At 39.8% G+C, this 144,179-nt stretch overlaps 3 protein-coding genes, 1 non-coding gene and 1 pseudogene across 8 annotated transcripts; 3 read left to right on the forward strand and 2 right to left on the reverse strand.

Annotated features, from left to right (window-relative positions):
- Positions 1 to 1,499: 1,499 nt before the first annotated feature.
- On the reverse strand, positions 1,500 to 29,917 carry Rdh10 (retinol dehydrogenase 10). Its single transcript, XM_005335826.3, has 6 exons — positions 28,965 to 29,917; positions 27,152 to 27,387; positions 6,069 to 6,167; positions 4,735 to 4,880; positions 2,965 to 3,096; positions 1,500 to 2,860 (listed from the first exon to the last, which is right to left on the reverse strand). The coding sequence occupies exons 1-6, from the start codon at positions 29,251 to 29,253 to the stop codon at positions 2,737 to 2,739; spliced, it is 1,026 nt and encodes a 341-aa protein (XP_005335883.1). The 5' UTR covers positions 29,254 to 29,917; the 3' UTR covers positions 1,500 to 2,736.
- On the reverse strand, positions 25,191 to 25,262 carry Trnaa-ugc (transfer RNA alanine (anticodon UGC)). The gene has a single exon. It is a non-coding gene; the product is annotated as a tRNA-Ala (tRNA).
- A 918-nt stretch (positions 29,918 to 30,835) lies between the features above and the next one.
- Positions 30,836 to 34,090, forward strand: Rpl7 (ribosomal protein L7). The gene is made up of 7 exons (XM_005335825.5): positions 30,836 to 30,933; positions 31,730 to 31,838; positions 32,094 to 32,260; positions 32,743 to 32,880; positions 33,005 to 33,114; positions 33,541 to 33,750; positions 34,029 to 34,090. The coding sequence occupies exons 1-6, from the start codon at positions 30,920 to 30,922 to the stop codon at positions 33,747 to 33,749; spliced, it is 747 nt and encodes a 248-aa protein (XP_005335882.1). The 5' UTR covers positions 30,836 to 30,919; the 3' UTR covers position 33,750; positions 34,029 to 34,090.
- A 154-nt stretch (positions 34,091 to 34,244) lies between these two features.
- C7H8orf89 (chromosome 7 C8orf89 homolog) lies at positions 34,245 to 70,312 on the forward strand. 5 transcript variants are annotated; one of them, XM_078017027.1, is made up of 6 exons: positions 34,245 to 38,130; positions 49,043 to 49,206; positions 51,689 to 51,842; positions 54,408 to 54,501; positions 55,419 to 55,476; positions 70,019 to 70,312. In XM_078017027.1, exons 2-6 carry the CDS (start codon positions 49,080 to 49,082, stop codon positions 70,165 to 70,167), a joined length of 582 nt encoding a protein of 193 aa, XP_077873153.1. In that variant the 5' UTR covers positions 34,245 to 38,130; positions 49,043 to 49,079; the 3' UTR covers positions 70,168 to 70,312. The 5 variants fall into 5 exon arrangements, with proteins under 5 accessions (XP_077873153.1, XP_021589309.1, XP_040149886.1 ...); XM_021733634.3 differs by lacking the exon at positions 54,408 to 54,501 and having other exon boundaries at positions 55,421 to 55,476; XM_040293952.2 differs by lacking the exon at positions 54,408 to 54,501 and having other exon boundaries at positions 51,689 to 51,774; positions 55,421 to 55,476; positions 70,019 to 70,148.
- Positions 55,487 to 66,587, forward strand: LOC110599173 (U2 small nuclear ribonucleoprotein B''-like; annotated as a pseudogene).
- Positions 70,313 to 144,179: the final 73,867 nt, after the last annotated feature.

Here is a 144,179-nt window from a genome sequence, read left to right on the forward strand (position 1 = left end):
CACACACACACACACACACACACACACACACACACTTGCCTGGCTTTATGTAGTTCAATCTTGTCAAGCTAATCTAATCTTTTGTGACAGAGCAGCAGACCTGGTAGATCAAGGGGGAAAACAATAGTAGGAATTCATCTTTGCCAGCTTCAAAACTTTTGACTCCTGAGTCCCACTCAATATGATTATCATTATACTGGTTGAAAGGTTAGAGAGAGGGACAAGGACAACACCAGCTAGGGACAGAAAGGGTTGGGGGGCAGGGTGTCAGCCTTGAACCCAATGGCCCTGAACACTCACATGAACAGGCCAGATGAGAGAAAAAGAGAACGTATTTCAAGCTGGCATTAATGTCAAGGTGTATGTGTGTGGCATAGGTACAGATAAGCCACCAGCTGGAGAAGTAACCTTATGATTAACTTAGTGATCAATACGAGCGTGCAAGACTAGAACAGATTTAATGTTTAGGACCCCCCAACCCCACCCCCAGCAAAATAGCATAATGCTGAGAATATGATACTGGGATGAAGACGACATGTAGGAATCCTGCAGTTCCAAACTTGCAGGAATTGTATCCCTTTCCAAGTGCCACATTAAAAATGGGAAGAGTTTGGACAACAGTCAAGGGAGAGCCCCAGAAGTAATTAAACTGGACTGGGATATGGGAATGGATGCCTTCTACCCCAAAATGAATTCAGTTTATTGAACTTGGAGATAGATAGTCTTATAAGGGCATTAACAAAAATAGAAATAGGTTTAGATTCTAACATATGAGAATAAAACCAAAGGTAAAGAAGAGTTTCCTTAGTTTTAAGGTTGACAAATGGGTCATAAAATTAACTTGAACAATTTCTCTAGGGTGTTAGTTGGGTGGCAGACCTGAACAACCTGAAAATAATTGCTCCCACCCCACAGTGTTATACGGCTACTTAAAAGTACTTATTTAAATCCCAAACTGAAAATTAAGAGGCAGCCAGGGCTTCTGTTGGTAAATGCCTCAGGGTTTAGTTATCATTTATAAAGAGAAATTCAAACAGGTGATGAAGCTCTTCCTTAAAACCCTACTGGAAAGGTTGGCAGTGATCCAAGACCTTTCCTGAACAAGGATCCAGTGAGGTTTGATCTGTGGTGCAGCCAGACAACACAGGTAATGGGAGTATTTCTGTTTTCCCACTTTAATTTTTGTGTGTGTGTGTGTGTGGTGCTGAGGATCGAACCCAGGGCCTCATACATGTTAGGCAAACACTCTACCACTGAGCCCCAGCCCCAGCCCCGTCTTCCCACTTTAATACAAGCAGCCTTTGATGAAGCTATCTTACATAGGTAGATGGTAACATTGGAAATTTGGGTGCATGATACCCTGGGTTATTATGTCTGTTCCCAAAAGCTATCCCATTCAAACATTTTTATTTAACCATGCAACGTATGGATGGCATGAAAGAAAAAGAACAGAATGATTTTCCTTACAACATTGCTGATAATAATCACAGTCACTGGTATGTAATTTAATTAAATTTAATCAGTCCTTTATAAAACTTCCCAATTAGTAAAAGTTGGCTTATTTTAATAGCCTTAAACATTGGTCACTATTTAAACAAGACATTCTAAAAAAAAAAAAAAGCAATCACATAATAGTTCATAGTAATTTACAAGTGGATGGTACACATTTAGATACAGAGGTAGAAGTTCACTTTTACAATGTTTCACTAATACACATATACCAAATTCAAGGCACAAAATAGTTTGCTTTACAAAAAAATACTGTAAAAATGTCATTTGCTGTTCTACAATGTGAATAAACCTTCCAAAGGAATCTTTACACCCTTCCTTACATACTCCATAGAATAAGATTTTCCCCCTCACTAATCATAGTTGGCACAAAAATGGGGACTTTTTAATGTAGAAATTCCCATTTTTAGAAATGGGTTCTTTGCAAAGCTGCTATGTACTCTAGATAAGAGTCCAACCCAAAACACAAAACACAGCAACTCCTGAGGAAAGGGCACTTTCTATATGCAGCAAAATTCATAGGTAGAAAATGCGTGTCTTTTTGGATAACTAGGTCTCCAGATACTTAATGAAGTATTTCAGAGGTCAAATGTAAAAAAAAAAAAAAAAAAAATCATCTAATACTTTAGTCAATGTGAGTTTAAGAACTGATCATCTTTACTGTAATGCTCAGACATCACTGGCTTCAAATGGATGGAGATTTCAAAATTCGTTTTCAAAAAGAGCTGAACATACAGACATCATGAAAAAGCCACACAGGCTTTACACAACTGGAACTTAGAAAAGATGAGAAAATATAGCACTATAGTCCTTGAAGTTGCAAGGATGTCAGTTGGCTAGAGTTTACTAACAAGAATGCATAAACTCTATGGGAATTCAGAAAAATCACACATGTGAAACACACTGTAGTTATCATTTCTAGACTTTCTGTTCATTAAAAAAATAATGACAGCCCAAAGATGTCACACAGTGCTTGTCTAAAGATCAGACTGGTTTTAGGGTCCTGTCTAAAGGATCCTGTTAGCAACAAGCTTAGCTCACTTTGACTGATCACACTTCCCAAGTACTCTAGTCAGTTAATTTACACTTTATTTTTTTAAAAAGTTGATTTTTTAAAAAAGTCAACGTGGGGTTAGAATCCAGAGAATGTCAGTAACGCTGATGTGCACTGGACTGAAACATCTTGATCGTCTTCTGATAGAAATGATATCTCATACAAAAAGATTCTTAGATTCCATTCTTCGCTTCATTATTGTTTGTGGCTTGTTTTCTTTGAGCAATAAAAGGGTACATACACTTGTCTGCTCCTAGGAACCGATACATGCACACAACTGCTTCGAAAGGAAGGATGCTGAAATGGAAAGTCACAGTTACAAACTCGAAGCCTCAAGTTAATCAGGGTCTGGGGCAGGTAGGGAAAGGCTGGGTCAGTGAGGAAGAGCCCTTCACAGTTACCTCTTCATGAAGGTCACGATGTACATGAGGCGTGGGGTGCAGATCATGGGCTGGTCGGTGAGAATGGCCTTCATGGCCTGCTTCACACAGTAATCAGGCTTCAGGGGGGGCAAAAAGGGCTCAATTTCTTTCCTATATATGTTTTATGTTAAAAAATAAAATTCAGTATTAAACAATAGTGAAGACTGAAAATACATATTTTAAAACATTGTGACATTATCTGAGTGACCAGATATGGGGTACATTTTGCTTTCTTTACGGTGCTTTCCTGGATTTTTTTTCCCCCCAAATTTTCCTACTATGAACATATCTGATTACGTATGAAGGAAAACAAGGTAGGAGGAAAAAAGCAAAAATGGTCTGCTTTTCTGTAAAGTGAGAAGGTGGTGTTTTTAAGATGCTTCAAGACGTATTTCATATTATTTTCCTTTAAGTAGAAATAGTAGGTGTCTGGCATAACAAGCATTAAACCCCAATAAGAGGCAAAGCTTTTAGGATTAGGTGTAGCCAAAATGTGAGCATGTAAACACTGGCATAGCCTTTCTGAGTGAAATAATAGGTCTACACCTTTCCCCTGAACAGGGAAAGCTAAAATATAGTCTCTAGGGAGTTCTGAAATGAAGGGCACACAGATATCCTCCCTACAGTTTAGTTCCTTATGCTACATGTTGAAATAGCATAGTAACACGATTTATTGCTTTTAGCATTTATCCTCCCACCCCAGCTTTGGATGTCTGCACATACAACTGTGCTAAATAGGAAACAGAACTCCTCAAGACCTCCAACAACAGGTTCTAGATACATAAGGGGAAAAAAGCCAGACCAAACCAACATCCACTGACACACGAACACATGCAAGAAAAGGAGCTACTTTCTCTTTTTCTGTTCTTGGTGCTGGGGATGGAACCCAGGGCCTCATGCATGCTGAGCACGTGCTGTACCACTAAACTGCATCCCTACCCCCTAGAGTTCATTTCTCAGTCCAGACTTGGAGTCAGTCCGAGACTGGAATGACTCAAATTGCCCTCCACAGAATTCACTGCTTGTTTGGCTCAGTATGTGTTAAGAATGGCTCTCGACCAACAGGGAGATTCACTTAAGCGAAGATCTCAAAGTAAGCGTGTCTTCACAAGTATCTTCTTAATGATTCGTGGTTGTGTTTACTCTGCTAAACGTGAGTCAGATGGAACTTGACATTTATATTCCCATGTGCTTCTTTCTAAGTGTGTGGGTCTTTCATTTCATCTTTAGTAAATCTAAATGATTCTTCTCGTTCTGTCAGAATCAATCTAGCAACATATACTTGCTGAAAAAGAGAAATTTCCGAATCTGGAATGTAATATGCAATGTCTTTTTTAGAATAAAGGCATGTTACTCCTCTGTGACAGGGACACTGTTTCATATCTAAACCAATATTATATTAAGAATTTTTCTTCTGGTATTCTTATTTACCAACACTAAGAGAAAATAACTCTTGAGGATATAGCTTGTAAGAACGATCCTGGATATTTACACTTTCTCCCTGAAGGGATGGAAAAGCCACTTACTACATACATACAATGCTTCTTGAATTAATTTCTGAAAGTTACTGTTAGTGTGGCACAGGTCTCCTGCTTGCCAAACTTACACAATTTTAAAAACCAATTAACCCTGACCAATTAACTACAGGTTAACTGTCAAATGACAATTAAAGCAAAAGATGGATTGAAAATCCAACTCCACACATTCCCCCAGTGTTATCCTTTTTATCCGTAATATGTTCCCACTCACCTGATTCGGCAGCCTCTGAACATGCCAGTGTCTACCAGGTAAGGGCAAACCAAGGTTGTTTTAATTCCATCCTTTTCAGCAGCCTTTAGTTCATGGCTCAGGGATTCATGAAAACCCACAACTCCAAATTTACTGGCACAGTAATCCTGAGTTAGAGAGGAGAAATAACAGAAATGCTAAGAACATGTCCAAATCCAGACAACCTGAAGCTTCCCTAGTTCTATCTTCCCTGGCTAGATGTTTGCTACAAAAGGTTATAGGTGGCCAAGCGAAGAAAAGGAAACCATTTTAAAAGACAGATATCCGATGTGGTTCAGTGCAGAAATAATATTTTCAAAGCAACAGCAGAAACAGATGAATGCTTTTTGCCACATCTACTAAGTATCAAATTACTTTGGGGAAGTTACTGCCAAAGATTCTATGAAAGCTAACAGGCTGAAGTTAAAAATGCAGAGAGGTTCACTTTGAAGTGTCTGGAAAATTTACAAATGGTCTCTTGTTCAGTGAAGGAGACTGAAAAACCTGTTTGTTTAAATTAATGCAAGAAGAACAAAGGCAAGTCTAGCTCAGGTTATAAGTTGTTATGATCTGACTTTCTCTTTAGGGTGAAATTCAAATGAAAATGATAATCAAAGCTTGTAAACTTAAACTAGAACTTAACCTAAGGGCACACAATACACAGTGCTTGTCCATGACCCAACTTTAAGTTAGGAATGGAAATAAAAATCTCCTGAATGCAGAAGCCATCTATTCTGTGTTCCTTTGCATATATGCATGAAATTATCTTTTTCAATTTTATGGGTATCCATAAGACAAACAGCACAGAACAATAGTTTACGTATGTTTTATAATTTCAACATGGTGAGGAACAGGATTTGATGAAGTTCACTAAACTTAAAATGCAGAGACCCGATATTGAACATAACCAACTCGTCTGATGAGCCAACACAAGGCAGCTCACTTTTGGCAAGATGATGAAAACAGAACGTGAACCTTTGGCCTCATTTATCTGTTCCCCACAGCACTACCATTGCTCTCCATGGTTCCATTCCTGACCCTGTGCCTCCCACCATCATCAAGGCTGCCGATGGAAATGGGGTACACTTAGGACTGGCCCATCTGCTTCTCTTGTTGCTGCGACTTTGTCAAGCCAGTAGAAGTGATTTTATGGCAGAAGAGGTATAATTCCATTTCAACAGCTGGCCCTGGTTTATTGGGAAACATCCTATATTCAGCACGCCAACTGGACACTTCCACAAATGTACAGGCAGCAGGTACTCTGGTGAGGTGTTCATCACGGGGTATCTGAAGGAAATGCTTTATATCTGACAAACCTCAACTCCAGCAGTACTGAACAATCCCAAGGAACTTGCAACTGTCACAATATGACCATGATTAATCTCCAGCATCGTAGGAAGAAAGGCCTTAGTTGTCTGAAAGGAAAGATAAGATTCAAGTTTTAGAAGTGACCTGCTGAATTTCCTCTAAAACCCAATCCAGGGTCACAGAACAAACTCTGACCCATACAATATTATACTTCCCAATTCATTTAAAAACATTTTATATTTTCCAAAAAAGAGAAGATCCTTTATGTGTCTGGTTAACTCAGTACCATATCATTGGCATGACAGGGCTATTAGAGGCCATGACCAACCAGACTGTAACACGAGGACTTTGGGGGACAATGCCTAGAGATGAGAAGAAAGCTATTAGTGGAAGGGTCTTTATCACCTTTAAGTGACAGTTGTCTGTTAATCTAAAGTGACTCCCAGGGCAGGGATCTTTTTGCGCTCATGACACTTCAGCACAGCCATCTGCTCTGAGGACCTGAAGCCTCCCTATGAGCAGGTGCCTTGTATAAATGCTTTTCCTACCGCTACATCTAATTAGTGATAGCCCGGGGAAGGAAGAGCTGCTGCACCACCAAAAGGTTCACTGTTCATGTGCACACTAGCAGAAGGTAAAGTGCTTTAGAATGTAGAAAATGGTAAAAATACACAACCATTTTAATGAAAAAAAAATACCACGATGCTAATGCTATACTGATAAGAACTTGTAGAATTTCAAAGGACCAAACTGCACTGTGGGGGTCTCTGAGGTAAATCCCACAGAGGAAGGAGACTGGCTACTTAAGGTGGCAGACTATGTGGCAGATCTACTGAGGTGGTGAAAATCAGAGATGGCACCGATTTCTTACTAAACTCTCTTTCCCCTTCGGTCTCTTGCCTTCAAAACGCAGAACCGCATTAAAAAAAAAATCCTTCAAATTACTTAAGATGATCTATTAACTATTCTACCAGGCTCCCAACAGTTTTATAACCTGCTTCTTAAAAGAAAGCAGGAAAAGAGCAATCTGTCCACTGTTGAGTTATTGTCTACTGCCAACACAGCTTCCCATGATTTATGAAGTTAAAAAACAAAGCACTACACAGCAGACTTTAAAAAAAAAAAAAAAAAAAAAAGAGTTCCCTTCTCAGAGATTTCTTGGCTAAGGACTCACTGAATTTTTGGATGAATCTTTAGTTTGTTATGATAACTTTCGCATGTATAAAATTAAAACCAGCAATCTCATTAATTCAGAAGTCTTTCCACACTCCAATTCACGGAACATTTGCCAGATGAATCTATAAAGCATCTCAAGGTCTTCCCCGTCTGTCTCCTGGGTCATCACTCAGTACCCCATTCCGGACTTGTTCCTTATTTGTCTGGGTCTCCTTAATGCTTCTGCTCACCTGCACACTTTTACCTATAAATTCTTCTCAAGAATCTATATTCCCAATCCCTTTCTATATAAGCCAAAGTGTGACAGTGATCAAAGAGTTATACAGTCTGTAATGCCTTTCAGGTGCTGTATATTAATTGTATCCTTTATTTTGTAATAATCCTTTGTAATAATCATTACTATTGCTTTGCAGTGCTGGGGATTAGACCCAGGACCTTGTGCAGGATGAGCATGTGCTCTGACATGGAGCTCACTCCCAGCCCATGCACCTGCCTGTGTTATCTAATATTATTCAAGACCAGCTTGACTTTGTCCATCTCTAAGACACATAGTTGGTACCATTCATCCTAACACATAATTACAAGCTTTTATGATGTTTTGATTAATTGTTTTATATTTATCTGGCTGTCTCAGACGAAGCTGAATGACACAGGTCAGTCTTACAAATTTTAAGGCAGAATCGCCACCCTGTGATCGTGTTCACCTCTCACTACTGCACGGGCCCAGCACATGTTTCAGCTGGATTGTTTCTTCAGAGTTGCAAATGGCAATTGTTAGGGCAACTATCACAATAATTATAACTCTAGTCTGCCTTATAACCCCCAAAGCCAGGAACTGGTAATTTAGGTCATTATAGTTCAACTTCAGGCTCTATAACTTATAATATGGCCATTATATCCCAGAACTGAAATCAAGTCATGTCACAAAGCTTCTATATTCCAAGCTAAATTTAAAAACATATCCCTAAGAAATCATGTCTATAAATTGACTAATGATGAATTATTCCCAGACTAACTAAAAAGTACAAAATTTATTCTTGATGTTAGCCAGGCATTGCTTCTAAGGACAGAAGCTTCTAAACTTAATACACCCAAACTATCAACCTTCAGGGCTTAGCCTAGCCTACCTCCAATCTGTTCAGAGCGCTCACATCAGCCAACAATTGGGCATGGAGACAGGATCATGCCACATATCACTAGACTCGTAATAAAGTCACACAGTCATCTATATTAAAATTTGCCTAGTGTTAGAAGAGAGTCCTTTCTATCTTTTTGTTTTAAAAGTTCTTAATACAGGTAAATATAGGAACTTAGTATTAAATCCTAAGAAATTACACACAATTTAAAATACAAGTAAGAATTTGCTACTTGGCTACCTGACAGATCTGATTCACTGAGCTGCTTGCATCTGTGGCCAGTGTCCATCCTAACTCCAGCTGGCGGCGGGCAGACTAGTAACTCACAGACACCAGAGTGGGCTGGTTCTAATGAGTTCCCCATATTCATGTGCTGAGGTTCTGCCTGTAGGTGTTAAATGACTAACCCAGATCCTCAGCATATAAAGGCAGGTGATACAAGATTAACAAGTTCCTAACTGTTTTAAGTTTAATTGGTTGCAAGGTTCTGAAACTGATTAAAGTCCTCATCCCTCCCCTGCAATGAGTCTGGTGGTATTCACTTCTCCATTCAACTAGTCATTCTTGAACATGTGTTATGTGCGGTTACTGTGTCACGATCTGGTCTTGTAATGATGGGTAAAACAGGACTTGGTCTCATTCCTGTCCCTAAGCAGAATTTAAACTCACCAGGATTAAACTGGGTTAAATTGATACATCAAATGTAAACCAGCTCTAGTTTTTCCTCTCTCACATAAGCAGGAGGGCTGTACATTCACATTCCAAAGAATGTGATTTGGTTCTGATTCTGCTCCTGTGCCCCTGCCCCATAATTGTTTGCAGGGGAGTTAAGATACTGGTTTTATATTGAAAGAGAAAAAAAAAAAAAAGAAGAGAGAAAGAAAAAATAGAAGCAAAGTAATTCAAATACGGCTATATAATTAAAATATTTTCTAGTTGTGGGTTATAAACATATTGTTCAGGGAAATATGTTTCAACTTTAAGTAGCTAGTGAAGTGTGACACAAGTTGGTTACTTTGTTTTAATTCAAAGTTTTTTTTTTTTTTGGAGAGGGAGGATTTACAAAAAAAATTTAAAGCAGTAGTGGGCCAAAGTTCAGTTTAAAATATGACTTCTTTGCCTAAACAGGAACAAATTGATCTCTTTATAAATGAAATCCAATGTGTCTGTGCATAGTGTACCTTTGAAGACAAAGACCATATTCTTTATGTAGAAAGACTCAATCTTAGGTAATACTACAATCACCACAACCTCTAGGGCTGTCAACAACACATGAGCTGCTGCTGAAACCCTGCAGGTAATGCCAGCAGCTGTGGGACCCAGACTGCTTGTTTTCCAAAACAGGTGCCAGACACTCACTCTATGCAGATCAGAGGCAAGCTGGGCAAGAGCACCCACATCAGGACCACTCAGGGTTTCTCTTAAGCCCATGCTCGGGGTCCTGCTGGACCCTAGGACATGTGACTAAGGCTGTTAATCATTTCTTGATGCCTGAATGGACATGAGCAATTATTCCTTGTACATTATTTCCACACGCCCACCCCCACCTGGGATCTGGGGTGCATTATTAAATAAACCTCGATCCACACTAATTCTGTTCCTTAATTTGCAAGGAAAAAAGTGCCATAAATGGGTGACTAGAAAGCACTGCATTTTCAGGAATTTTCCAAAGTAACCCAACTAGTTTTCCTTTCTAATTACTCCTGCCCTCAACAGTCTGGTAGATGACATCTGAGATAGCACAGCATATTCGGTCCTTGACACAGCTTGACAGAACAAAGAAATCTGGCACTTTGCAATGAATTATTAATGTGCACAAATATTGTAGCATGTACGAGGTGGGGACCAGCAAAAGGTGAAGTTCTAGTTGCCATGACACCAGTCAGTTCAAGCTAAGGTTCATGATCTTTAACTTTGTCTCAAAGAGTTGTTAGAAGAACATAAAGGGCAAATCTGAAATGCACACCCAAGCGGTGTGAGTAGAATTTCATGGGTATGCTGCCATGGAGGATCTGAGAAGGGAGAGTCAGATAATTCACTGCCCCAGGACTGCTGCGTTAGACCAATTGTAAGGACAGATTATCTAGATCAGGACTTAACAAGCATGATGGGATCCCCACAGGAAGGGCATTTAATCAGTCTCTAGAGAGCCGGCACCCATGCTGGTTGGCAAGGTTTGCTGGAGGCTAAACCAAACACCCAGAATTGTACTTCATTCTGTGTCCTCTTAATTGAATGTTTAGAAAACAGAGGAGATCTAGTCCTTTATCAAGAAAATCTTGAGTAACTCTTGATCTAAAGGGGCGGGGGGGGGGTGTCTCAATATCAGTTACCTATATTTGAACCAGGAAGGTTTAGAGAATTTAGAGTTGGAAGAGATCTAGGGTCTCTTAATTGCTAAAAAAGAAAAAATCGTAATAATTGACCCTGGCTGTAAAGGGTAAATGTAGAACTTTGATTATTTGTGATTAATTTTATCACAAGGTTAAAAATCTGCTGCCAGCAGACAGGGTTGCTTACGTGATTTAAAAAAAAAAAAAGAAGAAGAAAAAGAAAAAGAAAGGAGGACATTTAAATGAACACTGACATTCCTATGAGACACATTTAACAAGTCTAATATCTCCATAGCTCCTCAGGGTTCCTCTTCAAAGCACTGGGCCCTCTGAAAGATACCTGTAAAGGTCACATTTATAATATGGGCAAGATCTTCTCACACAGAAGTGTAAGTGACTGCACATAGACATGGCATGTCATAGCTTGAGAAATCTTTGAAAGTTGGGTTTACGCCAAATTAACTTCCAACAGTTCTGACCTCCAGATCACTCTTGGTGCTCTTAATGACAGACTGTGCAGTGCAGAGCCTGCAGCTGCGGTGTCAGGACAAATTAGCTGAAAGTTAAGCAAAAGAGAATGTGAAGAAACATGGTGTCTGGCAAAGCCGGACTTGAAATTTTGAGATGGTGTCTGTAAAACACCCAGAAGGCATTCCCTGTATCTGTAAACAGCCCTAGGTTTACACCGAAGGAAAAGCACGGTTAATTTTTCACAGTAGGAAAAGGCCTTAGGTTGGATTTTTGTGCATTTGCATGACTGTCTAGTGACAGTCTTTTAAAAGAATTGTTTTGAAGTTTATATCTCTTATTCGAATGTCCAAGAAACAGATTAAACATTAATTTCCAGAGAGCTATAAATTATATTACAATGGGAACTGGCATATATAGAGGATGGTGTGCTGATGTAGGTTTTCAGATCTCCAAAATGACAGCATTTTGTACGATCTGAAAATGAGAATACAATAGAGTCCATCAAACAAAAATATCTACCTGGACGTGCTTATGCTTTATGCTGTCCCTACCATGGTAAATAGCTTTCCTCCTGTTCTCCTCTTGCCTAAGGTGCCAGCAGAGTAACTTATTTTTGTCAGAATCATAATCGAATATTCTCTTGAATATTTACAAGGCTAAAATGACATCTGGTGGCACTCTTCTCTGAGAATTCAGTTACTGTTCCTGGAATACTGATTCAACCACACAAACTTTGAAGGTGTTGGAAATAGACTGGATTGTGTTAAGAAGGTTAATTGCTCATTACTGCATTCAAAGATTAAACATGGTGATGTACCACCAGTTACCCTGTGAGAGGAAAATGAACCTAAATACTCTTAATTTTGCTGGTTTCAAATAATAAATATAATGGTCAAACTTTAGAAAAGTTACTTTGACCACAATATTATTTCAAAAAGGCAATCTTCACTATGGAACTATCTATAACTGGGAGATAAAGTCAGTATATTGCTTGCCAACAAAGGTTAGGCTTTAACTACTTTAGTTGCAGCTGACAGGAGACATTCTGACACTCATGCAGCTGCACAATGGCCTTTGTTCCTTTTCCTATTTGGCTATGTTTGCAGACACAGAAAGATCTCCTAATTGTGCAAAATAGCCTCAAGATAACTGAAGCCTGGAACTACTGTCTCTGACTTAAAGTGTTCATCTTAATTTCTGTCAGATTGAGACAAAACATCTCTTTCTAGATAGAGAGGGAGACCAAGGAATATGTCATCAAATCTGTACCAATGTTACATTTACCATCCTTTAAAAAAATTATTATTGTGAGGCTACAGGGATTCGTTTAACATTTGAACAGCATCAGCAGTTAATACTTAACACACATGCACAAGAATACTCTTACAGTTGCCCTGCAACCAAGAAGCTAATAAAAGAGCGAGGCTTTTCAAATGAACACCTAGATGATGACACCATTAGTTATTCAGCAAAAATAAATGCTTCATTAACTTGTCTTCCCACTGCTAAAGGATGGGGTGAATCTACCCCAAGGCTGCAAGTCAGATCCCAATAATCCCTTATATTTTAGGGCTCGCTATGCAGATATACCAGAAATGAGGTGACTTAAAACTCAATCTATCTGGAAAGTACACTGGTCTTTGGATTCCAGAAATCTGCACGGTTCTGACTGCTGAAGCTTCAACCTTCTTTTCGTTACCTGACTTCTCTGAATCTTCATTTAACTCATTTGTGAGACAAAAAGAAGAGATCTCCAAGGATTTTTAGCTAAAAAAATGTTAGGTTCATATTCAAGACTTCTTCATTTCCTACTGTGCATTCAAAATACAAGTCTTAATACTGAGGTAGGACTTGCCTAAGACTCTCGTAAATGACTCAATAAGGTATCAGCTCCATTAGTGTGGCTGCCAGCCCCTGGTGATTAATAAAATATCTAGCCATTAAACATTTATATGTTGTCATGGCTGTGCCTTTTAACATAATATAACTTGAATTCATGCAGCCTATTTAATATTGCGAATTATCTGTGCAAAATAGTTGTTTTTCTGTTTTACTTGAACCCATGGCAGTTCAACGTGTGAACAAAACTATGAACACCGGACACTGTTTTTAAAATGCTGTTTCCCTTGATCCTCCCCTGACTGGACCAGAGATGATCAAAGGAAAGTTCAATGATCTCGCTCAGACCCAGGCCCCTCCCCCACCTCAATAACTCTTTATGGAATAAAGAAAATAACCCACAAAATTGCAGCCAAATCACCTGCCAAACAAGGGGCTATCATTAATCCCTTTGCTTTGCCCCAAATGCACATCACTTCTCAGAAATGGTAATAAAGACAGATCTTCCAAAGGGCAGAGGCTTCGGTTCTGCTCTAGTGACCAGTAACCACTTGCGTGAGGCACAAGCACATGCACGCCAGCTTAACCACTGCTGGGCCATCTGAAGTGGCAGGGCGCCTTTGCCCCTTCCAAGAGCATAACCCAGCAATGTCTCCATGATCATCAGCCCTTGTAATTCATGAGTGCAAATAGTTCAAATTCTTTCCTGCTTTCTAGTGAGCTTAAAACAACAACAAATCTTTACTTAAAAACAGGATAGACATAATCAAGAGGTTACTCCTAAAAATTTTTTCCTGAACATGCACTATATAAATACTTACAAGTCACTTAATATATATAAGGGTTTATGGTACCTGTATGGAGCTAAGCATTACCCAAAATAAATAAATAAATCTTTTTGAACCTCTTAGAGAACTTTAATGATTGCAGAACCCACCTTTTCTCTAAATAAGTGGATCTCAAACTTTGCTATACATTAGAATTGCCTAGGGAGTTTTACTCCTGGTGCCCAGGCCACATCCCAGACCAGTTATACCAGAAAATCCAAAGGAGAGAAATCAGGCAGTAAGAGGAAACATTCCCCAGGTGACTCCAATAAGTAGAAAGTTTGAGACCCAGTTTTCTAGAACAGTTTCCCAGTGTCAGCACCATTATATTTATTGCTGGGTTATTTTATGCCCTGGGGGGCTTTTGGGGCCTCATGGATGTTTTGGCAGCGTCCTCTTCTCTCCACTAGATGCCAGTAGCAGCTTCACTAGTCTGATAAGAAAAATGTATTGCGAATGTCCCCCTGAAGGCAAAACTGACCCCTCGAGGGCTCCCACTATCTAGTAGGGATGTGGGCATTAGCAAACCAAGTTCCACATACTCCAGTGATGGTTTTCTCCTCAAATCTAATTCTCACATTGTCATGACATTTTTCTAGGTTTGGAATACATTCCAAGCTGGTGTGTGTGTGTGTGGGGGGGGAAGCACAACTTAAACTGGGCTCCATATAGCCTGTGGATGTAGTTCAGTGGCAGAGTGCTTACACAGCATGTATGAGGCCCTGAGATCTCCAACACTGAAGACAAAAAAAAATCCTACCACTTTAGTTTGTATACTTTTTTAAACATTTTTTTAAAATTTTTTAGGTGTAGATGGACACAACACAATGCCTTTATTTTTATGTGGTGCTGAGGACCAAACCTGAGTCCCACCCGTGCTAGGCTAGCGCTCTACTGCTGAGCCACAATCCCAGCCCCAAGTTTGTATACTTTTAAACTACTACCCCCTTAAAGTATAGCAAGACTATGTGGAACCATTCCTCAGTCATCCAACAATTATGAATGTTCCCGATGTGCCAGGCCCTAGGCTGGAAGGGATCCACAGCAACACCTGCAAGGTCCCTGACCTCCCACAAATTAATTCCAGAAGTTTATTTTGGTCCTGGGCAGGAAGAACTCAACCCTTCACGATCCCTACCTTCTGCCATGCTGCTCATGGCTATGGGTACAGCAACTGGGGAAAGTAGTGAGCAAAAGAGCACCTGGACTCACTCTTTTGAGATACTGGACCTTAATCCAAATTTAAAACAAAAATGTAGATAAGGGTGGGGTCCAGAGTGCAGGATCTGACATTTTCCTCATATACCATCTTTTTTTTTTTTTTTTATAGTGGGAATTGAACCCAGGGGCTCTTCACCACTGATCTATGTACCCCACCCCTTTTTATTTTGAGACAGGGTCCCCCTAAGTTGCTGAGGCTGGCCTAGAACTTGCAATCCTCCTGCCATGGCTTCCCAAGCCGCTGGGATTACAGGTACGTGCAACCATGCCTGGCACATATACGGGATTCCTAAAGGGCTGGTTTACTCAGGGAAAAATAGGGGGAGGTATTGAAAAAGTAGAAAGGAAAAGAAGTATGGAAGAGCTGTTTCTCTTCAAACATTGATGTGCACAGGAATTGCTTGGAATGCGACCAAATTCAGATACTGATTCAGAAGGTTTGGAAGGGGGCCAGAGCCTTTCTTTCTAACATGACCCCAGGTGGTATTGCTGCTGTTGCTGCTGCTGCTACTCTGGACCACAAGCCAAGAACAGGGTTCTAGAATGAGCCAGGGGAATCTGTCTACTCCAAATCTCAAGTGGCTTCAGATCAATTTCTCCTCAAAATTTAGCAAAATGGCAGAACAATCTTCACATCTCTCTTCTTGCTGCCCCTTAATCTCCATTATGGTGATTATTAAGTCAAGAGCCCTTAGCACTTTGTATGAACAACTGTGAGAACTTGTGGACTGTCTGTGTATTTGTCTTGGATCCACTTTTAGCACTAGCAAGCTCTCAAAGAGACCTCAGGACTTCAAAATCCTCTCCCTCTCATCCATAGCTTTGAAGACATTCCTATGAAGACAACATAGACCCCGTCTGCCTCAGCACCTCCCTCTTTCACCTTTCCCTGGGCAAGTGAACCACAGAAACTTTCATAGTTTGGCAAGTCTGTGAGAAAATCCTACCTAGAAAAAGATTACTCCTTTATAAATCAGATGTTTGGGTTAAGCTTGGACTTGTTATCAACCATCTCAAACTGCAGAATTTTGAAAATCCATGGTTAACATCTCAAAAGGGAAAGGTTATGAGCTTTCTGAAATTCTGATCCCCTAAGATTATTATATAACAGAATAAAGGTTTAACATTTTCCAGGAGATAAGGCAACAAAACAAGCTTAACTAAAACCACAGTGTTATTGAAATTTTGGTCCCAAGTACTTATGCAACTTTATGCAGCCAGTCCTTGTAGAAGATCCCTTTCCATTGCCTACCTTCTCAGGTCCAATTTACCAAAGCTAACACCCACACTAGGAAAGGGAAGGAGGCTGGGTGACAAAGGATGTACTATATTGGCTACCTCGAATACAGTCATGGAAAATTACAGAAAAGGTTCAGAAAAAAACCTCTGAGTTGAGCTTTGGTAATAAAAGTCTAGTGTGGTATTGACTCTTCAGGCTAGAATTTTACATGCTTGTCTAATTTATAGAGCAAACTTTCTGGGGATATTAAGCTAGAGTTAATCAGTTATTGCTAAGCTAACCATGCTAATAAAAAAAAAATCAACATTTGAAGATTAATTCTTACATTATACCACGGGGCAAAAACCATAAGTGACTCATTGGAAAATTTACTATACCAGGAGCTTTGAACAAGTAGCCCAGGTAGGTATTTGTACACGTTCTGACCTGAAGCCCCAGGCTGAGGGTCTAGGTCCTAGCTTCTTCCTTCCTTGGTGGTGACCTTACAGAAGTTTCAGGACCTCTTACCCATAAAAATGGGATAATACTTAATTCAAAGTTGCTGTGAAGCTCAAATGAGAGAAAAGTGCTTTGTAAATTTAAGTGTTACATAAAAAGTATAGTAAATGTACACAAGGCTCATTAAGCATATATTTGCAGGCTATTTTAATTCTAATTGCTATCTATTTTTGGATAGGTTGTTTCCTTCTTTAAGTTCCTGCAGTTCCTGGTTCTTACTATGTATATCTTCTGTCCTTCCTTCCCTCCACACAGAGCCTGACCATACTTCCGGTTAAAACTTAGTATAGGACCATGAAAAAAAAAGACTTGAGAGCATGTTGCTAAGCAGTTGCTTCAGCTACCTCACTCCTTTCTTCCAGAATCCTTGATGATGCTAGGAAACAACACTTACCAGTCACACCTCCTTCCTAACCCTTTTCTCTACTAGCAAAGAACAACAATTTAAGTTATGAATCAAAATTCATGAAGAAGTATCCAGTAAATGTAGAAATACTACAAATAAAAATTATTTTAAAACAATTACACTTTGTGGTTTGTTTGTTTTTTCCCTAGAGATTGCAAAACTGACCCCCTTTAAAAAAAAATCCTTGAGAAATCAGTAGGGGGCAGTATGTTAATCACAATTTGCAGGTGGGAAAATTCAGGCTTTGAATTTTAAGTTTCACTTGTCCTCAAAATACCTATGTGTTTACACAAGTTACACCACAAATATTTCCCCAGTTACACTGATTTAGGAAGTGTTATTTTGAGCCCCATTGCTTAGAATATCACTAAGAAGCTGAAACTTGTTAATATTCAAAAATCCCAGTATGAAGGTATTTAAAGGAGAGGCAAGAAATTCACATTTTATGCAAGCAGCAAATAAGAGAGAAACACTTGTGACTTCCCCAGACCAAAAAAAAAAAAAAACAAAACCATGTTTAACACCACCACTAGTGCCTTTCCCGAATCTTTGTGTGATCTTTGAAAGTTTCACAGACCAAGTAATGTTGTTTCCAAAAGTGAATTCACTGTGACTTGTCATTGTAAGGGGCTAATTTGACAGCACTCAAGGTTTCCACAGTAATTGCCCTTGGTTGTTAAATATTCTAGCAGCATTTGCTGCAGTGTTGAAAGTTTTATGATCATTATGAGAGGATATTCATTTTTCCCCCCTGTGGCTCACTTAATTTTAGTTTCAGAGCATTTAGGAAAATGGTCTCTGACAGGTGTGAACTTAGGTTTTAAGAGAATTGACAAATAAAGTAAAAAAGGAAAAAGAGTAGGCCACTTTGGGTAAAAGACATTGGCATTCCTACAGATGAAAAGCTGTACCCTCTGGAGCAGAGCTGGGGAACCTGCATAAATCCAGGTGACTGGGACTGGTTGGCCAGGTATATCAGGTAAACTCGGTGAAATCCCGAGGCTATGCTCTGCCAATCTATTTCTCAACAATGGTCTCTTAACAGGGCGTTAAGACACAATGCAGGTTCATTTTCTAGTGCTACCATATTATAGACTAGCAGTATGTTCTATCTACCTACTCTATATTTTAAAGAATTAAAAGCATCTGTCTTTTGAGTTATTTCCCAATTATGCTTACATGGGCCTCAACCTGAAAGGAGTTTCTAGGTCAGTTGACAGAAACTAAAAGAAGGGATAGGTCTTTGAATAGCTAACTTACTATACTAACTTCTGAGATAAGAAATAACTAATTAAACCAAAATAGATTAACACATTTTAATCTGATCCTTGGAATTACAGGATCAAAACATGGGACTTATCTCATTCAACAGAGGCAGAGAATAGTTCCCCATTTCTTAATCTTTGGAAATTTTGTCATACTCCAAAGATTAGTTACAAAGGGCCCCTTTCTCTTAGGAAAATACTGGTTGTAAGAAATGAGATGCAAAACCACCCTGCCAGTACACCCCCTAGTGGAACTTCAGCATAGTACAGTTTGGGGGTCCAAAAACATTCTAGGTACAGGTTGAGTATCCCTTATCCAAAATGCTTGGGACCCAAAGTGTTTTGGATATTGTAATATTTGTATCTACCTAATGAGATGCTTTGGGGGATGGGACTCAAGTTTAATTACAAAAAGCATTTATGTTTCATAATACCTTATATAACAGGAAGGCAATTTTATATATTATATTTAGTATGTCTACATTTTGACTGACCTCATCATGTGACCTCAAGTGTGGAACTTCAGAAATCATGTTGGTACTCAAAAACTTCCAGATTTTGGAGTGTTTAAGATTTCAGCTGGGCATGGTGGTGCATGCCTGTAATCCCAGCAGCTCAAGAGGCTGAGGCAGGAGGATTGCAAAGCCAGCCTCAGCAACTTAGTGATGCCCTAAGCAACTTAGTATGACCTTGTCTCAAAAAAAAAAAAAAAAAAAAAGGAATGGGGATGTGACTCAGTGGTAAAGCACCTTGGATTCAATTTCCAGTACCCCCCCCCCTCCGAAAAAAAAGATTGAAGATGTTTGGATTAGTGATGTTCAACATGTCTATAGGACTTAGACCTACTTAAGTACACTTTCCCAGCTCTAATGGCTATGACTGCACCATAGTCATGTGTCTTCTACTTATTAAATATAGTGAAACACAAAGCAAATAGACAAATCACAGCATCTATACATTTATATAGGCAGATATCTAGATTAGAAAGAGGCAAACTGGTGACTTATCACAAACGAGGGAGGCTTAATTTTAGTTTCTGAAAAAACTAAGAAATTTTAGGTGAATCTGTTATTAATTATTCCTTAACTTGAAAAAAAACATTAAATGAAAAAAGGAGTTTCCTACCAAAAATTCAACTTTCAAGTAAGGTTATTAAATTGCTTGAAAATAATTTTCTCAGACTGCCACTATCTATTCATTAGTTATTAAATCAATTTACTGGAACTTGGCAAAGATCTTGAAAATCTGAAAAGTGATTAGCGTAAAAACAAATTTAAGGGAAGAGAATGAATTGAGAGAAGGTGAGCAGTTATATCTAGCCATATGGTTTGTAACTCTTGTTTAGGTTCCAGTCCTGCAATGAATGGCTACCGCACTCTCCATTCAGTCTTTTTGAAAAAGCTACTCAGTGTTACATTAGCATAGGTTAAAGAATACTTGCATTTTGAAATGTCCTATAGATTAATTTCTACCTGGTCAGATAATGGATAAAGTCCTGAATAGAGAAATAAGGAAGGACTAGGCATGGTAATAAAGGCGTGAATTCTAGCAACTCAAGAGCCTGAGGCAGGAGGATCACAAGTTTGAGGCCAGTTTCAGCAACTTAGCAAGACCTTGTCTCAAATAAAACAAGGGCTGAAGATATAACTCAGAGGTTCTGTGCTCCTGAGTTCAATTACTAATACCAGTAAAAGAAAAGGAGAAAAAAGAAAAAAAAATAACAAGAGAAGAAAGAACAAATACGGCTTTGCTTTCAGGAATGGAGACAAATAGCCCCTGTCATTCCATGATCAAACAAGAAGGGACTAATCCTTGAATCTAGGATTTGATGATTATTTTATAGGGGCTACCACCTTAATGTATAAAGTTACTGTCAAGTCAACATGAAAACACTTGCAATTTGTATTTTTCTTTTGCAGGAGTGATATTTTTTTTTTTTATACTAATCAACTTCTATAGTCTCCAAATAAAATGGACTCAAGTGGCAGAGTAGCCAGCCAAAGGTTCTTCCATGAAGCATGAGCACACAGGGCTCTCTTGGGGCACAGTAAAGAGCAGCCTGGCTGGAGTTTATAGTACAGCAGGGGCTGTATGAGGTGCTGAGTTGGGAAGGCAGGTGTAATTCAGCTTTGAAAGGCCCAAGATGCCATGCTAATGAGCTGGACTGTGAGTCATGTGGTCACACAGGGTTTCAAGCAAACTCAGCTCTACATAGATAACCCTGGATTGAAGAGCAAAAAATGGGAACAGAGAAAGAAGTTAAGAGGCTCTGAGTCTAGGCGAGAGGTGATGGAGGTACACATGAAGGGGTGGGAATGGAAAGAAGGGGATTAGTTAAAGTCCTCGGTGGCGAGAGAGAACAGTCAGGATTTGGTGACCCACATAGAGAACTGAAGATTATGCCGATGTTCTCAAGCCTCGTGACTGACCAACTGTGGAATGCAAGAAGGGGCAAAGAGGAGTTAGTTTCGTATTGTGACATGCTGATTTCACGCAGTTAGGAAAAGGTGTACAGAGACAACTGGTCCGAGCACACAATCCTAAAGAGCCAACATTCCAAAGGTGGGGAGGCCAAGAGGACTGGGAAGGCAGAGAGAGGAACAGAAAGGTGACTCTTCATGGAAACTAAAGCACTCAAGATTCAAGGAGATGGTCACGTTCTGTGGAAGATCAAGCTGCACACTGCATTTGGCAATGAGGGAGCACCACATTCTACTCATATAGCTTAGAAATGATGGCATTGGTTACTTTGCAGTATTTTCCAAACTGAGATAACTAGACAGATTAGAACACAGATCAAATACGTGGGGAAGTTTCTCATAGGGTTTAATGTCTGGTTCCCTACTCACACTAATTTCGTAAAGAGACACTTTTCCATGCTGTGGATTTTGATTTCTAGTACAAAAGATTAGGGCCTAGCAAAAATTATTATTATTACATCAAGTTACTGATGTAACACATCAAACATAGAAACTAAAGTTCAATAAACATGTGATCCTAGTTTGTGTATACAGATAAACGGTCCCAGCTATCCAGGCAGTTACCCTCAAAATGAGATTCTTTTCCTTATCCAGGCAGTTACCCTCAAAATGAGATTCTTTTGACTATAACCAAGAATTAATAAGATAAACTATGCCAATTTACAACCTGGTTCAAGAATTAAAAGTCTTTATTTTGAAAGCTCAAATATTTTTATGCATGTGACATTTACTTATGACAGAAACCAGTTCTAGAGCAGACTTTAAAAATAGGCCATAAATTCTAAGTTTTTAGTATCTACCTTAATAACATCCTATAGGGAAACAATATTATATAAAATGTTTTAGTCTTAAAATTCTTAATATTATGGTATGGAGGAGCAACTATCAAATATTTTATATGAATATTTTAGAAATGATTTTTTTTTAAACATTTTAAACCTAAGGGGGCTTGGGAAAAAAAATAAACAAAAACAAAACTAGCTTTCTCTAACCAGAGAAAAGAGGAATACAGTATGTGAGATTAAAAACCAGTAAATCACATAAGAACTTAAACATTAACGATTAGGGACCATCCATGAGATATTAGGTACAATGGTAGCACTAATGCATTTAAGTGCTACATTACTCAGATCTAGCTGGTGGGCTTTTACTTTTCCTGGATGGATTTTAACTAAATAGACTTTAGACATTTGGATATAGATAAATGCCTAATTCAGTAATTAGTATTTTAAAACTGTGAAACCTTTTAAGTTAAGTGGTCTATTAATTAACTACCAATTATCTTGTCTGACTAACGTATCAATAGAAGTAAATTACCTACTAGCTATTTGACAGATTTAGTCCTTTACCATGCAAAATTTCTTCAGAACATAAAAGGCCTAGAGTTAAATGCTTTTGCTTCCCCCTTTTGGCTAATCAGGGATCAATGTGCTGCTCACGTATAAAGGCCAAATGCAGCTCTTTGATTGAAAGGATCTACAGATAAACTTAGGCTTTTAGAAATAGCAACCAAGATTTTATACCCCTTCTGAAAAAAAACATCAAGTGAAGCAATGTTAATATTTGGAGGGGAACCATAGGATTGCAGTTGCTGAATCTCAGAGATCACCTTTCTATATTTCAAAGTTGAATGCAGAGGTATTTTCAAGGGTTTTTTTTTTTTTTTCCATTTTAGCAAGATAGAGCGCTTATCTGAATGATTTCTATGCTAGTGTTAAAGTGCATTTGTTCTCAATAGCCTTCTCCCAACTATGTGTTTCACAGATTATGCACACCAAAGTCTACCCCATATCTATCACTTCTTGACTGGTGACCAAGAGAAGATTCCTGGGAAATCTGGTAGTAGAACAACACTAAAAGGTGAAGTGCCACAGCAGACTGCAGACTTGTGCAGAACAATGTGGTAAGGGTCCTCTCCTTGAGGCCTAGTTATTGGGGAAAAAAATGATTGGTTGGTATGTATTCAATTGGAGCTTGATTCAAATTGGCATATCAAGAGCAGCTTTCTCAAAGTCCTCAGCCTCACACCTATGGACAGAGTTAACACACTACTGTAAAATTGAGCATACAGGTGGGGCAGGACGACTGGAAAAGTCACAAGTCAGTAGGAAACAAAAGGAGATACAAATAGTGAATGTGGGCTAGAGTTAAATGGTTTAAGTATCAGCTTGAGTTAGTTCAACAGAATACTTACCTTTTGAAAGTTCACTGCAATAGACCCACATGAGCATTCTCTAAATAGGTTATCTTCTAAATATGTCAGCAGAAGCCTATTACGTATTATTGAATATTTATTGAGTGACTTAAGAAAAAAGTCACTTTTTATATTCATCTGTTTGTTTTCTTCTGTTTCAGGCAGAAGAAAACAAACAGATGAATATAAACAACTACCTTCAGACAGCTTGCTGTCTACTTTGGGATAGGGCACAACGTAGACAAAATTATGTCAAAAATCCATACTATGCACCAAAGGATGGCAATGACAACAAATGCTGTCAAACAACAACAACAACAAACAACAAACAACAAACACCCAGGGAAAGAAAAGCCTTATGTGAGTCATTTAAGTGCAGTTTCCTTGGAAAGTAAGGGGTTGGACCAGATGGTCTCTAAGGATCCTTTAGCTCTGATATCCAAGAATGCCAGGAAGGGCTACAGTGGGGAGGGAAGGGTAGGCTGACAACTTGGACTAGACTTTAAAAGGCACAGGGAGTAGAGGAAGAGGCAATTCCAGGCAGCGAGACCAGTATGAGGAATGGTTTGGAAGTGGGAACATCCACAGCTTTTCAGTGATATCGACATGGTCTTCTATTTCACCGTCCATAACTTTAACTCTGAGTCAGGATCAACATACTATTTGTTATTCTACGAAAACAGACATTAACTGCTACTTAAAAGTCTGGCTGAAGATGATCTATTTAAATAATTGAACAAGCTCTTTGCTCAGCTGACGTACTTAAAAATGTATAAGGGAATTTTTTTTTTCCTTCACCCAAACACAGTAAAAAGATATAATCATTATTTTTTCTGGAAGGAAGACAACACAAGTCAGGCCAACACATCTTTGAAAAATCATCACTAACATTTTTGCTTAAGAGTACTACTGGAAGGAAAGTACTCTCAACAGTACTACTTAACCTTCCCACCCAAATCACTGTAAAAACTATAATATACCTTCTTTTAAATTTTAGTTGCAAATTTTCAATTTCTTCTCAAAAGGTTTTAAGTCTCGGCAAGAAGTCAGAAATTCCAACTCTAAAATGAATTTTCTGACTCAATATTGAAAATAATTCTTAAGTTTAGATGCTTAGGGGAAAAACAGCTGGAGAATTTAGGAGCCTCCCATATTTTAATATGAAGTGACATCATTACCACCAAGGCTTCCAAGAACTCCCTAAATTGTGTGGTTAAACAACATCTTGAGGCACAGTGAGGATGCTAGAAAGGTGCTGTGTTCCTCCTTGGTATACAGATTCAGTTCCACTAGAGATGTGATTCAATTTCCTCCTTATGTTAGAAAGTAGACTAGGCACGGTGGCTCACATGCCTGTAATCCCAATGGCTGGGGAGGCGGAAACAGGAGGATTACAAGTTCAAAGCCAGCTTCAGCAACTTAGCAAGACCCTAAAGCAACTTAGTGAGACCCTGTCTCGAAATAGAAAATAAAAAGGGTTGGGGATAGGGATGTGTCTCAGTGGTTAAGCACTCCTGAGTTCAATCCCTCGTATGGGGGGGGGGAAGAGGAACCTAATCTTAGAAGTACAGTATATTATCTGGGCATGGTGGCACATACCTATAATCCCAGCTACTGGGGAGGTCAAGGCCACCAGGATTAGAAGGTTGAGGCAAGCCTAGGCAATTTAGAACTTATCTCAAAATAAAATTTGAAAGTAGATGGGGATGTAGAAAAAAAGAAAAATACAATATTTCAATTTATGTGCATTTCTAAAGCTGAGGCTATGGATTTTCTGAGCCTAACACATTAGTCCTCATTTTATAGTATGTCTAGGGAAGACAAGATGTTCTCCTATTATAAATATTTTTTCACCCAAGACTATATGAGGTTTCTTTAAAAATCTGGTTACATTCAGATGAGGTGGTACTTGCCTGTAATCCTATCGGTTGAGAAACTGAGGCAGGAGAATTGCTAATTCAAGGGCAGCCTCTGCAATTTAAGGAGACCTTAAGTAACTTAGTGAGATCATGGTGGGTGTTGTTTTTTTTTTTTTTTTTTTTTTTGGTGGTGCTGGGGATTGAACCCAGGGCCTTGTGCATGCAAGGCAAGCACTCTACCAACTGAGCTATATCCCTAGCCCAAGATCCTGTCTTAAAATAAAAAAAAGGGTGGGAATGTGGTTCAGTGGTTAAGCGCCCCTGAGTTTAATCCCTGGTACCCAAAGTCTGATTACATTTGAAATTTTACAAGTCAACAAAATAATCAGAGAACAGTCAGGGAGGTGAAACTTCAGAGTACTTGGTGTAGGTAAAAGTTAGGAAATCTTGCATCATCTCAGTCAAAGGTTACTGGGAAAAAAAACAATTCCCAGTTGCCTGTGGTGCACACTATGCTACTGACAGCTGTGTATCTGTTTAAGGCTGATGCACTGACTGAAATCAACACAGTTCACTTTTACCATTCTTCAAATATGGAAACTACATTACACCTGCAATTTATGTCTGTCTTTTGTTCCAAATAGCAGTTTTTTGTTTTAGTCAGAATTATAATCATACAAGATTCTTGATAGAGTATACTGTCAAGTTTATTCAGTTGGACTAGCATTTACTCACCTAAACCAACCCTTTGATACTTGCTACCAGTAAAAAACAAAACCAAAAAAACACCTTTAATTCAGCTCCCCATACCCACTGCACATAATCAACACACACTGACATGCATGTACACACAGAGGCACATTCACATTTCCCTAAACTTTATCTTCTTACTCATTCAAAACATGGACATGAGTTAGCTCAGGTTATTTATATGTTCATTTCTAGAGGTTCTGAAAGGAAATGAAGCTCATGTTTAAAAAATAAAACATCAAAATAAGCTTCTTCCAGGATCAGAGAATAGGCTTGCTATTGGATAAGCAACATATAAATAAGTACTTCTAAAGCCAGATTAAGTTTTTAAGCAGTTGCTAAAAAATTAAGGGGTTTAATGTGACCTATTTAGGAGAAATAGTTCTTTGTTGTGTTCTATTAGAAGACTAATCTGCCCATGGAAAATAATATAAAACCCTATCTCCTTATCCCTCTAATTATTATTATTATTATTATTTTTTTGCAGTGCTAGGGATCAAACCAAGCCCAACATGTGCTAGTGTTCTACCACTGAGCTACACTCCCAGCACTCTCTACTTCTTCTTTATTGGATTCATCCTGTCTACAAAAGGGAAAATACTATGAGGAAAAAAAAGCATAAAGTGGGTCAACAGTGCACAGAATTACAGAGGAGAGCTTCACATCTGCCTTTATTAAAGATAATCCAGCTGAAAAGTTATGGTTACTTTGTCCCTCCAAGCAGACAGCCCCCACCACCACCCAATTCCTAGATGCTACATAGCTCTGCTGGCTAGAAGTTCACATTGTTTAAGTCCCACAGCTCAACAGGTCTCATGATGTCCTGCCCGCTCTGTGGCCCTATCAAGGTGACTTCTGTTCTCATTTGAGAAAATTTTCCAAGCTGAAAAAGTCCCGAGATGTCCTCCAACAGGACAATGCTATGGATCCTGGTGAAGATAAGTGATGGCCAGGGTGGCCTGATCACTCCCAGTGGACCACAAATGCTGATCTCAGAATCTTTGGCACTTTCTAAAATGTGGCTGAGCAGTAATTTGGAAGCCTAAACCCTGACTTTAGGAATTCATAAGAACAACCAATGTTTTATAAACTCTGTGGAAAGTAAAATAAACAAACCCAGGGTTTTATACTCTCTCTTGTTATTTTTATGGCAATTTTTCAAACTAGTTCACAATGTTAAGTCTTTTACCCTCTCAAGAAATACTGAATTTGGGGGAGAGGAGAAAGTAATGATTTAATAGTAACCAACATACAATGAAATTCACCATGGGGGAATAGCTCATTAGGAGGCTCGGTGATGGGAGTACAGGTGGCTTTTAGGCTGGCACTGAGATCTCTATCCTTCTCAAAGAGGGGCCCAGGACTTTAAAAAAAAAAAAAAAAAGGTTATATTTACCCAGAAGTGTGCATGGCAGTTGACCATCATGGTTCTCTCAATGAGCTCATCAGGACATTCCAGAAGGTGATGTCCAGAGACCACGCCAGCATTATTGACCAGGACTGAGACTTCACCAACCTCTTTGCGGACCCTTTCAGCGGTCAAGTAGACATTCTCCCTTTTCCCCACATCACAGGTGTAGGTAAAAACCTGCAAGTTACAGTGGGGCAGAATTTCTTCCTCACCATTCCCAGCTGTCCTCAGAAGTCCAGATGAGGGGGAGAAAATGGAACAGAGAAGGAGGTACAGAAAGTGAGTCACATGGCAATCAGAAGGACAAAGATCACACAAAACAAAAGTACTACAGTGAGCTTCAAATTTCTGACACCACAAGGCTTGCCAATGACTGAACTTACAGCTGCTTTCCTCCCCCCAGTCTTTGGAAATTGCAGCAATTTACTGGATAACTTTGCTTAGGGGAAAGTCATGTAATTGTGACAAGCCCAAAACAAGTAGACCACATGGGATCAGCTTGCTGGAGCTAAAGACACCTGCAAAGAACAGATCTCAGCCCAGAGAATAACACGGCACACACATTACACATTCCTATTTTGGGGGGTGGGAGGGGAAGCTGGGGGAAATTGACCAGAAATAGCTCTTAATATTCAGTATGAGCACCATCAAAATAGAAATTCACTTTAAAGTTCATAAATCAAAGCTGTAAATAATCATCTGAATTCATCCATAGGCAAAAAATGAATTTAAAGTTTCTCATGAAAAAGTAGGGGCCACTGACTTGTTCTTATTGGGGTGAAACAAACTAATGGGCCACATAAAAACTTGAATGGCTTAAAAACAAAATCTCTTCTCTGGAAACCCTTATCTTTTGGGTTTTGGAAGGGAACACACACAATCTGTATTTGCTACCCCTTCACACTAGCATCATTTCCAAATTTAAATCAAGAAAGCAGGTGCCAAGAAGTCTGTAACAAATCATGGACAGAGAGAAAGAGTGGCACTCAAATAAATATTCATATAGTTCAATATTTCTCCTGGAAATGAAAACTTCTGTCAAAAAGCAAGAACAATCATCAAATTTTCCTGGACCAATATTTTATGTTTGGTTACAGTTTCCACTTAGGCTTTTTCTTCTTCATTGTCTTCTTCTTAAGTCTCAGATTCAGGTTATACAAAAAATGCAGACTGGGGTGACCAGAAACATGAAAGAAATTTACATGAATTCATGAAGCTGAAATCCTTCAATAACTTTCTCAAGAGGCAGGTCATCTCTCAGTCATGCTGGGGTCTGTAGTAACTAAAGCACTTACTTATCACAGGCGAAACAATGTAATTATTTTCTTTTGGCTAAAGTTATAGCGAAACCATCAATACTGCCCTCTTCTAAGGGGTTCAGACCGCAGTAACACATATACACGGATACAGTCCAGTCTAGGAACAACTTCTCAAAGACGCTTCTGTTTCCCATCATGCGAATGCAAACAAGAGACATTTCTTAAGGAATTCATCCTGAGGTAACAAGTTCCTTCTGCCTTCCCTAGGCTCAGAGGGCATAGGAAACACCAGAGTCGTCCCCAAAGGGACGGACCTCCTTAAAGGGCTGGGTTTGGCACACTTTCCTCCTTCCAATAGTGCGGTGATCATTCTCTTTTATTAGGGGGTAAATTCCACTCGTTTTCCAAAAGAATGATAGGGTATTCTTTTTCTCTAGAGCGGGGCTGACCATGACAGTGGGATTTGGGGACCTTTCAGGGGAGAGTGCAGGGAGGGGAGAGGTTTTACCCAACAATGCTCGGGCATGAGTCCGAGTTACCTTGCAGCGCGGCGGCATCAGCTGCCTCCAGGTCGCGGTAGATGTGGCGAACCATGCCCGCCGTCTCCTCGTTGCTCTGCGTGTTGATGTCCCAGAGCACCAGCAGCGCCCGGCGCCGGGCGAACTCAAGCGCGAAGAGACGGCCCAGGCCGCTGCCCGCGCCCGTGATAAGGCACACCTGGCCGGCCACGCTCTTCTCCTTGGGCCGCACCAGCCAGCGCGCCGCGGCCAGCACGAACGCCCAGAGCACTTTGAAAGTGACCACGAAGAACTCCACTACGATGTTCATCGCGACGCCCGGGGGCCCGCGCGAGCCCAGAGCCCCTGTCCGCGCCCACCCCGCGCCAGGCACACCAAAGGAGCCCTTGTCAGAGCGGCCGGGACCAGAAGGCTGCACCCCGCGCCTGTCCCCGAGGTGCCCGCCGGACCACAGTGCGCGGCGCTGCTCTCTGCTAGCGCGGTGCTGGGCTCCGCGCAGTGGCCCCGGGCTGTGCCCGCCGCGGCTGCCGCCCGGCTCGGCGCCTCCTGCCGGCGGCCGCCCGCCTGTCCCGGAGAGTCCTGCCGGCCGGTCCCGCTGCAGCGGCGGTGACAGCCGTGAGTTAGGCGACGCGCACTGCCCTCATGGCCAAGCTGCCGCCGCCCGAGCGTCCCCGGAGCCGGCGCAGCGGCTCCTTCTCACCCCGGGGAAGGAATGAGCGGTGGAGACCGCACCGGCTGGCCGGCTGCCGCAGGAGTTGTCAACTTGACCCAAGTTGCTAGAGGGTGGGAGAGTGGGGTGCGGGGCAGCGGAGCGCCGGAAAGGGGGGACTCGGTAGGCTCAGGCGAGCGCTGCCCAACGGCTTGCAGCTGCCCCTGCGGTCTCGTGTCCCCCTGCCCTGCACTCCCCGCGGCTGTCACTCGGGTACCGGGCTCCGCAGCACAGCGCCGCTTGCAAGTTGGAGCGCTCCCGGCCGGCTGTGAGAGGGTTCCACGCTCCGCGCTATATAACCCGCGACGGGGAAGAGCCGGCGGCGGCATCGGCTCGGCCCTCCCTCCGCTCGGCCCTCCCCGCCCCCGGGCGCACCCCGCCCCCGGCCCAGCCCCCAGCCCTCCGCCCGTCGTCCGCCGAGCCGCGCGGGGCAGCCCCTCTCACACGGCCGTGGCCGCAGCCTCCAGCTCTCATTGCACCTCCCTTCGCAGCTCACGCCCCCTGCCGTAGGTCGTCCCTGCCTCCGCCTGTCAGGCCGCGCGGTCGGCGGAGCCCCGGCCATCATCCCCTGGCCGTCGCGTCCTCGCTCTTCCCGGTCTTGCCACTTTCGTTAGCCAGGGGACTTCGGACTGCCCCGCCTGCGATCAGGCGCTGCGGAAGACAGCCCTGCAGGCTAGAGGACAACGAGAAGGACCTCGGCAGCGCGGCAAGGCGGGTGCCAGAGTCTGACTACCGGAGGCAGAGAGTTGAGAAGCGGCCAAAAGTGGCTTCGAATCGCTGCTACCTGTTTGGGACATTATCCCAAAGGCTCTCATTTTCTTGGCTGAAATCACCACCCCGGTAGTTACCCACAGCCCTGGTCAGGCGTCTCCCTCCCATCGAGTGGACTATGGAGTGATGCATGCCGGGGTTTGTAGTTTATTCCCCAGGGGCGTGTTATTTGGTTAATTTACAAGGTGGAAGTCGAGCTAATCCTGTCAACGCAACCTAGGGATTAGGACCCCGAGCAGTCAAGGTGTCACCACTCTTTGCACTTGAATTGATTAAAGTCTAACTACTGCATTTGCTTTTCCCACAAAAGTTTCCCCCAAAAGTTGATTGGAAGAAGCTAAGTCGGGCATTTCTTAATTTTGCAACTTCAAGGTGGGCTCTCAGCTCTGAGTTCTTTTCCGGCTTATTTTAGGACTCCTATAAATCGTGGGGCTTCTCTCGCCGTCTTTAAGTGGGCAGTGCGCATGCGCCAACCTCCTCTTTTCCGGCTGGAACCATGGAGGGTGCCGAGTAAGTTACTCCTCGTCCTCTCGAGAATCCTCCTCCATCCCCGAAAATATAGGCCATTTGTCTCAGTTTTTCCCTGTCTGGTTGTACTTCTTACCTTTTCCCACTTATCTGTGTGTTTGTGACGCTCCATGACACCAGTAGGGACCCCGGGCTGGGATGGGATGCGGGCGGCCATAGGGTGAAGGTTTTGGAAGTACCGGGAACGAGGTACCAGCGCAGAATTTATGTATGCATCCAAGCCGGTTGGGCAGAGGTCCATTCCTCGATGGAACCGAGGTATATCGAGGCCGGTACAAAACCTCTTGAGTTGAATTCATCCTTTGTTAGTACTTGGCCCAGGCGTTTTTGCTTACAGGCCTTTGCTTTCAGTATGCGTGGCTTGGGACTTGAACCAGAGTGGAATTTGGCCTTTTTATTTTGAGAATCCCAGGTTCTTTAGGCAGAAAGTTAGGTGTCTTTGTAGCAGTCTTAAGGTTCTGATACATCTTGTGTAGATATTTTCTAGGTATATTTTCCAGGTTTAATTGTTGGAGGCCAGGACTGGAGCTGGAATGTTCATTCTGTTAATGTCACATTTGCGATTGTGGTTTATCTGAAATGTGTGTTAGAAGGCGAAAATTACTGAAGGAAATTTAAAAATTCTGTTAGACTGGAGCATGTTAGGGTAAAGATACCAGTGATAGTGAAGAGCCACTGATGCCCCATGTGTTAACACTTTGCTCAGTACAGCATGGGAGTGATGCAAGGCAGAAAGATTTCTGAACTATTGATAATATTCTTTGTATGCTAATGACAGAGAGAAGAAAAAGAAGGTTCCTGCTGTGCCAGAAACTCTTAAGAAAAAGCGAAGGAATTATGCAGAGCTGAAAGTAAAGCGCCTGAGGAAGAAGTTTGCCCAAAAGATGGTAAGTTAAGGTTTGGATGCACTCAGCTTTGAGAGGAGTCCATGTGGTTGGGATTGAGAATGAAGTGAACCTTCTTAGCTAGACTTGTTTACTTCACTGTTGTACCAAGGAATTGCTTGAAGCTTCCTAATGTAGCTTTTGGGAATGTTAACTGTACTGTGGCAAGAAAAATTTCAAGGGAAGATTATTTTAAAAATTGCTATTGCAAATTGTTTGGGAGTTAAGAATCATGAATAATTGGTAATTGTTTTTCAGCTTCGAAAGGCAAGGAGGAAGCTAATCTATGAAAAAGCCAAGCATTACCACAAGGAATATAGGCAAATGTACAGAACAGAGATTCGGATGGCTAGAATGGCAAGAAAAGCGGGCAACTTCTATGTACCTGCAGAACCCAAATTGGCATTTGTTATCAGGATCAGAGGGTAAGTTCAGTTTTTACTGTATCTGGTTTAAAGGGAATTTTAGAAGCCTCGGTAAAATTTCCTGTTAATTCAGGAAGGACTTATCTAAAATATGGGAATAACAATGCTCAGGTGTGACTAGAAAAAAGCATGGGTGTCATTTTAAGGGGTTAGTTACAAGCCCTGCCCTAAAGCTCCTGTCTACTTTAATTAAATCAGGAGGAGTTCAGGATCCTGTCAGTTGATTTCAAAAGAAGTTAAAGTGTACAATCAGTATGGTGCTATAACAAAGATAGGTGATAACACAAGTCAGGACCTTTTATTGGTACTTATCAAAAAATAGTTGGAGAGGAAGCAGGTTGATGGGAATTATAGGGTAAAGAGGAAAAACATCAGTGATATTTGGTTTTTGTGGGACATGTGTGATCAGTTTGTTTAGTTTCCTGTCAGTTGATAGTAAAAACTGATTTAAAAAAATTTTTTTTGGTCCCTTTTCACTGCAGTATCAATGGTGTGAGCCCAAAGGTTCGGAAGGTGTTACAACTTCTTCGCCTTCGCCAGATCTTCAATGGCACCTTCGTTAAGCTCAACAAGGCTTCAATTAACATGCTGAGGATCGTGGAACCTTACATTGCATGGGGGTAAGTGCCCTTTTTTCTTGGATTTCTGCTTGGCAAATAGGCTGGTATAGCGAGGTGAATTTTAGATGTTTTGATAGCAGTGACCTTTTTCTTTGATCATGTATGTCTGCTTTTCGTATTTCAGGTACCCAAACCTGAAATCAGTGAATGAACTAATCTACAAGCGTGGATACGGCAAAATCAATAAGAAACGAATTGCCTTGACAGATAACGCTTTGATTGCTCGATCTCTTGGTAGGTTCTTTTTGTTTGGGGGAAGTTTGATATTAGATGGTGAAATTTTATGGCCTCTCATGTCCTTAATTTTCTCACTAATGAACCTTCACATTATTTCCTATAATCCTTCATTAAAGAAAACATGAGATAATTTCATTGCACAGATGCTTTGGCACTGAGCTACATCCCAGCCCTTTAGTTTTTATCTTGAGACGGTGCCCTCAAACTTCTGTCTTCTGTCTCTGCCTGTGCCAGTAATCCCAGTGATTCAGACATAAGCATGCAAATATGGCGCCCTTCTGTTTACTTCTTTTTTTTTTTTCTTTTTTAGGTATACGGTATACATGATTCTGTTTACTTTTGATTTGCATTTAGCTCAGCTTGTAAATGTGCTTTTTTGTATGCCTTAAGATTTAAGCAATCACAAATGAATTTTTTTTCCAGGTAAATATGGCATCATCTGCATGGAAGATCTGATTCATGAGATCTACACTGTTGGAAAACGCTTCAAAGAAGCAAATAACTTCCTGTGGCCTTTCAAATTGTCTTCTCCGAGAGGTGGAATGAAGAAAAAGACCACCCATTTTGTAGAAGGTGGAGATGCTGGCAACAGGGAAGACCAGATCAACAGGCTTATTAGAAGGATGAACTAAGGTGAGAAACTGCATCCTGGGAGAAAGTAGTAGTCTTAATAATTGAATGTGGTGATTTTGAATATAATCAGTACTCTTCAGTGGGGGAGGGGTGATAAATGATTAGTTGGTTTAGTTACTCCTCTACTTCCTTTTGAAGACATTTCTGAAGGGAAGGAACCCCCCCTCCTTTTTATCAATTTAAAAATGGAAATTGGGTGTCCTTTAAAATACCCCTAATTTAATGTTAATCTTTAGCTGCTAAGAGTCTTTAATAGGTTTATTTTCTTTCCCTTTCAGGTATCTACCATGGTATTTTTGTAATCTGGTCAGTTAATAAAACAGTACCTGCTCTCAATGTATTGGTGATTTGTTAGTCTGCCTCTGCCTTCCTTCAGCTATGATGGTGAATCTTTTTTTTTATGATGGTGAATCTTGGTGTGTATACGAATTCAGTCATATCAACAGAAAACCTGGGTCAAGTTTTTATGTTGTGAAAAAACATTTTATCATACACATTTAATTGCTGAAGTCCCATGTCTCAGACACTGGCTTATCTGAAAACTACCGTGTGAATGTGTTATTTTTCCATTTTTTCATTCTTATTTTGCATCTTTGCCCAAATTTAGATGAGATATTAGTAATTCCATTATTACATTGTGGATATTAAATAGAAGTGAAATTAAAACACTTGGCAGTTGAAATGAGTGAGCAAAACTTTGTTATCCTCTACATGTAAAGACTTTTTATTTCAAAGTATACAACGAAAGCAAAGTTTTTGTAGTCACTGGATTTTTTTTAATTTTAGGTGGACACAATATTTATTTTTATGTGGTGCTGAGGATCAAACCCAGTGCCTCACATGCTAGGTGAGCACTCCACCACTAAGTCATAATCCCAGCCCCCATGTAGTCATTGATTTTATTGCTGAGACCTTATTGCAGCAATGTGAAATTTATCCCTTGTTGATTTTTTTGGCACTATTAAACCAGAATCATTCACTGATTTTCAATAATTGAAGTTTCTAGACAAATACATTAGGAATTTCTTTAAATTATTTATAATCCAGAAGCTATTTCTCTGCCTTAGTTTCTTAAGAGTTCATGAATTCTGGAGGAAAAAAACAGTATTTCATAAAATCATCTTACATGTTTGTGAGAATATCTGTTGTGTCAGAGATTTGTTATAGTAGGATCAGTGTAAAAAAAAATACATATAGTATGTTAATCTCTAGGTGGAGCCAAAGAGTTTTAAGTTTTGAAGCTTATCCTCTTTTTGCTGTTAAATGAGTACCAAACCCCTGTCTTCACACATTCACTGTCCTGAAATGGAGGAGTATTTCAGAAGATGTTAGACCTTGGTTGACTTCCAGGTTTTTAGACAATGGTGAGGGCCATCAGTGGCCTTTGCAAAATCAGAGTAAAGTTGTATAGATGGCGTTATTGCTAACTGCTTAGGTGTAGGTGGGTGGCTACACTACAATGTTAGAGGAAATTTTTATTGGGATAAGAATAACAGGTGCTTAGATACAGGGTAGAGGTATTTAGCAGAATTTTTTAAGAGCAGTTTTAGGTTTACAGCAAAAATGAGCAGAAAGTATAAAGGGTTACCACACATCTCTGTCTCCATATATAGCATCTTCTGTCTCAACTCCCTACCACCACCCCAGTGCTATATTTGTTAGTCACTGGATTTATATTGATATATCATCTTGTAAATAGAACCAGAGTGGAGAAACAAGGGAGGGATTGTAGAGATCCAGGATTGTCCACTCTGAAGCTCATGCAGGGTGATTAGGAAATCAAAAGATAGTTGTACAGAGTATGAAGGTAAGTAGGAAAAATTTACAACATTGCTGTCTGCTGGTGACAGCAGTTTTCTAGGGCATAAAGTGAAATGATAATCTGACATAGAAATGAGTGGGTATGAAAATATTTTGTGAACTGTGGAGATGATAGTTGGCACCTTATTGAATCCTACCTCTTTAAATTTGCAAAGGGATGTCCCACTTCCCCATTCATGTGAATCTTGACACCTAGTAGGATCAAAAAGTCACCTAATCTCTTGATTTCCATTTTACTTCGTATTTATTTGTAGGTTCGTTTTTTGGTTGTCTAGATTAAGAATGCAAGTTTGGCACCAGGCTGCTTGTGTTCACATCTAGTCTCAGTCTGGGCCAATAAATCCTGTTTAGTTTCTTAATTAGCAAAATAGGGGAAATGATGGCATCAGTTTTAATAGGATTTCAGTGAAAATTTAATGTAAATGTTTCGTGAAATGTTTGGTATTGGTAGTAAATTTGAGCACTTCAAATGTACAACTGGGAGCAATATAAAATAGCCTCTACTTTGTCACTCTGATGGATGAAATGGACAACAAATGATAAGCTGAGTGCTACAGGGATGTACAGAGCCTCCTGATATCTTTTGGCACCCAGCTCCACAGGAAGATGGACAACTTTCTGTTCCTTTCTTTTGGGGGGTTTAAATATATATTGTCCACTTTTTGGTACTGAGGATTGAATCCAAGGTGCTTAACTACTGAGCCATATCCCCCCGTCCTTTTTATTTTGAGACAGAATCTTGGCAAGTTGCTGAGGGCCTCACTGAAATGGTGAGGCTGGCTTTAAACTTGGGATCTTTCTGCCTCAGCCTCCCAAGTTGCCAGGATTCTAGGCACACACCACCCCCACTCCCCCCACTATTGACAGATTTGATGTCAAAGCAGTCTGTTCTTGTTTTTTGTTACTGGAAATTGAACCAAGATGCTCCTAACCACTGAACTGGTGTTTGAGAGAGGACCTTGCTGAGTTGCTGGGATTACAGGTGTGCATCTCTACTTCCAGCTATAGCATTTCTATCTGGCATTCATTTTCCCCAGCCACTCCCCAGTGTAAGACTTAATATTTAAAATGCCTGGTACATTGTAGGCACTTAGCTCTAACCTCTTAAGCCATTTACAATTTTGAGTCTCCAGTTGGCAGTCATTGGGTATTTGGTGATGGGGAATGGTAGGAGGAGGAGTGGGGAAGACTTCATTAGTAATAGAACATGTTAAGAGAATACTATTCATGCTATCTATGTAGCTAGAAGCTTTCACAAAGGAGGTAGAATTCAGACCCCTAATGACAGAACAGAAATGGCAGAAGTTTCAAGTAGGAATGTAATAACCAAGAGGATATGAGGTTGAGCCTGGTGGCACACATCTGTAATCCAGTGGCTCTGGAGGCTGAGGCAGGAGGATCACGATTTCAAAACCAGTCTCAGCAATTTAGTAAAGCACTAAGCAACTTAGTGACATCCTGTCTCTAAATAAAATACAAAATACAGCTGAAGAATACGACTCAACGGTCGAGTGCCCCTGAGTTCAATGCCCCCCCCCAAAAAAGGGATGAAAAGAAACCATTTAGTAATAAAGGTTTGATTACAATCATTGAGTCCCAATGCTGCTTTCATCCACATAATTCTATGTAAGTGGTTCTAAGTGTTGGGCCACTTAGTTCAAGGTCTAATTGCGTTGGAAAATTGAAGCATGAATGTGTTGAACAGTCTCCCTGGAGTCAAACCATATCTCGTGCAGTTTGTAGCTCTAGTAGAGAGGAGGTGTCAAAAAACAATTTGGCAAAGTGCTGAGGCTGTAGATCCTACTATGCAAAATTAGTGTGCTGTGCCTTAAAAGAGGGGACACCCTAGTTTTCAAAGGAATCAAGAGCACGGGTTAAAATACCCATGAAAGCCTGATTACTTTAAATCTGAAAAGTTAGCTAGCTGATGAGCAAACAACCCAGAAACTACATACACCTGACTGATTGCCCATTACCTAACCTTCCCCTCGTGTTGTGTCACAACTGACCGCTGATAAAACCAGCCTTTTTTCAGCACTTGCTCACCTCAGCACCCCAAGCAGTGACCTCTGGTGCATGCCCTGGAATCCTGGCAGCCTCTTAATCTTACGCAGGCAACCATCCTGGTCCCTTAAGGCTAGGTCCCTTCCTCTGCAGGACTGGCCTGCAACCCAGTAGAGCGGAGCCCGTAGCCCCAGGCGACAGGCGCCTAGCAACCAATGCGCGCATTGGACGGGCGTGGCTGCAGCTGCCCCGGGCCGGGCGGAGCTGAGCCACGCTGCCCAGCATCGCAGGGCTGCCGGCCGCTGAGCATGAGCATGCTTGTCCTGAGAGCAGCTCCCGTGCGAGTGCGCGGCCGACTGCCTCGTCCCACCACTGTGGACAGCACAGCAACGTGGCCGGGCTGGGCCAGGAGCTCGAGTCGGCACAGGGCCGCCGCTGGCTCCCGCGCTGCCCGTTACCCCCACTGCAGTCGTCGCTGGCAGAACTACCCCCCTTTTTACCACGGGCCCGGCACCACAAGAAGCCCTTCCTCTCATACGAGGAGCTGCAGGGACAGTGAGTGCGGATGCCTGGCCGCCTGGCCATCTAGCCCCAAGGCGTTGGAGGTTGGGAGGGCCGGGACATTTCCGGGTCAGGCCTGAGGGGGAGGATGATTCCCCTCCCAAGAAGAGGGAAAACGACCTAGAGAGACACCTGGGCTGGTTCCTCTAAAACGGAGCTGCCAGAAAGAATAGTCACAAGGACCTGATCAAGTATACACTGAAGGGTCGGGTGACAGGAGATGGGGAATGAACCAGGAGAAGAAAGCTTACTTGCTAGATATGTAAATTCCATTCCCTCTCCCCTTCTGATACTGGGCAAACTATCTATTCATTAAGTGGACACACCCTTACAGGTTCACTCTCCACCCCTCCCAGAACTTAAACCTTAAGGGAGTGTGGGATGTGCTTACTTCCTTCTTTGATTGCCATGTATCTGCCTTTCTCCCACACTTGGCACCCAACCAGATGGGCCAGGACTTTGGAGGCTGACCCTATTAGATTGCATAACCCAGTTTTCATTTCCAATTTTGCCTTGTACCAGTTCTGAGTTACCTATCATTTGTGTGCTACTTTTTTCACTAGGGCTTAAAGCTACTAGAAAATAGTTGCATTGCAGGTAGACTTGTATTGTCATCTTTTCATCTAGCCTTTTTGGGGTTATAGATAATCATGGAAACTGTAGAGCCTCTCTCTGGATAAATGCAAACAATTTTGCAAACAATTTTAAAGCATTATACTCCCTAAAGCACAAAAATCTCTGCTCTTTAAATACAACTGTGTGTGCATATGTATACTTAATAGTGTTAAAATCTATTAGAATTTTATTTTAAAAAATACTTCTGACATTTTCATTTTAAAATTCTTCCTTACAGTTTTGAAATTACATTACAGTGCATTGGTACTTTTCATGGGAACACCACAGTATATAGAGTTGGAGATGAATGAATGCCTTCTTTATTTTCTACTACTTTCTCTTTAACCCCAGTTAGAGTTAATTTAGTGTTCATCCTTACATTCTTTATTTTTTGGTCATGAATGAAATTATGTATGGATTCTTTTGAAAAATTGCTTTTCCAATTAAGGTTCAGAGAAACCTTCCATATGAATTTTATACTTAAGGGGGTGTACTGAGTATTTCATACTATAGATGTATCAATTTATGTAACCACTCTTCCACTTGAGATTAGTTCCTTTTTTTCCCTATTATAAACAATGAAACAATGAACATTCTTACACCCAGGAACAGTTCTATAGAATAAATTCCTTAAAGCAGAATTGCAGGCTCAGATATATGTACATTTCCAATTTTGGTTGGATCTTGCTTTCAAAAAATTGTTTTTATGTATAATTATAATGCTTTTTATGTATAATTATATGTATATTATAAAACTAAAAAAATTTTAAGTATAAATCTAAAAGAAAATAATGAATCTTTTCCCAATTGCGTACCCTTTACTTGTTCCAGTATCAAAATACACAATTAAAAAAAATTTAAACATCTTTTTAAAAAATTGTGAATTAACTTTCTTCAGCAGGCCGTGATAAGGAAAAATGTTTATTAATTTAAAAAACAGTTTATGCTCGGTGTTTATTACATGTCAGTCATTGTGCTGAACACTTTGCGAGTGTTTTGAAATTTATTCTTTATACACCTTATGAGGGTCAGAGGCAGGACCCAATGATTATGTAGCTATTGAAGGGCAGAGTCAATATTAGAATCCAGTTTCACTCCAATGCCTATGTTCCTTGTAGGATTTGAATTCCTGCTTAGTCATTGGCTGAAATTTATGTTTCTTTTGGTGTGTTAGCTTTTCATCCCTATAACCAAATACCTGACCTAACAACTTAGAGGAGAAAGTTTATTTTGGCTCAGTTTCCGAGGTTCAGCCCATGCATAGTCTATGGTCAGCCACCACTCTTGGCCAAAGATGAAACAGAAAGATGCTCAGCTTATTGGGGGGCCGGGGCTGGCAGGAGTGACATGGTATAATCTCTGAGGGCACATCCTCTAACTTCTTCCAGCCATCCCACATACCTTTAGCACCTAGCACATTCAAAATTAGGATGGATTGATTAGGTTACAGCTCTCATAACATAATCATTTCTCTTACTACTTAACACAGGAGCTTTTGGGGGATGCTTTGTATTCCAACCATAACAGTTGGGTAGTTTGGGAAATGAGATCCTGTGTTTGATGTTAATTTCTTTACTTCACTAACTTCTGTGTAATTGGTACGGTCTGATGCCTCCAGTGATGCTGGTTTTTCTCCAGTCACTTCTTTGCCCTTTCTTTATCTTTCTGCTTTGCATGTATTTTAAGGAAATCTGTCTTTTTTTCTTTTTTGGATCTTCTAGGCTAATTTTAATGTAGTTTCTGGCCTTAATTGTTACCTGTAAATAGGTAACATTTTTATCTCCAAACCAAGCCTATAATCCCAATTCCTAATACTTGGGTCCAGGTTATATATCTCCACTGGATGGCTTGTACTTCAATTTTATCTAAAACTGGACTCTTATTGCCCTTTAGGCTGAAACTAACATGTTCTCTTTTAAATTAATTCATGGTTCTATAATTTTTTTAGTCATCCCAGTTCATCTTTGATTCTTTTCCAAACTTTCCACATCCAATCTACTATCAGTCTGTCATTCTCACTGCCACACTGCTCTAATTTGCACACTCTGGACTCTTATTAATAGCTGTCTAACTCTTCCTGCCAGATTAATTTTCCTAACGCATAGCAGTGAATATATGCCACACCCCTATTCCAAAACCTCCAGTGGCTTTCCATTACTTAGAGAAGAAAATATAAACCATTTGCCCAGTATTCAGATTCATCCCAATCTATTATTTCATTAACTCTTACAATGGCCTTATCTGAACCCCTTTTTCCAGGCAAACTAGAATACAAACATCCCATTCTCCATGATATCTTGCACTTTTATATCTGGGTAGAATGCCTCTCCCCACATTTTGGCCTGTCTGGATTCTATTGAAATCTCGTTTTCTTCTTTCTTCCACATCTTTCTTGAACCTCCACCAGAAAGTATTCTCTCCCTCCTCTTAACTCATCTAATACTTTATCTTCTAAGGCTTTAATTTTACACACTCTGCCTTCCAGTTGTATAAGTGGATATTTTTTCCCCTTCTGTATTGGAAATTGCATGAAGGCAGAATCTGTATTTAGTTTGTCTTTGTATTTCTCATACATATGGCACATTGATTTGTACATAGTACATAGGTAGTAAATGTATTTGAGTAAAAACTAATATATACTTGGGAATAAAAAAATCACAGGTATTAGTATACTGCTAGCTGGAGTGACAAATATGTCCCAACATGTTAGTGATTTAACATATAGAAGTTTATTATCATTCACACTGTAACAATTTCAACACAGGTGTTCCTAATCAGCTGGTAGCTTTCTTTCATTTGCTAAAAAGACCAGGCTCTGCCATTCACTAGTGTTTCATTCTTGTCTAAATCCAGTCATTGGATAGTAACTATTTTAAATACACACACACACACACACACACACACACACACACACACATACACACACACACAACATACTGTATATCTTAAATAGACGCAATAAAATATATATTTGGAAAATAATCCTGTAAGCAGAGGGGAAAGATAAAGTGTGGATGAAGCAGTTATGTTTCTTAAAACCATGTAAAAATTTGTAACACCTTGTGTTTGCTCACATTTCCACCTCTAGGAACAACTCTATTCTTAGGAGGAGGAGCAAGAATTTGAGAGACTAGTTAGACTTCTTTGCCACCATTATTTTCTACTTGTCAGAACCTCTGGGACTTAGCTCGTACCCCAAAACAAAAACCCAGCCACTGCCCCCATTCAGTTAGTTCAGCAAAGGTGCAGTTTTACCACAGAATACAAATGTAGCTTCATCATTAATATTTATCATAATGAACTGTCATTGTTCACTTTATTTCCCCCAATAGACTGCATGTTTTTATATCCTAATGATGTTGGTATTTTGGCTCCTAGCACAATGCTGGCATTGTGAATAAATAAATATCTTTCTTAATGAATCTATAATTCTCTTTGTTCATGTTCATTTGATAATTATTTTGGTTCAAACAAAACTAAAAATAAAGATGATCTTATCATCTCCTGCTTTTTTGATGTTTGGATTATTTTCAGCTTCCTTTCTATTATAATAGTACAGGATTTGACATCCTTGAAGATAAATATTTATGTATATCAGTGATTATTCCTTTCAAATAAATTGCTGAAAATAAAACTTTCTGAGTCAAATATATTTAAAATTACAAGGACATATATATTGCTAGATTGTCTTCTGGAAATAAACCAAACCATGCTACTACTGAAACTTTGTGAGAGTGCCTTTTTCCTTGAACCCAATCCTATACTGTCTGTTATTGACTTAAAGAAAAAAGTTCCTGTCATTTTCATTGGCCAAAATAGTAGCTCCTTATATTATTTTGCTTTTATTTGAGCACAAGTGAGTGAACTTTTTAATGACTATTTGTATTTTTTCTGTAACGAGTTAGCTGCTCCTTAATAAATGCACTCTATGGATTATTTTAAGATTTTTAACTCTATAAAATCGAACTTCTTTAGTTATTTGTGTTTGAGAAGTTTTACCGGGAACTTCTGGGTATTGTGGCAGAGTGGGCTGACATAGAAGAATCCCATTTTGCTTCACTAGTTTTCAAATACTAAGTAAAATATAAGATGATTTACGGATATGTGGTTGAGCAGGAACCAAGAGAAGGAAATCCCCAGGTGCCTGAAATGAAGGAATATTCACATAGAAAGCCACAATTGAGCCATCTGCTGAAAGCCAGGAGTCACAAAGGAGTACTGTTCCAGTTACTATGACTGCATAACAAATTTCTCCAAAACTTAGTGGTGCAAAACAACCATTTATTGTGCTCATGGACTCCATGGGTAAGGAATTCGGACAGTGCAGAGCAGGGACAGTGTGACTGTATTCCACCATGTCTGAGGCTCATCAGGAAGATTTGAAGGCTGGGGGCTAGATTCACCTGAAGGCTTATTCACTCACACGTCTGGTAGTTGATGCTGACTGTTGATATATGTGGATTGTCAGTTGGAACCTTTATATGTAGACTCTCCACATCTCTTGATATCCACACAATATGGTGCCCTGAGAAAATCTGGTGAAAATCAAGTCATTTTTTAATCACCTAATCTTGGAAATCATACTGTGTGACTTCCTTTGTTTTGGTTTTGGTTTTTTTTTTTTTTTTTTTGGCTGAGGAAGTTAGTTTAAGGGAAAGGGACACAGATCTCATAGGAGTGTTGACATCACATTGGAGGAAGAACATGTGAAAGTGTATTAGTGCATCTATACTTGAAAAATATATAACATGTCACAAGTACCTTAACCCTGAGATGGTAACTTAAAAAATTCTCACCGTTGGCCTGAGAAGCTTGCCATTCACCTGAGCTGCAGTAAGAAAAGAGTCAGCTGCTAGAGATCAGAGCTTCTTACCTTCTACTGGCTCAGTGCTGTAGTCTCAGTTCACGTTACTACATGGTCAGGGACCATAGTCCAAGAAAATGACTTATTTGTTGGTCTGGTATCTCTGAAACTCCAGGCCTGTCAGAGACCAATGAAAAGCCTCTACCAGGATGTCCCTAGCTCAAGCAAGTGTTGACTTCTAAAGATAGCATTTTCTCTAGAGATAAAGCCTTAGTCAAGGATTATAAATTATGTGAAGAAATTAACCACAAGGAAGGAGACTTAACAGATTCGCAAATGGGACACTTGTACCCCCAAACTAAAAGTAATAGAAGGGCATGAAAAAAAGTATAATATTCAAGGAAATAAAAGAGCCATGTGTGGTGTTACACGTCTTAATTCCAACAACTCAAGAGGCTAAGAGAGGAGGATTGTAAGTTCAAGGCCAGTCTCAGCAATTTAGGGAAATTCTGTCTCAAAAAATAAATAAAATAAAAAGGGCTGAGGAGTCTTAGACTCTGTCTCAAATAAATAAGTAAATGAATAAATAAATAAGGCTAGGGATGTAACTTGGTAAAGTACCCCTGGGTTCAATCCCCAGTAACATACACACACACACTAAAGGAGATGAATAAATGGACATGATAAGGCAAGAATGAGTATGAAAAATAACAGGAGGATTAGGAAAATATCCTGAAAAACTTGGAACAGTTTGGCACAACAAAAATTTGTCCCACTTTCAAGACCAGTAGTATTGGGTTGAGATGTCCTGTGTAGAAAATTAAAAGGAATTCAGATGACTTAAATGATTTTGGTTTAAAGAGAGTGATTGAACACATCCATTGACTCCCTCCTAAAATCTTATCGAAATGATTGGGAAAGGATTTAAAAATTAAAATTGTATAAATTCATAAAGAATTAGAGAAAAATAGAAGAGCATCAACAAAGTTTTAGAAGTTGGAATCAGGATGGCATTGAAGTTCTCAGCAATAATATCAGAAACATGTAGACAGTGAAACAGTCCTTTCAAAATTTTTGGAAAAGTAATTTCTAAACTAAAACTATTCCCATCCCAAATTATCATTAAGTGCCAGGGGGAAATGTAGACAATTTTCAGACATTCATGTTCTCAAAAATTTTACCCACTACTTTCCCCTTCTCAGGAAGCTTCGTAAAACAAGGAGTAAACCTTTTACATAATTTTTAGAAACTAAGGAAGTGTGATATTGGCTCAGAGGCAATCAATAAGATCAGTGAAATAGTATAAAGGGTCTAGAATCAGACTCTAATGAATTAGGTGTTCTGGCTTTATCTTTATGTTTTCAGGTAGGAGAAAGGATTTCTTCAATATTATAACATTCATAGAGAAAAAAATTAACCAATATGAATACCAAAATTTAAAGTTTTTGATAGAATAAAGGACACCATAAATAGGTTACAATAAACTAGTAGTAGAAAGAAGGTATTAGAAATAAACTTAACATATAAAGAAGTAAAGCTCAGAATATGTAAAAAACTACTACAAACCAATAAGACTGAGACAAAACCCTGAACAAAAATAGCTAAAGCATAGAAATAGGCAATTCACAAAAGAGGAAATATAAATAGCCAAGAAACACTGTTTTCAGGGAAATAAAAATTAAAATAACAATGAGGTACTATTTACATGCAAAGATTAGCAAAAAATTAAAATAGCTTATTCATTACAAGTATAAGATTTAAAATGGTTACTCATTATAAGAATGTGGGCAAACAAATTTTATGGAATATAAATTGATTAACCACTTACTTATTCAGGGCAAATTGGGACTAGTACATGGAGAATAAACTAGTAATAGTATGTTAAGTTCAAAATCTGCATACATTAAGGCCCAGGGAATCCAATTTAGCTATGTTTCCCTGGAGAAGCATGCATATACAAGACTGTTAACTGTCACATTGTTTGTAATATTGGAAAATAGTGAACAATTCATGTGACCACCTGTAGGAAAATGGACAATTACATATTTATACGATTTATTTGATATAGGCAGCAGTTCAAATGAACACACTAGATCTAAATGTATAAATATGACTCAATTTCAAATGAGTGGGGTAAGAAAAGTTGCAGAACTGTGAAAACTTCTGTCACATATTCCCAGTAGAGATCAATTAAAGTGATACCTTTCTTTCTTGTTTTTGTTCTCATACTGTAAGCAAGTGTCCTTTTCATCATCTGGTGGGTGTCGTGTTTTTCACATTTTTGTGCTTTTCATTGTTGATTTTGTTACATAAAATGAGTCCTAAGTGTAATGCTGAAGTGCTATCTCATGCTTTTAAGTATAAGAAAGACGTCTTGTGCCTTGTATAGAAAATACATGTATGAGATAAGCTTCTTCAGTCCTGGGCAATGATGCTGTTGGCCAAGAGCTCAATATTAATGAATCAATAATACAGTAAATTAGGGATCTTTAAACAGAAACACACAATATAAGGTTATGTATTAATCTGTTGCTAAAAATGAGTAGAGGCTGGTAAGATCCTACCCCAGTGTTTCTCCTAGGAACAATGATTCAGTGTTCACTAATTCTGTTTGCAATAACTCTGAAGAACATAACTATCACTAAAAATGAGAATTAAATTTACTTTCATTGTACTTTATCTGAAATAAACTTTATGTATTTGCTTACTTAGACTTCAAAGCCAGGACCTTATCTGGTTTGGTTCCCTATTACATCCTTAGTGCCTGACATGATTGGCAAATTGTTATTAAATGAATGGAAGGATGGATTAATAATAAGTAAGCAAACGAACATCTGTTGAACTTTTCCTTCTAGTTCTAAACTAGGTTATGAAAAGAAAATCTTGCCAGGCACAGTGGCACACTGCTGCAATCTCAGATACTTGGAAAGCTGAGGCAGGAGGATCTCAAGTTTGAGACCAGCCTCAGCAACTTATTGAGACCCTGTCTCAAAATCAGAAGAAGAAAAAAACAAAAAAAGCAGAGAGGACTGGGAATATAGCTCAGTGGTAAAGGACCCCTGGGTTTAGTCCTGAGTACCATACACACGCACACAGAATAATAATAATAGAATTTGGAATTTAATTATTTCAGCACATGCCTGAAGCTGTACATATTTGAAAATGTAGGTTTAAAAATTTTTTATAATGGAAAATTTCAAACAAACATAAAAACAGAGGTAACAGTAAAATGAATCCTATTTATTTATTTATTTTGGTATAGGGGATTGAACCAAGGGGCACTTAACCACTGAGCCTCATCCCTGGCCCTTTTTATTTTTCATTTGGAGATAGGGTCTCACTAAGTTGCTTAGGGCCTTACTAAATTGTTGTGATCCTCCTGCTTCAGCCTCCCACGTCACTGGGGTTGCAGGCATGCGCCACCTCCCCCAGTCTCATGAGTTTATTTTGAACTTTCTAGAAGAATCCAGTTTTAAAGAAGCTTTCTCCTGACCTACAGGATCAAATGCCTCAATAAGACTATCTTTGGGTAACTCCGGTCTGAGATGTTCAGAAACCCAAGTGTCCACCGGAGGGTAGCAGGTACTTACTGTTAGTCCCAGCCTCTTCTGTCCTGGAAATGGGGCTTCTAAGAGGCTGCCTTGAAGCTTAAAGAACATTATCAGGTCATCTCCACCTCTACAAATAAAAAGAGAAAGAAGTTCCTGGGATGGTGTCTGGAGCATGATTCTAAGAGTCCTTTCAGGGTGTGGATATCATAATTTACTCCATATTGCACTTTAGTTTTGTCACCATTTTCGTGACGTTTGGAGCCCCTATTTGTTTTTTCAAGTCTTTAGCAACAAATCCTATGAAATCAAAAGAGCTTAAGAGCTTGTCTTTAAGAACATCAAAGAAAGCATGAACCACTCTTCTTTCTTTGTTGCTTAGAAGAGGATCTACCCCAAGAATAGAGAGGGTGGTGGCCTCATTAGACAAAAAACCTCTGAGACTTGCTGCAGGGAAGGAAGCCTGGGCTAGCGCCAGAGAACTTGGCAGGTCAGATTGGAGAAGCCCAAGTGGCCCTTGGAACAGAGTTGGATTCTCCTTTCCTCTTGCTGTTCCTGACTGTTACCTAACATGCTTCACTCCTGCCCTGTAGCTCATGATGGTGTGGTCACCATCTTTACCTTTAAGTGCCAACAATACATTTCAAGCAGACCTAAGACCTTGTCTCCAAACCCAAAGACTTTCCTCCTGTATTCTTACTTCATTTTCTCCTGTTTTAATAAGTAGCCTCACCAGGATTTGACACAGCTGACTTCTAAGGAATAGCCCTCCTTGGAGAAGGTCACCCCATTGTTACTTCCCCAGCTCTGAGGCACCCTTTCGGTCTCCCTCTCCTCCTTTCCCCATGCCCTCCTCTTTCCCTTGCTCTCTCCTTTACATTCTTGTCCTTGTTCTTTTTTCTCCCTCCTGCTATGTGCAGTACACATGTGCATGCTCCAGCCATATTAAACTACATTCTTGAGCCTGCTTTCTCTCACCTAGGGGTGATTTTACATGCTTCCCCCGTACTAGGATTCCCTCCAGTGTGCTCCCAAGCACTCTGGTTTTATTTGTTTGTTCCCCCACCTGCCCTCTCATTATAGCATCGACTAAACTGTATTATCTGTTTCTTTGTGTTTCCTTTACTGGATTCTAAGTTTCTTAAGTCCCTCTAAAGGGCAGGGATTATTTGCTTAGTATATTTATCCAAAAGCTTGGGCAATTACTGACATAGAATCAACCTCCAGTAAGTTATTTTGTACAAGTGAAGGAGCAGAGCTGAATCTGGCCATCTCTGATTCTTTGCTTGTGGAGATTGGAAAGAAAATGTTCTGCAAGGAACCTGGAATTATGGACATTCAATAAATTGTGGCTATAGTGGCTGTTGTCATTCTTCAGTGAATCTTGCTCATGACTGTTCTCTTTGGGGGGTTTAGTCATGCCTTGCACATAATAGACACCTAAGATAGAAGACTGAAATGAATATGTATTTAATAAATTAAATAAGCAGGATATATGATTGGTTTGTCTGTGTTTAATGTAAAATTATGACTATATTGAGGATAAGTTTATTTTCTGTGGGACATAGATTTTGACTTCTTTTTTCAGGCACAGATGCATTTTGTAATGGCTGTATTTTTGAGAGAATCCTATGCTTTCTATTGTTTTGAAGATGACAACTTGTTAGACTTTACTTCTTTTTTTTAATATATTGCTAAATGTCTGTCACCTGGAACTGGAAAGAATTTACTAAAATATTTAAAAATTTAAAAAATTCTGACTACATATGTAGTAGAATTAAAGGCATCATTTAAAAAAAACATTTAAAAAAATCCCAGAATATGTATTTATAGGCTAGAATGCCTATGTTAATATTTGATCTGCATGATGAAAAACAAATAAGATATTTACAAACCGTACCTTGTTTTCTTTGTCCTTCATGCCCTGTACCTGGAGCAGCATCTCATTTTCATCAGATTTGAAAGAAGAAGAAAAAATGTCTGTGTTATATCCTGAAATCAAATTTGAGACTTCTAACTTCACCAGAAGTTCCCTGAACACTTATTTTCTTTTTGAGAGTAGTTGGAAGAAAGCAATTTTAGAAACCGAGAAGATGAGGAAAGGTAAATTTATTTTTATTGTTATTTTACCAAAGGAAAAAAATAGAAATAGTGCCTTGAATTTACCTGTTTTTGAAGCAGTCAAAAACACTTCATGATTTCTATGACATTTATATCATGAGTATTAATATGTTGTTCATGAAAAAGAAAATGGAAGCAAATTAAAATGAATTAATGTAATTCTGTGGCAGATCAATTTTTTTTTGCTTTTTAAAAAATGTATATATGACAACAGAATGCATTACAATTCTTATTACATACATACAGCACATTTTTTCATATCTCTGGTTGTATATATAGTATAATCACAAAATTCCTGTCTTTATACCTTTATTTTGGATAATAATGATCATCCCATTCCACCATCATTAATTACCCCACGTCCCTTCCCTTCCCCGACAGATCAATTTTAGAGAATTCTCTTAGCTGGGGTGTGGTGGTACATTCCTGTTATCCCAGCAACTTGGGAGGCTTAGGTAGGAGGATTGCAAGTTCGAGGCCAGTCTGGGCAACTTAGCAAGACCATATAAAACAAATAATAAAATGTCTGGGAGTGACAGACATTTCAATGGTAGAGCACTTGCCTAACATGTATGAGGCCTTTAGTTCAATCCCAGTACCTCCAAAGAGAAAAAACAATAAAGAATTACTTCTCTTTATATTTAATGCATTACTCTCTCTATTGGATCACACTAATTTTCATAAATAGTGTATCCTTTTAAATATCTCAATTTTTTATATTTTAGAACACTCAATTTTTGTTTTATTTTTATTTTATTTTTTATTTTTATTTTTTGCTTTGTACCAGGGAATGAACCCTGGGACACTTAACCACTGAGCCACATCCCCAGTCCTTTTTATTTTTTATTTTGAAACAAGGTTTCACTAAGTTACTTTGGGCCTTACTAAGTTGCCCAGGCTAGTCTTAAACTTGCAAATCCTCCTCAAGGGGATATCACTCCTTGCTGGGATATCACTATGCCCAGCAGGACACCAAACCTTTAACAATGTCTTTATGTGTCAGTAAATTCAACCAAAACTTTATTTTGAGTATATTAAATGGAGACTATATTATATTCTACAGTTGCTCAATAAAGACTAGTTTGAGAATGATTGACATATGTATGAATAGCTTCCCCCCTTACCTTTAAGTTACAACTGTTTTTTATTTATTCTGAACTCTGCCTTCAGCTTTATTGATGGACATAAAATTCTTGAAATAGTGAAATTCAGACTACTCAATCATTTCATCCCTTCTAGCTTTGGGTGTGTTGCTATACATACAAATATTTTTATAAGTTTCTCACCAGGTCCCCATTAAAAGTACTCAGAAAATACTTGATTGACCACTCTCCTACCCCTCAATCTACTGTTGAAAAGTGAATCTATATTACAGATTTTTAGTCAAAGTATTTTTTCCAAAAGAGGAAAAATCAAAGGTTGTAAAATGGCATTTTGAACATTCAATGGAATAACTTGTATCTTAAATACTATGTTGCTGCTGGACTTGCTTAGTAGACACATTTACAAAAGCTTAAAGACCACCCAATTTTAAACTTCTTCATCTACCTTTTCCATTTAATGCCTTTGTTCTGAATTTTTAAAAATAATTTGACAATCTCTTTGTCCATTGATATGTAAGGTCAGTAGAAGCAGCAATCTGGATAGTGCTGCTATTTATAGATTTGTTATGAAATTTTGTGCAGAGAAAATTAAAATCAATGCCTAAGAGAATTAATTCTTTTATCTCTCATTGCTAACTCAAATGATCATGTACTTCTACCTGTTAATTGTTTGCACAAAATCAGGAAAATGAAAAGATTCAAAGCTGTAGGTAATACCAGACTCTTGAAAGTGCTTTATTTAAATGTGATGCTAATATTCTAGCAGTTCTGATTAAATAAAATAATAAAAAATGTGGACAGTGAGTGGTACTAGAAGTTGAACCCCTGGTCTCCTACATGCTAGGCAAGTGCTATACCACAAAGCTATATTCCCCAGACCCTTTTATTTTGAGACAGGGTCTCACTAAATTGCCCAGATTGGCTGCAAACTTTCAATTCTTGCATCTCAGCCTCCCAAATCTCTGGGATTACAGGCATGCTCCACCATGCCCAGCTCTTAATCTAATTTTTACATATATGAATTCTATAGTCTAATTCATAAGTATATATTTAATGTTGATGGACCTTTATTTTATTCATTTATTTATATGCTGTGCTGAGACTTGAACCCAATGTCTCACACATGCTAGGCAAGCACTCTACCACTGAGTCACAACCCCAGCCTTTAATCAGTCCCTTATCCTACTATTCTGTATACTCCATGGACAGGAATTGGAAGACATTTTCTTGGTAGAGATACTAGATAAATTACAGTTGCTTAACTTACTTAATGGCTGATTAGATATATTTTATTATGAATTAGAGTTTGTAGTAAAGTAATATACTTTAACCAAGATGATTATGATAATATTTTATTACAGAATATCCCTCAGCATTTGGTCTGGAAGAGTTCAAAGAATGTGTCAAGATGCCATATTTACCAGTATTGCCAACATGCCAAAAGAGTGTAAGTTCAACTCCACTGGAGAATCATAAACAACTGCTACACACGGACACCCAGATGCCTACAGTCAGGTAGATCTTTGATAGGTAACTTTCTTTTGAGCAATAGTTATTCACAGAAATACTGTTCGATGTAGAGATTTTTTTCTCTTAGTGAATCTCTTTCTTGCCTACTGATTTTTTTTTCATAAAGGATTTATGTTTTAAAATCTAAACCATTTTATTCAGATTGACAACAGGCACTTTACTATGCTTTCAAGTGTAACATTGCCAGAAAGGATTAGGGACTTCCTTTGAAAAATCTTGAGTACCCTACCCTAGATCATGCCCATGAGAACATTGAAATACTCAGAAATAAAAAAAGCTAACTCTGAGTACGGTGGTACACGCCTCTAATCCCAGTAGCTCAGGAGGCTGAGGCAGGAGGATCACAAGTTCAAAGCCAGACTCAGCAATGGCGAAGCAGTAAGCAACTCAGTGAGACCCTATCTCTAAATAAAATACAAAATAAGGCTGGGGATGTGGCTCAGTGGTTGAGTGCCCCTGAGTTTAATCCCCAGTACCAAACAAAAACAAAAACAAAACCAAAAAACAACAACAAAAAAAACCTAACTCAATAGTATTAACAGTTTTCAGTATCTTAAACATAGAACCTGTAATTCAATTCTAGAATGAGGTCTAGTGTGGCACATGACTGTAACCCCAGCCATTTTGGAGGGTGAGTCAGTAGTAGTTCAAGTTCGATGCCAGCCTCAGCAAGTTTGTGAGACCCTGTCTTAAGATAAAAAATAAAAAGGGCTGGGAATGGAACTCGGTGGTAAAGCAAACTGGGGTGAATCCTTAGTAACACACACACACATACACACACACACCAAAAAAAAGTATTTATGGTATTATAAATTGCAACTTTTTAAATGGGAGGATTTATATTTTCATAGTATCTTCCAGAAATAATGAACTTTAAAGTCATCCAGTTATACATAGCACTGGGGTTTTAGAATATATTTCTTGAGTTTTCCAGCTCTAATGTTGTTGTTAGGGACTCTTGAAATAAATTGTGCTAATACAAATAGAAAACTAGAGCATGTTAAAAGTGAAAAGTTGTGATAATATTTATCTAAATTAGGAAAATAAATAAGAGCTTTGGAGAAAAAAGGAAAATAATTATTTGATTATCTATCCATTCTAAAATGTCTGTTTTTTACTGTTAGGCATTTTCTTCTATCTTTTTTAATTTCATGGATTTATTTTAGTTTTGATTTTAGTGTACTTCCAATTCTTTTTTTGCCTTTTTAAAATTTAATGCATTATGTGCTTTTTCATATTACTGAATAGTCTTCAAACAACATTATTGGCTACATTATATTCCATTAATATGTCCATGTTTTATCCATTTTGTTTGGTGCTGGGGATTGAACCCAGGGGTGCTTTACCACTGAGCTACATACCCAGCTCTTTTAACTTTATTATTTTTTTAAATTTTGAAATAGGTCTTCACTATGTTGCTTAGGGTCTCACTAAATTGCTGAAGGTGAACTTGCAATCCTCCTGCCTCAGCCTCCCCAGTCTCTGGGATTACAGCCATTTGCCACCATGCCCGGCTTGGTTTTTAAAATAATACCATAAGTAACAATAATCATATATCCGACATTTCTCATCATTTTAAATATTATCTGAAGATAGATTTTCAAGCAATAAAAATATAAAAAACAAAACTTCTGAAGTAAGGTTATAAGAAAAGAAGACAGCCTTAGCAATGATGGAAGAGAAATAGTGAATTGTTAGCAGCAGGGTAGTTTGGTGTATCTACAAGGAGGAGGGTGGGATGCTAGAGATGAGGCACCTTTTGATAATTTTTTTTTTTTTTTTTGCGGTGCTGGGGATTGAACCCAGGGCCTTGTACATGTGAGGCAAGCATTCTACCAACTGAGCTCCATCCCCAGCCCCATGAGACACCTTTTGAAATATGAGCATAAAACCTATCAAGGACAGTCATTTTACCTCATTACCAAGAAACCAGTCCCTGACCTTTAACTTCTATCATTTCCATCTGTGGACACAGTGCTCTGCCAGTGGCAACAGACTTTGTTCCAGTACAGACCAGTCTTATTATGTTCCTTCATAACACAACACACAGTCATCTTAAAGGAGTGGTAAGCCTGGAAAGCACCCCTGAACTATCCCATTCTGTCTCTTTATATAATTTCCATGTGATGTCAATTAACAAGTGGGTTCTGGGGTTAAAGGTGTAGCTCAAGAGGAGAGCACATGCTTTACCATGTCCAAGGCCCTGAGTTCCCTCCCCAGCACCAAAAGTACTCTTAATTATTTTTTTTTTATGTGTGTGTGTTTTGTGGTATTGGGGAGGGAACTCCAGTCCTTGGACATGCCAGATAAGCACTCTATCACGGAGCTTTACCCCCAAGCCCCATTTCTAAACATTTTATGTTGACTCGAGTGTGAATTAATTTAAGCCAACGAAGGATGATCTGAACACATTTTATTCATGTTATGACAAGCTTCCTTCCTATGTAAAGTGGAATTGTGGTGACTAAGTGATAGAATGTACACAAAGTGCTTGCCAAGCATAAATGTTAATTCTTACCCCTACTTCTGACATGCGTGTGTTCATTTTAGCTATTCTAGTGAGAACATGTCAAGTTGCCTGCAAGTATTTTATTCTCCTCTGCACATCGCACAGCGCCCTGTGAAAGAACAATTTTGGCAAAGCAGGAAAGTACTCTTCTTAGTTTGTTTTGTGTACAACTCCTTACCCTCTTTTACTCTCCATATGTGAATATTTGAAATTAAAATCTTTGATAAGAATTGAATGTTTTTTTTTTCAAATTTCTTTAATGGTGATCAGAAATTTTTGGTGACTCTCACAGCACACTCTGGAAATATAACTGAAAATGGTCATCCTAGAGGTGAAGAGTATTTAAAAGTCATTGCTGGCTTTTTAAAAATTCTAATTTGTTTCGCTCCTGACTTTTAAAGTTTCATATAGCTATAAGAAGTTGAGAATTCTCATGACCCAGTATCTCATCCATAGCAGATTCAATCATGATGTATTTCCCCTAACAATCACTTATTATCTAGGCTGATTACAGCAGGAACAAAAGTTAAATATGACAGAATTCAGACTGCAGTGGCTGATAGGTAAGAAGTACACAAACAAGGAATAGTTGGCATCTGACACATCCAGATATCATGTTACTCTTGATTCTTCTCCTCTTAGTATTTCTTGTGTCATAACAACAAAGTGTTATAGTAAAGATTGTAGGAAAAGTTAGACATGGCACCCATCTACTGGTAAAACTTGCTAGGAAACCCAACACATTGGGTTGGTTCATATCTGCTTCTGATTGGATTAGTTATAATGGAAGGGGTCTCCTTTTTTAACATTTATTTAAGTTCCCTGTGATGTCATTTAACACGTGAGTTCTGGGGTTGGAGGTGTAGCTTAGTGCTTCAGCACATTCTTTGCATGTACAAGGCCCTGGGTCCGCCTCAACACTGCTCACCTCCCCACAACAAGAAAACCAAAAAACCAAAACAAGTGAGTTTTACTGAAAGTGTGTTGTTTACCTGTTATTGTATCCTTTAAAGTTTATATACATGTGACTTTATGATAATATATACTCTTTTAGGATAAAGAAGACAAAGGGTACATGTGCCATGGTACCACTTCAGGAGAAATCAAAAGGTAAACTGGCACATCTTTTTTCCCACCAAATGTTTTGTTAGAGTGTCACATACTTATCTTTTTTACTTCCTTTATTATTTTTTTTTAATTGATTTGTCTTTGTTTTATTAATGCTCTTTTTAACGTTGTTTATTTATTTCATAAACTTAGAGGATCTTGAGTCCATTATGCACATACATTTATAATCTCAAGACCCTAGGATAGGCCCTCACTTGGACCATGTAGTAGCCTGTAAACGGATCCTGTTTTGAGTTTTTGACCTTTGAAATCCTTTGACTTAAAGCCCTAACACCTTAATCTTTAATCATATTACTGCCTTCTTCAAAAAACAATAGCTTCTCATTACCTGCAGACTTAAGTATGACTTTCTTAGTTTTTCATTGAACCCTTTACCAACTTCCCCTAACTTTCCATTCCAACCTTATCTTCTAATTTTATTTATTTATTTTTTTTGTGAATCTTGTTTACCAAAGACATCTCACTACACCAACAGTTTGGGTTACAAAAAACCACTCTTTTTTAGTTTGGGGTTCTTTTTTTTTTTTTTGGTTTGGTACTGGGGATTGAACCGTGGATCACTTAGCTACATCCTCAGCCCTTTTTATTTTGAGACAGGCTTGAACTTCTGAGACTGGCCTTGAATTTGTAATCCTCATGCGTAGTCTCCCAAGTAGCTGGGATTATAGGTGTATACCACTGCAGGAATCTTGAAAGCTACTCTGGAATCAATTTATTTACAGTGACTAAGAGGGTTTACAGCACTGTGATATATTTTTGCCATATTCAGAGGGACAGCTCATCCTCTGAAGCTTAAAAATTAGGCATTCTGGGGCTCAGCGGTGGAGCATTCATCTAGCACTTGCAAGGCCCTGGGTTCGATCCTCAGCACCACATAAAGATAAATAAAATAAAGGTATTGTGTCCAGCTACAACTAAAATATAAATATTTAAAAATTAGGCATTCTCACCTCCCTGTTTTTGATTTGTTTGATCAGAATTTTATTTTTCAAAAATAGACACTGGAAAATCTGTTCTCTCAGATTTTCAAGATTGTAGAGAACTTCCTAGAAGTACACTTATGCTTCATTCCTTCCTTTTATATGTGACTGATTTATGAGGAAATTATACCAAAGGAACCATCCTGACACATGACATAATGCATATGACTAGCATCTAAGTTCTAGCTATTCCCTGAGGTAATTTTGTCCAAAGTTAATGTTAAAGATTCATGAGCCATACAGTTAAAACTTTTCCATTAAAAAAAATGTGGGGGTCTTTTGTTGATTATTGTCTAAGCCAGGGATTTCATTTTTAAATTTTTTTGGGGGAGGGTTACTAGATTTTGAACTCGTGGCATTCAACCACTGAGCCACATCCCCAGCCCTTTTTATTTATTTATTTATTTATTTTTAATTTAGAGACAGGGTCTCACTGAATTGCTTAGTGCGTCACTTTTGCTAAGGCTGGCTTTGAACTTCTGATCTTCCTGCCTCAGCCTCCCAAGCCACTGGGATTATAGGTGTGTGCCATCACGCCAGGCTTAAGCCAGGGATTTTAAACAGTGATAGTATTAACATTTTGAACTAGATAGTTCTTTATTGTGAGCCATGTCTTGTGCATTGTAGAATGTTTAGAAGCATCCACAGCCTCTACCCACTGTACGCCCCGGCACCCACAGCTGTGAAAAATAAAACAAAAAAAAAGTCTCTACATATTGAAAAACAATAACAACAACAAAAAAAGTGCAGCAAAATCCCCTTCAGTTGAGAAACACTGGTCTAAGCATGACACCCACAGCATTACGTTATTTACTTTTTGTCTTTCAGGCTATCAAATGATCTATCCTTTATCCAAATGCACTAAATATTTCCTTCCCAGACTTTCAAACCCTTTCTATTTATTTATTTTTGTGGTAATGGGAATTGAACCCAAGGACATTTAACACAGGGACAGGGTCTCATTAAATTGCAGAGGTTGGTTTTGAATAAAATAAAGGTATTGTATTCAGCTACAACTGAAAAATAAATATTAAAAAATTAGGCACTTTCACCTCTCTGTTTTTGATATGTTTGATATGTTTGTCCTTCCTCAGGTTCCTGAGTAGCTGGCATTATAGGCATGTGCCACCACACCCAGCTTTATTTTTAACATAACCATGGTTGTCATCTTCTAGTGCATTCATCACTTAAAACAACAACAAAAACTGAAATTGTAAGGCTTCTGTTGACGAGGTTGGTAACAGAATTGACAGTAGCTTTGTGAGTACATCTATGGAAGTTCATAAGGTTACATGTTCATAAAATTTTCCTTGGCTATTTCCTTACTCTGGATTTCCATAAGCCATAAAAACTTCTGTTATCAACAGGAGGCATAAAAGAAAAATAAGAATGTTAATCAGAACAAAAGACATGTGTTTTGCATCTTGGCCCAAACAAACATTTGTTTGCCTATTTTCCAAAAGACCAACTTTATGGCTCTTTCAACTTTATGGCTCTTTGAGAATGGGTATGAATATAGGGGCCTTTTCAAAATCCATATGTTATAACCTAATACCTAATGTGATGATGACAAGAGGAGCTGGCACTTTGGGGGAATGATTGTCACGAGGATCTTGCTCTCAGGAGTAGATTAGTGCTCTTATTAAAAGAGGTTGAAGGGAGCACCCTAGTGCCCTCCTAGCCCTTCACCCTTTTGAGAACTCAGCATTCATCCCCTTTTGGCCTTCCCCACTCTGCCATGTGAGGACATAGCAGTAAAGCTCCATCCTGGAAGCAAAGAGTAGGCCTTCAAGTGACCTATTCTGCCAGCATTTGATCTTGGACTTCCCAACCTCTGGAACAGTGAGAAATAAACTTCTGTTCTATCAATTATCCAGCCTGCATTATTTTGGTGTAGCAGCAGGAACAGAACCACAGGTACTCTGTCTTACTTACTTTGTACCCCTGCAGTACCTATGTAAGGTTATGCAACAAATATACTTGCTGAAAATTATTTTCTTCAGAGACATACAATGAATTAAGTATTGATCATATATCAGGTATTGTTTTAGTTACTAAGCCTTGAGGATACATCCCTGAACAAAGATTCCTGCCCTTGTGAAGTACATATTCTAGTAAGAAAATATAGCCCACAAACACTTGATACAATCAGCAAGTCCATTATGTAGCATATTAGAAATTAAGCACAGCCTGGCACAGTGATGCACACCTGTAATCCCAGCTACTGAGACAGGAAGATGGCAAGTTTGGAAACAAAATTTAAAAAGGGCTGGGGATATAGCTCAGAGGCAGAATGTTCCTGAGTTCAATCCCCAATAGCATACACACACACAAAAAAAATTAGACATGATAGAAACAATAAAAATAGAGCAAAGTTAGGAAAATTATGGGATATAGTTAAAGGAGGTATATATATATATATTTCCCTTCATTTTTTTATTTTAGAGAGACATTTATAAATTCATATTCAAAGAGAATTGGAAATGTACTTGGATTCTTCATATTATTTAATTTTACCAATGTTTTATACTTAGGACTTCATAAAGAAAATAGGATGACTATACCAAAGTATGTAATTATAGTTTGAGGACATTTCTCAGATTAGTAAGTGAAAATAATTTTCTGTAACTTGGGAGAATGACTTCTTCCTGATTAAAAATATTTTAACTGTTCCCTTCCAAAATATCAAAAGTGTGACCCCCATGTAGTTCTTATTTGATGGATGAATGAGAAATAAGGACTCTTTATTTGTTGGGATTTGATAAATTTCATAGGAACATTGTCCTAATTATTGAGGTTTGGCACTTTCCCCTAGTAGTACCTGAATTAAGAGGAAACATCAATGTTGATGGGCTAACCAGTGTTTTGTTGTTGTTGTTGGTTTTGTGTGTATATGTGTGTGTGTAAAGTCCTCTTTATTTTAAAAAGTTCTAATTTTCTTTTTTTATTTATTCTCTTTAGTTATATATGACAACAGAATCCATTCTGATGTAATCACACAAGCATCTTATTCTAGTTTCCATTCTTATGGATGTACACAGTGGTGGGATTCACTGTCTTGTTTTCATATATGTACATGGGGAAACAATGTCAGTTTCATTCCCCTGTCTTTCCTGTTCCTATCTCCCTCTCTTCCCTCCATTCCCCATTGTCTAATCTACTGCACTTCTTTTCTTCCCTTCCCTCTCCCCCCATTGTGGATTAGCTTCCACTTATCAGAGAAAACATTCAAGTTTGGTTTTTTGAGACTGGCTTACTTCGCTTAGCATGATAGTCTCCAGATCCATCCATTTGCTGGCAAATGTCATCAAGTTTTTCTTCTTTATGGCTGAGTGTTTTAGTCAACTTTTTTGCTCCTGTGACTAAAAGACCCGACCAGAACAAATTTAGAGGAGGAAAAGTTGACTTGAGGGCTCATGGTTTCAGAGGTCTCAGTCCATAGAAGGCTGCTCCATTCCTTGGGGCTTGAGATGAAGCAGAACAACATGGCAGAATAATGTGGCAGAGTGAGGCATCTCACATTATGATAAGAAAGCAGAGAGAGATTCTGCTGGCCAGATACAAAATATACTCCCCCAAAGCCACACTAGTAATGCCCACCTCCTCCAGCCATGACCTACCAGCCTTCAGTTACCACTCAGTGAATCCCTATCAGGAGATTAACTCACTGATTGGGTTAAGGCTCTTACAACCCAATTATTTTTCATCTGAACCTTTTTGCATTGTGTCACACATGAGCTTTTGGGGGACACCTCACATCCAAACCATAACACATATTTATTTATTTATTTTTATTTTTTTATTATTATTTTTTTAATATTTATTTTTTAGTTCTCGGCGGACACAACATCTTTGTTGGTATGTGGTGCTGAGGATCGAACCCGGGCCGCACGCATGCCAGGCATGGCGCGCTACCGCTTGAGCCACATCCCCAGCCCCCACAACACATATTTATATAAATATAAAATATATCCATTCATCTATTGAAGGGCACCTAGGTTGATTCCATAGTTTAGCTATTGTGAATTGAACTGCTATAGAATCGATGTAGCTATGCACTATAGTATGCTTATTTTAAGCCTTTGGATATATACCAAGGAGTGGGATAACTTAGTCAAATGGTGGTTCCATTCCAAGTTTTTTTTTAAATATATTTTTTTTGTTTCAATTGACCTTTTATTTTATTTACTTATATGTGGTGCTGAGAATTGAACCCAGTGCCTCACACATGCTAAGAAGGCACTCTGCCACTGAGCCACAACCTCAGCCCGCCATTCTAAGTTTTTTGAGGAATCTCCATGCTACTTTCCACATTTTTGCAGTCCCACCACATGTGTTCTTCTTTTTTTTTTGGGGGGGGGAAGAACTCTTTAATGCAACCACAATAATATTTTCACAGCAGAAATAATCACAGATAATTCCTTAATCCCATATGCTCAGTCAATAAACAGATTTTTCCAATTGTTTCAAATTAATTTTATAGTTTTAAATATAAATAAATCTGGTTCATACTAGGAGCATCCATTGCAACCACATGTGTTCTTGATCATTGTCTTTCTGATTGGAGGGAGATGGAATCTCAGTGTAGTTTTAATTTACATTTCTCTAATTGCTAGAGATGTTGAACTTTTTTCATTTATTTGTTGACCAACATATTTTTTCTTTTATGAAGTGTCTGTTCATTTCCTTAGCTTATTTATTGATTGGGTTATTTGGTTTTCTTTTGTTGTCAAGTTTTTTGAGTTCTTTAAATATCCTGAAAATTAATGCTGTATCTCAGGTGCAGGTGGCAAAGATTTTCTCCCATTTTGTAGGCTCTCTTCACTTTCTTGATTGTTTCCTTTGCTGTGAATAAGCTTTCTAGTTTGATACCATCCCACTTATTGATTATTGATTTTATTTCTTGCACTTTAGGGGTCTCATTAAGAAAGTCAGTTCCCGTGTCAACGTGTTGGAGTGTTGGGCCTACCTTTTCTTTTAATATGTGTAGGGTCTCTGGTCAATATCTAGGTCCTTGATTTACCTAGAGCTGTGTTTTGTGCAGGTAAGAGATAGTGGTTAAGTTTAATTTGCTGCATATGGATTTCCAGTTTTACCAGCACCATTTGTTGAGAGAGGCAATCTTTTCTCCAATGTATGTTATTAGCACCTTTGTGCTAAACCTTAATATGAAAATCTTTGTAACTTCTCAAAGTATCTGTGGATGAGCCAAGTTTGTTTCTGCACCTTCTACTCTCTTCTATTAGTCTTCTTGCCTGTTTTGGTGCCAATACCATGCTGCTTTTGTTACTATAGCTCTATAGTATAATTTTAAATTTGGTATTGTGATGCAACTTACTTCATTTTTTTAGCTAGGGAGTGCTTCGGTTATTATGAGCCTCTTGTATTTCCAGATGAATTTTATGAGTGCTTTTTCTACTTCCATGAAGAACATTATTAGAATTTTGATGGGAATTGCATTGAATCTGTATAGTGCTTTTGGTAATATGGCCATTTTGACAATATTAATTCTACCTAGCTAAGAACTTGGGGCAGGGGGTCTTTCCATCTTCTGAGATCTTCCTCAATTTCTTTATTTAGTGTTCTGTAATTTTTATTATAGAGATCTTTCACCTGTTTTGTGAGATTGATTGCCAGGTTTTTTTATTTTTATTTTTTGAGGCTATTGCAAATGAGATGGTTTTCCTAATTTCTCTTTCAGCTGATTTGTCATTGGAGTATAGGAATGCAACTGATTCATGAGTGTTAATTTTGTATCCTGCTATTTTGCTGAATTCCATTTTTGAGTTCTAGAGGTTTTCTGGTAAAGTTTTTTGGATCTTCTAAATACAGGATCATGTCATTGGCAAACAGAGCTAGTTTTAGCTCTTCTTTTCCTATTTATATCCTTTTATTTCATTCTTTTGCCTAATTACTTTGGCTAGATATTTGGGGAATATGTTAAATAGAAGTGGTAAAAGTAAGCATCCCTGATTTTAGAGGGAATGCTTTCAGTTTTTCTCTATTTAGAATGACATTGGCCTTGAGTTTGTTTGTCATGAATTGTTTTTACAATGTTGAATGTTCAGGTATGATCCTTTTATTCCTGTTTTTTTGAGTGTTTTAATTATAAATGGATGCTACATTTTGTTAATGCTTTTTCTGCATCTATTGACATAATAATGTGATTCTTGTCTTTAAGACTATTGAAGTGCTGAATTACATTTATTGATTTTTTTTTTTTTTTGAGGTGCTGTGGATCGAACCCTGGGCTTTAGGAATGCCAGGCAGGCAAATCCTTTTCCATTGAGCCACATTCCCAATCTAACTTATAGCTTTAAATAGGGTCATGAGGGTAGGTATAATTGAGAAGATAATGTTTGAGAAAAAAACTTGAAAGAGGTAAGAGAGTTAAGTTATTCTGGTAGGTCCAGAAAACGCCCCAAGACAGGATGGTGCCTGGCCTGTTGGAAGAACATTAGGAGTCTAGCTTAGCTAAGGAGTAGAAGATGAGATAGGAGAAACAACGGGATCTCTAGTCATGTAGGACCTTAGAAAGGACCTTGTATGTGACTCTGATTGAAATGAGGAGCCACTGAATGATTTTATCAAAAGAATGATTTCAATGTGGTCTAAGTTTTAAAAAGATCACTATGGCAACTGCCATCTATTTCAATAGCTATTCTTTTTTTAAAATGACCTTGAAAATTCCTACTTTTAACTCTGATGGAATGAATAGCTTGTATTAGAACAACTTTACCAGCAGACGATTTGAGAGGCCAAAATCCTGAAGGAATAACCAAAGAGAAGTGAGCCAAAATTCCTCAAGCATATTTCCTTCTACCTAGAAGAAAATAAATTTATCTCTAGAGTAATATAAAATGAACTATATCCTTGAAGGCAATCACACAGAGTGTCTAATATTTAATTAATATTTACCGGACAGGCTTCTTTTGGGAGATCACAGCCCTAAGGTTACTTGAAGAATTTGACCCAAACATGGATATCAGATCAAATCACACAATTTATATCAACCATACGAATAACAAAAATCTTTTTAATAAAAAGAATTGAAGAGTTTCCTATATGCCCAATTTTCTCAGTTTGGGCATATGGTAGATATTGTGGCTTTAAAGGCCATAAGATGAGAGAACTTTTTTTCCCATATAACAAATATGCATTGTTATATTTAAGCAGCTGGGCTCATCTGCAAATACTTCTAGACAGTTACAAAGATTTTCATTTTATGGTAAACCAATGTAAACCAGCATGTGAAAACAGATTCTGATATATGTCTAAACTGCGTGACACTTTTGCTGGCAAAGAAAAGAAATAAGCCAAAACCGTGGAACAGACTGCAACAATTGCAAACAAAAAGCCTGATCAGGGAACCCCAAATCCAGCAAATCCCCAAAGAAATTCCACACCAAGTCCTCACATCCCTGATTACCCTCCAAACTATTGACCTATGAGAGGATGTTATTCATGCCTTTGAATCAGGTCCCTTGTTTTAGGGAAGTTTGACTGGTACTTGGGAGGCATAGCATTACTTTTGTCAAATTTGGAAAGAATGCTTTATAAGGTATTGGAATCACACCATTCCATGCCATGAAGATAACCTATGCCAAGAAATAACATTTGGGATAGTCACGTTAAGTGGACATGGTGTTATTTATGGTATGTGTTTTGAAAACATTTGGTCAAGTCATTTTAAAATGGTTGGAGGCGGCGGGGGCGGGAGAAGTTAAGTGAAATGTTTGTGAAGGACATAAAAATCATAGAGTCTTTCTCTAGCTTTAGTGAACTATGAAATATGAAGGCCTTAATTTTGTACACTAAAGTTTTCTTTGATTTATTTAAAAAAAGTTACCAGAGAGAAGAGGGACAACAACCAAGAGAAGGAACAGACAACAGAGGCAGACCTACAAATGATCCAAACATCTTAGTCTGTTTGGGCTGTTATCACAAACTAGTATAAACTGGGGATCTTATAAAAAACAGAAATTTATTTATTTAGTGTTTCTGTATATTTAGCTCTAAAAAGTAAATGTAATCTGTACCTGAATGACCAACTGCCTAATTAAAATTCCATTATGGAAGAAGGAGTAGAAAGAGGAATTTAGTTTGCTACCCTAATTTCTTTTTTTTTTTTCTTTTTTTTTTTTTTTTTTTTAGGATTGGGGATTTTACCTAGAGTGCTTATCCAATGAACCACATACTCAGCCTTTTCTGAGATGGGGTCTCACTAAGTGACTTAAGGCTTCACTAAATTTCTGAGGCTGGCCTTGAACTTGTAATCCTCTTTCTTCAGCCTCTCAAATTGCTGGGATTATACATGTACATCACCACACCTTGCCACAATTCTTTTTGAACTAAAATTTCTAACGTTCTATTTCAAGTATTTAGAAATATAGTTTTTTTTGGTAGTTTGATCTTTTCATCATTCACCAGGTTGAAATTCTTTTGTGGTTTTTTTTGTCATTAATATATAGACTATTTTGGATTACCTATGCAGATGATTGTAGTCATTTCTCAGTAATGTCAGTTTTGTTTCTTCCTTTCTGAATCCTAAGCCTTAGTTTTCTTATCTTACTAATCTGGCAAGAAACACCAATATAATACAAACTAGAAAGGAATAGTAGGCATCTTTGATTCATTTCTGATTTTCAAAGGGACTTCCTTAATATCACCTCCATAAGAATAATGTTAGTTACAGGATTTAAATTTTTTTTTCTTTTGAATACCCAGGATTGAATTCAGAGACATTCAACCACTGAGCCACATCCCCAGCCCTATTTTGTATTTTATTTAGAGATAGGGTCTCACTGAGTTGCTTCACCTTGCTTTGGCTGAGTCTGGCTTTGAACTTGAGATTCTCCTATCTCAGCCACTGGGATTACAGGTGTGCTCCACTGAGCCTGGCTTAGTTACAGGTTTGAGTAGTTATCCTTTAGGAAGTTAAGAAGTCCCCTTTAATTTTCTAAGATTTTTTTCCATAAATGAGAGTTAAAATTTTATCAAATATTTTTCCTGGATAGATTGAAGTGATGATATGACTTTTTTCACTTGAAAAATACCATGTATAGATTATATGATGCTAAGTGGCTCTTGCCTTCTGAGGGTCATCCAGTTTAGGCATGATTGCTATCTTTTTATGTACTTCCATATTAAATTACCTAATAATTCATTTGGAATTTTAATAAAATTCCTGTTTTAAAAATTTATTTATTGGGCGGGGATTATGGCTCAGCTGTAGAGTGCTCACCTAGCATCGGCGGGACCCGCCTGGGTTCGATCCTCAGCACCACATAAAAATAAAGGCATTGTGTTGTGTCCAAATACACCTAAGAAAAAAAAAAAAGAAAAAGATTTGTTTAAAAAAAAATAGAATTATTTATTTATTTTAATTAGGTATATATGACAGCAGAATGCCTTTTGATTCATTGTAAAACAACTGCAGCACAATTTTACATTTCTTGGTTATACACAATATAATGTCGCACCATATGTGTAGTCATACATGTACCTAGAGTAATGATGTCCATCTCATCCACCATCTTTCCTACCCCCATTTCCCCTCCCCACCCCACTCTTCCCTTTGCCCCATCAAAGTTCCTCCATTTTCCTAATGTCCCCCCCCCCATTATGCGTCAGCATCTACTTATCAGAGAGAATATTCGGCTTTTGGTTTAGGGGGATTGGCTTACTTTACTTAGAATGATATTCTCCAGCTCCATCCATTTACCTGCAAATGCCATAATGGAACCACCATTTGACCCAGCTATCCCACTCCTCGGTCTGTACCCCAAGGACTTAAAAATCAGCATACTATAGTAATGCAGCCACATCAATGTTTATAGCAGCTCAATTCACAATTCATAAGCTGTGAAAGCAACCTAGATGTCCTTCAATAGATGAATGGATAAAGGAACTGTGGTTTATAAACACAATGGAATATTACTCAACATTAAAATGGAATAAAAAAACCCTTTTTAAGAATGAGACTGCCACTCATTTTCCTTTTGGTCCTGTCCTTATCTGAATTCAATGTCAAGATGATAATGGCTTCATGGAATGAACTGGAAAGTATTCTCTCTCTTTCTGTTCTCTGAAGGATTTGACCTAAACTCGAAATGATCTCTATGTTGAAACTCTGATAGATTCATTTGTAAAATTATTTGGGTTACTTGTTTTCTTTGTGGGAATCATTTAATATTTATTCAGTAATTTTAATTTTAGGACTCAATGCATTCTATTCTTTCAATCAGTTTTGGTAAGTTATATTTTCAAGAAACTTCTGCCTTTATCTCAGTTTTTAAATTTATTGACCCAAAAGTTAGTCTTTGCTCTAACTGTATTTCTGTCCCTCTTTTCCTAATATTAGGTATTTGTACCTTCTTTCCTTTTTCCCCTTAATTACTTTTGCCAGAAGCATTTTTTTTTCATTCTACTTTTCAATGAAAACTTTTGTCATTTTAAATTCTAACTTTGGTTTCTATTTCACTGATTTTTCCCTCTTTCCTATATTATATTTTTTTCTTCTATGCTGTTTGGGTTTATTCTTTGGGCTTATTTTATTCTTTTTCTAATGTATATCTTAGGCTTATTAATTTTCAACCTTCAATTTATATATATGTGTGTGTGTGTGTGTGTGTGTGTGTGTGTGTATAGAGAGAGAGTTTTTTTCTTTTTTTTTTCTGTGTGTGTGTGTGTGTGTGTGTGTTACCAGGGATTGAACCCAGGGGCACTCAATCACTGAGCTACATCTCAGCCCTTTTTATATTTTATTTTATTTTTATATGAATATGAACTTTTAAATTTTGTTCTAATTAGTTATGCATAATAGGAGAATATATTTTGATGTATTCTACATATATGGAGTATAACTTCTCATTGTTTTGATTATACATAATATAGGATTACATTGGTTGTGTAAACATATACGTACATAGGATATTGTCTGATTATTTCTATTATCTTTCCTATTCCCATTCCCCCTCCTCTCCCTTCATTCCCCTTGGTCTAATCCAAAGTACTTCTATTCTTCTCTAAACCCACTCCCGTTGTGAATTAGCATCTATATAAAAAAGAAAACATTTGGCCTTTGATTTAATTGGTTTATTTCACTTGGCATAATATCCTCCAGCTCCATCCCTTTACAGGCAAATGCCATCATTTTATTCTTCTTTATGGCTGAGTAATATTCTAATGTATATGAACTACATTTTCTTTATCCATTCATTTGTTGAAGGGCATCTACATTGGTTCCATAGTTTAGCTATTGTAAATTGAGCTGCTATAAACACTGTAGTATATTGATTTTAAGTCCTTTGGGTATAAACTAAGGAGTGGGATAGCTGGGTCAAATGGTGGTTCTATTCCAAGTTTTCTGAGGTATCTCCATACTGCTTTCCATAGTGGTCACACCAATTTGTAGTGCCACCAGCAATATGTGAGTGTGCCTTTTCCTCCATGTCCTCCACAACATTTATTGTTACTTGTATTCTTGATAATTGCCATTCTGACTGGAGTGAGATGAAATCTCACTGTGGTTTTAATTTGCATTTTTCTAGTTGCTAGAGATGTTGAACATTTTTTTAATATATTTGCTGATCAATAATAGTTCTTCTTCTGTAAAGTGTTCAGTTCCTTAGCCCATTTGTTGATTGGGTTATTTGGTTTTTTTTGGGGGGGGCATTAAGTTTTTTAAGTTCTTATATTTTATTTTGAGAGGGTGTCTCACTAAGTTGCTGAGACTTTCGTGAAATTGCCAAGGCTGGCCAGGAATTTGCAATCCTCCTTCCTCAGCCTCCTGAGTTGTGGGATTACAGGTGTGTCCCATCCCACCCAACCCTGATTGTATTCTTAAGGTTTATCTCTCTCTCACTCTCAGCTTCCCATTTGTTTGAAGCAAAACAAACAAGCAATAACAATTGCATTGGAGAACTGAAAATCTCTTTTTACACTTGAAACTATTCAAGGTGAAGTTACATAATGGTATTTTAAATAAACATGGCAATCAATAATCCCAGTGACTCAGGAGGCTCACACAGAGAATTACAACAGAGACCCTAAGCAACTCAGCAAGACCCTGTCTCAAAAATAAAGCTGGGCACAGTGGTGCATGCCTGTAATCTTATTAATTGGGAGGCTGAGGCAGGTTCTCAAATAAAAGATAAAAGGGACTGGGACTATAATTCAGTAATAAAGTGCCCCTATGTTCAATCTTGATACAAAAGAAAAGAAATGGAAAGAAAAAAGAAAGAAGAAAAAGTAAATAAAAAGTAAAAAGGGTTGGGGATGTAGCTTTGGGATAAAGTGCCTCTGGGTTTAATTCCCAATACCTAAATGAATATGGGTCAGTATATTATTTTCAAAGACCAATCTGTTTCTCAATAGAAGTATTTCTACATATTTACGTATTTAAGGCAATATATAGTGACTATGTGGGATCTTTGAGTTTAATGATTCTGTGATGAAACCCTGCTGATGGAGTCCCTAGATATGTGCCCTTGGACAAGTTGGGTGGCCTCCCTAAATCACTTCTTAAAGATCTGGAATCTGGGATAATACTACTTACTACTACTTTATTGTGTTGTTGTATTGATAAAATAGTTGTAAACTTGACATAGATAATTCAATAAGTGCCATTATTATTACTACTACTCCATAATAGATGCTTGATTAGTATTTTTCACCTACATGAATGATTTATTTAACTATATAATTTTGCTATATTACTTCACTTAGCATTTATGAGAAACTATTTTATTTGGAGAATATAACTTGATGAGTGTGTAAGATATGAAACAGGTATTTCTTTATGGAGATTGTGTTTTTACTTTGGAATAAATTCCACAGCCATCCTGTGTTTTAAGAAGCATGATACAATCCAGGCTTGGGAGTGCACACCTGTAATCCCAGCAGCTTGTGAGGTTGAGGCAGGAGGATCACAAGTTCAAAGCCAACCTCAGTAAAAGCAAGGCGCTAAGCTACTCAGTGAGACCCTGTCACTAAGTAAAATACAAAATAGAGCTGGAATATGGTTCAGTGGTCGAGTGCTCCTGAGTTCAAGCCCTGGTAACTGTGCTCTCCCAAAAGAAGCATGATACAGACTTAGAAATAGTTTTAGATAATTAAATAGAAATATTATTTTGCAAAAATATAGGGATTGAACCCAGAGGCATGCTACTGCTGAGCTGCATCCTAAGCCCCTTTTATTTTTTTCTTTTGAGACAAGGTCTTCAATAAGTTGCTGAAGCTGGCCTCAAATTTGCAACCCTCCTTCCTTAGCCTCCCAAGTCTCTGGGATTACAGGCATGTGCCACCATGCCCAAGCAAAAGCATTATTTTTTAATTAAATATTTTTTATGTGACTTACCATCATAGTCACAGATATTGTGGGAAGTAAGGCATTGGCATTTCTAACTCAAAGTATATATTATATGAAGATCTAATAGTGTTTTATGGTCACTGTGAAATCACTATTTTACTCGCAATTTTTTGTAAACTGATTATGCGTGCAAACTTAATTTAATTTGAAAAGCTGATTTTCTCCCTCACAGATTCTAATTTCAGTGACCCTGTTACTGGAGCACCAGTTCAGTACTTACAAAGACTTTCCAAAATGGCTCTTTTGGAGTTTAATACCATTCGTCAGGAAACAAGTAAAAAATCAAAAAAAGGCAAGAAGCGAGAGTTACGAGACTGCTGATAAATACCATACGGTGTGATGCTTTCTTCACTGCTTTTTAAGGTTTATAGTTGCTTTTTTTTTTTGATATGTGATATGATGTGCAATGATTTACATAAAAATGGAAATGTAAATAGGAAATAAATATTTTATGTTATACGTGGAATGGTTTGTATTTTGTTAACATCACAAAGAGCCATTTAAATTAAGGGAATATAAGCATTAGAGAAATTATATTCCCTGAATTTTATGCACATTGATTTTTTCCTTTAGATTTAATTGACTCAACATTATTTGAGTACCTGTCTGTGCAATGAACTGTGCTGCAGAAAGTCTTCCTGGAAGACAAAAGAAGACGGAAAGAGGAGGAGAGTCCATGTCCTTGCATGTTTTATATTAATTTACACAAATACACTATTAATATGTATGTGTGTGTCTGCATTATTACAATGGATTAGTTCCTAGGAGGATAACTAATTTAAATGGATTTGTTTATATTTTGATTGGGATCATATGAGAATATGTGAATTTTCAAAATCATATAAATTTTGATTGAGAATGATTTAAATACTACCTATACTTAAAAGGTATTCTCAATAAAAATTTGGTGACCTCTCTTGAACGAGCACTTCTTTGACTGTCAGGTAGATTTCATATATTGAACTACCATGTCCTCTTGACATTTAGTATTATTTATTAACCTTATGAAGACCTTAAAAAATAAGATGATATTATTCCTGTTTTATAAATGGAATAAATTGAGTGTCTTTGTTTTATACCATGTCTCTAGCTAGAAAGTGGAAGAACTAAGATTCTAACCTACTAGGATTCAAAACTCCCATACAAAACTTCATGGCATAATAATTTTTAAAACCTTAAGTTCAGTTGATAAAGTCATGATTTAATTCCTTAAAATTTAGGGCAAGGTAACACTTCCACAGGCAAAAATATTTCTTAATATTGAGTTGAGTGTGCAAGTTCTGACATTGACACATCTTGGAGCATTTATACTGGTAAGTGGAGACCAGGATTATGTACATGGATAACCATGTCTCCCTCACCCCTCCATCTGCCCCATGAAAGAGTTCACTCAAGTCAGTTCAAGAAAGGAGTAGAATGTTTATGGAATGTTTATTTCTTTTTAATAAATGAGATGTGCTGACAATAGTTAATCACCTTTTCAGCCTTGGAATCAAATAACTTATGTTTTTCATTAAATCTTAAAAAAAAAAAAACCCCACAGGCTCTACTTCCTTAGATCACATTTAATATTTTGTTTCCTCAAGAAGTTTTTAGAAAAACCAGTATGTATTTAGTGCACAGAAGACACAAATCACCCCCAAGTAAGATTAACCTAAGATTTAGAGATAAGGGTGAGAGGTAAACTTTTGACACTGCAACCACCATGCATATTACATTTATGTTTGGGATTGAAGACAGTCTTGCCAGAAATAAACCTTTTGCATTTGGGATCTGGAAAACCCCTCCAGTGTAAGCAATATCAATCATAACCACGGAGATCTGTACCTTCTGATAAATATTTAGGATGGGAAGATGGAGTCTTGATTTTTAAACTGAGAAAACACTTCTTTATTAAGAATAATTACTTCAGTGAAGGACAAATTCTGTCAATGAAGTTCCAATGAAATTTCCTAAGACTCATTTTCTTTTCTCTAATTCTCTGCTCACCAGGCAGCCTTCTTATATATAATTTAGATTTCCAAATGAAATATACATTAAAAAGCAATGCCTTGGGCTGGGGCTGGGGCTCAGTGGTAAAGCGCTTGCTTCGAATGTGTGAGGCACTGGGTTCCATCCTCAGCACCACATAAAGGTAAATAAAGATATTGTGTGTTCATCTACAACTAAATAAATATTTTTTTAAAAAAGCAATGCCTTCTCTGGATGATAAGGCTTAGATCTGGGAATGTGTGTGCTATTTTGGTTTTTGGAGACAAGACTTTGGTTTTTGGAGACAAGACTTTGCTATGTTGCCAAGGCTGACCTGGAACTTCTGAATCTCCTGCCTCAGGCTCCTAAATAGCTGGGATTGCAGATGTGAGACACAACACGCAGCACGCATTCGTTAAATAATGCACCTCTATACCCCTATTCTAATTTTTTTTTTTTTGGTGCTAACCCTAATCCTAACCCAGGGATGCTCTACCACTGAGCTATATCTCCAATCTTCATAATTTCTTATTTAAATTTTGAGATAGGGTATTTTTTTTTTAAAGAGAGAGAGACAGAGAGAGAGACAGAGAGAGAATTTTAATATTTATTTTTTAGTTTTCAGCGGACGCAACATCTTTGTTTGTATGAGGTGCTGAGGATCAAACCCGGGCCGCACGCATGCCAGGCGAGGGCGCCAGCGCTTGAGTCACATGTCCAGCCCTGAGATAGGGTCTTAATAAATTGCCCAGGCTAAACTCAAACTTGCAATCCTCTTGTCTCAGCTTCTGAAGTAGCTGGGATTACAGGAATGTACCACCATGTCCAACTCTCTTCTGGTTCTTGAAACTTAATTGGAATATAGTTCACTGTTGATTGCATATAGTTCACTATGGTTGATCTGGATCAAAATTTCCTGGAACACAGTGTGTTCAAGGTAGCAAATTTGCTGAGTGCGGTGGCACACACCTGTAATCCCAGGAGGCAAGGCAGAAGGATTGATTGCAAGTTCAAAGCCAGGCTCAGCAAAGGCGAGGAGGCACTAAGCAAGACACTGTTTCTAAATAAAATACAAAGTAGAGCTGGGGATGTGACTCAATGGTTGAGTGCCCTTGAGTTCAATCCCTGGTACCCCTCAAAACCAAAAACAACTACAACAATATGGTATAAAATTCAATTCTTTATGCATTTGGGGAAAATTTTTTCATTATATCTTCAAAAACTTAACTCTTTCTGTGCTATAGGTTTGAGTTTTCTACTTCAGAAACAAAATATCTTTATTTGGGATCATCTTCATCTTATATGTTATAAGAATCTGCAGGATTGAAGGATCAGAATTTGTGAATATTTTCTATTTTCTCTCTGATTGCTTTAATCTGTGGAATTTTTTTACTCTCCTAGGTGCATTCACCATTGATTATTTTAGTGTTTCTTCTAGGTCAATTTAGTCTCTAACTATACCTCTTTTATTCCTTGCTGTCTAATTTATTAATTCTGCAATGATACTATTTATGTCTCTAGTTTTGTTTTCTTAGGTCTATAATCACTCATTATCTAATTCTCTGTGCAGGAATTAGCAGACCCCACTCCCCTCTTTTTTTTAAGGCTAAGTAGTAAATATTTTAAGCTTGGCAGGCCATACAGTATCTATTGCAACTACTTAACTCTAACATTGTATCATGAAATAGTTATAGACAATCTGTAAATTAATGGAAATGACTATGTTCCAAGAAAATTTCATTCTCAGTAACAGTACTATGTTCAGCAATAATGCTTTTAAAGTAAGTTACAATGTTCCTCTTAGTCCTCCTTAAGGCAGTCTGTGAATTCACTGTCTCTGAGGTTCCTTAACAAGTTTTCCTGGGAGTGGGTGCCTCTTTGGAGGCATCTTGATCATTACCAGGTTGATTTAATAATAAATGCCTGTTAGTATAGGGCATTGTGCTAAATGCGTTTTATCTACAATCCTATGGCAACTTCCAAAGAACCCAATTTTAAAATCTTTAGGTAGCTCATTCTCACTCCATTCCCCTAAGAAATATTGAAAGGGTAAAGTTTCTAAGCTGGAAGGCTTGAATTAAAATGTAAAAGATTAGGTATTATTGAGTTCCTCTGTTACACCCAGATTCCTGAGATAGTTAAGACAACACCCTACTAGCCATTTAGCCTAGGGCCCTGTGCAGTTTGTCACAGGGCCCGAACCAATCAGTTTGAATGTGTACCCTGCTTAGGAATGACCAATTACCCCTGCCCGAGCTGTTCCCGCCAATGAATTTGCCAATCACGTCTCAGAGTTGTTCAATTTCCCCGCACCTCATGATGATTTGTTCTGATGTATGCAAAGCCCACCGCCCTCTCCAAAAAGTGTACTTAAGCTCTGCTTGACCTCTGCTCTGGGCTCTGGGCTGCTCTCCCTTCTTGAGTGGGCACAGAGTCCCAGCGCGCTGGAATGGATCCCCAATAAATCCCCTTTTGCCAATTGCATGGAGTAAGTCTCTTGTGTGGTCTCTCCCTCCGACGATTCGCCAGATCTTTACAATATTATACACCTTCTCTTTTCTCTTTAAATTTCCAAGACCTTTTCCACCTTCTCACTGAATTAATGACTCTTCTTAATGCAACTGAGAAAAAAAGGAGCAATTAGAAATAACTTCATGGGGCTGGGGATGTGGCTCAAGCAGTAGCGCGCTCGCCTGGCATGCGTGCGGCCCGGGTTCAATCCTCAGGACCACATACCAACAAAGATGTTGTGTCCGCCGAGAACTAAAAAATAAATATTAAAAAAATTCTCTCTCTCTCTCTCTCTCTCTCTCTCTCTCCTCTCTCACTCTCTCTTTAAAAGAAAGAAAAAAAAAGAAATAACTTCATTCACTCCAAACCCTCATCTACAAACCTACCTGCCCCTGTACTCATCCACACCCTCTCTATGAGAACCCCTAGAGGGATTCCCAAGAGCCCCGTCACTTGCACAGCAGGTAAGTCCCTATCTCCTCTCACTACGACCGCAATTGCATCCCTGAATCATTACAATGTCCCCTCTTTTTTTTTTTTTTAAAGAGAGAGAGAGTGTGTGTGTGTGTGAGAGAGAGAGAGAGAGAGAGAGAGAATTTTTAATATTTATTTTTTAGTTCTCGGCAGACACAACATCTTTGTTGGTATGTGGTCCTGAGGATTGAACCCGGGCCGCACGCATGCCAGGCGAGCGCGCTACCGCTTGAGCCACATCCCCAGCCCCTACAATGTCCCCTCTTAACTTCATCATTTCCACCACTGTAAAAACTTGCTACAGAATCTCCAGTCCTAACTGAAGACATACCTCCTGTGATCTGCTACTCCATTTGTTTGCCTTTATAGCCAAGCTCCTTTGAAGTGTGGTACACCCCCTTTACTTCCTCCAAATGCTTTTCTCTCTTGAATTTGCTCCATTTAGGCTGTTGTGCACTACTGTTATGTTTAAATATGAGATGTCCCCCCAAAACACACGTGTGAGACAATTATGACTGTTCCAAGGGGGAAACGATTTGATTATGAGAGTTGTAGCCTAATCAGTGGATTAATCCACTGATACAGATTAACTGGGTGGTAAGTGTAGGCAGGTTGGGTGTGGCTGGAGGAAGCAGGTCACTGGGGCTGTGCCTTTGGGGTTCATATTTTATCCCTGGTGATTGAAGCTCACTCTCTGTTTCCTGGCTGCTTCCCTCTGTCCTCAGAGAAGGGCATGATCCTGGGCAAGGTGCGCCAGGATCATTGCCCTTCTCCTGCAGGACAGAGGGAAGCAGCCAGGAAACAGAGAGTGAGCTTCAATCCTGAAACTGTGAACCCAAATAAACTTTTTCTCCTCTAAATTGTCCTTGTCAGGTATTTTGGTCACAGAGACACAAAAGCCAACTAAAACAACTAACCACTCACTAAAACAGCTCTTGTCTGATGACCTAGTATATCACAAGCCAATAGAAATTCTTCTTTTATTTGACATATCAACTGGCATTAGACATAGTCAATCTCTCCCTCCTATTTGAAGAGACTTCCAGGACATAATTTTCTTTCCATTTTCTTCTTACCTTTCTGGTCACTTCTTTTCAATCTCTTTTTTTTTCAAAGTCAATAGCTAGTAAAGTGGCATATTTGAGATTCAAGCCACTCAAAGGCAAAAATTTCTCCACCTTCCTCCTTCCTCCCCTCCAATTCCTCCTCCTCTCCTCCTCCTCCTCCTCCTTTTTCTTCTTATTCATACTGGGGATTGAACACAGGATGCTTTACCACTGAATGACATTCCTAATCCTTTTTATTTTGAGACAGGGTCTTGCTAAGTTGTGGATGCAGACCTCAAACTTGGAATTCTCCTGCCTCAGCCTCCCAAGTCACTGAGATTATAGACATGTGCCACTGCACCTGGTACATTTATTAATTTCCATATCCTGAGTAGTTATCACTGTGTCCAGCACAGAATATGAACTGAGAAGTATTTTTATTATTTTGCAAAAAAAAAAAAAAAAGAATATCAGAGACAGAGTTGGTGATAAGACAGTTCAAACCAGAGACACTGGACTCTCTGGGCAGTATGAAGGAGATAAGACCAACTAGTGGAATTTCTGAGGAGTGGGGGAACAGGGAGCAGACCCAAATAGATGAAATGGCCAACTTTGGTTAGTACCTGATAGAAGAAGGAAATCGAGTTTTGTCAGGAAGGCACTATCTTCAAAAAAATAGCAGTGTGTATTTGACAGAAACTCACTGTGTAAGGACAAATCCCCTGAGAACCAAATTGGAGACAAGCATGCAGGCAGTTCATTGGGAGTGCTGCCAATAACTCCCTAAGGAGGCAGAGGCAGAATCATGGGCAAAGGACTTGAGCAGCCATGCGTCTCTGCCGAGCCTCTACCACCCCATCTGTGGAGCTGAAAATCCCTTCAGGGTTGTCTCACCTACAGCAAGGAGGTTTTGCCTTTATTTCACCTATTACACCTCTGATTCTCTTGCAGATCTATCACTGGATCATGGGATGTGAACTGCCCTCAGAGAAGGGCATGACCCCGGGCAAGGTGCTCTCTTTTGTTGAGAGAAACTCCTGAGAAGGGGACTTCACTGCGAGTGCCATGAGCAACCAGTGAACAAGGACTGCAGCCCTAAAGAGGAGATCTGGGTCACACACTACATCTCTCCCCAGAGGGACCAGTGTATTAGGTAAGGAGTTGTTTTGGTCAGCTTTTTTGCTGCTGTGACTAAAAGACCCAACAAGAAAAATTGTAGAGGAGAAAAAGTTTGAGAGCTTACAGTTTCAGAGGTCTTAGTCCATAGAAGGCTGGCTCCATTCTTTGGGGCTTGAGATGAAGCAGGACTTCATGGCAGAAAAGTATGGCAGAAGGAAGCCACTCACATGGTGATCAGAAAGCAAAGAGAAAGAAAGACTCCAGATATAAAATACAGACCCCATAGCCACGCCCCCAAGGAACCACTTCCTCTAGCCACGCCCCACCGGCCTCCAGTCATCACTCAGCTAATCCCATCAGGAATTAATTCACTGATTAGGTTCAGGCTATAACCCACTTATTTCTCCTCCAAACCTCTTGCATTGTCTCACACATGAGCTTTTGGGGGACACCTCACATCCAAACCATAACAGGAGTGGTGCCAAGCACCCAAAAGTGGACAAAGAAGATGGCCTACCATGATTTGGTAAGGTTCCTGTTAGGAAGTGGCTCAAATAAAAAGACGTCAGAGTTAAGGAAACACACAAGATTGTGATGTACCCAGAGGGTAACATGGTGGTAAGCTGTTATCACCCTTAGGACTAAGGCATGGGAAAAATATCAGCTTTCCCAGTAGAAATGGGTGCTACAGAAGAGGAGCATCTGGTAGGAGCTGTAGTTATGAGGGATGCCAGAGGTAGGACACCACAGGGAACAGATAAATCCCCAAGTCTTTCCACCCCAACATTCCACCTCCTGCCAGTGTCTTCCACCTGCCAACCCTAACTATAGCCCTTAGTTGTGTATCCTGGGGGATACATTGCACAGGAATCAGCACAGAGCTGGAGAAACACAGATCAGGTCTAAGGCAAGAAGTCAAGAGAATAAACAGCAAAGAGCACATGTTAAAGAATTCAGGAATTTGCAGCAGGGGTCAAGGATAAGTGTGGACAACATGTTCTCTGCTGTACCTTTCAGGTTTTTCTACTGACCAGAACTGAGGCTGACCTGAGTCGGCGTAGGACTGAGTTTGTTGAGTTTCCCTGATGTGAGGACTGGACACAAAGTTTGGGGGCAAAATTGAGCAATAGGCAAGGCTGAATGATCCTCAGTGGAGGGATTGAAGGGACTGCAGGGAAAGGAGGAATGGAGGAGGATAGAATGCCCAAGAAAGAAATCAATGAAACCCCCACACAAAGGCCATTTGACCTTGCCTCCAGCCCCACCAGGTCCCCATTTTTGTTTAATTCCAGCTGATAGATCAGGTGGAAGGTCAGACCTACCTCCCAGGAGCCATTGAACAAGTATGGTGGCTTGGAGGTGAGGCACTCCCCCAACTCCTGTGTTCCTGCAGGTGTATTCAGAGGTGAATGGTGGAATGAAAGCTGTGACCTAATCGGTTCAACCTACTTTGAATGCCTGGGTGGTAACAGTAGGCAGATGGTGTATGGCTGGAGGAGGTGGGTCACTGGACATGCCCTGGAAAGATTCATCTTCCCTGTGGCCACTCCCTCTTTCTATCTGCTTTCTGAACACTGTGAGGGAAGCAAGATCCTTCCGCCATGATGTTCTGCCTCACCGTGGGCCCAGGGCAATGGAGTTGGCTGACCATGGACTAAACCTCTAAAACCATGAGTCAAAATAAACCTTCCCTCCTCTAAGTTGTTCTTTTTGGGTATTTTGGTCATGGTGATAAAAAGCTGATTGACACAAGTGAACTTGAATATGCTCTGCAGCCTGAAAAATCAGTGAGAAGCAGGAGGAGAGAAAGGGGAGAGTAGGAAACCTTTAAAATGAGGGGATTGGTATGGATGGGAGCAACCTCTGCATGGGAGGGCGTCACCACAAAAACAGTCACAGGTGTCTGATGATGAACACACTTGGAGTCCAAAAGATGGTGGAAAACATTTTTCATTTCCCCTATACAGTCAGCCCAGAAATCCCGTCTTGGTGTTTTCCCTTCGTTTTGCTTCTGGGCCTGGCCTGGTGCATGCTAGAGAAGCGCTCCACTGCTGAGCGGCACCCCCAGCTCTCTCCCTTTGCTTCTCACTCCACTATCCTCCTCCTTCCCAATCCTGTCTTGGATCTGTCTTGGTGGTGGGAGGTCAAGGCTCTGAGATTCTTTTCCCAGATGGGAAGGTAGCAGCTGTGAGCAGTAACATACTCGTTCCTGGTGAATGTGGCCACTGCCATGACACCGCTTTGATGGAAAGCATCATTTCATCACTTCAAGAGAAGCTCCCCTCCCACCAGAGGTGAGGCCAGGAAGGAAGGAAGGGGCTGAGGAGGTGCACGGCCTTGTCTTTCCTTGCTAAAAATAGTGAACAATTATTGCCCAGATGGTTACGTATCAAGCCATAGGAACTCATCTGGGTAGCTGCTCTAGCCAGGTACCTATCACTATCATGAGTTGAAAGGTTTCTCTCCCCAGAGATATATCTGTGTCCTGAGGCCTGCAACCTGTGAATGTAACCTTATTTGGAAAAAGGGGTCTTTGTAGATGACATTGAGTTAAAGATCTTTAGATGGGATCATCTTGGATTGTCTGGGTGGGCTCTAAATCCAATGACAAGCTTTTATAAAGCATAGATAAAAGGACACGGGGAAAGAGAGTACCCTGGGAAGACAGGAGCAGAGATTGGAGTTTTGTTGTTAGAAAGCCAAGGATCACCTGCAACCACCAGAAGCTGGCAGGGGCAAGCAGTGACTGTTGCTTAGGGAGGGAAGGTGGCCCATGATTTCAGAAAGCTGGTCTCCAGGACTGTGAGAGGACAAATCCCTAATTTGTGTTTATTTGCTTTGGCAGCTCTGAGAATCTAAAACTTTAATGCTTTGCATGCATTATTTCTAATCTTCACCCTGACTGGTAAAGTGAAGGTATTATTTTACCATTTTATAGACAAAGAGCTTGTGATTTAGTAACTTATCCAAGTTCCCACAGCTGGCAAATTGCAGAGCCAAGATTTGCATTCTGAGTCTAAGCCTCGTGTAGTACGGTAGAGTCCTCTTTGGATAGATCATTGTTAAGATGTTCCTCTTGTTCCAAAAGTGCTCTTCTGCATTCCTGGCTCGTGGGCAGGTTCCTGCTTGCCCCATTCAGCTTACTCATACAGCAACATTTAATAGATGAACTGTTTGTATTGGTCACTTGATGAAGACCATGGTCACAAAGTTGATTTTCACCAGTTCCTTCTTCTCTCTATTGATGGTCTCAAGCTTCAGAGGAGGGAAAGTTTCACTTCCCTACCTCAGAAAATAAATAGAAACCTCAAGCAATAGTTTAAAAATATTAATAACAAGTGGCATCTGTACAGTGATTTATGAATTAAGAAACCATTTCATTCCCTATCTAGTCTGTTTTATGCAACTCCTACCTGAAACCAGTTAATTTATAAACAGTAGGAATTTATTTCTCACAGTTCTGGAAGCTGGAAAGTCCAAGACCAAGCAGATTTCTCCTCTAGTGACTGACTAGTCCCTATTTCTAAGCTTGTGCCTTTCATGTTCCAGAAGAGAGAGACACTGTCCATACCTGAAGAAAGGTGGGAGGGCAAAGGAATCAACTCCCTCTGCCAGCACCCACCCCCACTTTTTTTTTTTCTTTTGGGACACTGGGGATTGAATTCAGGAGTGCTCTACCACTGAGCTACATTCCCAGTCTTTTTTATTTTTTATTTTGTGACAGGGTCTCAATAAATTGCCCAGGTTGAACTTGAACTTGTGATCCTCCTGTCTCAGCCTCCTAAATCCCTGGGATTACTGGCATGCTACACAGCACCCAAAGTGTCAGCCTTTTTAGGACACCTAATCCCCTTTACATGTGAGGAGACCCCATGGCCTCATCAATTCCTGAACAACATAGCACTTGACACTATCATGTTGGCACCCACTATCTGGGTTCTGGAGAGGCCACATTCAATTCACAGTGCCCACATGGTTCCATCTGAGCCTTGGAGGATAAGCTACATGTGCATGTGATAAGTGGGTGATGTTGTGAATGAGGACCAGAGTTCCCAAGTCTAATGGATCCCTCAATGTCTCAGTTTTTGAAAGGAAGTGCCCCACAGCACTGTACCTCTGTTATGGTTTGAATGTGGGGTGTCCCCCAAAAACTCAGTGTGTGAAATAAAGCAAGAAGGTTTTGAGGAGAAATGATTGGGTTACAGCTTAATCTAATCAGTGTATTAATCCCTGGTTGGATTAATTGAGTGATAATTGAAGGAAGGTGGCTAGATGAAGTAGTCCATTGGGAGTGTGACTTTGGGGTATATATTTTGTATCTGGGGAGTGGAGTCTCTCTCTCTGCTTCCGTACCACTATGTGAGCTGCTTCTCTCTGCCACAGTCTTCTGTTATGATATTCAGCCACACCTCAAGCCCTGAGGAATGGAGTCGGCCCTCTATGAACTAGACCTCTGAAACCGTGAGCCCCTAAATAAACTTTTCCTCCTAAAATTGTTCTGGTCAGATCTTTTAGTCACAGTAGTAAAAAAAAAAAAAAAGCTGGCTTAAAACAACCTCCTTGAGTAGTTCCATCCTAAACTCATGAATTCGACCATGTAATTTCAAGTGCTTCACATTTCACTGTTTTTTCTATCCATTTTTTTCTGCATTTGCAAATAAGGGGGATTGCCACTTGGAATTATGGAGAGCTGACTGCCATCTGAATGGGTTTGGGGTGTTGAATAAATGATATTAGCAGCCCCAAGTCAGAAGTAAGCTGAGCTGAGACCTGCTTTAGAATAAATATTTGTGATTCCTTGAGCAGTTCTTGCTTCTTAATGTATGGCATTTTCAAAATACTTACAGTCTGCACCCTGATGGGTGTTTATGTTTAAAGAAATATAGAAATTGCCATCAGTACATAGTGATCCCACCAGAGTATTAAGCTAAACACAGAAAATGAATGTGTTCACAGCCACAGGCACAATTTACAGTTCCTGGAATACAAGTGGATATCTACACAAAGTTGGTATGTGAGGAGGAATGCCTTTTGAATCATTGAGAGTGTTTCACTTGTGCCATGTTTTTTCCAGGAACTAAAGAGACATTGGTCTGTAATTTTCCTCTCTCTCTCTCTCTCTCTCTCTCTGTGTGTGTGTGTGTGTGTGTGTGTGTGTGTGAGAGAGAGAGAGAGAGAGAGAGAGAGAGAGAGAGAGAGAGAGAGAGATTGGCGATTGAACCTAAGAGTTCTCTACCACTGAGCTACACCTCCCATTCTTTTTGTTTTTTATTTTGAGACAGGGTCTCACTAGGTTGCCCAGGCCTCAAATTTGTGATCCTCCTGCCTCAGTCTCCTGATTAACTAGGATTTTAGGCGTGCACCACCATGCCGGACAGTCTATGATTTTTCTACAACTCTACAAACCTAATAAAAATCTGAGATAATGTGTGCATCAGAAGAGACCAAAAGTCAATCTTCTAATCACCAGATCTGGTGAAATACTTCCTTTCAGTGACCTTTTCTTAAAACTAATTGTTGCCGATGTAGCTAACAGACTTAAAGTCTAGTACTATCAGGAGTTATTTTGATAATTACAACAAAGAGAAAAAAAGACTCCTTTGGCTCATAGCAAGCCAATTCCATTTAATATCAATATACTTTTAGCAGATTTAATATATTCACAAATTGACTTACAAATTAGCAGATGTGACACATACTCTTAAAACAATTTTTGACAACTGGCTTCTCCTCCTCACTACACATCTGTTTCCACAGTTTTTTAAAAAGTTTTTTTTTTTTTTTTTTGTGATGCTGGGTATGGAATCCAGGGCCTTGCTCATGCTAGGCAAGTGCTCTACCATTGAGCTACACCCCCACCCCCATCTTTTTTTGTTGTTTTTCTATTAGTACCAGGGATTGAACCCCAGGGATCCTTAACTACTGAGCCACATTTCCAGGCTTTTTAAATAATTTATTTAGAAACAGGATTTTACTGAGTTGCTTGGGGCTTCACTGGGTTGCAGAGGCTGGCTTTGAACTCCTGATCTTCTTGCCTCAACCTCCTGAGTCGCTGGGATTCCAGGTATGAGCCACCACACTGAGCTCCCAACCCCATCTTAATCATTTCTAAGGGCACAATTCAGCGGCATTCAGTATGTTCACATCTACAGACTTGAGTTCTCTTGGTGTTTTGTTTTGGACTGATTTCTTTTTTCTTTTTTCACCTTTTTTTCTTCTTGGCTTTGCTCCTACAACTGTAATAATTGATCATAAATAAATAAATAAATAAATAAATAAATAAATAAATCTGAAGCTTGGTACAAAAGGGAAAAAAAGAGTGATCCTCCTGGCACTTGTGACAGAATATCTCATGACAATCTTACTGAGTAGGTGAGCTCCTGAGACCTTGGGCTTGTTTTCCAGGGCTGTAGCCAGAGGGCAGCCTCCTGTGGGTTGGGCTGGAGGGCGGGGCAGTGGTGGGGAGGAGGGATGGTACTAGCCTCCAACAGTGAAAGTGGGAGGTTTTTAGTCTCTAAGGCCAGGTCTTCCTCAACCTCTTGGAGGCCAAGCAGACCTGTTTATGCCCTGGAATCTTTCTATTGCCAAACTCTGACAGACTTTGGGGTTCCATAAATGAAGAAGACAGAAGCGGACTATTTTGTGATGGGTCAGAGGATTCACCCAAATCACCCCTAGCTTCAGGAAGGAGTCTAGTTGTCACAACTTCAATATCAATGGAAACTGGACTTGGGGACAAGGTTCCCTATGTACCAGGGAATGTAGGGACTCTGGTATTGCTTATGTGGGCTGGATAGGACTGATGGCAGAATGTGTCAAGCCCGTGTCTTCGGGATACCCCCGGTAACAAGCAAGGAACAAAAGGAAAATGATACATTGCAGTGAAAGTCATACTTATTCTAGTAATTTTTGTTATAATTTGGCAAAATCAGGGAGAAGTCTAGTCTTGAATTCTTAAGTGGATGTTGTGGATGACTTTGAGGGGATATTTTCATTTGAGCACACAGTTTCTACTTGTGGAGACATGAAGCAAATCCACTCAACCACTGAGCCTGCTACGTGAAGCCATTACAGTGGACATTGAAAGGTGAGTAGGATATGGCTCTTGCTTTTGAGGATTTTATACCCTGGTGTGGATGCATGGGATGATATAAATGTAAATTCATATAAATGCGCAGCACTGATTTTCTTTAAGACTTCACTTCTGGTTTGGAGGGTAGATTAAGTCAGGAGGTAAAACACAATGACAAGGAAATCTATTAGGAAAATTATAATTAATGAATTTCTTTCAATATACATAGATCTTGCATGTTCTAAGTCCTAAGTTAGCCACTAAAAATCTAAGAAAAATAACCACAGTCCCCATCCTGGAAGGCCTGACACTCGAGAGGGAAGACAGAGAGCCATTGTCACTGTGGTTTGAGAGGAGGTATCAGGTCACCTATGTCTCTGCACCTCTTTCTTGGGTGGGATTTCCAGGACCACTTGGAACTTATCAGGGAAGTCATTGAAGGATCCAGAGCCACAGACCTGCAGTGCTGTGTAAGGGAGGCAAAGGAGGGTAAGAGGGAAGAAGGAAGGGTAGCACAAAAAATGGAAGGGGTAGGAAGATGATTCCCCAAGAATCTGCGCCAAGACCACTCTGCCATGGCTGAACTTCTCTAGACAGAGTAGTTAATTTAAAATGCAATTCTCTAAGTGGCCTGAGAATGTCTGCCAACTCAATTGTTGAACTCATCCATTCCATCCTATTTCTTTGCAGGTTCATCACAGCTTGTCCATGACCTGGGAAGGTCAGTAGGGTGTGGCCATGGCCTGACATGATTTTCAGTCCCTCTTAAGATCTATCCAAAGCATCAGGGTAGCCATAGTGAAACAGAATGGAGCCCTAGATGGCTGGCTAGTGGCCAAGTGCCACATCTGTTGCTTCCAGAAGCAGCTGGGGATGTGAAATGTCAAGAGCATCTTCAGCCAGCATGACTGAGTCAGCTCAAGCTGCTGTAACAAATCGTCATAGCTGGAGGCTTAAACACCAGGCATTTCTTACAGTTCTGGAGGCTTGGAAGTCCAAGATGAAGGTGCCAGATGGCTTGGTATCTGGTGAAAACCTGCTTCCTGGTTTGTAGATGGTTGCGTTCTTTCTCAGAGTAAGAACATGGAGAGTGTGACATTTCCACAGGGGAAGCAGGGAGAGAGGGAGAGAGAGAGAGAGAGGGAGGGAGGAAGCGGGGAGAGGGATTCTTTGTCTCCTCCTCTTTCTGGCTCATCTAGAAAGACTGCCCTCATGACTTGTTTATTCCCAAAGGCCACACCTCCTGATACCACCACCCTGGAGAGTAGGTGTACCCCAAAAGTTCATATGTTGGAAACTTAATTTTCAAATTCTTATGTTAATGGCATTTACAGCTGAAGCTTTGAGAAGGTAATTAGGATTAAATAAGGTCATGAGGGTCGAGTCTCCATGGTAGCACTAGTGGCATTACAAGAAGAGAGATCTGAGCTAGCAGCTGGCTTTGTCTGGCCAAGTGATGCCTCCACCATGTTCTGATGCAGCAGGAAGACCCTCACTACATGCTAAGACCATGCTGGCTCCATGTTCTTGGGTCTCCCAAATCTCCAGAATCATGAGCCTAACTTCTATTCCTTAGAAGTTATCTGGTCTCAGGTATTTTGTTGTACCAACAGAATATTAACTAAGATAGAAGGCATATGAATTGGGGGGCTTCCCATTCAACCCATAGCATGGCAAGATGGAGTTTTGAAATTCATGTTAGAATACAGGTTAACCATGTGGGCTCCAACGCTGGGCTGTCTGGGGTCAAATTCCCACTCTGAAAGTTGCTAGCTGGTTAACTGTGGCCAGTTTTATGTCTTTAATTATCATCTGGAATATGAAGATGTAAAAAATAACAACAAAAAATAAAAAATTATCACAATGATGATGATGATGATAATAAAATAATAATCACCCATTTCTCAGGCATGCTGGGAAACTTCCGTTAAATAAGGCATGTAAAGCTCTTCACATGGTGTTTAGTTATGTTATTATAACCTTTCAGGTTCCCACCTCACCTTTCAGGAATGGAGCTAAAGCCTTGGAGTGTCAGGGGCAGTTGTGGCAAACAGAAAACCACATGAATAGCACCGTAACTCTAGAAGGGCTGATGGGCCACTTTCCCTCAGTTGAGTGCGATACAATTACCAATCTTGGTTTTCTTTTCCATCTTAGCAGAAAGGCTATAATTTAAATAAGATGAAAGGAGGCTTGCAGGCTCCTGATAACAAAGAACATTACAGGTTGCCCTTGAGAATCTACAGCTTCTACCACCGTTGGAAAGAATCCAGGTTGAGGAATCTGCGGTGAAGGGACGACACCTGTGCACTCCCTTGAAGGAGAGGGGAGGGGAGCATACCAGCCTCCTCCTTCCATTAGAGTGGAGGTGGTATGCTGGTGTTTAAAAAGACTTTTATGAGCATTCCTGAGCTGTCTTCCACTAGGGTGGCCGCTCTGATTTCTTAAATCACCTGATAATGCACAGTTTCAACTCAAGGAAAAATGGTTACATCAACTAGCTCAGTTTTTGGAAGAGAATAAAAAAAAAAAGAAACTTATATTGGAGTTCAATGAGAATATTCATATACTTTTCTTTCTTTTCTTTTCTTTTTTTCTTTTCGTAGTTGTAGATGGATACAATACCTTTATTTTATTTATCTTTACAAAGTGCTGAGGATTGAACCCAGGGCCTCACACATGCTAGGCAAGCGCTCTACCACAGAGCTACAACTCCAGCCCAAATAAAATTTTACACATGTCTCTGCCTTTACCTTTCACTTTTCAAGGAGAGGATGCCAATATGTAACTCTTGTACTTAGTATTTTGGTTCAGAATTTAGGACTCCCTCAGGCACCCATACCCCTCTTCTGCCAGCCCTATAATGGATTTCTCCTCCCTTCCAGTGCTGTTTTCTTCATTCCCAGTCCTACTACCCTTGGTTAAGAATGTGGAGGAAAGATGTGAGTATATTCACTTGGAAACCTTCTGTCTGCAAGTGGCTTACCACATGTTGCCACCATCTTGAAAACAGCAGTGCTCATGGACTCCCTGCATTGTCAGGAGGTAGGGCCAGAAGTCTGAGAATAGTAAATGAAGAGAGGTGTCAGGCTGCTAAGGGACACTGTGGCACATCTCCATGGAGACCTGTGAAGTGAAGACAGGTCCAAAGCTGTTCATACTTAGAGGATGCATGGCTTAGAAACCACCACTGTCACATACCAATCTGTCAGCCACAGGGCTGAACAGTTAACACACATCATTCCATTTATTCCTCACTACAAGCCCAACAAGTTGGAAATTACCATTATCATGTGAACACTGTTTTTTGATGAGCTTCAGAGTAGTGATGTGATTTTCTTGAGGTCTCTTAGCTAGTTGAAGCAGCACTGGGGTTTTGACCAAGTCTGTCTTATGCCAAAGCCTGTGTTCTGCATCATACTGGGACTGGTACCCCTACATAGTTGTAGCATGTTTATGACCTAGAATGAATTGGACTGCTATAGTGTCTCGCCTCTATACATTAAATCATCTTCACTATTTGTTTACAAAGGAGAATATATACAGAATCTGACTTTGAGGGTGAGAGAGATGCATTTGGATATAATCATGTCTCAAGGTGTTTTCAGATTCCTCAAAGATAATGGTTTGGAGATCCAACACATGTATGGAGACAAACAAGACCCAACTCCTCCAGGTGAGTTTGGGCATGAGGGTTTCATTTGGCTTATGAGATGTGGCAGATAAATCCCAATATTTTTAGTGAATCCTGAGTGCTATTTCCTCCAGGAGTACCAAAGTCGCAAGCCCCACGGTGGGGCAGGACAGGGGCCCCCTAATTATTGCTGATTTACTGCCTTCGAGAACATGATTTTCCACTGGTCGTGTTACAGGAACACCATGGGATAGACACTAGGCTACAAACAAATGCAGAAATGAGTCTTCCCTTTGGCTCTTTTGGAAAGACAGACACATAAGCAATCAGTTGTGATTTTGAGGACCACGTGCAAAAGTGAAGTGCATGATTCTGTGTGAGCACAGCAGTCAGACGGCTTAGTCCTGTTTGTGAATTCTAGAAGGTTCTCAACATTTGGCCGAGGCTGTGCTAAACAGAAAAGAGTGAGGAAGGTCAGTCAAGTCAAGGAAGCATTGTGTTGGCTGGCTTGGAGGAATGAGCATGGATGTCAGTAAGGAGGATAGTGAGAAATTGTGAGCATGAAGTTGCATGTGGGGAGTTGAGGAAGGGGCAGGGGTGGCAAATACCATTTATGAGAGACACAGAAAATCTCTCCCTCTTTTTTTTTTTTAAATGCTGATTTTTTTTTTTTTTTTTTTTTTAGTTTTAGGTGATGCATTATATTTTATTTTTATGTGGTGCTAAGGATCAAACCCACTGCCTCCTGCACACTAGGCAAGCACTCTACCACTTGAGCCACAACCCCAGCCCCTTCGTCCTCTTTTAAGCCCAGCTTTATAACAATGAAAGTAAGAAAGAAAACAATGCAGTGTAATTTTCATGACTACTCTTTTTATAAAAAGGTTTATGTTTCCAAGGGGGGAATAGTGGTGGTACACACCTGTAATCCCAGTAACTCAGGAGGCTGAAGCAGGAGAATCACAAGTTTGAGGCCAGCCTCAGCAAGTTAGTGAGACCCTGTCCAAACAAACAAACAAACAAACAAACAAATAAATAAGTAAATAAATAAATAAATAAATAAATAAATAAATAAATAGAGCTAGGGACGTATCTGAGAGTTAGAGTACCCCTGGGTTCAGTCCTTAGTCTGCAAAACAAAAACAACAAAAAGGTTTGTACTTCCAAATATTCAAGAGTATGATAATTCCTTTGGGTCATGGCCAATTTGAACCCCTGACTTCCCCATTCGAGTAGAACGTTAGAGAGTAAAACTCCTGTATGGTGTGGTGGTGCACGCTTGTAGTACCTGAGGCTCGGGAGGCTGAGGCAGGAGGATGGCAAGTTCAAAGCCAGCCTCAGCAAAAGCGAGGAGCTAAGCAACTCAGTGAGACCCTGTCTCTAAATAAAGTACAAAATAGGGCTAGGGATGTGGCTCAGTGGTCAAGTGCCCCTGAGTTTAATCCCCAGTACCCCCACCACAAAAAGAACAATGAATTAATAATTCATAGGGCTTCCAAATCATTCCAGTCTTTATATCTACCACCCAGTTAGTGGTGATGCTTAAGCAAGTTAGACCCAATCATGGAAAAGAGACTTTGAGAATGCTCTTTGAAATCATATTAAGGCAGTCAAAAACTCTCTGGGGGGTGGGGGGAGGAGAGAGATATAAAGGTCCACAAATGCTCAGTGTGGAAATTCTCTGGTGGAAAAACATGGGTCCACAGATGTTGAACCCACCAGGATATCTTCTCAGATGTTCTAGGGATTTGGCTACTTTGATCTCAGGTTTGCATCTCTGAGCCTCTCTCAGAGGACACATTCTGTGCATCCCTGGCTCCTGATCCACTCAGGAGGGTCCCAGAGAGTAAGGAACCAGAAACTGTGACACTGTTGCAATACAACCCTTCTCCTTTAGTGGTCACCAAGAGAAGTAGAACACAATAACTGTAATAGGAGGGTTTAATTGTAAATGATAAGAGGAGAAAACGAAAAATAAATATAAAAACATACTTTAAATTCCTAGGACTGAAAAAAAACTAGCAGCAACTCTCCACTTTGACGCCTGTGGATGTGTGAATGGAGTCTACACAGCCCAGGGAATCACAGGGCCGTTCATTCTTTGGGAAAAGGAATTTGCGATTAGCATATCCATGTGTGTTCTCAACCATTTTGCGGATTTTATTTTTCAATGCCCCTCTTTCATGTTCTTGCGTTTTTCTGGGACAAGGCCTCTCCATCATATAGGATTACACATGGCCAAATTCATTTTCCATTGGATGACAAACCACACTTGAATTTGTCAGGTTGAAAGGTCAGGGCCCTTCTCTTGTTAGTCAGTCAGCCTCCCTCAAAGTGTCTCAGTCATGAGAACATGTTGGAATCCCCAGGCACTCTGTGCCTCTGAGGCTCAGCCCCTCATGGACACTGAACTCTGCACCGACTTGGATTCCTAAGGACTGACTCCATCCTGAGGACGGGCACAGCAGGGGACCCACAAAGGAAACTGCACGGTGCTTGTCATTGTGAGGCAGGTGATAGTCAATGATAACCCAGAATTTTTTTAAAAAAGGTCTATTTGCTGAACCCTACATGAGAGATATTTTTCCCAGCGCACTACCATATGAGAATAAGCCCCTTCATAAAAGATGTGTCCAGAATTGTTAGGAGGTGAACAAAAACATAGTTCTATACTTCTAAAACAGCAACACAGAATTGAAGAGTTGCCAACTGTAAAATGGATGAAGGATGTTTCTAATCCAAGCAGCTGTAAGTCCACCAGCTCTTAACATGCCTGTACCTGGTGGAGAAGGTTTTCTTATGCTAAGTTTACATTAATTTGGCTAGAAGAGACTGGCCAACCCCAAGGTACTTGGATCTCCTGTGAGTTCCTCTGTTTACCTCTCTGTGTGTGCTATAGATAAATGTCATGCTATCCATATACAGAAGCATCTGAGGAAAACCACATCGTTTCAGATTCTGCTAACTAAATTTGGTGCTGTTCACACTAGTAGTGATTAGAATTTAATTTGGTACTGTTTGTAATAAAATTAGTCTTCATAAATCTTTTATAATATAAAGGAGATTTTAATAAAATGCTCAGGAAATATATTTTTTTTCCAGTACTTACAAACCCTAGGTCACAGGAAAACAACCAAGAGGCTAATTCAAATTGTTTTTGCCTAATCATTAAAGAAGATCCTTTCAAGTCTTTACTAGGCTATATTAAGATCTGATTCTTCAGCTAAATAATTATTTATCCCTTTCTTCCTCAGCCTATGTCACGGAGCGCCCTGGAAAAGTTCTTGGAAACAGCTGTTGGTAATTATGTTGAAAATTATGATAATTAGTCATCATGTGTATTTTAGTTACTTAATGTATATTAAAGTAATAAATCTAATAAAATGCTACAATTCAGACTTTTCCTTTTCATTAAGTATTTAGTAATAACTGTCTTTACTAAACTGTCATTTTAGTGGGATGCTAAATACTTTATATCCAGCATCTTGTTCAATTTTTCACCATCCTAATGAGGAAAGTATAAATAAGATATTGACATTACAGATGAGATTTGGGAAGACTAGATAACTTGTCCTAACCTATATAGCCTGCAAGTGATGGAGCTCAAACCCAAATCCTCTTGATTCCAAAGCCAGGCTCCTGAACCCTGTGATGAACTGTATTCATGGTATGGAAAACGGTCCCCGGAGTGCCTGGGTAAGATTTTTGCTGTTTCCATGCTCCACACCATCTGGCCTCCGTGAAGTCACTCTGCATACACTTGTCCTGCCCTCGTGGGCACTTTTATTTGTAGGGTTTTTTGTTTGTTTGTTTTTGGCAGCAGACATTGACAGGGGTGCTTAACCACTGGGCCACATCCCCAGCCTTTTTTTTTTTTTTTTTTTTTGAGACAGGGTATTGCAAAGTTGCTTAGGGCCTTACTAAATTGCTGAGGCTGGCTTTGAACTCTTGATCCTCCTGCCTCAACCTCCCAAGTTGCTGGGATTGTAGATGTGTGCCACCTAGCTTGCCTTGTGGGCACTTTTGAATGATTGAAAAGTTGTAGTTAGAGATCAAATGAAAGATAACACCCATAACTGGAGGGAATTGCAAGCAACTTTGTGAATAAGATTTTTGATTTAGCTGAAGGATGATCTTTTTATTTTATTTACTTTTATAGAGTGCTGAGGATTGAACCCAGTGCCTCACACATGCTAGGCAAGTGCTACCACTGAGCCACAAACTCAGCCCCCTGAAGGATGACCTTGTGTGAAACGAAACTCCAGATTCTACTTCCTTTTGTTGGAATGTAGAAATACTGACTGAAAAACTTAGAACCTGTTACATATACTTTTGAAGAAGGCAGAGGACACTGATTAAAAAGATGATTAATGTTGAAAAAAGAAGTATAAATAACATTTACATTTCAAAAAATGTACACTTTAGTTCTTTCTAAAGAGGTTTCAGATGATGAATCCTAATGATTGCATTTTAATTGAATTGAGTCTGTTCTCTGGTCTTTAGGCCTAACCTATACATAAAGATGTATAATGCCACATTTTGCTTTTCAAATTAGAGTAAAAAATGCCAGTGGGTCACTCAGTCTGCTGCATGTGTGGTGAGGAACATCCTTTAGGAGATTAGAGAGTCTGTAGCTCCCAAGGCAGATTCACAGTCAAGGGCAGAGCCCTCAAGTCCCAAGTTCTCTTTTAAGAATCTTTCATACGTCTGTTATCCGTGTGAGGAGGTACAATATGTGGACTGTGAATCAGAGTTGGATTTGACTCCTGGCTTTTCCCCCTAGTAACTCCATGTTATGGGTTGATTGCTGTCTCCTCCAAATTCACTTGTTGCATTCTGAGGTCTCATCTGGAAGGAGGGTCATTGCAGATGTGATTAGTGAAGATGAGGTCATACTGGAGTAGGCTGGAACCTTAACCCAAGATAGCTGCTGTCTTTTAAAAAAAGGGGGAAATCTGGACACACACACACACACACACACACACACACGAAGAACCATGTGAAGATGAAGACAGAGATCAGGGTTGCCAAGGTCTCGGCTTGGCACCAGAATCACGAGCCACCACACACCTTCGTAGGTTCAAACAGCAATTCTTTATTCCCGCTCTCACACCGCCTCCACACAGGTCCAGGGGCAATCACGTTCTGCCGTCTCCCGCACAATTCACCTACTCCACGAGGCTATCTCCAAATCTCATTTTAATCTCACGAGAACTCAACGGGAACAAGCAGCAGGACCCTAATCCCAGCAATAATCTTCAATCTCTAACTTCCCTAAAACCCATCATCTTAAACTGGCAACGCCTTAAACTCAAGGAGCCGGTTACTTCCTCAAACCTGATCAGCTCTAAACCCGGATCCGCCTTGGTCCTTGAGCAAGGTCACCTTATTAAAGCATGCATGCAATGTTCCATCAAATGTCCTCTAAGCAGCATGGGGTACGCTTGGCAAGGAAATTTTGATGCGTCATTCCTACTTGGTAATGGCCCTCAGCACAGGGTTGTGCTTCTAGGAGTCAAGGAATACCTAACATTGCCAGTGAGTCATCAATAGGGAAGAGGCAGGGAACAGATGCTCTTTCACAGAGCTCTGAAGGAGCTAACACTTTGGTCTAGGACTCCTGGCCTTGGAACTCTGAGAGGGTACATTTCTGTTGTTTCAGCGCTCAGTTTGTGGTGCTTTGTTAGGGCAGCTTCAGCAGACTAAGGCACTGTGTGATTCTGAACTAGTTCCTCAACCTCAGTAACCTGCGGTTTCCTCTTCTATAAAATGATAATGCTGTACCCCATCAGGTTACAGAGAGTTACTTACCAATTGTGTTAGAATGGTTTCTTGTTTGTTATACACTCCTTATTTATTGCAGGCTCAGAGGATAGTGACCCCAGCTCTTGTCCTTTGTTTGTTCCCAATGGCTACACAGATGTTCCATTAATATTTGTCAAATGATGGAGCAAGCCGTTTAGTTACATTAGGAAATGTATACAGTATGATAGCACAAAGTGAATACTTATTTTATATCAGGCATAAAATTTAACCTTCTTAATCTCTTTTTTTTTTCAATAATCCTCCCAACAAGTAAATTCTGTTTTATTGAGAAAGAAACAAAGAAAAAGAGATTAAGTTATTTATCAAGAGTGACATTACCATCAAGCTAGACTTAGAACCCAGTCAACCAGGTTGTCTGAACCTGGAGTCCCATATGTTAACAACTCTACTATCTTTTAGGGGCTGCTGTGTGTGCTCTGTAAATGTTGTCTCTCTCCTCTTTACTTTCTTCCACAATTATTTATTAGCCCATGTGATGGCTTCGGGGTGTGTGTGAACTTGGCTGGACTGAAAGACCATCCCCAGAATTCCTTCTCTAGCATGTTATTAGAAGGGCTCCAGAAGCTATTGTCTCAAGAGAGTCAGAAGATAGAAAGGGAGCAGCGGCCTTTTATACACCAACATACACACATACTCTCTCCCATTTGTTCAGCCAAACATATCCAGGGGTTTCTCCCAAGAGATTTTGAAGGTGTAAGTAAAGCATCCAATCAGTTAACTTTATGTTGGGAGAGTATTCCTGACCTGATCTTTTGAAAAACCTCTAAGAATTTAGGCCAGCCCAATGTGGTGGCACATGCCTATAATCCCAGCAGCTCAGGAGGCTGAGGCAGGAGGGCAATGAATTCAAAGCCCTAAGCAGCTTAGCCCTAAGCAACTTTGTGAGACCCTGTCTCAAAATAAAAAATAAAAAAGGGCTGGGGATGCCGCTCAGTGGTTAAGCACCCCTGGGTCCAATCCCCGGTACAAAAAAAAGTTAAGGTCATCCCTGGAAAGAGAGGGGCATGTGGGAAGATTACTTTCTACCTGTTCTAGCTCCTGTCCATGGGGTTCCAGCCTGCTTCTGGGCTTCCCTTCCTGATGTCCTTCCTTATGAGACTTTGGATTTGCTTAGCCAGCCGCTATTGTATGAATGTTGGTGTCTTTCCCAAATTCGTGTTGAAATCCTACCGCCCAAGATGATGGTATGAGGAGTAGGGCCTTCGGAGACAGTTAGGTCTTGAAGTAGGTAGGTACTCTTGGATGGGATTAGCATTCTTATAAGTGAGAGACTCCTGAAAAGCGAGCTCCTCTCTCCTCCCATTTAGGAGACTTCAAAAAAGAGAACTAGAAAGTGGGCCTTCTCCAGGCACCAAATCTGCTGGCACCCTGACCTTGGACTTGTGACCTACATAAGGTAATAAGTAAATTTCTGTTGTTTATGAGCCACTCAGTCTGTGATATTTGACTGTAGCAGTCTGAGTGGACCAAGACACCGGCTTCACTTTGTGTAAGTCAGTTCCTTGGTTCTGTTTCTGTGATTGAACTGACGGATACAGCCCATTTTGAACTTGTTCATAAGCTTGGCTATTATGACAGTTCTGATTAATTGCTTTTTATTTGCTTTTATATTACTTCTTACAAGTATGCAAAGGATTAATGTCACTCATTAGGATTCAGGGATTGAGGACAAAGTTCTTAGTCAAAGGAGCATCTGGAAAAATTGCTCTACACTTGTGTCTCAAATTATAAATTTGTTTTGTTGTTGCATCAAGTTGCAATGGAGGGAATTTAATTTTTTAAAAAAGTTTATTTTATTTATTTAATATTTATTTGTTTGTTTATTTGGGGATATAAATAAACAGCCCTTTTGAATTTTTATTTTGAGACAGGGTCTTGCTAAGTTGTTGGCCTTGAACTTGCGATTCTCCTGCCTCAGCCTCCCAAGTTGAAATTAAAGAATTTTAAACACTTATATGATATATATCATGCATATATGATTTGGTGATTATCTCTTGTCATGACAATCTCCAGCACTAAATGTGTGAACAGATGTAGACCATGATCTTAGCAACAGTAACTATGTATTTTTATTTGGTTACTGATGTTCACCTCAGTTTTGTTCAGTATCACTTATGAAGTGCCTGTTCTAAGTCCACTACTGAGTTGGGGCCATGATTTGAGACAAATCCTTAATAACATAAATCTGTAAAATTGGAAGGAATTTTAACTGGCATCTTGCCTGATTCTTTGGCTTTGTATATCAGGAAACTAATTCAATCAGCGATTTTCTCAAGGTCATGCAATTATAGAACTGAATCTAAAAATCCAAGTTGTCTGATTCATAATGCCATTTTTTTTTTAAATATTTATTTTTTAGTTCTCGGCGGACACAACATCTTTGTTGGTATGTGGTGCTGAGGATCGAACCCGGATCGCACGCATACCAGGCGAGCGCGCTACCGCTTGAGCCACATCCCCAGCCCATAGTGCCATTTTTTTGTTATGCTCTTTCTGTTATTAATTTTTAAAACAATCTTTTGGACATTGATAACTTCACTAGATATGATAAAGTCTTTTTTGTTTTTAGATCATCTCATTCTGTATACTCTTATGCTCAAATTCGGGACCCCGAAAAGACCACCAGAGACCAAGATATAAGCAGCAAAGAGGTGTTTATTTCAAGCTAGCTCAGTCCTCTGTGTATACAGCAACTGGTGATGCAGAGAGGCCCCCAGCCCAGGGTTTGCAGCAGTTTTATACACTCTTTGGGGAAGGCAGGGACTTCACATACATCATAGCATTTCTTAGCAAATCATTACACACCGCAGGAAAAATCAAACAACTCAACATTGATTAGCACATTCACTGACAAGTTGGGTAGGGGTGATTGGTTAGTACAAGAGGGGGATTCTTTTGAACTGATTGGTTTAAGCCAAGAAGGGAGTATGCACTGAACTACATGGTTTCCCAATATGTTATCAACCACCATAAACTACTGGGAGGGTCATCAGGCATTCTAGGTATTTTCCCTATCTCTTGATATGGTTGCTAGGGGATTGCTATGGATCCTCACCTAGCCTGACTGAGTCAGGAACACCTGGCTCAGCAGATCTCTCCTGTTATTTGTAGATAAACAACTCAGCAGGGTGGGCATGTGCCTAGGAGTCCTCTGTGGGTCTTTCCAAGGACAAGGGTCATGCCCCCTTCCTTGGACAGGCTTTGCTCTGAAGTAGAGGCTGGTTTGTCAATATTAATCAAGAATTTATAAATGCTTACTAGAAATGAAATTGACTTGCTGTTGCTCTGTTGTCTAATCAGTGCCTATATCATAAAGTGTAGCAAAAATTCAGATGAGTCACAATCATATCTTACAACAGTGGCACATTTGTAATCAATATATTGTAACATTAGGATTAAGTTTGCGATAAATCAAAGACAAAAAGAAAAGTACTGGACTTTCAGTATCCCTGGGCAATACTCCCTTGGTTTATCTTTGGAGCATTTGTTTGCTTATTATTGATGTTTGAGAATTATTTATACATTCTATATACAATTCCTCTATCAGATCTGTGTTTTTTCCGACTCTATGGCTTAACTTCTAATTTAATCATCAGCATTCTGAGGAACAGAAAATTTTAATTACTGCATTATAATTATTATATAATAGTGGGATTCATATGCACGTAGTGTGAAAGTGAGGAACCAGGAGAGGGGCCAGCAAGAAATGAAAGATGGAGACCAGGCAGAGAAACACACTAGAGTTTATTTGTCAGAGGTGACAAACAAAGGCCATCTCTTCACAGAGGGAGAGAGGCAGAACAGGCTTGGGGTTCGGAACTTTTATGGGGCAGGGTCCTTTGTGGGCGGTTAAGGGTGGGGGTGGTATGAGGGAGTGGTGAGCCTGTCTCAGAAATGCCTTTGGGCGGGAAAGCAAAAGTTTTCTTAAAATGGTGGCTGTCCAGTTGCTAAGCGAGGATCTTACCTAGTGTAATTTGATCCATCTCATCCTCTAGTACCTTCCCATTCCCTCCTTCCTATCTCCCCTAATCTTCTTGCTGTACTCTACTGATCTCCCTTCTATTATAACTATTATTATTTTAATTGGTACACTATAATTTATATATATGATCATTGTATATTTACATGGACCAAGAAAAATTTGGTAGATTTCATTCCTTCATATTTCTCCATCCCCTCCCCTTCTCCCTCCTTCTTAATCTCTGTCCCCTGTCTTTTTTTTTTTTTGATTTTTTTTTTTAGCATCAGGAATTGAAACCAGATGCACTTAACCACTGAGCCACATCCCATACCCTTTTTATTTTTTATTGTAAGACAGTGCCTCACTAAGTTGCTGAAGCTGGCCTTGAACTTGCAATCCTCCTGCCTCAGCCTTCCAAGTCACTGGGTCCCCTTTAATTTTGATGAAGTAAAAAAAAAAAAAAAAGTCTTTTATGAGTTAAACTTTTCAAAGAAAAGTTATTAAACTTATCAAAGAAATCTGCTTAGTCCAAGATTGCAAAAATATTTTGTTTTCTTCTAGAAGTTTGTTTTTGATTTATAATTTTTTTTTTTTTTTTTTTTTGCTTTGCTAGCAAAGGAGAAACACAGGGGACTCCTGTTCCAAAGCTATGGTTCTTCCCATAAGCAGGAACAGGGGGCTTTTAAAGAGGTAATTCAAAGGCACCTTCCACAGTTGTTGTAATTCACTTGTTAATTCAGGAGATTGTTATTTCTGAGACTTCTGGTACCATCCCCAAAGTCTGGATTACTTCATTCCTATGGGGGGTGTGTACTCAAGGACAGATAAATCTGCCTAAAATGGGGAGGGAAAAGTAATCCTGTTTCCCCTGAGATTAGGGAGGGAGAGAGATTAGGGAGGAGCAGGGAGAGAGGAAGAGAAAGAAATAAGTCCATTTTAAAAATAAGTTACAGTAGCAGAGCAGCAAGGGCTACATTCAGAGCATAAAGTGGACACTGTGACATTTCCCCACTGTTAATCTCTACATTCCATTTCTATGGAAAAATGAATGACGACACTTCTAAGCTCCTTCCTGCTGAAAGGGGGTGAAGTTGGGGGAAGTAACCCAAAGTCCTTGTTCTCTATCAAGTGGGGGCATGGACAGTTAAGGACATTCGGCATCTGAGCAGTCCAGAGGTCCACAGTGGCAGATGCCAGGTTACTGGACAAGGCATACTTAGGGCAGGGATCATATTAAGATAAAAATAAACAAGACAGTAAAGCATTATTTTTTTTCACAATTAACACAAAAGCAACTATTATTTAAGCCAGTCTCTGAAAACCATGAAGACAGTAACTCATAATCATATTAGTGAAAACAGAACACATTTATCAGTATAGGAAGTTAAGAAAATTTGTAAATCTATCAGATCAGGCTCAAATTAACTCAGGACAAACTTGTGATTCTTGATTCCTTTGTGATAATTTATGATTCATCTTGTATTAATTTTTGTATATAATGTAAATTATAATTTTTTTGTTTTACATATGGTTATCCAGTAGTTCTAGACTCATTTGTTGAAAAGACCATCTTTTCTTAGTTGAATTGCCTTTGCTCTTTGCCTATTATTGAATCTTGTATTAGTGTTCTTGATCAAGTTGTCTATGTTAACATTTACACCATACTCTCTTTATTACTGTCGGCTTACAAAAAGTCTTGAAGTCAGGTAGTGTTAGTTCTCTAACTTCATTTTTCTTCATTCAAAATTGTTTTGGCTATTCTTTGAATTTCTGTAAGATTTTTAGAATCTTCTTGTCAATCTCTACTTTTAAAAAGCATACTGAGTTTCGAAGGGGATTGCATAGAGTCTACAGGAAAATCAGAAGGGGCTTGATACTAATGTTGAGTTTTCAATTCACAAAGCAATGTGCCTCTATTTGTTTTTATCTTTTTAACATAGTTTCCAGAATACAAATCTTACACATGTTGTGGCATGTTTATCCATAAGAATGTCATTTGGTACCATGTTTTAAATGGTTTTGCCATTTGTAGTTCAAATATCAGCTTATTCATTGCTAGAATATAGAAATTCAATTGTTTATTGCATATTGATCTTGTATCAATATTGTTAAACTTGCTTATTCATTCTAATAGTTTTTTTTTTCTTTTGTAATATAAGGTCCTTGCTTAGCATCTGGATGGCCATCTTAAGTGACAGCTGCCATTTTAAGGAGAAAGTTTCACTTTCCCACCCCAGGGCGGCATTTCTCTCTGAGAAAGGCTCACCACTCCCTCATACTAATCCAACCCTTACACACTCGCATTAGGACCCATCTGGCTCTGATTCCTGAACCTACCCCATAAAATTCCCAGAACTCAAGCCTGTTTTGCCTCTCTGTCTGCTATATAGAGACGGCCTTTATTTGTCAGCTCTGACCAATAAACTCTCGTGTAGATCTCTGCCTGGTCTCTGTCTTTCATTTCTCGCTTACCTGCCTCTTGTTCCTGGCTTTCCCTCAGCTTCTACCTCAGAGTAAAGCCTGAGTCCAAGGAAGGGGGCATGACCCTTGTCCTTGGAAAGACCCACAGAGCACTCCTAGGCACATACCCACCCTGCTGAGTTGTTTATCTACAAATAACAGGAGAGATCTGCTGAGCCAGATGTCCCTGACTCAGTCAGGCTAGGTGGGGACCCATAGCAACCCCCTAGCAACCATACCAAGAGATAGGGAAAATACCTAGGATGCCAGATGACCCTCCAGTAGTTTATGGTGGTTGATAACATGTTGGGAAACCATGTAGTTCAGCACATACTCACCTCATGGTTTAAACCAATCAGTTCAAATGAATCTCCCTCTGGTACTAATCAATTATCCTTACCCAACTTGTTCCCACCAGTGAATGTGCTAATCATGTTTTAGAGTTGTTTTATGATTTTCCTGCAGTGTGTAATGATTTGCTAAGAAATGCTATGATGTATGTGAAGTCCCTGCCTTCCCCAAAGAGTGTATAAAAGTGCTGCAAACCCTGGGCTCGGGGCCTCTTGTCATCAGTTGCTGTGTGTGAGCGGAGGACAAAGCTAGCTTACCATAAACACTTCTTTGCAGCTTACACCGATCTTGGTCTCTGGTGGTCTTTTGGGGGTCCCAAAAGTTGAACTAACCACCCGAACTAACCAATCACCCTTACCCGACTTGTTCCTGCCAATGCATGTGCTAATCAATGTTAAGAGTTGTTTGATTTTCCCTCCATGTGAAATAATTTGCTGTGTGATGTTGTGACGCATAGAGTATCATCCCCAAACCTTTAAATCCTCAATGAATTAAGGGTCAGGACTCACTTCCTGGGAGTGAAGCAGTTGTGAGTCCAGGCTTGTGCTTGTTATAAAGACTCTTGTGTGATTGCATCGGATTTGGCTCCTGGAGGTCTATTGGGGTCCCACGAATCTGGCATTTCACTTACAGGCATTTAATGTTGTATATTTTCCTCCAAGAACTTCTTTAACTTCATCCTTTAGATTTTGAAATTTTTCTTTTTCATCTTCTAAAAATATTTTCGATTATTTCTTGTAGATTCCTATTGTAACCAAAAATTATTTAGAAGGGTCTTGTTTAAAATACATAGTATTTGGAGAATTTTCTGATTACTTTTCTAGTTTTATCTATTGTGGTTAGAGAACAAGCTTTGATGTATTTCAATTTAAAAAAAATGTTAAGGCTTGTTTTATGACCAGAATATACCAGAAGATGGTCTATCTTGTTGAATATTTTATAAGCATGTTGAGTGAACATGTATTAAACAATTACTTTTAGAATGTCTAAACATCAATGAGTTCAGTGGTGTTGGTCACTATTGTTTTACTGATTTTCTAATTGTTCTATTGATTATTGAGAGAGGCTAACAGGTATACAAGACAGGGTTCAACATTACTAATCATCAGTGAAATGCAAATCAAAACCACAATGAGATAGCACTTCAGGCTTGTTAGAATACTTATTATCAAAAACAAAACAACAACAAAAACAAGAAAGAGGTGTTGACAAGGGTGTGGAGAAAAGTAGATCCTGGTATAATGTTGGTGCAAATGTACATTAGTACAAGCAAAATGGAAAACAATATAGCTATTACTAGAAAAACTAAAAATTACCACATCACCTGACACTCTCTCTGGTATATACCCAAAGGAATGAAAGCAGTGCCTCATAGAGCTATATGCACCACAGTGTTCATTGTAGCATCATTCACAATAGTCAAGATATGGAAACAAAGTTTCAATCAGTAAATGCATGGATAATAAAATTATGGCACACACACATATGCATACATACATGCAAATATTATTCAGCCTTGGAAAAGGAGATCCTGCCATCTGGGACAACATGGATGAATCCAGAGGACATTATACTATGTGAAATAAGCCTAGCACAGAAAGAAAAATTCTGAATGATCTCTCCTATATATGGGATTCAAAAGATGAATGAATAGAAACAGAGTAAAAAGCAAATTACCAGGGTGAGAGAAGGAGTAAGAAGGAAATGGGAACTAGTGAGTCAAAGGATACAAAGTGGTAGTTATGAATAAGTCTAAAGATATAATGTATAACACAGGGAGCTATAGTTAACAATGTTGCAGCGTATGCTGGAACTTGGCTAAGACAGACTTCAGGTGTTCTTAAGACACACACACACACACACACACACACACACACTATACTTAAAAGGGGGAGTTAAGATGTAAGCATATGGATATGTGAATTTGTTTGATTCTAGTAATGACCATTTCACTATGTATATCAAAACATACATCAGAAACATACACAAGAAAAACTAAAATTATTGAAGAGACATGTCAAAGTCTCCAATTAGAATTATACATTTGTGAATTGCTTATTTAAAAAAAACGTTTTTTATTTGTAGATGGACATGACACCTTTATTTTATTTATTTATATGTGGTGCTGAGGATCGAACCCAGTGCCTCACACATGCTAGGCAAGTGCTCTGCCACTGAGCTATAGCCCCAGCTCTTGTCAATTGTTTATTGTTCAATCAATTTATAGTTAATCTATTTTGAAGCTCTGTTAATTGCATGCACGTGCATGATTTTTTTAAATGAATTGACCACATATTCCATATTTATTATTGGTATATTATAGTTGCACATAATGGCGGGATTTGTTGTTACACATTTACACATGTACACACTGTAAAAATCTAATTTGGCCAATATTATTCCCCACTATTTTCCCTTTCTCTCCCTTTTGCCTTCTCCTCTTCCTTTCCTCTAATCTATTGATCTCTCTTCAATTTTCATGAGTTCCCCTTCCAACTTTCTTTTCCCTTTTCTTCTCTAGCATTCATATATGAGAGAAAAATATATAACTCTTGATTTTCTGTGTTTAGTTTACTTTGTTTAGGATGATGTCAAGTTACATCCTTTCCTGCAAATGACATGATTTCATTTTTCTTTATGACTGAATAAAACTCCATCACATGTATACACCACATTTCTTTATTCATTCATGTGTTGATGGACACCTAGACTTGTTCTACAGTTTTGCTATTGTGAATTGTGCTTCTGTAAACATGGGTATGCATGTATTGCTATAGTATTATGATTTTAATTCTTCAGGAGAAACATCAAGGAGTGGTATAGCTGGGTCATATGGTGGTTGAATTAGTCTTTTGAGGAAACTTTGTACTAATTTCTATAGTATTTGTATTAATTTACCATCCTACCAACAGTATAGAAGTGTTCCTTTTGCTCCACATCCTCTCCAGGATTTAATAGATGGTATTTTTTTCTTTTTTACAATAATTTTTATTAATGCATTACATTACACATAATATTGTGGTTTGTTTTGACATAATTCATTTTGACATACACTCAGGTTTGAATCCAGGGTTGCTTAACCACTGAGCCAAACCATACCATGCCAGACTTTTTTCTTTTCTCTTTTTTAAAAGCAGGATCTCACTAAATTGCTGAGGCTGGCCTTGAACTTGCAATTCTCCTACCTCGTCACTCTCTGGAGTCACTGGGATTATAGGCATGTATCATCATACCCTAATAAGAATTTTTTAAAATTAGTGCTTTATAGACATACATAAAGATGAAACTCACTGTGGTATATTCATATATGTATATAGGGTAATTTGATCAATTTCATTGTATAGTTCCTCCCATTTCCAGTCTCTCCCCTCCCCTCCATCCCTTTTCTCTGCCCCATTGATCTCTCTTCTATTTTCATGTAATCCCCCCTTTCCCCCTTATTTTGATCTAGCTTCTTCATAAGAGATGAAACATTCAATCCTTGGTTTTCTTTTTCTTTTTTTAAGAGAGAGTGAGACAGGAGAGAGAGAGAGAGAGAGAGAGAGAGAGAGAGAGAGAGAGAGAGAGAGAGAGAGAGAGAGAGAGAGAATTTTTAATATTTATTTTTAGTTCTCGGCGGACACAACATCTCTGTTGGTATGTGGTGCTGAGGCTCGAACCCGGGCCGCATGCATGCCAGGCGAGCGCGCTAGCGCTTGAGCCACATCCCCAGCCCCAATCCTTGATTTTCTAAGTCTGATTTAGTTTATTTAGCATGGTGATCTCCAGTTTCATCCATTTACCAGCCAATACCATAATTTCATCCTTTTCAATGAGTAGTACTCCATTGTATGTGTGTATGTATGTGTGTGTGTGTGTGTGTGTGTGTATATATATATATATATATATATATATATATATATTACATTTTCTTTATTATTTATCTGCTGACTGACACTTGGACTGGTCCCATAACTTGATTAATGTGAATTGGATTGCTATAAACATTGATGTGGCTGTATCCCTACAATATGCTGATTTTAGTTCTTTTGGATAAATACGGAGCAGCAAGATAGCTGGTTTACACGGTGGTTCCATTTTAGTTTTTTGAGGAATCTCCATACTGCTTTCCAGAATGGTTGTACTAATTCACAGTCCCACCAATTAAGTATGAGTGTACTTTTGCCTACACATCCCCACTAGCATTTATTATTGTTTATATTCTTGATGGTTGCCATTCTGACTGGAGTGAAATGAGATCCCAGTGTAGTTTTTTTTTTAAATTTATCTGTATCTTTCTTTTTTATACCTTTATTTTATTTATTTATTTTTATGTGGTGCTGGTGATCAAACCCAGTGCCTTGCACATGCTAGGTGAGTGCTCTGTGCTGAGCCACAACCCCAGTATAGTTCCAATTTGCCTTTTTCTAATTGTTAATTATGTTGAACATTTTTTTCATGTATTTGTTAGCCATTTATATTTCTTCTGTTGAGAAGTATCTGTTTAGTTCATTTTCCCATTTAATAATTATATTAGTTCATGTGGTTTTTATTGTTGTTGTTTTTGTTTGTTTTGGTGTTATGTTATTTTAGTTCTTTATATATTCTGAATATTAATCCTCTGTCAGGAAAGTAGCTAGTAAAAGTGTTGTCTCTCTCTCTCTCTCTCTCTCTCTCTCTCTCTCTCTATATATATATATATATATATATATATATATATATATATATATATATATATTTGAGATCAAACTCAGAGGGATACTTTACTATTGAGCTACATCCCCAGCCCTTTTTGGTTTTTGTTTTGAGACAGGGTCTCACTTAATTGCTTAGGGCCTCACTAAATTGCTAAGGCTGCCCTTGAACCTGTGATCCTCCTGCCTCAGCCTCCGGAGCTGTTAGGATGACAGACGTATGCCACCATTCCCAGCTCTCTTCACAGTCTTAATTTTTTTTTTTTCCTATGCAGAAGCTTTTTAATTTGATGCCATCCATTTATTAATTCTTTCCACTATTTCCTGAGCTTTAGGGGTCCTATTGAAAAGGGTTGACTGTGCCTGTGTCTCAGCGTTTGACTCTAAGTTTCTTTTAGAAGTTTGTTTCTATTATTTTCTGGTCGAATTCCTAGGTCTTTGATCTATTTTGAGTTAACTTTTGTCCAGGGTGAAAGATAAGTTTCGAGAATTGACCATTTTGTCATTATCTAACGTCTTTTTGTTTGTTTTGTGGTCCTAGGGATTGAAGCCAGGGCCTTATGCATGCTAAATAAGTGTTCTACAACTGAGCTATACCCCAACCCCTAAATTTCTTTTAAATTAAATTTTGTGTCAGATTCTTACTAAATTGCTCAGTCTGCACTTGAACTTGTGATTCTCCTACCTCAGCTGCCTGAGTAGTTGGCATTTCTGGCATGTGCTAGTGCACCCAACTGGGTCTTCTTTTTAAAATCCAATCTGATACTCTTTGCATTTTAGTTAGGTTTCAGGTATATCCAAACCACTGAGATGGGCCTCTCTCTGGTTGCTCACATTTCTCTGATCATTCTCATGAGCAACTGCTAGAGGCTAGTAGAAAGGAGCTCTAAATGGGGGTAAACACCTCTCCTCTCTGGTGATCCTATCCACAGCACACCAACATGCCAGCCCTCACCGGCTTTTAAGAATAAGCTAAAATTGTAGATATTCTTTCTCGTGCTGGTCACCTCTTCATTCCTTTTGCTGCCAAACATGAAACAACGTTTTCACCCCATCTCCTCTCACAGGGCTTGCCAATTTTTAGAATTCAACTTATATGGTTGCCTTGTGACCTCAGATCTCTGATGAGCTCAAAGAAAAGTCATGATTTTGTAGCCTGTCTGCTATTTCCTGGTTGTTGGGGGAGCTATGTTCTCTTAATGCTTTCTACAACCCAAGTGGAAGTGGAAACTCCCTGCAGGGCTTTAAGCAGCAGAGCCTATTAAATGATTCACATTTTCAGTGTTGCGCCTGGTTGCTTTGTGGATGCTTCATTTTCCAGTGTGGGTGGTAACGGTATTAAGAGAAGAAGTAGGGAGACCATTGAAGGGGCTAGCAAGTAGTCAGGAGAGCAGGGCAGCCTGGGCTAAGATGGTACCAGAGGAGACGGGGAGCATTTGACACATATTTCAGAAGGAAACTAAGAGGACTTGATATTGGACTGAAAGAGGAGAATGAGGGGTGATGAAGGATGACTCCTGAGCAAGGAATGAATGTGTTGGTACCTCTTACTGATTGGAAACAGATCTGGGAGGAAAGTCGAGAGGTCTAGAATGGACATGTAAAGTTCTAGATCAAATTGAGGTATCAGGTCAGCAGTTGGATTTTCAAGGCCAGGGCACAGAAAATAATTCCAATGCCAGCTTGGGATTGGATGGCATGACCTAGGGAAAAGATGTAGATAAGAAGCTGCCCATGACTAAGCCTCAGGACATTCCAACATTTGATATAAGGTGGAGGAGGAAGAGGAGGGAGGATACAGAGAAGCAGTGGCCAAAGGAACAGAAAAAAGACTTAAATGGTCCCCTGAAGGGAGGCTTTTAATCTAGATCTGGGAGGAATCCATAAATTCCAAAACACTACATTTCATTCAAGTTAAACTTGAGATTTTAAAACTCTATTAACTCTTGGACGATTAAGCGAATTGGACTTCCAATTGCTTCTAGACCTAAGAAGTTTCACTGATGTTCAGCAGAGCCTCAGAACAGCTGTAAGCACAGCTCTTATCCTGAAAAGTTAAATTTCTTGAAAGAAATCCTGTTCCTAAGCTCACAGGATGAGAATGGACCCTAATTCGGAGGTGGGTGACAAGGGATGTCATGGGATATTCCTGGATGCCCTACTGCAACTTCCTTAAGCTTTACAGATTCATGCAAGGTGTCAGAAGCTTGCTGTTCCTCTTCAGACATTTCTTGCTGCTTCTCCCTTGGAGGCAAATGCTCCCTGGTCGGATGGTAGTAGCTGCATTACACAGATTCCTTCTTTGGTCTTTGCATGTGTTATTGTGAAATCAGCTTGTTCTTCAGAGGAGATTCGCTCTGTTGAATAAGAGAAATGTGGCTGAAGAAATACTAATGAGGCTGATTAGATGCTTTTATTGGTTGTGACCTCTCTACTTAACCCTGAAAATGTGTTGTTGTTTTTCATTTTATAAATAAATCATAAGTCTCACATTTCTTTCGTTTGGCCTCTGAATTGCACTTATAGACTTATTATACTCTGTTAGAGGGTTTAAATGTTTTAACAAATCTTGGTAGGATTGAATTCCCCCTCCTCCCCAGGCCATTGATTGAGAGAAAATGAGACGAGCTCAAGCCATTTGGGGGAGGGCTAGTTTTTGACTGGGGGCAGCAAATACCATTGGTTCTATTTCCATTTCCTAGCAAGTATAAAAGGTCTCCAGTTTCAACATACACCTAACATACCACAGTCTGATCCGATCATCTGTCAAGAAAACCTTTAGAAATGAATTTTGTTGGGCTACAGGGTACTGCTCAGTTCCCAAAATGATCATTTTTCTCCTTTCCTAAGACACATACATTTGAAACCCATATTGATCTTTATCCCTTTCTTGGCATCAAGAATACCATTTAGATTCAAATCACTATTTTTCCTTAGTTCAGGCATTTCTATCATCTTGTCCAGTCTTAAGGATCCTGGTTCCCTCTACTAACCTCAGGGAATGGACTACTATGGTGGGTGGCCCTCACACCAGCAGTATCCCAGGAAGGCTCTTCTCCCTGCCTCCCCCCATCCCTGCCTGGGAGAGCTGTCGCTGAGCCCAGGAGCACTGCAGCCTCATTTGTAAGTGAGACATGATGCATGCTGTACTTAATACAGCAGCCCTGGCTGTGTACCACCTGGGACCACACTGGGAGGTGTTTTCCACATTTGCCCTTCTACATCCAGTTCCATCACTCATTCTCTTTGAACACTGCCTCTCTAAGTGTTTTATTTTGTTCTGGTTTATTTGTTCTGGTTTTCTTCATTTGAAAGAGGAGTATGAGTAACTAGAAGCCAACTGTGATCACTAGCAAAGCTTCTCCACCTAGTTCTGCTTCTAAGTGGATTCGCTGAAATAGTCTGTGAATTTAAAAGAAAGAAAAAAATAGTTTTGGGCTGGGGATGTGGCTCAAGCGGTAGAGCGCTCGCCTGGCATGCGTGAGGCCTGGGTTCGATCCTCAGCACCACATACAACAAAGACGTTGTGCCCGATGAAAACTACAAAATAAATATTTTTAAAAAAATAGTTTTGGTTTTTATGGGACTCAGAATGTCCAGCTTGGTGGGGAGTGGGGTGGAGGTGAGGCGTGTTATTCTCCATTTCTGTGTCTTAGTGCTTCTTGAATTTGGCCTAAATGTATTGCTCGTCCCAAAGCTGTGCCAATTCCTGGAAAGACAAAAGGAATGCTCATTTTCATGGTGCATCTAGCTCCACAGTTTGCCTTTTATCTAGCAGGAGTTCATCCCAGGCAGCTTAGAGGGCTGGGAAACCAATTCTGCCCTGGATTAGTTCTGCCTCATGCCGGATAGCTAAAAACATCACCTTCCCAAGCCATCACTGAATGGCAAGATATAATAACTGCTTAGAGATTGGTTTGGGGCAGAAAAGGAGTTTTTCCCCCCAATGGTTTTATTTTTATCCTTATTTTATCATTAATTTAAACAGATGATAACAGCAAAACTTTCTGAGTGCCTGCTATGCCAGGGCCCTGTATTAAGTTCAGCATGCATTGTGTCTCACTTACAGGTGAGGAAATTTCAGTTTAAGTGTGGTTCACAATTGGCTGGGGATATAGTTCAGTGGCAGAGTGTTTTCCTAGCAAGCATAAGCCCTGGGTTCCATCCCCAGCACTGCAGAATAAAAATGACTATTCATTGGGTGTCAACCTACTTTATATACAAACGGAGATATGAAAAAATTGTGTATATATATATATATATATATATATATATATATATATATATATGTAATAAGAATTGTAATGCAAAAAAGAGTACATGTATAAAGACATGAATTGATGTGAACATACTTATATATAAAGATATGAAAAATTTTGCTCTATATGTATAATAAGAATTGAAATGCAATACATAAGTAAAATCAGTTAAATTTTTAAAAATGACTATTCATAAGGTCACACAGCTGTTTAATCCTAAAGTTGAGATTAACTCCCAAGAGTAACTATCTGACTCCAAACTATTAACTCTAGGGCTGGGAGGCAGTGGTAGATCTCTTGCCTAGAATGCATGAGGTTTGATCCATAGCACCATAAGGAAGGAGAGGGAGGGGGAGTTTCACCTTTTAGAGTGAAACTTTAGAGTTTCACTCTAAAAGGTGAAAGACCTAGAGAGAGAGGAATTGTCAACTCCTAGTCAATAAGCCAGGCTGACTGTGACCATGTGCCAGTGTTCTGTTGGACTTATTCCCACAACAAACTTGTGACTTCGGTAAAGTCTTAGCAATTCTATCGCATTGCAGGATCTCCACTTACTTGTGTGGAATGTCTTCCAAGACTCTCAGTGGATGCCTGAAACCATGAATAGTATCAAACCCTACATGTTCTGTTTTTTCCTATATACACACACATACACTTATTTAATGTATTTTCCTTCTTAATTAAGCACTTATGCATAGTGGCTATAACTTTTGCAGTTTGAGGTGTGACAGCAAAACTAATTCACATTTCTTTTTCTTTTTCATAATTTCATGGATAGAAGATTTGCTCTTAGCATAGATCCTAATAACTTCAGCATACCATCTTTTTTCTTTCCTTTTTAAGTCAAGAACGTTCACCTTTTTACTTAAAGGAAGAACTTTATGGATCCTCATTGACACAGCTTGATTGGTTTTGCACTGTTGAAACACTAAATAAAATAAGCGTTCCCTAAACACAAACACTGCAGTACCCTGACAGTGGATCCAATAACAGTGACAGCTACTAAGTGAAAAATGGGAGAGTAGTATTACAGTGTGGATACGCTGGACAGAAGGATGATTCACAACCCAGGCAGGACTGGGTGAGACTTTATCGTGCTGCTCAGAATGCTGAGAAATTGAAAACTTATGAGGGAGGGGCTTATTATTGTGGGAAAGTGGGTGAAGGGCTCTGTACCATTTTTTGCAACTTCTCTGAATCTCCAATCATTTCAAAAGGGGGAAAAATAAAAGAAGGAGAAATTCCATAATTTGACTCCACAGAAATCAGAACCATTAATATTGCAATATGGGTCTTTGGTTACACAACTGTGTCTGTATAATTTGTTGTAATTAGCAAAGAACAATAAATTGAATGACACCTATTACAGAGTAGAGCTGGTCATTCTCATTAAATGTTTTATATCTTTGTAACATCACAATTCTTCTGTGTACAGCTAAATAGAGCTCTGGATTGAGAAGACCCCATTTGCCATTAAAGTACAAATTCTGTTGCCACAAATAGACAAAACTCCTGAGAGCAGCCATGAATACAGTAATGACTCAAGAGTGTTTATTTTTTTTTTCTGGGTATATCTTAGTTTTCCCCAGAAAATATCCTTGCACTGAGGGGTTCAGAAGCTTGCTGGTGAGATGGGAATCTATTCTATGTGAAAGCAACTGGCATTGCCAAGGAAGGATGATACAGCTGAAAGAACCAGATAGAGAAAGGTATTGAGGAGAGATCCATATCCTCAACACAGAAGATGAAAAGGAAGGAGAAGGGTATTGGGGTGAATGCAGTCAGTGCCTAGAAGGCTTGCAGTTTCTGAAGGTGAATGAAGACCTCTCAAGGTTGTGTTGGAGTGGGGGCAAAGAGGAAGAAACTGGGGGCTGGGGTTGTGGCTCAGCGGTAGAGTGCTTGCCTAGCACGTGCGAGAGGCCCTGGGTTCGATTCTCAGCACCACATATAAATCATATAAATAAAGATATTGTGTCCAACTACAACTAAAAAATAAATATTAAAAAAAAAGAAGAAGAAACTGACAAATTTTCCTTACTCCCAATCTTCAGGTGGGGAATCAAAGCAGAAAGACCTTGGTTGTAAAGTCATAGAACATCTAAAAACAAAACAAAACATACACACACAAAAACATATGAGCCATTGGCATGCAATCTATCCTGTAGATATTTATTTATTTCCCCCTGCTTGAAGGGGTGGTACAGCTCTCCATTTTGTCCTGGCCTGTCACCACCACCCAGGAGCGCATGGGTAATAAAATGTCCAAACCCTCTCAGTGGAGGCCTCTAAGTTCTTTCTTTGGGATCGGAAAAGAATACAGAACATTGGGGCTTTTGCAGCCCTGGGGTTGAACATGTAGTACAGGGTGTGTGTTAAGGGCTTAAAATTAAGACCCAATATTACACGCTGCTTTGACTTCTGAGGCCAGAATGGCATCACTGCAAGTTCCCCTTCCCACTCTGCTGCTGTGGATAAAGTCCCTCAGGCCAAATAACCCTCTGCATCAGGGAACCGGCCCAGTTCCTGCTTGTCCCTGAGTATCAGGCTTCTGTTCGCTGCCGACCCACGCAGTTCTTCCAAGGAGCCCATCCCAACCTCCAATGGGAACCAGGGCACCCCACCCTCTTGCCAGAGGAGTCCTGCCTCCCACACACAGTCCTTGTTGGTTCTCTTTGTTCCCAGGTGCAACCCTTGTGTGGCCCTGCAGGGCACGTGGTCCTCATCGCCTGGGCTGTGAGTCTATGTGACTAATGAGCTGGTGTGGATTTCATCTGTCCAGTGTCCGGGGGATTGCGTGTCCAGCTGTCCCCAGAAGCTAGGGCGGGACTCCCTCCATCACCAACTGCGGGAAGAGGAGGTGATCAAAACAGGGTGGAGTGCAGAGTCACCAGCCTGAGTCTTGCTGGTTCAAGGAGCCTGGTGGCCCTGGGCAAAATGCTTCTTCATCTGCCCGTTTCATCTTTATGTGTTCCAAGTCCTAAAGCAGAAGGTTGAGTCACTTCTGTTTGCCTTGATTTACTTACATTTCCTCCCCTTGTTGAGTAAATGTCAACAAGACAGGATTTGCACTCCAGGGATTGCTCTGCTCTGTGGGAAGGACAGCCCTGCAGCTGTGGGGTACAAGGTGGCACCTCTGATGGCTAAGCACAGCTGGGCTTCAGGACCTGAGGACTGCTCCCACTGCTTTGGGACCCCTGGAGGGAGGAGGCTCCTTACCCCTGCGCAATCCTGTGTACTTGTTCGAGAGGGTTTTCCACTTTAAATGTGTAAAAGCATGTTGTTGGGTTCTAGGCATATTTGAGTAATTCAGAACAGGCTTTTAATATCCAAAGGGGCAAACGAAAGGAAAGGCTAGCAAAACAAGCTCCTGAGATTATCTTCCCTTCAGGAACCAAAGGAATGAGAGTAAATAACTTCATTAAACAAGAAAGGCTCTTCTGCTCTCTTGTGGATCATTGTTCCTATCTGTCCTTTCAAAAACCTTTGTTCTTATAACAATGGTATTTCATGCCCCCCCCCTTCTTTTTTGTCTCTCTGGGTTCACAATAATTGCATGAAGTATAGCAGCAACACAATTTGTTTGAAGACAGGAACAGGCAATGCAGTCTCATTATTCTTCTCAGTAGCAGAGAAGTTAGTGGCATAATCAGATGGGACAAGAGCTCATATTCCTTGCAACCTTCATATTGCAAAGGATACATGTGTTGTAGCTTGAGAAAACTTGGGAGGAAATAGAGTGGATTTTTGAGGGGAGCTCAGATCATTTTGTTTTGGAAAAAAAAATCCCCTGTAACATTTTACATTGAAAACATTTCAATTTACAAAAATGTTAAAAATAAAACAAAAACATTTCAGTGACTACCTATATTTTCTTCACTTAGATTTTTCTGTTGATATTATTTTGAGACATTACCTCTCACTCTTTCTCTCTGTTTCTCTCTTTTCTTTGGGGGGGTGTCTTTGTTTATTTTCTGGATCGTGTAGAAGGACAAATAAATAACATGATACTTCATTTCTAAGAACTTCATCATGGATCTTTTAAAGCACAAGGCCGTTTTTCTAAGATATATCATTATCATAACCAAGAAACTTGATATCCTAATTTCAGATTTGTCTTTTTCTTTTGTAAGAAATGCAGTATTACTGATTGAGAGAGAGAGAGAGAGAGAGAAAGAGAGAGAGAGAGAGAGAGAGAGAGAGAGAGAGAGAGAGAGAGAGAGAGAGAGAGAGACTGTATTACCATCATTGTCAAAGGTCCAGTGATGTTATTGGCTAGTAAAAAATCTATGTCAAAGACACCAAGTCTAAATATAATTCAGAAGAATCAGACATTGAATATTAGGAAATTTTAGGATTATTGTAGCCATTTCATTTCAGTTAAATTTCTTTTAATATATGCACAAGGTTTGGTGTAGGATAAAAATCTATATCCAAATAAGCTTAAAATAGTCTGAGACTAAAGGTTGAAGTGATAAGAAACCATTTTGTTATAGGGTAATTGGTACTATTGTTTTTCCTTTGTAGTACATAAAATAATAGCTCGTATTACATGTGATGAAACACTTTAAGCATCTGGGGCTTCACAACCAACAAGAAAACATGCTGGTACATGAACTTAATTGAGTGTCTTCAAGTGTGACTCTGCTTGGCGGGCTCCCCGTCTTGGATATGTCTGACTGGACAGTCTCCCTTCCTTCTCAGGATTCTAAGCAACCTCTGCAACCCTGGTCTGTTGTAAGGAACATGCAACCCCAAAATGTGCCACTTTGCCATGAGGATTATTTGAGCTGAAGGTAACTGAGAGGAAGCAGATGCAAGAAAAGCTCTCTGCCCTCCCCTAATTTACCTAAAATCATGACACAAATATACAAAGGTCTAAGTCTCCCTTTTCCCCTCTCTACCAGGGAGGACAAAGAAGATTCCTGGAGAGGACTTCAGACCTTATCAGTCTGGAAATCCATATGACAGACTCCCATTAAGGTGCCTTCCTACAAGCTGCCATCTTAGAGACTAAAATAAGTGTCTCGTGGCTTCCTTAAGACTTGACTGTTCTTTGTTGAAGTTTCTATTTAAGCCAAGAGTCCTAAGCCAGTTCTTTGAGAATTACTCATTTCCTGGTATTTACCAAGCATATATGAAATACATATGTCAATAAACTTGTTTGTTTTTCTCTTGTTAATCTGTCTTTTGTTACAGGGGTCCAACCCAGCTAAGAGCTTGCAAGGGTAGAGAGTTCATTATTTTCCTCCCCTACACTGTGGTCACATTCTTTCTCCAAATTGTTACAATTAATTTCTGTTGCACTTTCACTCTGCTTAGCTATTCCTAAATCATCTTCGAACCTTTTCTTTAGGCCCTTCTCTCAGTTATCTTGCTGGCTAATCATAGCCATTTTGAGTGCCCCCCCCCATATCCTCTCCTTCCCCCTTCTTCTTCCTCTCCCCCCTTCTTCTTTTTCCTCTTCCTCTTCCTCATTTTCTTTTCTTTCTCATTGGCTCTTGTAGGACAGTAGAATTTCTGCTTTCCGGAACCACCTTCTGAGCATCTCTACCATTTCTGCCAAGTTGCCCTGGATTCAGTGTGAATCTTCTTGAGATTAACTTGGAACTCCCTAATTTGTACCAATGGATAGCCCAGGGAAGTCCTGAGCCAGTAGCATTTGGACTATTTTCTTTCTTTTCCACATTTTTTATTAGTGTAATATAGTTGTACAAAACGATGGGATTTGTTGTTTCCCATTTGTACATACACACAATATAAAAATGTAATGTAGCTGATTTCACTCCCCAGAACTTTGGTCTTATTTTCAAGAAAAATTTCAAAACAAGTTGCATTTGCTTTTGACATCTTCTCACTTCCTACCTGTCAGTGACTTCCTCTTCCTTTCTCTGGAAACCCCTAAAGGCTCTCCCTTTTCTTTTGTCTTCCTATCTAATGCCAAACTTCTCACCCCTACCAAAGGTCTTCTGACTAATTAGCCTATGCATGAGTATGAGTAGTTGTCTTTTATTAGTTGTTTGGTTTGGATATAATCTGGATTAAATGGAGGAAGGAAGTTTTTAATTTCTAGAAATACTCAAAAACTTTAGAAATCTTTGCCAGAAAAATGAGAACTTCTTCTTGCTTCATCAATACAGGGTGGGGGGGCCCTTTAGTGGGACCCCAGGAATGGCTTAAAAATACCCACCATGTGAGTAGATAAGTGTATGCCTTCACTGGGCAAAATACTATAAGTTTGGTTATTTAACTAGAATTTTTTTATCCAATTGTAAGTTACATAGCTATTATTTTTGTTTTCTAACAAATTTTCTTCTGCCTCCCTCTTTTTGGGTAGCAGAGTCCCAATAGCATGGGTACATGGTATGGGCCAGCAAACTAAAGAATCCCATTCCTCTAGAGACTGACCCAACTGGGGTTAATTAAAAACTCTCCTGTGGGGGTCAGTCCTGTCCCCATGATGGTGGCAGAGAGAGGTCTCTTTTCCAGGGGGTGGCTGAATTTGGATTATGTAGGTACAGGGATGCTAGCAATCATCTTCCAAGAAAAAGAGAACTTTCAGCAAAATAAAGCCAGCAATAGAGAGGAGAGAGAGAGAGAGAGAGAGAGAGAGAGAGAGCGCATACATAGAGATGAGAAACAGAGAGAGAGAGAGAGAGAGAGAGAGAGAGAGAGAGAGAGAGAGAGAGGCCTGGGGTACTAGGTCCACTGTCTTTGAAGGCTGGATTTACAGAAGCTCTTCCTTTGATACTGAGGCAGGTCCCCCACTCCCCTTCACCCCTTGGTAGCCTAATTTGAGTTGGGTTTCTGCCACTTGCAAACAAAAGCATCCCAAGTAATGCAGCCACTGTACCCATTCACCAAGTTACGCAACAGCCCCTGAACAAAACATCAGGGAAACTTGGCTGTACTTTTTGATTACACACTGTATTTTTTTGTTTCCAAAGATTTTCACTAACAAAATACATTCACTTCCTAGGAACTGAAAAGATGAAAGGGAACTCTGCTTCTAGCCTTGTGTTCTTTCCATTTTACCTCATTGTGGTCATACCTCATTGACAGGTACAGGTACAGTTTACCTCCTACACACACACACACACACACACACACACACACACACACACACACACACACATCCCAGGTATAGAACAAAGATTTCAAACTCAAATAATTACAGGGTGAAGCAGGTAATGCGAAATGATTGAGGAGGTGCAGGTATTATGGTAATACGATAGGTCGTAGAAGGGGCTGAGGCAAATTGAAGATAATATGCTCTGTCTAAAGGCAACCACATTCAAATTAAAATGACAGCAGCAACAGCTGTCTGGGACAGAGCAGACACATCTGTGCTCTCCCCTGGATGCTCCTCCTGGCCTAGCCGGCTAGTCCAGGATCCTTTGGTTTCTTAAGAACATAATTCTACTTGAGCTAGCTCAAGTAAAGGACCATCACCTCTAAGTGTATAAAAGGTGATTTTTTTCTTGAACATAAATCCAAAGAACAAGCACGATACATGATAACAGGAATAGGTCACTGTTAGGAGCCAGGCATTCTCCATCGGATCACGGTGTCACTATTGTACTTCAGGGTTTTGAGAGAAAGTTGACTTGGGACTGGCCAGTGGGTCAGATCTCCACTCCTTGTGAATGGGCATATGCTGGAGATAGACTCATATCCATATATGGCCACCTACACTCATCTCATCAGCAAAGGTTTGCATGGGGGCATAGTGGGGGTGGGCTGGGCAGTAACTGTAGCCTTGCGCAGGCATTGCTGCTCCAAATATTGTTCCCTCCAAAAGTCATTCAGATTAAGGGACTTTGTGAACCTCACATATTTACTTTTATTTTATTTTGTTTTTTTCTGATCTGATAGAAGATGTGGGACTTTGAACTGAGTCTGTGTGTTCTGAGCATGTTTCTACAACTTGACATTAGTGAACATTCTTTTGACCTCAATTGGATCATCTCTTACAGGATCTTTCCTCTGGCTCTATGGTGAGTGCCCATCTCTTTCTTCAAAGCTCGCTCATTTATTTCCACAGCAACAAGCCTGCCTCATGTTCTGCATAGATAAGAATAATCCTGAAAATCATTTCCCAATTAGTTGTTCCAAAATGCCATTGTCATTGTATTGCTTTTCTCCTGGGAACCTGCCATGGCTTCCTATTGGTTTTGTGTGCTGCAAAAATGAACTTCTCTGTATCTTGCATGAGAGTGTAACATGGTACAATATCTGTCTTGCAGGACTGGTCAGGGCTAGAGACAATTTCCAAAAGTGTCTGGAATGCTGCCTGGCAAGGTATATAATAAATGTACAATAAAAGTAAATATTTATACCTCAGATTTTGGCAATGTGTCCTGAGTCTACATCCTTCCCACGGAGATCCCAAACTCTTTCAGAATGTGTCCCCCCCCCCCATTTTTTCTGAATCCTCCCCAGTCCTCTAGGCCAATCTGGTCTCAGCACATGCTCAGTAAGGCTTGTGCAGAGAAACTGAAAACTGAAGTCTGGCACTGAGGAGATGCAGACCTGGCTCTGCAGTCTTGAAATAGTTCATTACTCATATGCTCATCTCTTTGTAGTCTCTGGAGCTTACTAGGGTGGGAGCCTACTGTTTGCCTCACCTTCAAATTGTCTGCTAGATTCCTTAGGCTGCTGTCTTCTTGAGCCTTCTTAGGGCACTTCTATGATAAGGTCTCAGACTTATCACCCAGGGATGAGGACTTATGGGCCCTATAGCTTTTGTCCATGAGACTGGACTAGGAAACCACATGTAGGAACATTAAAAGACAGTCTGTAAAACACAGATGAATGAGTTTCTGGGTTTTCATCCATGAATCTCCAACATAGCCTGTTTTGCTAGATACCAGCGCATATTCATTATACTTCTCAGGTTATGAGGAGCAGCAGTTGCACTTGCTTGATGTGAACGGTCCATCTTGATGTAAATGGTCTAGACTAAAGTCTTCACTTTGGAGCATGGCATTCAAGACTCATAGACCTAGCTTCTCCCTGACTCTGTTGTTCCATTTCTTTCTCCTATACCAGCACTCCCCTTGACAACCTCAGCACTCACACACCTATACACATTGTATGTGTCTAGATGCATTATGATCTAACCATGTGCAACTTTTGGAGTTCCCTTTATTTATCATACTTTCCCATGTGTGGACTCTCCAGAGGACTTTTCTCCAGTCTTCTGATTGACTCCAACTCACTGTTTGGGGTTCAGTGTCAGCTTTTAGGGAAACCTTGCTCCACCCTCCAGTGCTGACTCAGAAGCCTCTGTCATGCACCCATAACATGTGGACCCACCCAACAGGCTCATCACACTGTTCCTTAATAGTGGATGTCTTATTTTCTCCATTGGATGGCAAACTCATTAGGGATATATTTTATGCACAGTAAAATTATATTTTGTTGGAGCTCAAAATTTGTTTTGAATGAATGCATTTCTCCCCAAATGGGTTCCTGTTGCAGAAACATTGAAATGAAATTAAGAACATGAACTTTAGTGCTTTGGATCCCAGCTCTGCCACTTACTGGATAATTGTTAACCTCCTTGGGTCCTGCATGGATTGTTGAGAGGAGGGAGGCCACCATTAAGAGACTAGACTGATCTGCAAGGCTCAGCAGAGCAGGTCACCAAGCAGAGGGACAAGAATTTCTTCTCACTGGAAAACTTCTGCTGTTTAAATAGGACTATCGAATGGCTACTAAACCAGATGATGCCTTGACTAAGTTTACGCTCTCTGATTGGCCTAAATAGAGGAAGGCTTAAACTCTGTAATGTTGGAAGTTTCAAAAAGGAAGAACCATGAGTATCTGCTTATGTGACGAAACATGCCTGTGCTGTAACCGTTCCTCCTGACTCCCTTGTTTTTTGGAATCATGTTAGATCTTTCCTATTTGAATTCTCTTCTTGATTTGTTTTGCCATAGAAACATTAAGTGGTCGAAGACAAATAGTGTCCCAGAGATTTTATTTTTTCTAACATTAATAATATGCGATTTTCGAGGACGATGTGATAAATCCAAAGGTTGAAGATTTTGCACTCTGGACGAGATACAGTGGAACTCGCCCATCACCCTCCCAATGGTTCTTATGTCCATTGCCAGAATGCAATGAACTGGGGCCTACGTGAGGGATTTCAGTTGTTGACTTCAAGCCCATTATCTTTCAAGTTTAATGCTGGCCCACTTGGCCACTGTGGCCAGGAACTTTGCATAGAAAAATAAAGGCGAGGTGGATTATTGTCCTCCAAGCGCCCCTCAAAGGCAAGCCTGGCTTTTGATTGGGTTTTTATGTGGATACTCTCTCCCCATTATGGTGTTCAATACCCCTTGCCCTGCATGCCAGAGCTGAGTTATTGGTGGGGGAGTGATTACTTGCCTTCTGGGGATAAGCTTTTAATCACCTACAAAGAGTAGTTGGCCTCCTCTAAAAATACTTCAATAAAGTAGGATTCAGCCCTTGTCAGCCTCAGGTTTCTTTGTGCCAAGATGTGTTGAAGCCAAAAACAGAGGTCAAAAAGTTACTAAGCACTGACCCAGCTTGCTGGCTGGCTGATTTGACATATCCTTATTAAAATATAGGTGAATGTTGGCTAGCTTCTTTCTCATTATTATAAATACTGTCGCATCCATTTTCATTCCTTTCTTCTCTGCCTGGGTTTGCCAGTCCGACTACAAGGGAGGATGGGCAGCCTGATCACAGTCATTCAGCTGTCGGCTCATAAGAGGGATTCCCGGTGTCTCAGATGATTAGAGCCGATGATGCACATCAAAGGGATGGAGTTATGAGATCATCTGGGAGCTGGCTGGATGCATCAGGACAGTTAAGGCTATAAACCCTCCCCTCCAGCAGTTCTGAGGGGGCCTCCACTGGCTACTGAACTCTACTCCATCTAGTGTCCACTAGATGGCACAGTGACATAGGTACACTCCATGAGCCTCCCGGGTTCCTACAGACCCCTGTCCTGACTCGATCTTCCCTGAACAAAACCTGGGGCCTAGTGGAAGCAGGGAGCTGAGGACAGGCTCTCAGAAGCTCTCCAAATTAGGTCTGTTTCTCGAAATCTCATTTTGTAAAATTGTATGGAGTTTGCAGAACCCTGGACAATAATCAATGACAAGAAACCATAAAAATGCAAAAATAACCCTTGATTAGGTAGGAAGAATACCATTAAAAGTGGATCTAACCACCTCTGATACTTAGAAAATGTGTCTTACTATTTGGGGCAAAATGTATGTCTTCATTTCATACATTTCTGCTATGCCTGCACCTTTTGTGTGCTTTATCTACATTAATTCATTTAACCCTTATAATAACCTATGGGGTAAGCACTATTAATATGTAATTGTCTCTCAGTATCTATGGGGGATTGTTTCCAGAACCCCACACAGATGCTCAATCCAGACTGCACTATTTGCATATAACCCATGTAAATCTTCCCCTGTACTTTAAATAACATCTAGATTGCTTAAAACATCTAATACAATGTAAATACTATTTTACATTTTTAATAAATATTTGTTATACTATATTGTTTAAGTATTTTTGTTATAATATATTGTTTATTTTTGTTATATTGTTTAAGCTCTAAAAACAAGGAGGGAAAAGTCTGTACATGTTCAAAGTAGAGTCAATCTTCAAAAACTACTTTTAATCCAACATTAATTGAATCTGAGGATGCAGAACATGTGATATGAAGAGTTGACTGTATTAATTTTACATATAGAAAAATTGAGTTATAAAGAAGTTAATTTCTTAGTTCAAAATCACAGAGCCAGTGAATGTTGAGGCTGAGTCTCAAACTTCCAGAGTTTGGCTCCTAAGTTCCTGCTAAAATTTAGAAGTCTGAGGAGCTCTGCATGGATGTAAAGGACTTTTTGCTTCTTCATCACAAAGGAAAAAGCTTAAAGCTAGATACAGTGGCACATGCCCGTAAAACCAGGGGACCTAAGTGAGGACCTAAGCAACCTGGCAAGAGCCTGTCTCAAAATAAAAAGGACTGGAATGTGGCTCAGTGGTACAGTGCCCCTCCGTTAAATCTCTGATAATAAAAAAGAAAAAAGCTTAGGTTTCAGATAATAGCTCCCACCCACTTTATAGTACCCCACTGGGATGTTGGTGCTTTATGTCGATATTGTCAGAATCCTCCATTCCAGTTCTGTAACAAATGTCATTATCACTCCATAAGTAATAATGCTGTGTTACCATCATTTCCCTCTCATTTTAGAAGAACATTTTTTTTTTAAAATCTGCCTTACTGAGTCTCATTCTGATTTTCATTTATAGAAAGGAAAATTAATGTACGACGTCATTTATTCACTTAAGGATACACTGGCTATGGTTGGAGAGCTTGCTCTTCCACTTCCCATTTATTCATATTTACAGGAAATAGGCCCTGTGTCTGGACCTGAGGACAGAGAGAACTCAGGTTGACCCTCCTTTCACTTGCACTTTGCTAGAGAAGGCAAACATATCTCTAAAATCTGTGCCATCAGGGCTGAAATGGGGCCAGTCACAGAGGTCTTGGTTTTTTGAGTTTTATTCTATAGTCCAGGGAAAGTCACAGCGGACTTTTCTAGAAGGAAGTAATATCCTTAGATTCATGTTAAGGAAGAGGACACTGATCCAAAGCAGGGTCTATTGGATGCCAAGTCCAGATGAACCAAGGCATTCAGGGTGGGGATGCAGAGTGGAATGAGGGAAGGAGTTTTAGGGAAATTTTAGGAATACTATAAATAGGACCAAATAGAACCTTTATATTTTTGGATATGATTTACTTATCACTAGCTTTATCCCACAAAGTGTTTGCGGACAGCACCACTGGATTGGACAACCCGATGAATCCATGGGCAGAGGGAGAGGAAAGCACCCAGCCACACACCCACTTTCCTGCTTGGATAACTGGGAGCATGAGGTCACCTTAATCCACGCAGGTAATGAAGGGAAAGGAGTCAGTGTTCAGAAAGATATCCAAAATTTAATTTCCAACATTAAGACTGAAGTGTTGTGGACAATCGAGTGGCTATAAGGATCTGTACCTTGAGAGAAAAGTCAAGGTTGGAAATGTAGAATTCGGAATCATTCCAACATTGGTGCAGGCTGAGATTATGAGGGTAGATGTGGATGTCGACAGCCTCTGATAAAAGCCTGAACCATTGAGTTGTTTCCAAATATTTGTCAGTTTAGTATCTCACAGATAGGACTGCATTATTTTCCACTTTTTGTCAAAAGTTGTAACACCATCCAGACAGCTCTCATCAAAGACAGCACAATTCGTCAGGTGTGATGACACAGCGTGTAATCTCAGTGACTCAGGAGGCTGAGGCAGGAGGATAATGAGCTTGAAGCCAGCCTTGGCAACCTGGTGAGACTCAGTCTCAAAATTAAAAATAAAAAGAGCTGGGAATGTTACTCTGTGGTAGAGCATCCTTGGGTCCAATACAACAAACAAATAAGCAAATAAAACAAACCCCCAGAAATGAAAACAAAACAAACAAACAAACAAAAAAAACACATAGTAAAACTGAATAAAGAACAGAGCGTTACTAGGGTTTCTTTCAGTCTTCTTTTTCTTGTTGCTATGCACATTTCACATTCAAAGATCTTCCCCAAATAAAATGAAGACTGGTGTGGAAGGAAAAGTCCTTGAGATTCCAGGCAGATCACTGGCAGATTCTAGCCAACACTCCTCCCTCCAGCACCCAAATAATTCTAGCTTCTTGAAGGATTGGAGAAAGCCTGGCAGGTGAAGAAATGGAGGGGACTGGAGCCAGCGCAGGCTTGTATTTATTTTAAAACTACATAAATGTTTAAAATATGATATGTAAACTTGCTGTCAGGCCACTTTTCAGTTTAAGGAGCCTTGACAGTTCACCATTAGGTTTCTCTGGGGCAGAAGAGGCTCTCTGGGTGTTCTTGGGGAGGACAGAGAAAAGACTGCTTTCTAGAAGATATGGGGCAAGGTGGACTGCTAGCCATCTGCTCTCAGCTTCGGGAAATTCAAAGCATCAAAGGCAGCTGTGCCAGCACTTCATTGAAAATTAAATAGGAGAAGTCTGGAGACAGCAGAGCATGGAATGACCACCATGAACATGTAGGGATAAATGTCCGAATGCTACCTTCTCAAGGACTGAAAAACATTCTTCCATAGAAGAATGGAAGTGGTGGGAGGATTCTGTCCTTGAAAATTGTTCTCAGGGTCCTAGTCTTCTTATTGACTGCTTTACTGGGATAGGGGTCAGGCCTGTTGTGCTATCTTCCTTGACATGCTCCATTCCACCTGTCACCTGCAAACCTAGCACACCCCACTTCTCAGTTTGGTCACATCCTAAAATCAGTAAGAACTTTAACAGACCCAGCTATCAGTTCAGGGGGGGCGGGCGCGTGCAGAGGATCAAGTTACCTTTATGTATTTGTCACCAGCTATCCCACTTTTGAAAATGGGATTTCTGCCGCATTGCCAACTTTCTCTATAACTTCCCAAACTCCTCTATTACTCTGACCAAATCTCCCCAGGGTCTCACCACCAACAATAATATCCTTTACACTTCTTGGGTTTCTAGTTTCAGGGCTAATAAACTCCATCCCTCCCAGCACATCTTCACAGGAGGCTGTCTCTCACAAGCCTCTTCCCTGGGGATGTCCTTCTCCTCCAGCTCTCTTGAACTCAGAACCAGGAGACTTCCATCCCTAGTGTGATACATTGCACTGCCTTGAAAGGAGAAATTCTTGGGTACATCTTGTGTGGATGGCCCCACTGGTGTTAAGAGAAGCTGCTGGCAGAAGGTGTCTGTCTCTGTGTTCTAAACTCACTGCTTAGTATCAGGAAGTGGATCCATGCCAGGCATGGTGGCACACATGTGTAATCCCAGGGACTCAGGAGGCTGAGGCAGGAGTATCATGAGTTCAAATCCAGCCTCAGTAACTTAGTGAGGTCTTAAGAAACTTACCAAGATCTTGTCTAAAAAAAAAAAAAAAAGGATTAAATGTGGCTCAATGGTAAACCGTCCCTGGGTTCAATCCCTGGTATCAAAAAAACAAAGGAAGTTGGGTAGTGAGTAAGCAAGTCCATGCTGATGTGTGCTGATCATGGAGGGAGGGGATGGTGTGAAATATAGCAGACTGAGAGTTTCTGTGAATGACTGGTTCACATAGTTCTTGGTATTAAGAATGGTGACCCTGGATATCAGGGTCCAAGGTCACAGGTGAATAAAAATACACACAGAGATTCTAGAGATGTTTACGCAGGGCCTGGCTAAGGCCGAAAGCCAGCCAGCCAAGTGGGGAAATCGCTCAAGAGCCCCTGTCTGCAAAGCTTTACTAAGATTTATTTGGAAAGTTATGGTCTTTCCCAAAATGAATCCGCAGATTGCCTTACACTGATTACAAGAAGAACCTTGCGGTCTTTATTAATAGTCATCATTGGATCCCTTCTCTCCTTAAGGAGATTAATTAGGTAAATTTCATTACAGTAACACCAACTTTCTTGGAAAGAAACCATCCAACTTGAGAATGACTTTGAGTTTATATCTGGAAACGAAGCAATGTTAATGTTTACAGTGGAGAATGTAAAATGTTAGGTTTTAATAGATGTTGATGTCATTCTTGGCATCCTGCAAATGATATAAACTACTCTGTGAAGAGGTAACACATTGTTAAATGTAACCAAAATGCAAAGAAAGAAGTGAAATGTATACATACACTGTTCAACCCTGCCTCCCACTTACCCACCGCACATTCACTGTCTGAGCTAAACTGGAGAAAGGCTCATATGGTTCATATGCTCCCATTTATCACAGATGTCTAGACAGAGAGATGGGGGCATCTCTAATACTGATGCTCTAGGATTTACAAAGCAGGAGGGGGCAAAAAGGTCAAGGTCAGAGAGCACTGGTTATGCCCATTCCTGTCTGACCTTGGAATGTCACTCTGACTGGACCTCAGTTTCTCCATGTGTGTGTTAAGTAGTCTAGATTCATTGGCTTCCTGTGACCAGCATAAAACTCTGCTTAGAGAATAATTTCTTCACCATTTGGGTAAATTGTCTAATATGATGTCTTTTGACAACCTTCCATTCTATCCCTGAGGGAATCTGGAAATTTGGGTGAGCTGACTCCTTAAACATGCCCAGGTGAGTCTTTCAGTTGTGAACTGGCCTTGGGCTTTAGTGATGGTCAGGGGCTGGGACAGTTCTGAGACTTACTCTGAAACAGAGCTTTGTAAAAACTCTCACCTTGGACCCTCTCCTTCTCTCTGTTCTTCTCCTACCTGGACAGTTTTCAAAGAGTCACACTCTATATTTTCTCAGGTGGACAGGCAAGATTCTTAAGCTGAATTGCTAAATGAAGCCCTAATGAATTGAAATTAGGTCACAGTGTAGAATTTATTCCGTGTCCTAGGGAGAGAGGCATCTCTAATTTTTAGTGTCCCCTAAAATAATTCCCTACAGCAGCCTCAGATAATTGGATTGCTTTGGTAAGGGTTTGACAATTCCCAGAATGTCCTGTTCATCTCAGCTCCCCTAATAGTTAATTTGGTCCACTCTGGTAATTTTAAGACTGAGTCAACCACTTAGTTGTCTTCTAAACCACTGGGTACTAAACCGGACTAGTACTAGTACTAAACTGGACTTTCCACTTAAGAAGTTTAAGGGTAAGGCCAGATACAGTAGCATACATTTGTAATCCTGGCTATATAGGAGGCTGAGGGAGGAGGATTGCATTTTTGAGGCCTGTCTGGTCAACTTAGCCAAACCTGTCTCAAATTGAAATAATAATAATAATAATAATAATAATAATAATAATAATAATAATAATAATAATAAGGCTGCAGGTACAGGGAGAAGGCTGAGGAGTAGTTTCAGTGGTAGAATACTTGCTTGGCATCTACAAGGCCACAGGTTAAAAAAAATAGTTACAGGGTATATCTCTGAGGTCTTTAAACCACCTTTAATCTAAAGTGTTGTATGGCTGAGACTTGAACCACCGAAGGCATATTTAAGATTCCAAGGGCCTCAGAACTGATTTGCTCCAGCCCGGGGAGTCAGGAGATCCTGGCATGCACTGGGAAGTTTGGGCCTTCCAAGGAAGCAGGAATGTTGGGCATTTTGACTGCACAAACCCTCAGAATATTGTGCTTTGTTATAGTCTCCACAATTGAAGAGTGATGGGGAAAAAAAATAATATGAAAACTCAAAGGTGATCCTTGAAGATGATACCTAGATTAGAAAGTGTTATTTTTACTTGCAAATGGAAAGCCTGGGGTGAGTGCACTTTAGGGAGGATTGGCAATAATCTTCAAACACATAGAGGTCATTTTACAAAGACTGGAGGCCATTTACCCTCCATGAAGGAGGGAATGGGGAGGCCAAGTGACCTCAAGGAGTGTGGTGGGGAGCAGGGGACTGCCCTGACAGAGTGGCTAGACCTTGGAATGAGTTTAAGGAAATGGTAAAATGACCTTCCCTGGCACCCCTGTAGGCAAGTGGCATTCCCTTCTTGCTCGTGAGGTTTATGAGTTGAATTTCCTGACAGCAGCGGGGCTGGGGATTGGGGGCTGGGTGGGGGGGCACAATCGGATCAGACATAACCATTAGCACTTGCCCTGGCAGTTCTAGCTTTTCACTCAAAGCCAAATAAAATCCACCCACAGATTTATAGAAAACAGCATTAAGAGAGAAAGAATGTCAGAGAACAAGGAAAATATTTTAACTCTCAACGCCTGGCATGGTGAGTATGAGAGCCAGGATACGGGGCTGGTGCCCGGGAGCCTGCCAATGCCCAGCCTGGCTCCCTCCCCACTTCTGAAACTATTTACAGGATTGATGGAGCCGCTCTTTCAAGTTTCCAGGATTCTGGGGTCATATTAGTGCTTTTTAAAAAGAGCGTTTTGGAAAAAAAATTAAAACGAGTGTTTTTGAACTTAAACTAGAAAGTTGAAGTTCATAAACTATATAGAAACGGATCCCTCTGTTTCATTGGTCACTCTGGAAATGAAAAGAGAAGCAGTGAGAATTGGCCAACAGTGAGACTGGATTTTGCTGAGTTACCTGACTTGCAAAATGGATAATGAGTTTTCGTGTGTTCCTTTGTGTGTGTAAATAACAAATGATGCTACTTTAAGCTGTGTTTCTTATTATAGGGTCGGCTCTTGGCAGCTTGTGTCATGGGTCACATAACAAAGCATGGTGGAATGGGCAATGAATCAGAACTCCTTGGTATGTGTACAATCACTCTTCAGTATCTAGTATCCATGGGAGATTGATTCCAGGTCCCCCACAAATGCTGAAATCCATGGATACTGAAGTCCTTTTTATAAAGTGATGTAGATTTGCTTGTAACCTACATACATCCTCCCGTGTACTTTAAATTATCTGTTGATTACTTATAACACCTAATACAATGTACAGGATATATAGTAGTTATTCTACCTTGCTTAGAGGATGATGGAAAGAGTCTGCGTATGTTCAGTACAGACAAAACTATTTTTTCTGAATATTTTCAATCTGCATCTGCAGATGCAGGACCCATAGATACAAACAGCTGACTATACTTGCCTCACGTTCATCCGTAGGAACTACATAATCCTAGATATTTAACTTTCAGAGTTCTGGCTTCCCCATCTATAAGATAAGGCCTTTAGAATAGACTTCAATGCCATCCCAATGGTCATTAAATATTTTTTTTCTACCCCTGTACTTTGATGTTGACATTTTTTCATTACATGAGCACCTTTTGAACTATACACATTTATTTAAGAGGTAATTTACATCTTACCATACAAAAGCTATACAGCTTTCCATAAATAAAAAAGCAAATGCAAAAGTAAGTTCAACAAAAACAGAACTATGTTATTAAGTTCTAGCCGGTTGCCAAAGGTTCTGAGCCTGAGGCTTGGGTGCTCTTTATTAAAGGGAGAGATTAGCAGTGTTAGAAAAGTGTTAAAGATATATTATTCCCAAACTGATACTTTCTCTTTGACATAATCACGAGTTGAAAGAAACTTGAAAGAGTAGCTAACTCTTTCATAAGAATTTTTTGTTGTTGTTTTGAAATGATTTCAGACTTATACAATAAGGACTGTATAAAAGAACTCCAGTAATTTTTTTTTTATCTGACTTTATCAGGGGGTTTTGTTTTGTTTTCTCAACAGTAAGCCAAAACAAGCCATCTTTTGCAGCAGTTAGGATCAAGTTTCTGCACCAGAGATGGACAGACAGCCATAAGGCCAGGAATCTGTGGCCAGTGGTAATAGCCAAAGCTTGGATGCTGGAGTCAGACACAGAAGGGCTTTCCCATTCTTTCCACAGTCCCCTTCAACCCTTAAATACAACTTAGGTTCACAAGCCAGGATATCTTTTAGAATCCTGATCACCTAAGATTGGGTGAGTTTTTTGTTTTTATCACATACAATATGTTGTTTGGAGATAACAAACCAATGATAGAATCGCTAAACTTAGCTAAATAACATATGCATTACCTTGCATACCTGTCATTATTTCCTGGTGACACCACTTAAAATCTTTTGAGTCGTTTTCAAGAATTTAATACATTGTTATTAACTATAGTGACCATGCCACACAACAGATCTCTTGAATTTATTTATTCAATTTTTGTATCCTTTGACCAACATATCCCAAACTCCCCTTCTTGCAGCCATTGGTAACCATGTTCTACTTCCTTCTCCTTTGAATTCAACTTTTTTTAGATTGCTCATGTGGGTGAGATCATACAGTATTTGTCCTTCTATGCCTGTCTTATGTCACTTAACATTGTGTGTTCCAGGTTCCTCAATGTTGTCCCAAATGACAGAATTTCTGTCTTTGTTTAAGGTTGAGCAGTATTTCATTTTGTATATATCACATTCCCTTCATCCATTCATCAGTTGATGGACACTTAGGTTGGTTCCATTTCTTGTCTACTGTGAATAGTGTTTTAGTGAATATGGAAGTGCAGATGTCTCTTGAACATACTGGTTTCATTTCCTTGGAACATATATCCAGAAGCGGGACTGCTTGATCATATAGAAGGTTTTTTTTTTTTTTCTTTTTTCCTAGAAATGGCAATCGAACCCAGGATCTCATGCATGGTAAGCAAGCAATTTACCACTGAGCTGTTTTAGCCAGCGTTTTTGTTGTTGTTACAACAAGACCTGATGAGAATAATTAGAGGATGACAAGTTTATTTGGGGCTCATGGTTTCAGAGGTTCAGTTTATGGTTGGCCCACTTGATAGCTATGAACTCAAGGCGAGGCAGAACATCATGGCAGAAGGCAGGACGAGGGAAGGAGCTCAGGACTTGGTAGGAAGCAGAGAAGCCTCCATCAGCACATGTAGGTGAGATTATGCAGTAAAATATATAACGGAAAGGCATGCATCCAGTGACCTACTTCCTCCAGCCACACCCTCCCTGCCTACAGTTGCAACCCAATTGATCCATATGAGTGGATTAAACCATTGATTTGATTAGAGCTCTTGTAATCTAATCATTTGCCCTTGAACATTCTTGCATTGTCTTCATATCCAACCATAACACCAGCCCTGGTAGTTCTAATTCTAGGTTTTATTTTACTTTATTTTTGAGCACCTCCTTGCTGTTTTCAACAATGACTGTACTAATTTATATTCCTACTAATGGATTTACCAGTTTTGAACACTGACCACATTTGCCTTACCATTCTCTCTCTCTCTCTCTCCTTATGAATATTTTTTGAACCATTAAGCAGGGTGCATATACCATGCTCTTCATACTCAGGTATGCATTTTCTAAGAACATGGGTATCTTCTTTTATAATCACAGTATAATTATCATACCGAAGAATCTTAACATTGTGTAATACTTCCATCTGACTGCAGTCTATAATTCAATTTTGTCAATTGGACTCAAGAAGGAATGTCATTTTTTTTGCGTTGTTTCCTTGTACAGAAACCAGTTCAGATGATGTTTTGTATTTAATGACCCTGTCTCTTAGTCTTTTAAATATGAACCATGCCTCAGACTTTGTCTTTCATGATGCTGACTTTTTTTTTTTTTTTTTTAAGAATGCAAGCTGGATTCTTTAAAGACAGACCCTAAATTCCTGGTTGTCTGATGTTGTATCCTGATTAGATCCAGGAAATGCTGGCTTACTTCTCATCTAGTGCTGTCTCATGCTACGTCCATGTTCTGATGGAATCCTTTCTTCTATATTGGTGAGAATCATCCCACTCTTGGCTGACCCGGAAAGGAAGCATCTCCATGGTACCTTTCAGTACATTTTTGTTTATATTTCTGAAGAAAATCCAAACACTGATATTAGCCAACTCACATTATCTAAAATAAATCACATCATCCAGAGTATTTTGTTGCTTCTGGTGCTGTCAGATAGTATAGAGACAGCCTAGGATTTCAAGAGGAGTTTTTTTCTGCATACCTCTGACTCCCTCAAGGATCAATGATGCTTTCCATTTAACAGGCAGGCATGACCAGGAAGAGAGGGCAAAGAGAAAGAAAGATGGCTGAAATATATGTAGAGTGGATGGTTGAGCAGTGATTTCTGTTCCATGTAACCTCCATTGTCAACCAGAGTAAAAATAAATAATGGAAGAGAGATGACCCCCTGGTGTGCTGTTTGGGTCAGAGTAGAAATCTCCACAAGTAGTTACAGAAGCAGGCAGTGAGTCTGTTGCCCCATTGGCTATATGAAGTATTTTGTAGTTTTCAAAAATATATTAGAGACAGAAAAACAACTCAAACTAGCATAGATAAAAAGAGGAATTTCTTGGCTTACTTATTAGGCTCCAGGAATGGCTAGATCCAAGGACTCAAATAACATCATCAGAACTGTTTCTCAGTTTTGCTTTTTCCCATGCTGATTTTTCATTCTCAGTTGGATAGGAAAAAAATAGCCCCTATCAGCCTACCAAATGGTCACAACCTCAGGAGGAGAGCCCTTCTTTTCCCTATTAGTCCTCTTAAGTGGGCTGTCAATGATATTGTCTTCCACTGTTGTGTTTAGGAGGAGGGGATGCGCTGATCATCCCAGCCCGTATCACACATCTCACCTTCACGGTGGAGTCTGGGCATGTGATTGATAATCTCGTCAGGCGTAAAAGAGGTAGTTCCCCAATGAAAAAGATGTTAGCTAAGGACAAAATGAACAAGATATTCAGTACAGGTCTAATGCAATATGAAGGATGATTTAAGGAGCTCTTTGACATCATTTGAAGAACTGATGCGGTACCATGATTAACAGTCTAGTTTGGGGGTCTGAATCTTCATTCTACCATTCATAGGTTCTGTGGCATCGGCAAGTTCTCCAAGACTTTGAATCTCTTCATCTGTAAAATGAAGAAAACGACACATACCATATTATTGGGGTTCTTAGTTGCAAACAAGAATTCACTCCTTAGCAAACTGTCTAAGTAGAAAGCAATTAAGGGATACTAGATGGCCCAGAGAACCCCAGAGAAAAGAAATGGACTCCAGGGTAGATTTCCAGGAATAACTCCCAGCGCCTTTACCAATTGACCTGATCAAGGTGTTGCTGTCTCCACTCCACCGTTCTGGCCACACTGTGTGGTAGCTGCTGCCACGGTCTCTCCTAGGAGCAGACTGCCTCCACAGCAGTCACGCTGGTAAAGCAAAACCCCATCACGCCTGCTTCTCTGCACAGCCGGCCTCTGAATCATACTTTCAGGGGTGTGTCTGATCAATGGCACAGTGTTTGCACACAGGGGTGGCTTCCTGACCCACATCCTGTGCGGTCCCACAGGTTTCCTCTCCTCATATTAGTTTAGTCCTCTGTTGCTGTCGAAATCTTGAAATTCTTCACAGTTTCATGTCTGAACTTGTATTTGAGACGTCTGATGGGACAATGGAGCATGTGTGTGCAGAGGAGACACCCTGTGTGGTAGCACAGGCACACAGGGCTCAGGCCCGCAGGCGAAAGGTGGGCCGGTGCACTGATCAGTTGGCTTAGATGTCCATTGTCTACATCTTCATCTGGATAGTTCCAGATGATAGAGGTTCCCAGGTGGAGACCGGGCAAGGACTTGGTCCCAGATTGGTAGCAATCATAGTAATAGGAGCAGCAGAATAAGCAGTAGCCACTGTGGTGGAGGGTCTATAATGGCTCTGGGAGAGGAAAGGGGAAGGAGAAGGGCCAGGTTACCTCTGTTTCACTGCAGCCTCTGCACAGGGAGCATTAGCCCTGCAGTCTGAGAATTGGGATAAGAACTGCTGGTACTTGGTATTATTAAAAAAAGAAGAGCATGCACAGAGACATTGCAATGAAACCTACCAAGGAATTATTAGAATTCTCCAAATAGTTTAGAATCTCTGTTTTTGAAAACTGCTGCAACATTATACAGCAAATATCCACAGGGTTAGAAACAATTTAAATTTTGACTCTCACATTGGATGGAAAAGAACTTCATCCCCATGTAAAGCTTTGAATGCACCAAATATTCACGTGGAAGCTAAGTTTATGACAAGTTTTCTTTGTATTTGAAGACACAGTGATAGAATGTACAAAGTGGTGTTTTGAACTACCTACAAATCATGACACCACTTTCAGTTTCCTGTGTGATTTCAACAAGGTATAGGAAATGTCAAAGGAAACAGTAAAATTCCACTGTAGAACTTTTCTTCTTAAATTAAATTCCATTATACAAAACTGATTTGTATGAAGAGTTATAGCTTTTTGGAGAATTTTGCCCTACGAAAACCATCAGGCCTAGATGTACTAACATTTATGTTTCAAATAAAATTATCAAAAATTTACTTCAATGTTTTTTTAAAAAATATTTCTTAGTTACACATGAACACAATATTTTTAGTTTGCTTATTTATTTTTTATGTGAGGATTGAACCCAGTGCCTCACATGTGCAAGGCAAGCGCTTTGCCATGGAGCCACAACCCCAGCCCCTATCCCAATGTTTTCAGACTATAAAATATACATATGAGGGACTAGAGTTATGGCTCAGTGGAAGAGCTCTTGCCTTGTGAGACACTGGTTTCAATTTTCAGCAACACATATAAATAAAAAAAAAAGGTCCGTTGACAACTAAAAAAATGCATATTAAAAATATTTATTATACATATGTGCGCATATATATGTACCATGCATATGTATATGTATACCTATATGAGAAATCCAGCAACAGTGGCATCAACAAAAAGTCCTTCTTGAAATTAAGAATTATAAAAAAATTATTTGAGATCTTGCATTTGCCAAGAGCAACCAATATTGTTATACTGATTAAAAGTATAAATCAATTATACTGATTAAAAGTGACACTATTAAAAGCATATATTTTGATGACCTAGTAAATAAATTTGAATAAAAAGAAAAGTTAGAAAAATTTTATGCTCAATGTATGACATTAATATTATTCCTTACATTATTAAAATAGACACTTTTTTGCAATGTTATAAGTTTGCTGTCCATGTATCACTATTACCCTATGGTATATTTATAAGTAATAAAATATTTTTAAAGAAAAATGGATTTTATTTTAGTAACTTTAACTACATTTCCCCCCTTGCTTTTTGAATGAGACTCTACTTTTTTTTTGTTGTTTGTTAAGATGGAGGACTCTCTAAATTGTCCAGACTGACTTTGAACTCTGAATTCTCTTGCCTCAGCCTTCTGAGTAGCTGGGAACACAGGTGCAAGCCACTGGGTCTGGATGAGACCCCACCTTTTCAGTTTTCACTGGATCCTACAAATTATGTAGTTGGCCCTGGTTACGTGCCTATGATTTAGGTGCAAGTGAAGCTGGGAAATGTAGTTTTTTTTGGGGGGGGGTTCTACCTCACAAAGGAGGGTTTTATAAAGTAAGAAACCAATTAGTCAGCAATGACAAAATATCAGCTCCCCGCCCACCTCATTGGCTGCCAAGCCAATAACCCTATTTATTTTCTCTCTTGGTTTCGGTGACCCAGCCTGAGATCCACAGCATTAATCCCACGATTCTAAGGAAGGATCAGCAACTGGCAAAGGCCCGGGAGATGCATCAAAGCCAAGCTGGCTGTGCCCTTGCTTGTGAGGAGTGGTTTCCCTAACATCATGGGGCTCCTTGGCCTCTGCTCAGCTTCCTGGAGGCTTCTGGATGTCTGCCTGCCCCCCCCCACCCCCACCCCCAGAAGCTGTATTTGCTCTTTAGTGCTTTCCTAATGCCCTTTAATGCACAGAATGGATAAACTACAAATATTTATCTTTCTCAAAGCTGGATCCCAGGAAACTCTTCTCGATTTAAAAAAGATTAGTCATTTCATCTCCTGCCATTTTCATGTTCGCCAAATGGCTGAGTAGTCCCACAGTTCTTCTCTGTAAATATCCTGAAAGGAAAAGAAGAGCAAGCTGTTCTGAACTGAGCAGTAAAGTCAAACCTGTGTATCAGAAGCCTCCTCTGAGAGACCTGGCTAAGACACATTCACTGCGAGTGTCCAGATCTTTCTTAGCATGGCCCAAAGGATGCTGTAAATGCTGTGTGTGTGGTCGGCCAGTTTTCTAAATCTCTTTGTCTCATTCGTTTTTCTTTCTTTCTTTCTTTTGTGCTTTATGTGTTTTTAAAATTATCCTTATGATGTATTTTATTGATTTTTGTTAATCTACTTAAGCCTAAGACCAGCTAAATCAGAAACACTTTGTTTTCCACACTCTGTGCTCTGACTCCTTGTTTGATGGGCTTTTAGGTCATTGTGCCACTGGTCTCAGGTGTGTCCTGGTGATCTCCTGTCCCTGCCTTCCTCTTCTGACTGCACAATGGCTTCCCGGCTGCTCTCCTCCACCATCTTGGACACAATTCCCGTTCTCTACCTTGTGTGGTAAGGTGGACTTGGACGTTCACAAAGAGCCGTTTCTGCATCAGCTGAACTCCTGGTAGTTTGGCACTTCTCCTAGTTTTAGGTGTCAGATTCCTCTGTGGCAGGGCTGAGGCTGGCAGTTCCCTAGCAGGAGGAGATGTGTCCCCAGCCCCTTAGGCTGCTTAAGCCTTTTCCTTTTCACTCTCAGTGGTTCCATGGCAGGCCAAGGACCAGAAGATGGATGGTATTAGGGTTGACTTGTCCTCTCCAGTCCTAGGGTGATGACAATGACCTCTTGTGGGAGTTCTGTCCTTTTCCTTTGTCTCCCTCTGGGCTTTAGTCTTAGATGGTCACTCATGTGGTCTTCACTCTGCAAGGATGACAGGACATCCTGCTATGGGACCACTACCATGCTTCCCTCTGGGAGAGGCCAGCAGCTCCTGATGACATACTGGATGTACCCTCTGAGGACAAGGACATGCTTATAAGCACTTGCTCTAACTATGTGGAATCCCTCTGAGGATGCCAGCTTGGGACATGCCGGCTCCCATTTCCTCTTGAATCCATAGAGCTACTCCTGCTACTGCTGTATGTATGTATCCAGAATCTGGAGACTCCATATCTAAAGCACTTGCTGTAATGCATGATGTCGCCATTGCCGTTGCCCCTTTGTTGGGCATTGGAGGAGGTGCTGCAATTAGAAGAGAAGAGAATATATTTCCACAAACGCATTATATAATTTCATGAACACATTTGCAGAAGGCATGTTGGAATCTCCCCATCCTTAGCATAATCAGAGGAGATGGCCCCAAACACCTCTGAGACTTTGATCCCCTTCTCTATGGCTGCTGGCTTCTACCTAGGACTCAGGTATTTTCTTTATGTCCTCAGCTGGGATGGTCTGGGTATGGATATAAGCCTCCACAGTTTAGAGGACAAGCAAGATTCTCCCTGTGAGCAGAGATCTTTATCATCTGAAGGGGACACAGAGATGAAGGGTGATCAGTGGCAAGCTTCTGGTGGAGGTAATATACTCATGATTGTGGAGGCTGTTTTCACAAACCTCCAGGAAACAGACGGGGAAGCTCTTTGTAAGCCTGTGGCCTCTTCCCTGGGTGTCCCAGCCACTTCTAGCTGGACCAGATACCATGGTGTCAGGTATTGCCAGACGCTCCATTGGATACGAGGTCCATAGTCACCATTCCCATAATGTATACATCAAGTCACTTTCAAAGATCTGTTTAACTTAAATTTGGTCTGAGGCTACCTCTGCACCTTGAATTCACATCTAAGGAACTGCAACCTGACTTAGTACAGAAACAAACTAAAAGGCTCAGTTAGGACTACATTTTTTCTAACAAATAACTGTCACAACCCATCATAGCCATGCAGCTCCAGGCTGCCCACGGGATCAGGCCACATCCAAATAAAGCAAATGCCAGAGTTGTCACCAATCAAGCTGTCTCTGTATGTCACTTCCCTTTTCTGTTTATAAACACTGCCTGCCCAGGGAACTCTAACCTATAATGGTTCTGGGTGCCCAATTCAGGAACCACTGTTGCTCAAACTTTTGAAACCAACAGATCTGTGCATACCGAATACAGTCTACTCTCCCTTGTGTGGTTGTCCCTGCTGTCCCTCATGGAGATATTAAATATGCCTTCTGCATGCTGTTTTCCAGTGTCCGGTGGTACCCTGAGTTGCTGTCCATAGCTTTCATCAAGACGGCTCTCTGTGGCTCCTTCACACCTTCCTCCCCATATCATGATGAGTGAGCTGCAGTCTGCACAGGGCCCTGTTTTGCTCCACGATACATGCAGGGGGCACCTAGGGAGGAAGGGAGCACTGCTTACTCATCATTCAGTGCAGTCCTTGGTGCCAGCTGGGGCAATCCTATGCCTAGCCCAGATTGTACCCATTGAAGGCATAGAGATGTGGAGGACATTTGGGAGGGATCTCCCCAGACCTGAGACACCCTCTGCTTTTCCACCCTTCAGTTGCAAACCAGAAATGCTTTCCTTCCTCCTGAGTTTCCCTGTGTCTCATTCTTGCCAAAAGACTGATCATCAGGCTCCCTGGGAAACACAGTAGGTACAAAATAAAGGATGACCCATCTCACGTTCCTGGAAAGAGACCATTGAAACCCAACTTGCTAACGTTTTGTGGATCATTGAGACCAAATCCTTCAATCAGAGATAAGAACACTGTGCTCAAGAGGGTACCCCTTTGGTTGATGAAAGGGTCACTTGGGTCCTGATCTGGGGCTCATCTTCTTCTCTTCCATGCTTCCCCATGACTACTTAAAAAAGCAAGTGTTGAGTGGGCTCAGAATGACTGCTTTTTCAGTAAGGGATGATTTCTGGGCCTGGAACATAAAGGAACATAAAGCTCAAGGAACATAAAGAAGGACCTGGATACTGCCAGTTAGATTTATTACTGGAACGTTGTGACCAGATGAAACAGGGTCAGCAGTCAAATTGTTTCAGACTGAGATTGGGAAAGTAATCAAATGAGCTTGTGTGTAATTTTTGTGCAAGAGGAGAAAAGAAAAGGCATCTGCTATGGAATCTCAAGATTGTATATGTGTGCCTATGTGTGTCCAGTGTGATGGAGTGTTTAAGAGCTGTGGTTGTGGGACTGCAAATCTGCAATAGAGTCCCAATTACACCACCAACTAGATCTGCGCTCTGGGCAAATGAAGCCATTTCAGCTCTGTAGGCCTGCTTCTTTTGTTAGAAAAGAGGGATGACTTTTGTAGTTATTTCATAGAGGATTAAATAGGATTAAATACAAGGATTAAATGAGATTATCTATGCAGAGTACTTGGAGCAGTGCCTGGCACATGGTCAGTACTCCTCCAAAAATAGGTGACATTCTTATCCATCAGACAACATCAATGAGCTGTGCTTTCTAGATAGTTGATTTTCAGGGCCGCCTGGCCACCAGGTATGCTTCTCATCTGCTGCACACAAGTTAGCACCCATGCCAACCCTACTGTGTTTAAAAAGGGACAAGCTCATCAAGCAGGACTGGTCCTCCAACGTGGGGATTCCTGGTTCCCTCCGCCACCTCAGACTTGCCTGTGACAGGGTTTTGGCATGATCTGATGTCTGCTGGCCACAGTTTCTCTCTAGACTCCTAAACGAAACATTATCTCCTTCTTTTCATTGGGAGGCTTGGATCTGAATTTTCCTTAATGTAAGTGAGGTATTAGAACTTATTTCTCATAATAGATTTTTGTAAAATAAAAAATATTTTTTTCATCACCAGAACAAGATGGCCACATCAAATGGGAATATATTTTTTTTAAAATGGGAGATTTTTATCTGTCCACAGGGTAAGGAAGCCAACCTTGCTGCTTGCCGCTGCTTTCACATGACTTATGGGCCCCTTGAGTCTCTTGACCTCTGCTCTTTAGAGATTATAGCCATCAAAATGTCATTACTGAACTGACTGGGAACCTGGAATCCTGCCCTTCTGAGGCTTCAGTAGGAGGAGGAACAGCAGAGGGTCAGAGGATCTGGGATTCTGTGACTTTAAGAAAGATTCTAGCCCAAAGCAAGAGTTGAGCCAACCAGCAAAACAAGAAACTCAGAAGGGATGAAAGCCCACATCCAGAATGGGAGAAAACTCTGGGCCTGCGGAAGCTAGACCCTCTCAACAGGGGCTGAAGCAGCAGGAGCTTCTGTCAGGCTGGAGTTTGACCTAAGGAGCTGGTCCCAGAGCCACCTGCTTAGACTGAAGCAATGGAGGCTTCCAGTGGGGGTTCTGTACTAGGCAGCCCCCAGAAGGCCCGCACCTCTGGTCCTAAAGGACTCTTGACTCTCACTGAGCACGGCTTGGAACCCCACTGGGGCAAACTGAGTGTCCTCAGTAATCCCTGGGCTGTAAGCAGGTTTTCAGTAGGTCTAAATAGGAGGGTGGGATAGGGTGTGGGATAACTGTGGTGGCAGGGCCTACCCTATAGTGAGAGGCATGGAGGAACACTGTGAGGTGGCTGGCCATGTCCCAGGCTAAGGAATCCTGACTCTAGATTCATGACATTGTGAGTTGATAATTTTGTAATATTGTTGCTTATCCTCTTAGCAGTTCACTTCCTCACTCCCTCACTCCCCAGACCACTGGTGCCAATGGCTGCTGGATGTCTGCCATGAGGCAGACCCTTTGCTGGACAACAGGAAGATGGGGAGGACAGAGCCCCTGTCTTTAGTCAGGTCCACTGGGGGATAAATCCTACGTGAAATCTTCAGTGATTAAGAAATTGTAAGGTAATTTTATGTATCACATGGCTAGGTCACCTTACCCAGATATTTAGTCAAACATTCTAGAAGTTTCTGTGAAGATCTTTTTCAGATGAGATTAATGTTCAAGTCAGTGCTCTTTAAGTAAAACAGATTACAGATTGGTGAGCTTCATCTGATCAGTTGAAGGCCTTAATCGGAAAAGACTGATCTTTCCTGAATAAGATGGAATTTGGTTGGCAAAATGCCCTCTGATTGGATCTGTAACTCTTCCCTGAGTCTCTGGCTTCTTGGCCTTCCCTGCAGAGTTTAGAATTGCACCTCCACAATTGCTTGTGTTAGTTCTCTAAAATTCCTTAAATTACCTCTCTTTCTTTTTGTTGTATTCATGAACAGGTGCATGCACACACACACACACACACACACACACACACACACACACACAGCTGGCGCTCCATGTCTCTGTGTTTTACATTTATAGATTCAACCAACCACAGATCAAAAATATTCAGGAAAAAAATTTTTATCTGTACTGAACATGACATCATCTCCTAAACAATACAGTGTACCAACTATTTACATAGCATTTACATGATATTATGTATTCTTAGTAATCTAGAGATGATTTAAAGACTATGGGAGGATATGCATAGATTATATGCAAATATCAAGCCATTTCTATAAGGGACTGAGCATCTGCAAATTTTAGAATCCATAGGGGGTCCCGGAGACAATCCCTCACAGACACTGAGGGACAAATTGTTCACACACAGAGTCCCTGACTTACAATGGTTCGACTTACAATCTTTTGAATTTACGAGGGTATGAGAGCATCCCATGAGGCAATTTTGTTTTTACCTTCAGTACAGTATTCATTATTTTGTAAAGTGTTGAATCGCTCATGTAATTTTCAACACCTTATAAAATACATTTGTGTTGCATGATTTGGCCCAACTGTAGGCTAATGTAAGCATTCTGAGCATGTTTAATAAGGATGAGGCTAAGCTATCATGTGCAGTAGATTAGGTTACATAATGAATGCACTTTCAACTTAACAATATTTTCAACTTATTAGGGGTTTGTCATGATGTAATCCCACCATAAGTCAAGGAGCATCTGTGTGCATGCTCATACATGTGCGCGCACATGTGTGCATACACACACACACACACACTTCCTATTAGTTCTATTTCTCAGGAGAACCCTGACAGGAATCCACTGTCTGTTACTATTGCCCTCTAGAAGATGTTTGCATTTTATTAAACAATTTGTATCGTGGGTTTTTTTCATATGATAAAATGTGCATTGTGAGAAATATAGAAAATACAAACAAATAGTGTAAAGATTGTCCCAGTAAACACTTTGCTGAGTACCCTTTTTTTTTCCTATGCATATATAGACAAGTAGACTCCACAAAATTAGCATCATGAGACTTTAATTGGTCTTTTCTTCAATAAGATTAATTGTAAGCATTTTAAAAATGTCATTAAAATTCTATGGAAATATGTCTAGGGCCTGCCCACTGGTCTGTTTTTGTTGGAAATTTTGGTTGTTTCCTAATTTCTGTTATTATAAATAGCTCTGCAATGAAAGTTTTTGTACATAAATCTGTGTCTGCCTCTCTGATTATTTCCTTAGGGAAGATTCCTAGAAGGGGAATTACTGAGAACTTTGGCCTCATAAATGAGGATTATGAAAAATAGGAAGGGGAAAATGCAATAAATTAAATAAATTGGGTTGCCTGAATCATTTTCCCTGAGAAAATAAGAAACACCTGATCTCCTCCAGGGCGGAAATGGTGGTCATCAATGTTATTTAGGGAGGCAGTTAGGTTTGGTAGTAAGAAAACCAGATTAGGAGGCTGGTCTTGGGGTTCTAGGCACACTTCAGTTCTCTTTGCAACCAAGAAGGGCCCTGACATGTTTTGTTCTTGATGGGTGTAGTGGAGAAATTATACCTGCCCTGCCCACTTCACTGGAGGTTGTGGAATGCACCTGATCTACCCCCTCACCCACCTGGCCTTTCCTCCCTTCCCAGAGCAGGTGCTTCTGGGAAGTCTGCCTTAATTTTCCAAGAATAAATCAGAAGGCTCTTTTCTAGTACTCTATCCAAGTTCTATTCTAACATACATATTGTTATATAATAATGTTTGCTTCCTCCAGTTGGACTGTGAGCCTGAATCGTATTCATCTTTTCTTTCCACTGGCACTTAGTACAAGGCATGCAGGAGGTGCCAATTAATGTTAACAAAAAGAAATTCAGCACTAAGTGAACATGATACCAACCACAAGCACTTTTTAAGCACCAAGTGTGTATCTCTGGTGCTCACAGCCAAACAGAATAAATACAGCACTGGCTAAGTACCTGTTTGGTGGTGTAGGTACACAGCATCACAGGAATTCAGAGCAAAGCACAGAGCCATCACTGAGCCCTGCGGTGGTCAAGGAAGTCCTTACCGAATCAGACCTGGGCCTTTGACAACATGGATCTTAGATAAGGAGACAATAAAAGGATGTCACCCTAGAAAGGAGAATCTCATGAGCCAAGACGTTCCAGCAGTTTAATGTGTTATCTGGGATGCAGCAGGAACTTTGGAGGTACTTGCTGAATGAGAGGATGAATATGTGAGAGCACAGCATCACGTATTCTGAGGACGAGGTGATTACTTCATGCTTTCCCAGAGGGACTGTCTTTAGTATCAATGCAAAAACATGGTGGCCAATCAATCCAAGCGGGATTTTCAATCTCTCCTTAGTCTCTAAATAGAGGTGCAAACATTGTTTAGCTAAATTTCCTCAGTGATGCACATAAAATTATGGGCCCAGGTACCTACACAGGGGCCTCCATGCACCCTGTGTGCCTCCCTAGATCCTCAGTAGACCCTAATGAGTGACTGGGCTACTCTGTCAAAAATGGCTTCCAAGATCAAGTGACATGGAAGTCTGACATGTTCTGCTTGATTCATGGTTCCCACAGGCAGATTTTTTTTTAAGCCACTCTGTCCATTCTGTTCTGGCTGACACTGGTAAACCTTATGCTGTGTTGAAGTCATGTTGTTTATTAGAGACTGGAAATTCAAAAGTTATAGGGGTTTATCTCAAAATCATCAGTAAATTGCCAAATAATGATTTTGTCTCTTGGTCTCCTACTTTAGGAAAGAGGCTCAAACTTGGTCTTTAAAACTGATGGGCCATAGATTGACATTTTTGTTTTTCAGGAAAAGGAAGCTTCTGTTGTGAATAACAGAGACTTTCCTTCTGTCCTTGCAACAAAGGTAAACAAGATAGGAGTTTATTCTTTTTGCACATATAAAGTCCAGGGCAAGGTGATCCAGGTTTAGATACTGCATCCATTGTCTCCAGGGGTATAAACTCCTTCTGGCCTAACTAGGATCCATGCCTAGGATGTGGCCTGCTTCTTCATGTCCAAGATGGCTGCCACGTTTCTGCTGACTCAGACACCCTCCTAACATCGCAGGAAGTGCAAGGGAAGGAGTGCTACTTCTCCCATTTATGGAACTTTCTAGAAGTCCCACACCTCACTCTTGCTAATATCTCTTGGCCAAAGCATAGTTGATGGTCATAACTATCTGCAAGCCAGCTGTAGCAGAGTGCCAGTGTACCCATCTAAAAACAAGTTCATCTGAAGGAAGAGAGGATGGGAATTTCTAATAAGCTGCCACAAACGTGACTGCATCTACATTATTTTTTACTCACTTCAGAAAGTGAAGCAATGATGCAAACAAATGAGGAAAGATGCAAAAATGTCATCCGAAGGGGGTAAAATCTGTTTTCTAAATCTTAGGTTCTAAAATTTCAGAGTTGCTAAACCACAAGTTTGTAGCCCTCGTTAGGACGCGTCTTGTACTTCTCATATATTTGTGTCTGAAATATACAATGTATTTTTTATTTGAATTTTTAGGGTAGTAACTAACTGCTGAATAAGCTACATTCTATCTTGCAAATTGGACAATTATTTATAATTGCCACAAAGTTATATTTTTCACATTCAACTTTTCTATTGTGAAATATAATGCATTTTCTCCTTATAGGAGTAAATACATAAAGTGTCGATATAACTTTGTTTTTCAACTGAGGATTGAACACAGGGACACTCAACCACTGAGCCACATTCCTCAGCTTGTTTTTTATTTTTATTTTTTATTTTGAGACAAGGTCTTGCTAAGTTGCTTGGGACTTGGCTATGTTGCTGAGGCTGGCTTTGAATTTAGGATCCTCCTGTCTCAGCCTCTGGAGTTGCTAGGATTATAGGCAAGAACCTCTGCAATGATGTAACTTTTGAATGGAGCTCTTGAGGTCTTCTACATTGTTATTTAACTTGACCTTTCTGACAGTTCTGTGAGGAAGAAAGGGCAGCAACAGTATCATCTGATTGTCTCAAGTGAGAAAGTACAGAAGACAGACACCTTCCCCAGAGTTCAAAGCCAGCGGTGGCTCCTTCTCTTCCCAGAGACCCTGGTGTATCTACCCACAACTGCCTTTCTCAGAGACCGCAGACGTCCCACAAAACTTGGCCAAGTCAGAAAGAGGTGAGCTCAACTTTCTGGAAAATTATTGATAAGAGAAAACAAACAGTCACAAAGATACTAAAACATAAGATATCTCCAGAGCCAAGAGGTAAATGCAGCAAGAATTACCACTGGAAATAAACAGTGTCTAGTGACAGGAACGTGCAAAACCACTCTCAGAGATTTAAGATTTTACTATAAATGAAATAAAGGGGGGGAAAAAAGGACACACACTTGGCAGCCCTTCTCTTTGTCACTATTTTTGGTTTCCTGTGTGAAGAAAGTTTTGAAGATTTCCTTGTAAGGACAAAAGGAAAAAAAAATCAAGCTGTGACCTCAGGACCTTAGCAGAAGCAACCATGAGTGAATAGTCGCCTTCTCCAGCAGTTGGAAAGAATCGGTA

This window comes from Ictidomys tridecemlineatus, chromosome 7, assembly GCF_052094955.1.
Source record: "Ictidomys tridecemlineatus isolate mIctTri1 chromosome 7, mIctTri1.hap1, whole genome shotgun sequence".
Taxonomy (NCBI): domain Eukaryota; kingdom Metazoa; phylum Chordata; class Mammalia; order Rodentia; family Sciuridae; genus Ictidomys; species Ictidomys tridecemlineatus.

What these genes read in the sequence shown, in the direction of transcription:
- Rdh10 (XM_005335826.3), bottom strand. Translation starts at nt 29,253, where the DNA reads ATGAACATCGTAGTGGAGTTCTTCGTGGTCACTTTCAAAGTGCTCTGG. An exon ending in TCAGTACTGCTGGAGTTGAG is followed by an intron (nt 4,881 to 6,068) that starts GTTTGTCAGATA and finishes TCTCTAACTCAG; the next exon opens with GATTACTGTGCCAGTAAATT. An exon ending in ATCGTGACCTTCATGAAGAG is followed by an intron (nt 2,861 to 2,964) that starts GTAACTGTGAAG and finishes TTTCCATTTCAG; the next exon opens with CATCCTTCCTTTCGAAGCAG.
- Rpl7 (XM_005335825.5), top strand. An exon ending in AGAAGTTTGCCCAAAAGATG is followed by an intron (nt 31,839 to 32,093) that starts GTAAGTTAAGGT and finishes ATTGTTTTTCAG; the next exon opens with CTTCGAAAGGCAAGGAGGAA. An exon ending in TTTGTTATCAGGATCAGAGG is followed by an intron (nt 32,261 to 32,742) that starts GTAAGTTCAGTT and finishes TTTTCACTGCAG; the next exon opens with TATCAATGGTGTGAGCCCAA.
- C7H8orf89 (XM_078017027.1), top strand. Translation starts at nt 49,080, where the DNA reads ATGTCTGTGTTATATCCTGAAATCAAATTTGAGACTTCTAACTTCACC. An exon ending in AAGAACAATTTTGGCAAAGC is followed by an intron (nt 54,502 to 55,418) that starts AGGAAAGTACTC and finishes ATATACTCTTTT; the next exon opens with AGGATAAAGAAGACAAAGGG. An exon ending in ACTTCAGGAGAAATCAAAAG is followed by an intron (nt 55,477 to 70,018) that starts GTAAACTGGCAC and finishes TCTCCCTCACAG; the next exon opens with ATTCTAATTTCAGTGACCCT.